Source organism: Coregonus clupeaformis, chromosome 15, assembly GCF_020615455.1.
Source record: "Coregonus clupeaformis isolate EN_2021a chromosome 15, ASM2061545v1, whole genome shotgun sequence".
Lineage (NCBI taxonomy): Eukaryota > Metazoa > Chordata > Actinopteri > Salmoniformes > Salmonidae > Coregonus > Coregonus clupeaformis.
Genome location: NC_059206.1, coordinates 25,550,452 through 25,694,630, shown reverse-complemented (window position 1 = coordinate 25,694,630; position 144,179 = coordinate 25,550,452). Strand labels below are relative to the sequence as shown.

The following is a 144,179-nucleotide window of genomic DNA, read 5'->3' as shown; positions in this document are numbered from 1 at the left end:
TGACAAAATCCATGGCAATGTGGGACCAGGGACGGCTGGGAACTGGGAGGGGTAGCAGCAGCCCCGACGGGGACTGATGGGAGGCTTTGCCCCGAGCACAGGTTGAACAGGCTGCCACAAAAGCCCGAACGTCAGTTTCCATTGAAGGCCACCAAAAATGTCTCCTAAGCAGCGTCAACGTGGCGTCTCATCCCAGGGTGACCAGCAAAACGGGAGGTGTGAATCCACTGCAACACCTGAGACCGGACCGTCTCGGGAACAAAGAGTAGGTTGGGAGGTCCATCACCCCGGTCCCGGGTCCGTGGCAAGTGCAGTCTTCACAAGAGACTCGATCTCCCACTGAACAGCCGCCACGACGCATGAGGAAGGCAGGACTGCCTCAGGCTCGCTGGTCTCCGAAGGGTCAGCAAACTGGCGGGACAAAGCATCTGGTTTAACATTTCTTGACCCCGGTCTGTATGTAAGAATAAAGTTAAACCTACTAAAAAACAGGGCCCATCTGGCTTGGCGTGAGTTGAGTCTCTTAGTGGCTTGGATGTAAGCCAAGTTTTTGTGGTCAGTCCAGACCACAAACGGCAGTTCAGCTCCATCCAGCCAGTGCCGCCATTCTTCCAGTGCAAGCTTGACCGCCAGCAGTTCCCGGTTTCCAACGTCGTAATTCCGTTCTGTGGGTGACAATTTCTTGGAGAAAAAAGCACAGGGGTGAAGCTTTTGGTCAGTGGGGGAGCGCTGGGAGAGGACTGCTCCCACACCTGAGTCCGACGCGTCCACCTCCCACAACAAACTGCAGAGAGGTATTGGGGTGTATCAACACGGGGGAGGTGGAAAACAGTTCCTTCAAAACCCCTACCGCCTGCTCCGCCTCAGGGGACCACCGAAAAGGGACTTTAGGAGATGTGAGTCTTGTAAGGGGTGCCACCACTCTACTAAAACCCTTAATGAATCTACGGTAGAAGTTAGCAAAGCCCAAAAATCGTTGAAGTTGCTTACGGGTGGTGGGTGTGGGCCATTCCGTCACTGCCCGGATCTTCTCGGGGTCCGCCTTCACCTGCCCGCTCTCAATTATGAATCCAAGGAACGATGTAGACTGTTTGTGGAACTCACACTTCTCTGCTTTGACGTACAGCTTGTTCTCCAAGAGCCGTTGAAGGACTTGACGGACGTGTGACTCATGCTCCTCGGGTGACTTGGAAAAAACAAGAATATCATCCAGGTATACAAAGACAAAACGGTTCAAAAATCCCTAAGAACATCGTTCACCATGGCTTGAAAACCGCAGGGGGCATTTGAAAGCCCAAAGGGCATGACCAAATACTCAAAATGTCCCAGTGGAGTGTTGAAAGCGGTTTTCCACTCATCTCCCTTTCGGATTCGGACAAGGTGATAAGCATTCCTGAGGTCGAGCTTGGAAAACACTGTGGCGCCATGCAGAGGTTCAAAAGCTGAGTTGATGAGTGGAAGGGGATACTTGTTTTTAACAGTTATGTTGTTTAAACCCCTGAAATCGATACAGGGGCGTAACGACTTGTCCTTCTTTCCACGAAAAAGAAACCTGCACCCAAAGGAGACGACGAGGGACGGATTATGCCCGAGACCAGAGAATCACCAATGTACTGCTCCATTGCCTCTCTTTCCGGTCGGGACAGATTGTATAACCGACTAGAGGGCAAGGGAGCACCAGGAAGCAGTTCAATAGGGCAATCATAAGGCCTATGTGGTGGTAGAGACAGAGCCTTGTCCTTACTGAAAACCTCCGCTAAGTCATGGTATTCTTTGGGGACAGATGACAGATCAAGAGGAGCTGAGGGAGGAGTTGGGTTACACTTAGTGGGGGGAACCGCTGACCTCAGGCACTCGGAATGGCAGTTAGTGCTCCAACTGAGAATGGTGTGACGTGTCCAATCAATTTGTGGGTTGTGAAGAGCCAACCAGGGGAAGCCAAGGATTAGGGAGGTAGCTGAGCCAGACATAACTCTTAGCTGAATGCTTTCACAATGATTGCCAGAAATCACTAGGGAAACGGGGGTGGTTTGATGAGTTATCTCCGCGAGGAGGCGCCCATCAAGGGCTGTGACCCGAATGGGGGTAGGTAGTGGCTCCATGGGGATACGAGCTTGTGTAACGAACTGGTGGCTAATAAAGTTATCTTCTGCACCTGAGTCTATGAGAGCTGAGAGTGGCAGGGAATGACTCTGGAAACGTAAGGTTACAGGTACTTGTAATCGGGGAATGATGGGTTCAGGATCTAACTCTGGGCTCGCAAGTAGACCCACCGTTACGAGCGAGCCTTGTCTTTTGGCCGCTTAGGGCATGTAGCCAGAATGTGTGTGGCGTCTCCACAGTACAGGCACTCACCCGCCTGGAGGCGCCGTTGCCGCTCTGCTGGAGGTAGTCGAGCTCGACCCACTTGCATAGGTTCCTCCTCTGTGCTCGGGATGGAATCAGGAACAAGAAGCTGCCGACTCCGGAGAGGCGAGACTCGAGTGTTTGAAGGCTGGGGAACTCGTCCTCCTAGATGTGGCCGATCACCTCTCTCCCGACGCCTCTCCCGCAACCGATTGTCTAGCTTGATGGACAGGGAAACGAGAGAATGTAAATCATGTGGCTCATCACGAGCAGCCAGTTCATCCTTAATGGCTTCATTCAAACCGTTTAGAAATGCTCCTTGAAGTGCCACATTGTTCCACTTGGAGTCCGCTGCCAACGTCCAGAACTCAATAGAGTACTCTGCCACACTGTTAGAACCCTGCCTCAAATTAAAAAGTATCTTGGAGGAATTACCCACATGGTCAGGATGGTCAAAAACAGTCTTCAATTTAGCAGAGAAATCAGCAAAAGTCAATCCAGTCAAAGTTTGATCTGAGCACACAGCCTCAGCCCAAACCAGAGCTTTCCCTCTTAACAGCCCCAGAACATAATGTACCTTAGATGAATCAGTAGAAAACGACAGTGGTCTCTGCCGAAAAATCAAGTCACACTGAAGCAAAATCCCGGCACTTGTCCAATTCTCCATTGAACGGTTCAGGCGACGTGACAGGGGGTTCCCGACGGAACGAAGCCTGCCTAGTGTCCGAGGAAACAACTTGGGGTGCATCAAACTGGGGGTCAGAGAGAGATGGAGAACTGATAACAGACAATTTAGAGACGTGTGTAGTTAACTGAGTCACCTGGTTCAGCAGTTGATGATTATCTTCCACAAGAGTCCGAATCAACTGGTCATGCTGTCCTAGCAACGTTCCTTGAGCCTGGATAGCTTGTTGGAAGCTGTCTTTGTTTGCCCCGTGCTGTTTCTCTGTTGGGTCCATGGCCAGATCGTTCTGTTAGGCTATGGTTCAACCCAGCACTCAGAGAAACAACACGACAAAGGGAGTGGAAGAAACAAAAATATTTAATCAAAGTTAAGATTGTCTTAGTCCAAAAACAACTGAAGTAAAGGAACAGAGTGGGCTAGTCGGCTCCGGAGGAAGGAGAGGCTGAGGCAGGCAGGCAGGCAGGCAGGCAGACCGACAGGCAGGAAGGCAGGCAGGTTGGGAGATATGTCCGAAACTAAAGACAAAACAAACGACAGGTTAAGGAGAGTGGAGAGCCAGGCTGAAGACAAAGACAAAATAACTTTACTGGTGAGCCAAGTTACCGCTCTGGTAAGAACAACGATCTGGCGCCGGTGGAGAGCCATGCCCAGGAATAAGTAGTGCAGGTTGATGAGAGAATAGGATGCAGCTGCGTAGGCAGGAATCACTGGAAACAACCCGCAGCTGCACAGGAGAGGCAGATCCTGAGCACGCCCCCTGATCCACTCCAGACACACCCACATAAAGGGGACAAACACACATACAGATACAACAGAAAAAGAGGGGACAAAACAAGGAGGAAGGGAAACAGAAAAGGGAGAGACAAGCTGCCCACATAACAACGCAGAATACAATGACTACTGTGTTGAACAATAGTCAGTGATGAATGATGTATGTTATATTAAAGTACTGTTTAGTAAAAACGAATGCAGTAAGCAACAAATATCAGCATACTAGGCCCATCACACTGAGAATGCGTAATATAATGCGCAATTACATTGATTCCCTCCATTCATTCATTTTGGTACAGCGTGTCCAAACACACAAGGTTCTCGAAAGATGATTATCTTCCTCAATCGTATACAGCTAATTTTACTAGATGAAAAGCTGAAATGAGTATGACATCTTGGCATTTATAGCATACTACATTTTCAAAATGTCAAATACTATAAAAGTTCTTTTTTCCCATACCCAAAATGGCTACTAAACTCAGCAAAAAAAGAAACGTCCTCTCACTGTCAACTGCGTTTATTTTCAGCAAACTTAACATGTGTAAATATTTGTGTGAACATAACAAGATTCAACAACTGAGACATAAACTGAACAAGTTCCACAGACATGTGACTAACAGAAATGGAAGAATGTGTCCCTGAACAAAGAGGGGGTCAAAATCAAAAGTAACAGTCAGTATCTGGTGTGGCCACCAGCTGCATTAAGTATTGCAGTGCATCTCCTCCTCATGGACTGCACCAGATTTGCCAGTTCTTGCTGTGAGATGTTACCCCATTCTTCCACCAAGGCACCTGCAAGTTCCCAGACATTTCTGGGGGGAATGGTCCTAGCCCTCACCCTCCGATCCAACAGGTCACAGATGTGCTCAATGGGATTGAGATCCGGGCTCTTCGCTGGCCATGGCAGAACACTGACATTCCTGTCTTGCAGGAAATCACGCACAGAACGAGCAGTATGGCTGGTGGCATTGTCATGCTAGAGGGTCATGTCAGGATGAGCCTGCAGGAAGGGTACAACATGAGGGAGGAGGATGTCTTCCCTGTAATGCACAGCGTTGAGATTGCCTGCAATGACAATAAGCTCAGTCCGATGATGCTGTGACACACCACCCCAGACCATGACGGACACTCCACCTCCAAATCGATCCCGCTCCAGAGTACAGGCCTCGGTGTAACGCTCATTCCTTCGACGATAAACGTGAATCCGACCATCACCCCTGGTGAGACAAAACTGCGACTCGTCAGTGAAGAGCACTTTTTGCCAGTCCTGTCTGGTCCAGCGACGGTGGGTTTGTGCCCATAGGCAACGTTGTTGCCGGTGTTGTCTGGTGAGGACCTGCCTTACAACAGGCCTACAAGCCCACAGTGCAGCCTCTCTCAGCCTATTGCGGACAGTCTGAGCACTGATGGAGGGATTGTGCATTCCTGGTGTAACTCGGGCAGTTGTTGTTGCCATCCTGTACCTGTCCCGCAGGTGTGATGTTTGGATGTACCGATCCTGTGCAGGTGTTGTTACACGTGGTCTGCCACTGCGAGGATGATCAGCTGTCCGTCCTGTCTCCCTGTAGCGCTGTCTTAGGCGTCTCACAGTACGGAAATTGCAATTTATTGCCCTGGCCACATCTGCAGTCCTCATGCCTCCTTGCAGCATGCCTAAGGCACGCACACGCAGATGAGCAGGGACCCCGGGCATCTTTCTTTTGGTGTTTTTCAGAGTCAGTAGAAAGGCCTCTTTAGTGTCCTAAGTTTTCAGAACTGTGACCTTAATTGCCTACCGTCTGTAAGCTGTTAGTGTCTTAATGACCGTTCCACAGGTGCATGTTCATTAATTGTTTATGGTTCATTGAACAAGCATGGGAAACAGTGTTTAAAACCTTTACAATGAAGATCTGTGAAGTTATTTGGATTCAATGCTGTATATATGACATATGCTTTGTATCAGATTTCACCATGCAATTTTTATATGCCAGAATAAAATGGCAGGACGATTATTCTTCCTATCTGGACACGAGGGAGCCTGTGGTCCATTAAATCTGACCCTTTAAAAGTGATATTTGCTTTCAAAGTGGAAAACCAACAAGAGAGGATGAGTGCTGCATAAGTCCATCTCCTTCCATCTCTGTTTATTTTTCCAAGTGTGCACAGCCATTTGTGGACAAGGCTGCAGAAGGAGCAGCATGGGGCAGTTGAAAGGAAGCCTTCCCTTGGTAGAAATCTTCCGATTATACGCTTGTTTTGATTTTATGCCCCTAGAGCTGGTTCCTCTCGCTCTCTTTGCCAAAGGCCTGGCTACATTATGAAACATATTTCAATCATGGCACACTAATTGTTAAAATTGTGTGGCAAGGTCCTCCCTCAGAAGCTTGACAGCCTCATAAAAAGGATCCCATTTTAAATGATGAAGATGTTGTTAGACAGCATACGTTACAGAGGGAATTAAACAGATTGCTGTTAAATGACCATGGCAAAACAATCTGATTTGGAGATATTTACACCGCCTACAAAATCCCAATTTCACTCTTTACAATAACACATTTCTAAACTAGTATCTTGACTTGGATTCTTCTGTCTTACAGAAAGATATCTGGACATCCTACAGTAGCTACCATCGACGATAGCCAGCCAGCCCCTGCAGGTAGAAGCAAATGGCTCTACATCATTGTGTTTCAAAACTGCTTAAGTTCCCCAGTGCATAGCTTCATCCCTCTTTTTCTGTCTTGTCTCTTCTTGCTCTGGTGCTATAGATTATTTATATTTTATTTCAGTTAAGATTAAAGGGAAATGGCAATAGAGCCCATGGGACTTTAGGGTGTTAGGTTTGCCTTGTCAAGACCATTCCTATACTCAAATGTGTTCCTATCTTTACACTCAACCTCAAGTGGAGAGAAAAAACTGACACTGGACAATAACTTACTGCAACAACAAAGTCAGCTAAATACTGTTCTTCTGATTAAGGACATGTAAGATGGACATGTATAACATATCACCTACCTATTACATAACAAATAACTATTATATCACTTCTTATGGGTCATAAACTTTACTTATGCTACCATCATGTCATTTCAATACAGTTTTTCCCTATGCAATTATCTAAAGCTCATTAAATGATCATACATTTGGCTGTTTTCTTACATGACAGTGAGACATGAACACGTGGCACAGTATGCGACAAATCACAGTAGGTAAATATGTTTAGCTTCTAAATGTCGTCTTTGTCTCAGGCACTTAGTATTCACGTCATGATTGCCTTGGCATCACGGCTGAATCTTTCGAGCATGGCCATTGATCACCTTGCGGTAGTTCCACCTGGGCGCTCCACCATTTGTCTCCTGTCCCCTGCTGCTGATCCCCTGAGCCCAGGAGGGATCTGCTGCTCTGCTCCGCTCTACCTCTGGCTCCCCCTGGCCTGCTGGCCTGCTGCTGTGCATCATGACATCTCTGTCTGCCTCTCATCACTTACCCTTACACCCCTCACCCATGGTCATGCACCCACCACGATAGGCAGAGTGGGCGTGACGGCTAGGGGTGTTAGCATCCTGATCTTCTTTTCAAAGAGATTATTTGAATGCACAAGTAAGTGTAATGTGTTACATAGGGCAGTAACAGTGTCCAGTCTATAAATAATTAAATATCCTTATGCACAGGTTTCAAATGCAAAGCATGAGACCATCGCAAAGGTAGACAATGGGGTATGAGATTTTGGAGTGTTTTCTTAGCCTCAGCAGAAAAGGCTTCACACATGGTTGATGGTCCCCTATAGATCTAATTCATATAGGACACCAGCGCCTAGGTTCAAGACCAGACATAGTGAATGAAACTGTGCCCCATGGTCAACCAACTGGTTTACTTTACATTGGAGAACTGAAATCGATAGATGAGCCCAAGATTACTCAGCCACCTGGGCCCCATTGGTAGGGTGACCGGTGGGAAGAGGACATGTACAGTGGGGGAAAAAAGTATTTAGTCAGCCACCAATTGTGCAAGTTCTCCTACTTAAAAAGATGAGAGAGGCCTGTACTTTTCATCATAGGTACACGTCAACTATGACAGACAAATTGAGAAAAAAAAATCAAGAAAATCACATTGTAGGATTTTTAATGAATTTATTTGCAAATTATGGTGGAAAATAAGTATTTGGTCACCTACAAACAAGCAAGATTTCTGGCTCTCACAGACCTGTAACTTCTTCTTTAAGAGGCTCCTCTGTCCTCCACTCGTTACCTGTATTAATGGCACCTGTTTGAACTTGTTATCAGTATAAAAGACACCTGTCCACAACCTCAAACAGTCACACTCCAAACTCCACTATGGCCAAGACCAAAGAGCTGTCAAAGGACACCAGAAACACAATTGTAGACCTGCACCAGGCTGGGAAGACTGAATCTGCAATAGGTAAGCAGCTTGGTTTGAAGAAATCAACTGTGGGAGCAATTATTAGGAAATGGAAGACATACAAGACCACTGATAATCTCCCTCGATCTGGGGCTCAACACAAGATCTCACCCCGTGGGGTCAAAATGATCACAAGAACGGTGAGCACAAATCCCAGAACCACATGGGGGGACCTAGTAAATGACCTGCAGAGAGCTGGGACCAACCAAAGTAACAAAGCCTACCATCAGTAACACAGTACGCCGCCAGGGACTCAAATCCTGCAGTGCCAGACGTGTCCCCCCTGCTTAAGCCAGTACATGTCCAGGCCCGTCTGAAGTTTGCTAGAGTGCATTTGGATGATCCAGAAGAGGATTGGGAGAATGTCATATGGTCAGATGAAACCAAAATATAACTTTTTGGTAAAAACTCAACTCGTCGTGTTTGGAGGACAAAGAATGCTGAGTTGCATCCAAAGAACACCATACCTACTGTGAAGCATGGGGGTGGAAACATCATGCTTTGGGGCTGTTTTTCTGCAAAGGGACCAGGACGACTGATCCGTGTAAAGGAAAGAATGAATGGGGCCATGTATTGTCAGATTTTGAGTGAAAACCTCTTTCCATCAGCAAGGTCATTGAAGATGAAACGTGGCTGGGTCTTTCAGCATGACAATGATCCCAAACACACCCCCCGGGCAACGAAGGAGTGGCTTTGTAAGAAGCATTTCAAGGTCCTGGAGTGGCCTAGCCAGTCTCCAGATCTCAACCCCATAGAAAATCTTTGGAGAGAGTTGAAAGTCCGTGTTGCCCAGCGACAGCCCCAAAACATCACTGCTCTAGAGGAGATCTGCATGGAGGAATGGGCCAAAATACCAGCAACAGTGTGTGAAAACCTTGTGAAGACTTACAGAAAATGTTTGACCTGTGTCATTGCCAACAAAGGGTATATAACAAAGTATTGAGAAACTTTTGTTATTGACCAAATACTTATTTTCCACCATAATTTGCAAATAAATTCATAAAAAATCCTACAATGTGATTTTCTGGATTCTTTTTTCTCATTTTGTCTGTCATAGTTGACGTGTACCTATGATGAAAATTACAGGCCTCTCTCATCTTTTTAAGTGGGAGAACTTGCACAATTGGTGGCTGACTAAATACTTTTTTTCCCCACTGTACATTAAAAAGGAGAATTGGGGCTTCTGATCACTGATGGATTGTGGTATTGGGAGAATGGTGGAATGGCTTTTTAAAGACTACAGTAATCACAAGATACACTATATGACCAAAAGTATGTGGACAACTGCTTGTCGAACATCTCATTCCAAAATCATGGGCATTAATATGGAGTTGGTCCCCCCTTTGCTGCTATAACAGCCTCCACTCTTCTGGAAAGGCTTTAAACTGTTGGAACATTGCTGCGGGGATTTGCTTCCATTCAGCCACAAGAGCATTAGTGAGGTCGGGAACTGTTGTTGGGCGATTGGGCCTGGCTTGCAGTCGTTATTCCAATTCATCCAAAAGATGTTCGATGATGTTGAGGTCAGCGCTATGGGCAGGCCAGTCAAGTTCTTCCACACCGATCTCGACAAACCATTTCTGTATGGACCTCACTTTGTGCACGGGGGCATTGCCATGCTGAAACAGTAAAGGGCCTTCACCAAACTGTTGCCGCAAAGTTGGAAGCACAGAATTGTCTAGAATGTCATTGTATGCTGTAGCGTTAAGATTTCCCTTCACTGGAACTAAGGGGTCTAGCCCGAATCACAAATTTGAAGGAGTGTCCACATACTTTTGTATATATATATATATATATAGTGTATATCGACTAGACCAATACATTCTTGATTAAGCTATTATGATCAAAATTAATCTGATGCGTGTCTGTTGGAGATTTCAGTGGAGAACACATTGTTATCAACCATTATATTCATAATACTATGCACCTTTGACTTAAAATTAGATTTCTGAAAGCTTGAGTAATGCATCTCGGATAAAGCAACTAAACAGGATTGTTTCTAATTACCAGGTTGTGTGGAAGCGAATGGCCCCACAGTGTTGCCTCAAAATCTGTCAGACACAGATGGCGATAAAGGCGAAAAAATCAGGAGAGAGAGATGTTTAGAGAACATGATATGCTATGTGTTTGTGTGTCTCTCTCTCTGTGTGTGTGTGTGTGTGTGTGTGTGTGTGTGTGTGTGTGTGCAAGTTTGCTTGAGTGCTTGGGGGGAGGGGGATCATTATCCAACTAGCTTGTAATTGTAAAATATTTAGTATCAATCCATTTCTTTGAACATTAATCAAATCAAACCTATCCCCCCAAAAAGCAGTTTTTGGTGTTTGTCTATTACACCCTAAAGTCTTTAGAGGAGTGAGAAATTCATCATTGTCTTCTGCAACTAGGAAGGAGATCATTACATTTACGTCATAGCGACTTACAGTTAGTGAGTGCATACATTTATTTCATACTGGCCCCCCGTTGGAAACGAACCCACGACCCTGGCGTTGCAAGCGCCATGCTCTACCAACTGAGCTACAGGGGACTATCATCTGGTGCTAACCCCACTCTGAGGATAAGTGCTTCAGTTTGACAGAATCAGATCTGACTATTTCAAGTGACTTTCTGGATACACCTGACTGTCACTATTTATTTTACTCAAATTGATGATGTGCCACCGTAGCTTATGCAGAGGTATCCTCTCGCTTTAGACGCATGACAAATAGTCCCTGGTGAGTGACGAATACCTTGTTGTAGGATTGCCAGGCTTCTGTCGGATATATCTTTGACTTCCTGTTTCCTGTCTGTAACACGTTTCATCAAGCTGGCAGACAGTGGCAGTCCCTATACAAGATGCCAGGAAAGCCATATCAACCCAAAAAACTCAACTCAAGCTGACAGTTATAATTCAGTCTCATGCTAGTTGAGTTAGTTATAGGCTCTTTATGGATTGGTATACCAATGACATTTATAAGTAGTTTGACATAGAAAAAGGTAGGCCTACCTCAGCTACACATGCACAAAATACAACACAGTATGTATATTTTACATCCATCATGTCCCTTGAGTAAATATACATTCAATGATATTATTGAGTGCCATGACATGTTGATGCTCGATAGTGGGAGAGTTGTTTATTTTAACAACAAATAAAAACAATGGAACAGGAAAGCTGTGACATCTCTGGTGACAGGTCGCAAAAAGCTTTTTCCTGGTGAAGAGGTGGGGCCTTTACACTGGACACGGGGTGTCTGAAAGTCTCACCGGAGGACACCCCACCTCCCTCTGACACTCCACCTCCCCTTTCCACTCAGCTGCCTAGCAAAAAAGAAAATAAAAAAAAAACAGATGAGGAGGAGAGGAGAGATGTGACATCCAACAAGCATTGCCATTCCTGAAAGTAAGGCCTTGGTGAACTGCTGCATAACAGGCTCTTCAAAGCAAGGGAGCAGCACTGAAATGGGCAGCCTGAAAGGCTGGCTGTACTCTACACTACCTCTGATTCAGCCGCCAAATGTGCAATTGCCACAAGCTGTGAAAGTAAATTCTACTCGAATGCATCAAAATAACAGGCTCTAAGGCAACAGAAATGTGAAATCTGTGCAAGGAGGCCAAGTATTTCTTTAAACTTCTGATAAAGGTTTTACTATGGTAATCAGCAGTCATATCACCACTGGTCATAGCTACCATCTGGATCACCTCAGCTCACCACTCCAACCCAGCCTCCCATTACTCTCGTCCCCTCTTTTTTTCTTCCCTCCAGTTTCCATGCTGGTTTGTAGATGCTGCCTATCTGGAGCTGTTTACGCTGTGTCCTGAAAGCCTGTCAGGGGGAAGACTCCAGCTTCCATGGCATTAAAGCATCAAAGGAGGCCGTCTGATGTTCTGAGAACAGAGGAAGTCATCGTACACAATGGGCCAATACAATCCCAACACTCAGTCCCAAACCTATCCAATTAATCATGTATGACTCGGTTTGTATCTCCTAGCATGCTCACATAATGGGACGAGTGATATAACATTTCCCTTTTTCTCTTACCGTATTTATACTGCTGGAAAAAAGATCACACATACATTTTAAATGCACTCATAATACATATACAGTCTTATTATAAAGCGCCTGTGCCTTTGTCCTACTAAATTCCTCTGTGTTTGAGAGTGAAAGAGGGCTTTAGATCCAGATATTACATTTGAAGAGTTTCTTAAGTGCTCTTTGTGTGTGTGTGTGTGTGTGTGTGTGTGTGTGTGTGTGTGTGTGTGTGTGTGTGTGTGTGTGTGTGTGTGTGTGTGTGTATGTGTGTGAGTGTGTGTGTGTCTGCCTTGAAAGAGCAGTCTTTTTATGTAATATGACATCCTCATAAGAAGACATTATTGTGCCTCTAGGTTACAGGGTGGAAACATTGCAAAAGGTGTTGAGAGATGCTGCATCTTGCATCCTTTTATCCCTAGACATCCCTAGTAGTATGTGGTATCTAAAGATGTTCCTTCACACAAATGGGTTTGAGATATGTGAAATGTAAGCTATGAGAGCATCAAGGACAAACACATCAGCCAAGCAAATCAATAACCTAAGACCTAAAATGGCTTGAATGTATTTTGACAGACCTTCACATGTTTGAGTGATGCTTGTTCTTACTGTGGGATTGAACCAGATCAGCCATGCAGCCCACTCACATTAAGCCACTTCCTATTGTAATGATGAGTGAGGTCGGTCTTTGAATGTGAATGGGGGCCACACATGCATGTGACATCTCCTTAGCAGCTGTGTTCCCAGCAAGCGCACACTAGAGAAGTGCTCTGTGCCCTCATCGGCATCGGATGCAATTGAATAATTTAAAGCAATTAACGCTGGCAAAGGCCGAGGCCTGCAGCTTCCATCTTCCACTGAGTGTGCTGCTGTTTGTGTCACAGAAGAATCTCTGTTTCCCCAGCGCTCGCAGCTGGCCGCGAGGCGACGAATGAGTAATATCAGAGTCCACGTTACCAGGCTCAGTAAATGGATGCTGGCAAGGGGCTTGTGTTTATCAGAGCCACCATGATAACAGACATGCCTCACATGTTTCTGTTTGTTTTAGCATACTATATGGCATTCATTTTTGCTCAATTGACACATGTTTGCAAGAATACAACTGTTATTTTTGCATGTCCTAAAACAGGGTTCCCCAACTGTCGGTCCCGTTTTTTTCAGAGCAAATTGTTTATTTATTTATTTATATATATTTTAGCATTTTTATTGTTGGACATTAAAGACTGTAACAACACGAGGAAATCGACTCCAAGTGTTTTACATTTTGTAAATCTGTTCCCAAGTATTCCCACGCATAATAGAGAGACACGTGATCGTATACAAATGAAATTATGTTTTAGTGAATTTGCAGTCTGCTAATTATTTGTAATTATGTTCTGGCCCCCCGACCAGCCGCTCAAGAAAAAATTGGCTAGCGACTGAATCTAGTTGATGATCCCTGGCCTAAAACCACCTCTCTAACCATGTTACTATACAATTGTTTACCTTGGTTGTGGATTTGACAAATAGGCCTAACCTAAGTACAATCAGAATCTCTACTGAATTAATTATCTAATTATCACATGGGTTATCCTTATTCATAATGTGGACACTGTGAAACAAACATGATTTATACTGGTGTACCGTATGTGTGATATTACATACAGTGTATTCTGATGTCCTTGAATGGGAATATTTCCCTACCTAAACTACCCAAACAACATAATTGTGTTTTATCTAATGTGATTAGTATGTATTTTATATTGTATTGTTTCGTTCTCAACTAGGTATCTTCACTCACTATGACTTGGGCAGGGAATTATTATGGCAGCCCAGAAAGGTCAAACCTTACCAGACTGTAGTAGAACACTAATCATCTCAGCCTATTTCACACACTGACATTCTCTCATTTGTTATGAGCCATCCATTCGCTTCAAAGTGCTGTGGGCCACAAGCAGTGTTTTGCCTTTTCCTCTTAAATAAATAAGAATGAGGGAGGGTTAGTTAGGGGGATGGAGGATAAAAAAATACTCCCGTCAATGGCCTTGTCTCTAACATGAAGTAGAAGGCCAACCTTATGCACAATTTATTTAGTCTGTCTTGTAAATGTCCACTGGAAATGTAACATGTCAACCTCCCCGTCTGATACCAATCTGCAAGACTGGTGTCCTGCTGTCTGAGACCGATTTGTATTGTCTCTCAGGCAGAGCCAATATGAGGTATGATGACTCACACTCTAACCCTCTCATGCTTTGGGATTGGATGACATCATCACCTGCCAGAGTAGCGTCCGTTTAGATTTCGAATTGATTAAAAAATGTAATTATAAAGAAGGTCTCTGTGTTACATCAATCTCAAAGATGGTGGTTATACTAGTGGTTGTAGAAGGAGCACTTATGGCGGTAGTTGTAGTAAAAGTCAATGTAATGGTAGCCACAACATGATGGTAGCCATACTGTAGTAGAGCATCAGGTTGCAATAGTAGTTTACTGCTATCCATTTCTCTCTTCTGTCTATAGTGACCCATCCCCTAAATACCATGTCCTTATAATAGCAAGCAGCCCTCAGTTCCTGCCCCACTAATAAGATCCCTATGTCTACATTCAGGGTAGATAGCACACTGGTGAGTAGACACTCAGAATTATTACAGAGACTTCCATTTACCAAAGCATAGCAGAAGACGGGGGCAAATGGAAAAGGATAATTTGACTTTGATTAAGACCAGAGAGCCATGGATAAGTGAATGGGACTTCAGAGCTTCATGTTTGTAACTGAGGTATCTCCCAGAAGACAGACCCTATGATCAGATATGTTCCTACAGGATAGGGCCCCAGGCAAACCAGGCTTTAATATTTGGACCAGACAGCAACTCTGATTGAGAATCTGCTTCTTCGCCTAAACCCAGATGGTAGGAATTATCATAATTGTTATATATACTGATGTTGTCTTCAGCCTTTTGACACAGTGAGAATGTTATTCACGCCAGTGTGTGCAGACAGTGGGCAGAATAAGTCAGTGTATATTGTAAACGGCTCTGAATTGAAGGTTTGCTGCTATATAGTTATGACAGTTTGGGGGATTGAAAAGTGCTAAATTATCAGCCTTAGTCAGCAGATTTCAGGATCAGAACTCCTCCCTCTCCGCTGGTTTAGCCCATTTCTGTCTCCCCTCATTGGACTTCCTGTCTATCATCAACAGTTGCACAATAATTCTTAAAAGCTCTCATAAAGAAATAGACGTTTTTTTTTTCTACATCTACTTACTTAAAATAATTTGTATACCTTTGTTACAAGGATATTTTTCAGAATAACCTGAACTTGCTGCATGCATTCACTGCAGGAGACTGAAATAGTTGTTTTTGTGTCACTTGTGTCTCAAGTCACCTGGCACTCCAGTAAGACAGAATTAAACACACAGGCCAGTAAACAAGGTCCTGAGACATTGATAGACTGGACTCATTTGAGTGTCCCTGAAAGTAATTCAATTATCCAGTTCTTTTGTTTTGGAGCCTGTTTAAAGGAAAACTAAAATGCAGCCTCAGTGTACCAAAACATTTGCGGCATATACAGTTGAAGTCGGAAGTTTACATACACTTAGGTTGGAGTCATTAAAACTTGTTTTTCAACCACTCCACAAATTTCTTGTTAACAAACTATAGTTTTGGCAAGTCGGTTAGGACATCTACTTTGTGCATGACACAAGTAATTTTTCCAACAATTGTTTACAGACAGATTATTTCACTCATAATTCACTGTATCACAATTCCAGTGGATCAGAAGTTTCCATACACTAAGTTAACTGTGCCTTTAAACAGATGTCATGGCTTTAGAAGCTTCTGATAGGCTAATTGACATCATTTTAGTCAATTGGAGGTGTTCCTGTGGATGTATTTCAAGGCCTACCTTCAAACTCAGTGCCTCTTTGCTTGACATCACAGGAAAATCAAAAGAAATCAGCCAAGACCTCAGAAAAACAATTGTAGACCTCCACAAGTCTGGTTCATCCTTGGGAGCAATTTCCAAACGCCTGAAGGTACCACGTTCATCTGTACAAACAATAGTACACAAGTATAAACACCAAGGGACCACACAGCCGTCATACCGCTCAGGAAGGAGACCCGTTCTGTCTCCTAGAGATTAACGTACTTTGGTGCGAAAAGTGCAAATCTATCCCAGAACAACAGCAAAGGACCTTGTGAAGATGCTGGAGGAAACAGGTACAAAAGTATCTATATCCACAGTAGAACGAGTCCTATATCGACATAACATGAAAGGCCGCTCAGCAAGGAAGAAGCCACTGCTCCAAAACCGCCATAAAAAACCCAGACTACGGTTTGCAACTGCACATAGGGACAAAGATCGTACTTTTTGGAGAAATGTCCTCTGGTCTGATGAAAGAAAAATATAATTGTTTGGCCATAATGACCATTGTTATGTTTGCAGGAAAAAGGGGGTTGCTTGCAAGCCGAAGAACACCATCCCAACCATGAAGCACGGGGGTGGCAGCATCATGCTGTGGGGGTGCTTTGCTGCAGGAGGGACTGGTGCACTTCACAAAATACAGTGGGGAAAAAAAGTATTTAGTCAGCCACCAATTGTGCAAGTTCTCCCACTTAAAAAGATGAGAGAGGCCTGTAATTTTCATCATAGGTACACGTCAACTATGACAGACAAATTGAGAAAAAAAATCCAGAAAATCACATTGTAGGATTTTTTATGAATTTATTTGCAAATTATGGTGGAAAATAAGTATTTGGTCACCTACAAACAAGCAAGATTTCTGGCTCTCACAGACCTGTAACTTCTTCTTTAAGAGGCTCCTCTGTCCTCCACTCATTACCTGTATTAATGGCACCTGTTTGAACTTGTTATCAGTATAAAAGACACCTGTCCACAACCTCAAACAGTCACACTCCAAACTCCACTGTGGCCAAGACCAAAGAGCTGTCAAAGAACACCAGAAACAAAATTGTAGACCTGCACAAGGCTGGGAAGACTGAATCTGCAATAGGTAAGCAGCTTGGTTTAAAGAAATCAACTGTGGGAGCAATTATTAGGAAATGGAAGACATACAAGACCACTGATAATCTCCCTCGATCTGGGGCTCCACGCAAGATCTCACCCTGTGGGGTCAAAATGATCACAAGAACGGTGAGCAAAAATCCCAGAACCACACGGGGGGACCTAGTGAATGACCTGCAGAGAGCTGGGACCAAAGTAACAAAGCCTACCATCAGTAACACACTACGCCGCCAGGGACTCAAATCCTGCAGTGCCAGACGTGTCCCCCTGCTTAAGCCAGTACATGTCCAGGCCCATCTGAAGTTTGCTAGAGTGCATTTGGATGATCCAGAAGAGGATTGGGAGAATGTCATATGGTCAGATGAAACCAAAATATAACTTTTGGTAAAAACTCAACTCGTCGTGTTTGGAGGACAAAGAATGCTGAGTTGCATCCAAAGAACACCATACCTACTGTGAAGCATGGGGGTGGAAACATCATGCTTTGGGGCTGTTTTTCTGCAAAGGGACCAGGACGACTGATCCGTGTAAAGGAAAGAATGAATGGGGCCATGTATCGTGAGATTTTGAGTGAAAACCTCCTTCCATCAGCAAGGGCATTGAAGATGAAACGTGGCTGGGTCTTTCAGCATGACAATGATCCCAAACACACCGCCCGGGCAACGAAGGAGTGGCTTCGTAAGAAGCATTTCAAGGTCCTGGAGTGGCCTAGCCAGTCTCCAGATCTCAACCCCATAGAAAATCTTTGGAGGGAGTTGAAAGTCCGTGTTGCCCAGCGACAGCCTCAAAACATCACTGCTCTAGAGGAGATCTGCATGGAGGAATGGGCCAAAATACCAGCAACAGTGTGTGAAAACCTTGTGAAGACTTACAGAAAACGTTTGACCTGTGTCATTGCCAACAAAGGGTATATAACAAAGTATTGAGAAACTTTTGTTATTGACCAAATACTTATTTTCCACCATAATTTGCAAATAAATTCATAAAAAATCCTACAATGTGATTTTCTGGATTTTTTTTCCTAATTTTGTCTGTCATAGTTGACGTGTACCTATGATGAAAATTACAGGCCTCTCTCATCTTTTTAAGTGGGAGAACTTGCACAATTGGTGGCTGACTAAATACTTTTTTCCCCCACTGTAGATGGCATCATGAGGAAGGAAAATTATGTGGATATATTGAAGCAACATCTCAAGACATCAGTCATGAAGTTAAAGCTTGGTCACAAATGGGTCTTCCAAATGGACAATGACCCCAAGCATACTTCCAAAGTTGTGCCAAAATGGCTTAAGGACAACAAAGTCAAGGTATTGGAGTGGCCATCACAAAGCCCTGACCTCAATCCTATAGAAAATGTGTGGGCAGAACTGAAAGAGCGTGTGCGAGCAAGGAGGCCTACAAACCTGACTCAGTTAAACCAGCTCTGTCAGGAGGAATGGGCCAAAATTCACCCAACTTATTGTGGGAAGCTTGTGGAAGGCTACCTGAAACGTTTGACCCAAGTTAAACAATTTAAAGGCAATGCTACCAAATACTAATTGAGTGTATGTAAACTTCTGACCCACTGGGAATGTGATGACAGAAATAAAAGCTGAAATAAATCATTCTCTCTAATATTATTCTGACATTTCACATTCTTAAAATAAAGTGTTGATCCTAACTGACCTAAGACAGGGAATTTTTACTAGGATTAAATGTCAGGAATTGTGAAAGACCTAGTTTAAATGTATTTGGCTAAGGTGTATGTGAACTTCCGACTTCAACGGTATGTGGTTAATCAATATAAATAAATGTCAGAACATAAACCCAAACCCCCTTGGAGTCAAATGCAGAAAGTTCTCAAATGTGACACACAATCTACTACAAGAAAATCTCTGAGCGCTTCCTCTCTGTCTCTGGTATGATCTTCTGTGTGAAGAAATAATCTACTTGACCCTTCCCCAGCGGTGAAGGCTGATAGAAGCCCTCCAGAGAGCACAGTGGAGATGGCGCCCTTTCTCTCTGCAATGCCATTAGACTCAACTTGCCTCTCAAACAAACAGGCAGACAACTGTGACATTAGTGTCATCTCTCCACTCAGATGACCACTGTCCCTGGGGCACTGTGCATCTCTGTACCTGCCAATGGAAGTATTGAAAGGGGTTGAATTTATTTATTTTTGAAAGGGCTCATCAGAGACTTCCTTTGTGTGCTGTAGCTACAAGCCGAAGGACGACAGTGGCTGTTCACTCACTGCTGCAAGATGTGATATACTGTAGAACCTACAGTATATCAACCTACCTGCTAGAGTTTTCAAGATTTGAGTTGCCATATAGCATATTTGGCAATTCAGACTTATAATTTGTAATCCTTGGCAACATTTACATTATTTGGGTTTGTTTAGAATCTTAATGCACATTTTCTAATGGAAAGCCATGCACACTTCAAAGCCCCACTTACACACATCTGTTGTAGCAATATTTGCCTGTGAGCAATCAAAAATCGACTTCTGAGTCTTTGACCCCTAATTATGGTGATTGAGAGATTAGGGAAGCAGGTGACCAGAAGAGATCAAGATGTTCTTTAAAAAAATGCACAACGATCAAACAACAAACTTGGCAGCAACATAAACACAACCAACTTGAGTACAGATGAAACAAATATTCTCACGACATATGAACAGTCACACACACCAGTGAACAATTACACAGTTGAAACTTTGATTCACTGTTAGAATTTCCAGTCTGTTTCACTCCACATGTGCTTAGTTACACCCATGCCATTTTGCTGGTGCTTGGCTTTCATTTCTACCATATGTTTTAAACTGCCACCAATAAAAGCATAGCTCAGTAGCATGCTTTTTCCACTCATGCCTCCAGCAGTGGAAGTTAAGAGCATGATGCAGGTGTTACAAATATCACAAAGGAGAACTGAGAAGGAGCAATGGGATAAAATATATGAGATTTCATTCACTGTTTGAATGACGCACAAAAAAAAAAAAATTATGTACACTAACCCTAAATATAGAACATCCGTCCATTCAAACTTAGTCAGCGACTAAAGGGATTAGTTGGGGAGACAGAGGGATATGACTAACACGTCTTGGAGACTGTTTCTCAAGTCTAATCCTTGAAATGGCTATCCCTCAAAATGTGGTTACAAAAGCAAAATAAAGTTTGTCATCCGCCAAATAGTGTTCCTCAAATGATTTTTGTCAAACCCAGTGAAACAGACTTCCTGTATCTGGCTCATAGCTCCCAGGCAATGATATTCATCTATCAATTATTAAATGATTGACCTGACTATGTGCACTGAAATACAGTGTGTTTGGCAATTGTCCACATTTTGTAATCTGTTGCAATTTTTTTGTATTATTTTGTGGTATTATTCCCTTGTAGCTAATATGAAGGGTTAAACAGTCTGTGTATGTATTTTTTATTCATTCCAGCATTCTTGATAAGTGAGGGAAATATTTCATGCATAACAATAAATACCATATTTATTTCCAAGCAAATTTTGTCTGTAAATTATTCCCTTTTTTTATTGCTGTTCCACGAAATCCTACTACATCTACATTAAAATATGCGGTACAGAGTGGAGTGTGGTCCCTGTTCATGAGCTATTTAATCTCTTTGGCCTTGACATTTGAAAGCTTCCATCCCCACCTCGTCCCTATCACACCAAAGAGGTGATATGTGCAAATCCAGCATTGTTGTTGCATAGGCTCATGTCTCAATGGTAAAAAATCACCCTAAACCTTTGTCTAATGTTAATGTCATTTCACATTACAGCACAAACAGCTCTTATAAATTCCTTATGCAAAAAAAACCCAGTATAGAGGTAAAGAGGATAAATTCTCTGAATAGCCTTGCTTAATTTGATATTAAGAGAGTTCAGATTATTCTGCAAAACTGATATGGAATTCTGAGTCATAAGATGAGTGTAAATTAATTCCAGGGGGCCTGGAGCACAGCTTTCTGATAAGCATGTTCTGGGTAAAAAAAAACAGTCTAATGATTGACTCTTTAGCTGGTATTAATCCATGGGGCACAATGCTTTGCCATGGAGGCCCTGTATTGTTGCTGGTGAGATGCTCTGGCCCCTTGTTGGCAGCAAAGACAAGCTTCAGAGTAACCAGCTGTCAGGAGACAGTCCACTAGGTTGGGATTTCAGTGTACTCAACCAACAGACAAGGATATGTTATGGTTAACTAAGAATAACTAAAGTCAGTAAAATAAAGAAAAAGGAAACTATGGTCATACCCCATCATCCCCTTCAAATCCTTAAACAAGAGCCCATTTCAACACTGTAGAGAATCCATTGTGAAAAGTATTGAGAAATTGCAGTGTAAATATTTACAGAGACCTTAATGATGCATGGGGCTTGGACACTGTCTCCAGTGAGGTTTATATTAAACAAAGATGCAGAGGTCATGATGGACGTGTCAGATTACTTGGCCTGCTTGGATATGAATGAGAAAGAAAAAGGCTGTTTGTCACGGTTTCGGCCGAGGCTGCTCCTCCTCCTTGTTCGGGCAGGCTTCGGCGGTCGTCGTCCCCGGAGTACTAGCTGCCACCGTTCGATGTTTCATGTTTGTTTGGTTTTGTCTGTTTGTACACCTGTCCCTTGTTAGTGTTTGATTTTGTTTCCTATTTAGTTATCGTGTGTTGGGGCAGGTGTTATGTGTGATTGTTATGTCAGCTGTTGCTGTTGATGGTTTTTTCTCTCTCGTGTTGTTTGTGTCGAGAGTCCGCACTGCGTGCGCCTTTTCTTGTTTTACGCACTGTTGTGTGTGTGCGTAATTTGTTCATGCCTCCCGGTTGGGTTGGCTATTCACCTGTTTGGAGTTACTATTTTGGATTACTAAAGTCTGTTGACGAACACCCTTGTTCCTGCGCTTGATTCCCTGCACCACATCCACACTCAGCGTTCTGACAGAATCACACATCACACCATGGAATCAGCAGGAGCAACCACGCCAACAGAGATCATGGAGGACCGTCTTCGTGGGCAGGAGGACAGGATCAACCAGATCGGTCACGCCCTGGATCGGGTGATGAACACTCTCCACCGATGGGAAAGCAGCGGGGTACCCACGCCCCCACCTACCGGACCATCCCCATCGGTCAGTCCTCCTGTCCACCTTCCGGAAACCAGTGGGATTCGGCTCTCGCTCCCGAGGGCGTACGACGGCTCCGCTGCCGGGTGTCAAGGGTTCCTGCTGCAAGTGGAGCTCTACCTCGCCACCGTACACCCGGCGCCCTCGGGACATGAGAGCGTCTCCGCCCTCATCTCCTGTCTCACCGGCAAGGCGTTGGAGTGGGCCAACGCCGAATGGAGGAGAATGGACGCCGCTACCATTACCTATGCGGAGTTCTCCCGCCGCTTCCGTGCCGTGTTTGACCATCCACCAGAAGGGAAGGCGGCGGGGGAGCGTCTGTTCTACCTCCGACAGGGGATGAGGAGCGCCCAGGATTTTGCTCTGGAGTTCCGGACTCTAGCGGCAGATGCAGGGTGGAATGAGCGGGCCCTCATAGACCACTTCCGCTGAAGCCTCCGGGAGGACGTCCAGAGAGAGTTGGCGTGCAGGGATACCACGTTGTCGTTTGACCAACTGGTCGACATGGCCATTCGGCTGGACACCCTGCTCGCCACCCGTGGACGTCCCAGGTGGGGGTCGCCCATTTCACCCTCCAGCACCTCCGAGCCGAGCCCTATGGAGCTCGGGGGTGCTGGCGCTAGAGAACGGAGGAGTAGGAACCTGAGGGGGGCCGTTCCCTGCACTAACTGTGGCCGTGGAGGGCACACCGCGGCTAGATGTTGGGGAAGGTCCCCCGGTGGAGGTGAAGGCAGGCCACGCATTGGGGAGTCCCCCCAGGTGAGTTGGCGCCCTACTTGCCCAGAGCTTTCTGTCGTTCACATAACCTTGCCTGTTTGATTTCCACAGGTTGCACCTCGTTCCCAGCATAAGGCGCTAGTAGATTCAGGCGCAGCTGGGAATTTTGTAGATCGCCAGTTCTGTGTAGAGTTAGGGATTCCTCTCCTTCCCGTTGATAAGCCTTTCCCTGTACATGCCCTAGATAGCCGTCCGTTAGGATCTGGGTTGATTAGGGAGGTCACAGCGCCCCTTAAGATGGTGGCTCAGGGGGGTCATGAGGAGACGATTCAGCTCTATCTGATTGACTCTCCTGCGTATCCGGTGGTGCTGGGGCTTCCCTGGTTGATTACCCATGACCCTACTATTTCGTGGCGAGAGAAAGCTCTTAAAGGGTGGTCTGCTCAGTGTGAGGGGCTGTGTCTGGGTGTTTCCATAGGGGCGACCTCGGTGGAAAGTCATAATCTAATGCCAGCACTGCATATTCCCTCCCGAGTATGAGGATTTGAAACTGGTGTTTAGTAAGACTAGGGCGGCGCAGCTGCCGCCTCATAGACAGGGGGATTGTGCGATAGATCTCCAGTCAGGAGCAGCCCTCCCGCGGAGCCATGTGTATCCCTTGTCTCAAGAGGAGAGGAAGGCAATGGAAACTTACATCGCCGAGTCTCTGAGACAGGGATACATACGGGCCTCCACTTCACCCGCTTCCTCAAGCTTATTTTTTGTGAAGAAAAAAGATGGAGGTCTGCGCCCGTGTATTGATTACCGCGGTCTCAATCAGATTACGGTGAAGTACAGCTATCCACTCCCTCTGATTGCGACTATGACGGAGTCATTACACGATGCTCAGTTCTTCACAAAATTGGATCTCAGGAGCGCATATAACTTGGTGCGCATTAGAGAGGGCGATGAATGGAAGACAGCGTTTAGCACGACCTCCGGACATTACGAGTATCTCGTCATGCCATATGGGTTAATGAATGCTCCCTCAGTCTTCCAATCCTTCGTCGATGAGATTTTCCGGGACATGCAGGGACAGGGAGTAGTCGTGTACATAGACAATATTCTGGTGTACAGTTCTACCCGAGCAGAGCATGTAGCCCTGGTGCGCCGAGTGTTGAGGAGGCTGTTGGAGCATGACCTATATGTCAAGGCAGAGAAATGTCTGTTCTTTCAGAAGTCGGTCTCCTTTTTGGGTTATCAGTTGTCTGCGTCAGGGGTGAAGATGGAGGTTGACCGGGTGTCAGCTGTGCGTAATTGGCAAACCCCAACCACTGTGAAAGAGGTGCAACAGTTCTTGGGTTTTGCGAATTATTACCGGAGGTTTATCCGGGGTTTTGGACAGGTGGCAGCTCCCATAACGTCTCTGTTGAAGGGGGGTCCAGTGCGCTTGCGGGTGTCAGCTGAGGCGGACAGGGCTTTTGGGAAACTGAAGGACCTGTTTACCTCAGCACCGGTGTTGGCGCATCCGGATCCCGCCAGGTATCGGCCGGACAGTTCACTGCCTTAGCACTAAGTACTGGTGGCCAACGTTAGCCAGGGATGTGAGGATTTATGTCTCCTCCTGTTCGGTGTGTGCCCAGTGTAAGGCGCCCAGACATTTGCCCAGGGGTAAGCTACAACCCCTGCCCGTTCCACAACGACCCTGGTCCCACCTCTCGGTGGATTTTGTTACAGACCTTCCCCCCTCACAGGGGAATACTACCATCCTGGTCGTTGTGGATCGGTTCTCGAAGGCCTGTCGTCTCCTTCCCATGCCGGGTCTACCTACTGCCCTACAGACCGCTGAGGCTCTGTTTACCCATGTCTTCCGGCATTACGGGGTACCCGAGGATATAGTGTCTGATCGAGGCCCCCAGTTCACCTCCAGAGTGTGGAGAGCGTTTATGGAACGGTTGGGGGTTTCGGTGAGCCTTACCTCGGGTTACCACCCGAGAGTAATGGGCAGGTTGAACGTGTTAACCAGGATGTGGGTAGGTTTCTGAGGTCTTATTGCCAGGGCCGGCCGGAGGAGTGGGCGAGATACGTTCCTTGGGCCGAGATGGCACAGAACTCTCTCCGCCACTCCTCCACCCAACTAACCCCTTTCCAGTGTGTGTTAGGGTACCAGCCGGTTCTGGCACCTTGGCACGAGAGCCAGATCGAGGCCCCTGCGGTGGATGAGTGGGTGCGGCGCTCGGAGGAGACATGGAACGCTGCCCACGTTCATCTGCAGCGGGCCATCCGTCGGCATAAGACGAGCGCCGATCTCCACCGCAGTGAGGGGCCTGTGTACGCACCTGGAGATCGAGTCTGGCTCTCGACCAGAAACCTGCCCCTCCGCCTGCCCTGCCGGAAGCTGGGTCGGCGGTTTGTGGGGCCATTCAAAGTCCTGAGGAGGTTGAACGAGGTGTGTTACAGGTTAGAACTGCCTATTGATTACAGGAATATTAACCCCTCGTTCCATGTGTCTCTCCTCAGGCCGGTGGTAGCTGGTCCACTCCAGGACTATGAGATAGAAGAGACTCCTCCGCCCCCGTTGGACATCGAGGGGGCTCCGGCGTACACTGTGAGGTCCATCCTTGATTCGAGACGCCGGATGGGGGGTCTCCAATATCTCGTGGAGTGGGAGGGGTACGGCCCGGAGGAGCGGTGCTGGGTGCCGAGGAGGGACATATTAGATCAGTCCCTGCTGACGGAGTTCCATCGGGGTCATCCTACGCGCCCTGCTCCGCGTCGTCCTGGTCGTCCCCGAGGCCGGGATCGGCGCACGGCTGGAGCCGCGCGTCAAGGGGGGGGTACTGTCACGGTTTCGGCCGAGGCTGCTCCTCCTCCTTGTTCGGGCAGGCTTCGGCGGTCGTCGTCCCCGGAGTACTAGCTGCCACCGTTCGATGTTTCATGTTTGTTTGGTTTTGTCTGTTTGTACACCTGTCCCTTGTTAGTGTTTGATTTTGTTTCCTATTTAGTTATCGTGTGTTGGGGCAGGTGTTATGTGTGATTGTTATGTCAGCTGTTGCTGTTGATGGTTTTTTCTCTCTCGTGTTGTTTGTGTCGAGAGTCCGCACTGCGTGCGCCTTTTCTTGTTTTACGCACTGTTGTGTGTGTGCGTAATTTGTTCATGCCTCCCGGTTGGGTTGGCTATTCACCTGTTTGGAGTTACTATTTTGGATTACTAAAGTCTGTTGACGAACACCCTTGTTCCTGCGCTTGATTCCCTGCACCACATCCACACTCAGCGTTCTGACACTGTTTGTTGTCAGCCTGGAGTAGGATTTGTTCTTGTAACAATGTGGAGGATGTATCATGTTACAATATGTGTGGCACATTATTGTGAGTGTGATGGATGGGGTAGGGTGAAGGGCGATGGCAGGGCCTAATGTGGTCCAGCTCAGGGTCCCCAACTGGGCAGGATAACGCCTCTGCCTCTGTCTAAACACAGGGCTAGTAATTGACAGGTATGGTTCAGGTGATGTTTGGGCTGATTGAGAAAGCTTCCAGCAGAGCGAGAAAATTATTTTCCAAGGTTGTAATACATTGAAAACCCATGGAATGATGGTTTCTTTGTTTTACTTAGCATATCAATGACTGAAAGCTGCTTTAGTCACTTCTTACATAACTGCTACAGTACCACATTTTAAACAGACAGGATTTATATTGCACTTTGCCAAGGGGCAATTGACCTCATCCACTATATAATGTAGCAGACTCCTGGGTGATGCCACTGCGACTGTGTCCATTTTGTGGCAGGAAGCCCACCACCACATATCAGGCATCTGTGGATATATGAATAAATATGGGAATTAATTAATGAATTAACTAATGTGCCCTTGGAACCAGTTGTAAAACTCTTGGTGTAAGAGGGCAGAACAGCTTTCCATATGGCTTTGTTGTATTTAAGATGTACCTCTAGGCCTATGGTCTGGATTTCATCAATCTAAATAAGATTTGTCACTGACTAAAACAAATAATGTGTGTAGCTTTGTTTGTCCCTTGTGTGGAGATGCTTCAAAACTTTGTTTACTGACGTGTGGAATGTTTGTCTCTTATCATGGGGTTCAGAGAGAGGTGAGAATGCAAATGATTCTGGTTTTATAATATTCTGCATGTGTTAAATACACAAGAGTGTAGTATAGACAGACAGCTTACTGACATATCCAACTTTTTTACAGTATGCATATCATATGTATAATTCATTATATGAAATACAGTACTGAATGTATTTTTGTGACCATCCGTCTCTGTCAATAGATGGAGGTTATGTTTGGGCTATCACACCACAGGAGATCAGATTAGCAGGCCACACATGTCAAAAGGAGGAGGAGATAGTAGATATATGGTAGATGGACTGGGATGGATCCAGCAGGCAGATTCCTGCAAGGCTCTATCCTATTTACTGGATATCACCAACGCAGCAGCCCCCGCTGCCCGCCTGGCCCACACCCACTGTTTGGTCTGTGAGATTCTAATTTCTGCCCAGCAGCTTGTTTCCTTTCCATTAGCTGGCGCGGCACAGGCCCACGTTCATTCAATTACATCCGCTGTACCTGCCAATGGCTCCCTTGCTCCCCAGCACTGCACCGGCAGCCAGACCATCCATGGCCGCTACCGTATCAAGCCAACTGTCCATGGCATCTCTTAGTATCCCCATTCAAATGCAGGATCTGTCACCTATAAGAATAAAGAGAAGAGAGAACAAGAGACAACGGCACTATTACAACCAGTACCATCTTTTTATTCAAGTTTAACATTGATGCTGCCCTAGTCATTATGATCAAACAGGATTCTTCTTTCAAGGAGTGTCAGTAGTTATACATAATTAAACATCAGATTAAATCCAACCTTTTTTTGTGTATGTGGACTTCTTTGAATACGAAATGAGTCTACTTTATTGTAAGGATGCCAGTTGCATTAACTTTAATTAAAGTATTCCTTGGCAGACAATATCATATTTAGAAATGCAATGTCTTTCTTCCACTGACAATATCTAAGAAGAGTCTGTCCTGATACATCTGTCAAACACTGCATCTATTTAACCACTCAGACACTAATTAGCTTAAGTTTGATAAAAAAAGGCTGACACCATCAGAAAAAGAACATCATAGACACCAACATGATAAGCCCTGCTAATAATGTTTGCATTTAATTATTCATATACCCTGTATTTTGTACACTCCTTCACAGATAAATTGTTTCAGAGTCTAACATGTATTGGTGTTCCTGTGGAGAAGCATTGCTCTGTGAATAATTGTGCAATAACTTCAAAATGAACAAAACGGTTATAACCAAGAATAACAGTTTTTATTTCTGGCCATGTGATCTGACCAGGAAAAACTCAAATGGCCTTAATTACAAAGTAATGTGAGAAGAAAGTCATATATATATATTTTTTTAATAAACCACATTCTGCTCATCTTCTTTGCCTACTCTGCATGTGAAATCCCTCTGTTTTCTTTAGCAATTACGTCCTGGTGTGATTAGGTCAATGATGCAGTACAGTTTGTGTTTTTACTGTCTCTAAGCACAGTGGGGTACCCTGACTTGTCCATCACCACTCTCTCTCTCTCTCTCTCTCTCTCTCTCTTTCTGCGAGGAAAAACAGTCCGTGCTCCAATGCCCACCGACTGATAAGGTGTCAGATATCTTGCTCTCTCCATATGATGGGAGCTGCTCTGTTTTTGTTTAATCTGAACTCCTACAGCATCAAAACATTTGAATCATCCTCTTTAACATGCTCTGTGGGATGCCTGCTGATGCCTCAGATCTTGCAGCAGACATCAATATTTTTGGCTGGAGACTTTTAAATAGGACCAGACAGAACTAAACACCATATTTATATAAGAAATAATAGGAAACCTGGTGTGGATAGCTGTATTCCTCTGGATTTTAATTGTAGGCCGATTTGGTTCTACATTTGATTGCTGATCTTTGGGAGTCACAAAGATGGTTAGCCTACATAAGCCATTCACTACTCTTCAAGTAATCATACTAACGTATCAATGCATACCTGAAAATAAAGGCTTTTTTTTTTTTGTCATACAGCATACATGTTAGTCCCCCCAAAAAGTTCCCCATACCTTATTTGTTGAAACTATAATTGGTTCTATATATAGAGCAATGTCTGCTGTGTATTATTTTACTTATATCACTGGCCCAGTTCCCACCAGACTCAAAAGATAAACAAAATGGTGGTTCACATCACAGCCAATAAAAGGAGAGAAGGAAGGTGTTATTCTCACCCAATGACTAATTTGTGCTTTTAGACAACTGATTAAAACCTGGCACACTTGCTGATTGCTATGCCATCCACCAGTGTCACCTCAGACATGATATCTGTTTTTCCTTCCCTCTCCCTGCTTTAGTCTGCTAAATGCGGCTGTGTGAACAGTGAATCCATTACCCCAGCGACAGCCAAATTCAATTATTAGACGGGCTAATAATCTGACGGAATTGATTGTTCACTATATTCCCAGCCAAATGGCCAATGCAGGAAGGATCATGTTTGATATTCCCTGCTGTAGGACAGGAATAGGACTATGTGGCTGAAAATGAGCTTTCACTGCCCAGAGTGGAGGGGCCACTGTTCTACTTGTAATCAGAGAAAATGGAAGACTGATATTCAATCACATTGTTTGATTAGGCTATGTTTATTACATTGTATATAAAAAAAGAATAATCTGAGTCTTTGCTTCATATGCTAGGTAAATATATGCATGCAGAAAATATATTTGTTTCTATGGAAGCCCATTCCTACCACCAATGGGGGCCCAGAGTTTTTCCTGATCTGGTTGGTTAACCTAACCAGGTAAAACTCCGGATCCTAGTTGTAGGGTATGACATAGTAATAAATCAGCTGTAAAACGGTTTTATGTGGGCTACGATGGGACCTGATTTTTTCTAATCAGGTCATATGGTTTTTAAAAACGGAGTGGCTCCGGTTCCGAATTTTCTGGAAACCTGATTTGCGGTGGCAAAAAATACGGACATTTCTTGATCAGCTTTGAACGCCTTTGTCTGCTGTAGCCTACAATCTTCATGTTGTACACAAAGGACATAATCGACATGTTCCAACTACTGCATTCCATGCTTCAGTAGGTCATTAAGCATAAGCTTGATTTCATGTTATTTTTTCAGGAGGGGAGTTAAGCTACATGCATCTTTTTACATGTTGTACACAAAAGACATGATCAACATGTTCGTACAAACTCGCAGATACTGTAGTTTTTTGTCCCAATGCAAAAGTGTACACAACATTGGGAACACGTGCTCTTTCCGTGATATAGACTGACCAGGTGAATCCAGGTGAAATGTATGATCCCTTATTGATGTCACTCTCTAAATCCACTTCAATCAGTGTAGATGGGGAGGAGACAGGTTAAATAATAATTTTTAAGCCTTGAGACAATTGAGACATGGATTGTGTATGTGTGTCTTTCAGTGGTGAATGGGCAAGACAAGACATATTTAAGTGCCTTTGAATGGGGTATGGTATTAGCTGCCAGATGCACCGGTTTGAGTTTGTCAAGAACTGCAACTCAATATTAGAAAGGTTTCCTAATGTTTTGTACACTCAGTATACATGCAGCTATCTAGACAGCATATCAAACACAAGCAAGACACAGACACGCAGTCTAATTAGTGATTTAATGTTCTTTTTTCATCATCATTGCAAACATTGGCTAAGCAGGAGGTAGACAGGCAGTCAAAGTAGTAGTGTTCTTTTTCAGCAACTCTGGCTAGCAGATATATGGAAATATGAGGCAGAGACATAGGCTACATCATCATGGTTCAAAAGAGGGTGAGTAAAGAGAGAAAAGTAAAGGGAGGGGGAGTGTGGACAGCAGCTAAGTAGAAGAAATGTGTGCGTAAAATAACACATGCGCAGAACGTGATCTGCATCCATAGGTTTCCAGAGGGGCGGGGAGGGGGCGAAAACTCTGTATTCGCAGCCAAGGCCTTTAAAAAAAATAGACAACAACTGTGGTTGGACAATAGAACTAAAAGGGCTGAGCTTGCTTTATGCATGGCTGCATAGTGGCCTTTGCATCTGTAATTAAAAAGTTACTCACACATTATGTCATCACTATTGTGTTGATTGATTAGTTCCAGTCAATAATTTTGGATTGATAAGGTCTCGGTAGCCTAGCCACCCGAAGTCTGAATATGTACCAAATTTGATCACGTTCACATTTTCGCTTAAATAAATAGGCCTATTTTAGGCTACGAATACATAGCTTAAGCTATAAATACATGACGTTGCCGCTTCGTTTCCCCTGACCAGAGGGGATCAGAGCGCATTGGCTTCTTTAGGCTACCTGCCGCTGTGGTTGTTATCAACACAAGTTGATTCATGAGGAAAGTCAGTCTAAACAACAGTACTTTGTCCCCCTTTTCAACACTTTTATGTCAATATTTTTTATTAAACCGAATCAAAAGTGTTGAGACAAATGCATGCTCCCCACACGTTTGCCGGCGGCCCTGCTGTGCTAATCTCAATGTGGATAGATGGAAATCACCACAAAATGCTACAAAAGAGGAAACATATCCTATATTTACAGTATGTTCTACTTTCTAAAAATATCTTGACATTTTTCAATAGTATCTCTAAACTTTTAGATAGTATCGATATTTTATTTTTTGGTGGCAGGAATGAGCTTCCATATGTTCTCCCTCTGCGATTAGGGGGGTGCAAAAAAAGAACAGATGTCTATATCAGTCCACTAATACAGGACTACTTTTCTAAGATTGTTTGTATATATATAAAAGTATGTGGACACCTGCTTGTCGAACACCTCATTCCAAAATCATGGGCATTAATATGGAGTTGGTCCCCCCTTTGCTGCTATAACAGCCTCCACTCTTCTGGGAAGGCTTTCCACTAGATGTTGGAACATTGCTGCGGGGACTTGCTTCCATTCAGTCACAAGCATTAGTGAGGTTGGGCACTGATGTTGGGCGAGTAGACCTGGTTCACAGTCGGCACTCCAATTCATACCAAAGGTGTTCGATGGGGTTGAGGTCAGGGCTCTGTGCAGGCCAGTCAAGTTCTTTCACACCGATCTCGACAAACCATTTCTGTATGGACCTCGCTTTGTGCGCGGGGGCATTGTCACGCTGAATCAGAAAAGAGCCTTCCCCAAACTGTTGCCACAAAGGTGGAACAACAGAATCATCTAGAATGTAATTGTATGCTGTAGCATTAAGATTTCCCTTCACTGGAACTAAGGGGCCTAGCCCGAACCATGAAAAACTGCCCCAGAACATTATTCCTCCTCTACCAAAATATACAGTTGGCACTATGCATTCGGGCATGTAGCGTTCTACTGGCATCCGCCAAACTCAGATTCCTCTGTCGAACTGCCAGATGGTGAAGCATGAGTCATCACTCCAGAGAACGCGTTTCCACTGCTCCAGAGTCCAATGGCGGCAAGCTTTACACCGTTCCAGCCGACGCTTGACATTGCGCATGGTGATCTTAAGCTTGTGTGCGGCTGCTTGGCCATGGAAACCCGTTTCATGAAGCTCCCGACTAACAGTTCTTGTGCTGACGTTGCTTCCAGAGGCAGTTTGGAACTCAGTAGTGAGTGTTGCAACCGAGGACAGACGTTTTTAAGCGCTACGCGCTTCAGCACTCACTGGTCCCGTTCTGTGAGCTTGTGTGGCCTATCACTTCGCGGCTGAGCCGTTGTTGCTCCTAGACGTTTCCACTTCACAGCACTTACAGTTGACCGGGGCAGCTCTAGCAGGGCATAAATTTGACGAACTGACTTGTTGGAAAGGTGGCATCCTATGATGGTGCCACGCTGAATGTCACTGAGTATTAATATGTATTTATATTTAATTTTTCAGGGGGTGCTGCAGCACCCTCAGCACCCCTACTTCCCGCAACTATGCCAGTACCTATTTGCAACAGCAACACTATTAAAGTAATTCTAACCATTTGCAGTCATAGGCCTATTGTGGTTGGAGATATGCGCAGCTTCATTCACCTTGTTTCGGTGGTTGTTTGATTTCACCTTCATGTTAGTAGGCCTTGCCAATTAGCCTAGACCTTGGCCAACTCTCAGACAAGCATTCTTTTTATGAAACATAGTCAGCACTTAGTTTACATGGTCCGCTAATTATTGTAAATTTTGCAGTAATTAAAAGTAATCTATTACTCACTTTAGTAACGTTTATGCCAGTTGTTACAAAGTTTCCCGCGCGTCTGACGTCCACTTCCTGGTCCTAAGCGGAGGGGACGTGCCGGATTGGGTGCCCAATGCCCATTCATGCCCAGTTTGGAGGCACCAATGGCGCAGGGGTTTAGTTTCTCCCTATTTGTTATTCTGAGAATATAAATGTAGGAGCTCTTCATTAGTTTTGCTTTGAGGTATGCACAATTTGTTCTACAGTGAGGGAAAAAAGTATTTGATCCCCTGCTGATTTTGTACGTTTGCCCACTGACAAAGAAATGATCAGTCTATAATTTTAATGGTAGGTTTATTTGAACAGTGAGAGACAGAATAACAACAAAACAATTCAGAAAAACGCATGTCAAAAATGTTATAAATTGATTTGCATTTTAATGAGGGAAATAAGTATTTGACTCCCTCTCAATCAGAAAGATTTCTGGCTCCCAGGTGTCTTTTATACAGGTAACAAGCTGAGATTAGGAGCACACTCTTAAAGGGAGTGCTCCTAATCTCAGCTTGTTACCTGTATAAAAGACACCTGTCCACAGAAGCAATCAATCAATCAGATTCCAAACTCTCCACCATGGCCAAGACCAAAAAGCTCTCCAAGGATGTCAGGGACAAGATTGTAGACCTACACAAGGCTGGAATGAGCTACAAGACCATCGCCAAGCAGTTTGGGGAGAAGGTGACAACAGTTGGTGCGATTATTCGCAAATGGAAGAAACACAAAAGCACTGTCAATCTTCCCTGGCCTGGGGCTCCATGCAAGATCTCACCTCGTGGAGTTGCAATGATCATGAGAACGGTGAGGAATCAGCCCAGAACTACACGGGAGGATCTTGTCAATGATCTCAAGGCAGCTGGGACCATAGTCACCAAGAAAACAATTGGTAACACACTACGCCGTAAAGGACTGAAATCCTGCAGCGCCCGCAAGGTCCCCCTGCTCAAGAAAGCACATATACAGGCCCGTCTGAAGTTTGCCAATGAACATCTGAATGATTCAGAGGAGAACTGGGTGAAAGTGTTGTGGTCAGATGAGACCAAAATTGAGCTGTTTGGCATCAACTCAACTCGCCGTGTTTGGAGGAGGAATGCTGCCTATGACCCCAAGAACACCATCCCCACCATCAAACATGGAGGTGGAAACATTATGCTTTGGAGGTGTTTTTCTGCTAAGGGGACAGGACAACTTCACTGCATCAAAGGGACGATGGACGGGGCCATGTACCGTCAAATCTTCGGTGAGAACCTCCTTCCCTCAGCCAGGGCATTGAAAATGGGTCGTGGATGGGTATTCCAGCATGACAATGACCCAAAACACACGGCCAAGGCAATAAAGGAGTGGCTCAAGAAGAAGCACATTAAGGTCCTGGAGTGGCCTAGCCAGTCTCCAGACTTTAATCCCATAGAAAATCTGTGGAGGGAGCTGAAGGTTCGAATTGCCAAACGTCAGGCTCGAAACCTTAATGACTTGGAGAAGATCTGCAAAGAGGAGTGGGACAAAATCCCTCCTGAAATGTGTGCAAACCTGGTGGCCAACTACAAGAACCGTCTGACCTCTGTGATTGCCAACAAGGGTTTTGCCACCAAGTACTAAGTCATGTTTTGCAGAGGGGTCAAATACTTATTTCCATCATTAAAATGAAAATCAATTTATAACATTTTTGACATGCATTTTTCTGGATTTTGTTGTTGTTATTCTGTCTCTCACTGTTCAAATAAACCTACCATTAAAATTATAGACTGATCATGTCTTTGTCAGTGGGCAATTGTACAAAATCAGCAGGGGATCAAATACTTTTTTCCCTCACTGTATGCTGATTCATCTAGGAATGTTATGCCATGGTTATGAGTGTAATAGGCCTACTGTGATGTATTTGGTGTCACTCTTTCAAAATTGTATTTTCTTTTTTTATCTTATCTTTAACTCTGCATTGTTGGAAAAGGACCCAGCATTTCACTGTTAGTCTACACCTGTTGTCTATGAAGCAAGTGACAAATACAATTTGATTTGATTTGATTTTAGAGAGAAAACTTCACCTGTCTGGAGAAGTGAGTTGGTATGACCGAATCCAGGTACAAGGGTTGCCAACTGGTAGCCTAATTATGACAGTCTGTTTCAGACCTTTGGGGTAGAGTTAGGAGGTAGACTGCTAAAACTCGTTTTTATTTTCTGGATCCAATTGTGTATATTCAATTCGACTGCAAAACACAGATCACCTGGCTTTAAATAAAACACCTGATTTTACCTGAAAGACTTGTCCAGTGCCTACACGCCCCCTCCCTTGGCTTTGAGACACCATGTTAGTGTACTTTACCACAGCTCTCAATGTTGCTATGCAGTTACAAAGCTGATACTAAAATGGTATGCAATTACAGTTTTATTACCTAATAGCAATGCAATGTTATGTGTTACCATTTGCTTCAGCTGTAGGTTTATGTTTTTCATTTAAAACATTGTAGTTGCCTACAGCCTAATTAAACAATGGATCAACAGTAGGCTGTTAAGGACAGTAAGGCTAATAATGAAGGGAATTGTTTTATCTAGAAAAAAGCTAAGCTGTAATTGGAAGCAAAACAGTTTGGTCATGAAATGGAATACATTGCAACTATTTCACTTTACTCATCCGAAAAGTTTTTATTTTCATTGGGTGTATTTTTGTATTTATTTTGAAGATGAGTTTTGTCTCCATCTCCCTTGAGTGCTCTCGGTTCCCAGGGAGGGCTTTACTTCCATCCGCCTGTTTTGATTGGAAGAAGATTTCTAAACCTAGTGTAACTATTCGTGCGTTCTCTTGCGCTGTCTGGGTCTGGGAACGTGCGACAGATGAGAAACTGCTTCCATCTGGTATCGCAGGGAAAGGGAAAAGGGGGGTGATTCTACTTAGGCGCCCTTGGCAAGACATCCTGCTTGCATTGCTACTAAGATATTCGAGCTTCATTTCGTTTCTCTAGAAAGCTGGAGAGGACGTACGCTCCTAAACGGCTGCACCGGATTGATCGTTGGGGATGCTACGGTTTTATTCCTTCACTAATTCTCATTTTCTCTTGATATGATACTCGCCCTAGGCGCCTAGTTCCACTGTCTTCTCAACCGGTCCACGGTATTCCTCTTATCCAGCGGAACGCACAGGAGGAGAAGCGCTTGGACCAGGAGTGATAACGCAAGGACGAGTCGTGTTGGATGTTCATAGCCATAAAGAAGTGGTAATAGTCTGGTGCTGCTAATGGGACAAGCAGTGGACTGACAACAGTGAGTCTGGTTTTACTCCAAGCAAGGTAAGGGATTTAGCCCATAGTTATTGTCCTATCCATTTATTTTAGTACAGTAGTGTTGTGCAATTTCTGGAGTCATTTGAACTGGAAAATGTGATAGTCCTGGGATTGGACCTAAATTGCTTTTCCAAATGATAAAACCTACCCCTCAGAAGCGACATTTATAACTTCAATACGCAATCTGAGTGGACTGTGTCCATTGTATGTCCAACACTTCAAATGCAGTTAATTAGGGCTATATGTGACTTATTATGGGGGGTATTTTGATTCTCATCAGGACCGTAAACATAGCCTATATCAAATTATCTCATGTTGTTCACTTTTTCATATATCCTCCGTTTCTAATCGGAAGCTTGTGGGTCCAATTACACATTGACTATTCACGGCTAGTTTGACACACTGGTAGGCTATACTACATATTTGCGCCCATCAATCCATTTTCATGTTTTAGTGACGAATAGCCTACGGGATAACTTTCGCTGCAAGTTTAGCGTATACTGGGATACATTTCCTTGCAATAGTTTGTAGTTAAATAGCTAATTGAACTGAATGGGATGGATAGCCATAAACTATGTATATTATATTTATTGTAATGCGGGACGATATTCCACTTTCTCTCCTGCCTGCATTCATAATACGGTTTTGTTTTTCGTAATTTATTATATCATATTTTAAAGTCAGTTTAATTTCTTCAATTGTGTATTTTTTTGTATGTATTGCCATTTGATAGCAGTCGTTTGAATATTTAGTTTAGCCTACTCCTGAGTCACAGTTTTATAGTGATAACAGGTTGGTGTATCATTTACAACTGAATACAAACCGAATTGGGCTAAAAATATTTATCCGTTGTTGCGTCTCTAACCAAGACTATATATGCCTAGTGTACATTTTTGTTGCACTGATCTTCGACATTTTATTAGGCTAAATTACTCAGCAATTGATATTGGACATGTGAATTCACAGGCATTCTAAAAAAAATTCAATAGGTTATATTCATAGGGAGAAGGTAGCCTAAAGAAAACAGCATGCGTAGCTGGTCCATTGCGTCAACTGTATGTATTCACATAACCCTCAGTATTCATGTCCACAGCTCAAGATTGCTGCTTTCAAGATTAAAATAATCTCCCCTTCCACCCGCTACCACTCTATACCCCCACCGCACTGTTGCTCAGCGAAATGTCTGCTCTGCTTCCCTTCATGTGCTCTTATTGGAACCATTCATATAATAATTTCATGTTCTCCTTATTGAACATGCTTTTACTGATATTATTGATCTGTGTTACGCCCTAATAAGGCATTGAAAATAAAGAGTGCACATCATAGGGTTTATAATTTAACAAATTGTATTAAATTGTGATTTTACCCCACAAAGTAATTCCCAATTCTTAATTTGTTAACTGCTAATAATTAAAAATGAAAGTGTAATAATGCTTGATGGTGAAATCTTTTGAGCAGCATAACCAGAAGTGAATGACTCACATCAGAGAAGTCTTAGCTCCAATCACAACTCAGAGGCATTGGTGTGTGACATGACTGCTGAAAATAGTTGAGATATACATATATCAACGAATCACATAGATTGTTTCATCCCTTATTCCATAGCCTATTTCAAATTCACTCAAAAATCTTAAAATCAGTTTTGAACAAAAACAACAACAACAAAAAACATTTCAGAATCATAGTTAGCCTACCTGTTAACTGAACAATTCTCTGAAAGATCAGTTTAGTGTCTGACTGACCAGACTTAAATAGTTGAATGACAAAACGGAATATACCTCTATAACTACAGTTACAGGCAACAGTCTTGAAACCCCCCAGAGGAAGAAAATAAATGTATTCAAGGAATCAATAGAGGGTGCTGTTGTTCTGTGGACATCTGGCCCAGTTTGCTTACCTCGGCACTAATCTCTGAGGGGCACTCAGAAAGATGGAGCGCCACCGCCGGTGTTGCCCATGGTCCCAGGGGACAGAGAATTCAATCTAACAGAGGCTCTGGCTAATGCTGTGGCACTTTGTCAGGATTAACATCTTTCTAGTCAGTGGCTTCTGTTACCTTCAGTGTCACATTACCACCTTGGAGTTCTGGGGAGGGGAGAAAAATGAGGCACCGGTTTCCTGCTCTGCTCCACGCTGTGCTATTCCAATTCCACATTACTGTGGGTCGATAACGGAAGAGACTCCATCATTTTCAACAAATAAAGGCATTTGTTATTTTGACTGCCAGCTAGAGCTTTTCAAGGAGTTATTTTTCTACTTTGGGATAAAAAGGAAAGACGCAAAAGTGTGCCCTTTTTAAAATGTAGACTCAATGCACAGCCATCAGCTAAATAGAAATAAACATCTCTCAGTTTGCCGACCTTGAGCTGAAGAAATATCTGAACATTGTCAGATTTTGGCAGTAAAGCAAGAAGTTCTTGTTTGGCCATGTTTCATTTAGTATGGATTCTAATCATAAGGTAGTCTACAAATGACTTGACATAACAATATGGCAGCTTTTAAACACACAGTACCTGGATAATTATTAGTGGATGTGACCTAGACCTTGGTCCGAATATGTGACAATTCTTCATAACCCTGCTTCCCTGTTACTGGTCAATAGTATGCTAATATGGGACGTCTGTGTCCCTCCATCAGCAGCTAGTAGGGTGACATATTGGATTTAATCATTATCCTCATGTCGTGGGTCCTAGATTAGGGTACCCCACCATTTCACAATCCAAGACAGTAGATACTCAGTGTCTACTGCATGGCTACTACTAGGCTTCTTTTCATTCCCTGTGCGTTTCAGTTGTTTACATGTCATTCAGGTCATGTGACAGACATTAAGGTCAGGCTAGGTGGCTTTTAGGCAGTCCCATGATATGCCCACGCCATCTATCTCACAAGCAATGGGACATGAAAGGAAGGTATTACAGCGTTGCTGGTTGAACATTAGCCTTAGACTTTTTTTTAGGAAGATATTTGTGGTGGCTTTGAGGACGAATGAAGATACAGTGCCTTTCAAAAGTATTTATCCACCTTGGCGTTTTTTCCTATTTTTTTGCATTACAACCTGAAATTTAAATGGATTTTCATTTGGATTTCATGTAATGGACATACACAAAATAGTCCAAATTGGTGAAGTGAAATGAAAAAAATAACTTGTTTCAAAAAATTCAAAAAAAAAATAACGGAAAAGTGGTGCGTGCATATGTATTCACCCCCTTTGCTATGAAGCCCCTAAATAAGAGCTGGTGCAACCAATTACCTTCAGAAGTCACATAATTAGTTAAATAAAGTCCACCTGTGTGCAATCTAAGTGTCACATGATCTCAGTATATATACACCTGTTCTGAAAGGCCCCAGAGTCTGCAACACCGCTAAGCACGGGGCACCACCAAGCAAGCGGCACCATGAAGACCAAGGAGCTCTCCAAACAGGTCAGGGACAAAGTTCTGTAGAAGTACAGATCAGGGTTGGGTTCTAAAAAAATATCAGAAACTTTGAACATCCCACAGAGCACCATTAAATCCATTATTAAGAAAGTGAAAGAAAATGGCACCACAACAAACCTGCCAAGAGAGGGCCGCCCACCAAAACTCACGGACCAGGCAAGGAGGGCATTAATCAGAGAGGCAACAAAGAGACCAAAGATAACCATGAAGGAGCTGCAAAGCTCCACAGCGGAGATTGGAGTATCTGTCCATAGGACCACTTTAAGCCGTACACTCCACAGAACTTGACTTTATGGAAGAGTGGCCAGAAAAAAGCCATTGCTTAAAGAAAGAAATAAGCTAACACGTTTGGTGTTCGCCAAAAGGCATGTGGGAGACTCCCCAAATATATGGAAGAAGATAATAAAATTGAGCTTTTTGGCCATCAACGAAAACGCTATGTCTGGCGCAAACCCAACACCTCTCATCACCCCGAGAACACCATCCCCACAGTGAAGCATGGTGGTGGCAGCATCATGCTGTGGTGATGTTTTTCATCGGCAGGGAGTGGGAAACTGGTCAGAATTGAAGGAATGATGGATGGCGCTAAATACAGGGAAATTCTTGAGGGAAACCTGTTTCAGTCTTCCAGAGATTTGAGACTGGGATGGAGGTTCACCTTCCAGCAGGACAATGACCCTAAGCATACTGCTAAAGCAACACTCAAGTGGTTTAAGGGGAAACATTTGGATGTCTTGGAATGGCCTAGTCAAAGCCCAGACCTCAATCCAATTGAGAATCTGTGGTATGACTTAAAGATTGCTGTACACAAGCGGAACCCATCCAACTTGAAGGAGCTGGAGCAGTTTTGCCTTGAAGAATGGGCAAAAATCCCAGTGGCTAGATAGAGACATACCCCAAGAGACTTGCAGCTGTAATTGCTGCAAACGGTGGCTCTACAAAGTATTGACTTTGGGGGGTGAATAGTTATGCACGCTTAAGTTCTCAGTTTTTTTTTTATTATTTCTTGTTTGTTTCACAAGAAAAAATATTTTGCATCTTCAAAGTGGTAGGCATGTTGTGTAAATCAAATGATACAAACCCCCCAAAAATCAATTTTAATTCCAGGTTGTAAGGCAACTGTGATGCGTGTGATAGAAGGAGTCAGGCGCAGGAGAGTAATACGCATCCAAAGAGTTTATTCCGTCGATAAACAGTTGCGCAAGCATGCGACAACAAAACTCAGGCACAGGGGAAATATCTACCCTGGCAACAACAAGGTAAGGGTAGCTCAACCGAGCTACACACAGCTCACTACAAACAATCACCCACACAGACAAGGAAGCAGAGGGAACACTTATACAATGACTAATTGGGGATAAGAACCAGGTGTGTGTGATAAATTAGACAAGACAAGTGGAGTGATGATAAATGGATCGGCAGCAGCTAGTAAGCCGGTGACGACGAACGCCGAAACCTGCCCGAACAAGGAGGGGAGGCAGCCTCGGCGGAAGTCGTGACAGCAACAAAATAGGAAAAATGCCAAGGGGGGTGAATACTTTTGCAAGCCACTGTAGTAATAGTCAAGTAATAGAATAACCACCCAGTCTCATTTAATGAAGCATTCTGGACAAAAATAATATTGAATAGTGGTGTTAATATCTATTTTCATTCCCTAATTACAGCATTGATAGTGGGTGGACAAATTAGAGATTTAATTAATAGTTACAGAATTATGCAGTACTAATATTGCTTGACACTGATGAAAGTAGGACCATGGCTCAGTTTATTCAAAGCTGTCCTTATTGTTGCACTCCTCATATTGCTGGGTCAATCACTATGTGTGTGCACAGAACACTGTCACTTACCCTCAAGAGCATCATTGATAATAATTTCATGTTCAAGCAATATAAACATGAGTTATTTCTACTCATATACATACTTGTTATGGTGCTGAATAAGACAATCATAACACATGTAAGAAAGTCCAAGTAAATTACATGATTATTCTTCAGTCTGAAAACAACACCTTTATATAAGAGAAACAGGAGCAGTTGGGCTGGTAGACTTAGCCCTGAGTGTGTAAAGATACTACAAGACCAGAACACCATGTTTCTTCCATGCCACCTTTAGTGTACAACATTGTGATCTGAAAGGGCTCTTCGTAAGGCCATATAAAGTATTTATTTTCTCTGTGCAAAGCTGTGTGTGAGTCAATGTCTATTTCAAGGAAGTCAACATGGAGGCCATATAGTCACCTTCTCCCTGGGGTACCTTTTCATGACAGTAACTTATGTAGAAATATGTTTTGCTTTCTAACATGGTATTTTAATGTAACACTTCTGATTAACATACTGGAGGAGTTCTAATACTCTCTAGAGCTTGTGTATAGAAGGGGAGCTTTGAAAGTGCATGGGAATATGTCATACCTTATTGCTGGTGATCAACTCTGAAGCTGTGCACAAGCTGTGTGTGTGATGTGAGCATCAGCATTTATGTGAGTGTGGATATGTGGACACATGCTCAAACTGTGTCCATATGCGTGTCAAAAGCACAAGCTTAACATACTGAAGGCCAACATGCCAAATGCTGCATGAAGCTTATCTGATTATGGGGTTGATTTAGGTAGGGCCTCATTTACACTACCAGAGTTGCAGTCTAAATTATCCACTCATTAAAACAGGCCTCTCAGGAACATTCTAATGCCTTTATTAACCTTCCTTCCTCTGTTTCCTGGAGGGGACATGTTGGCTGAACTGGATTCGATGTCTGGCAGCAGCATGCATAGTCTTTCTCTGATGTCAAATCCACACTTTGATCACATGGCGCATTATCATATTGCTTTTCTTTAATCTTGATGCTTGTCATGATGTTCTAACACATTTCCCCTCATTACTGTTGTGTATATATACATTGTTGCATCACATGAACTTGGGAAAAGGGGGTAGAAGTCACACAAAGTTATACAATTCCATAATTTTTGATAATGGCAAGTTTTGTGCTGTATGTTTGCTCTGAGTATCTTTTGTGACCTGGAAAGCTTTGTGTCATGACAGGGTTTGGCTGAATTTCACCCTGACTTTAAAAAAACTAAAATCAGACGTTCCTATTACATTTACATTCTAGTCATTTAGCAGACTCTTTTATCTGGAGCGACTTACAGTTAGTGCATTCATCTTAAGATAGCTAGGTGAGACAATCATATCCTATCTGTAATATAGGATAGGAAAGATATAGACATAGTGGAGACAGAATCTATCTATAACATCCTATCTGTTGGCAGTGAGTTGGTAGGCTAAGGCTACTGACGTACAGTAAACTCCATTGCAATCAGCTTTTGCTGCACAACATATCTGAACCTCTTTCAACATTCTTTGAAGCTTCATCTATCTTCCCTCTTTCATGTAAGGACACAATTAATGTGAATTCAGGGCATGCTCTTTGTTGCAGAAGAATGAGCCTGCTCATGGAGGCAAGGATTTTCACTGTAATGGGATATATGTACATATCTGTACTACAGCTGAAGCCACTACCCCTATTTTTTGTCTTCCAGGAAACAGACAATAGACACTGACAATTTTCTCTAATATATGCTTGCATACCACCACTAGTCCTTGAATAAAAAATATAATGTATGAATGTATGCAATAAGCCCTGGATTTTCTTTGCAAACTTGATTCCTAAATGAATTCCGCTCCAGATGCAGTCATTGCGATAGTGCCATTTTCTCATGGCATAATCGAAAGAAACTGCTTTGATAAGAGCTATGGCCAAGCTGACCTTTAAAAATAAAACACAGTCCATAAGGGATTTGGCTTAAATATACTGTATGTATGGTAATATGGCAGAGTTCTCTCCCAGGTCTTAGGATACCTTCTTAGCCCTACTTTCCTGAGAGCAGAGGTGACTGTATATAGCATTGCTTTTCTATTTCAAAGAAGAAAAAGTGTTTATGCTGTTTGTTGGGTATAGTCTTTGTTTGTTTTTTACTGACAACTGACAGTCATTGCATGGTGCTTTTCTGCACTGTTGCTCCAAGGCATTAGCAGACGTGTCATGCATATTTCTGATAGGACTATGCACTTGACATCTAATGCCATTGTACTGTAGGTTAAAAAAGCAAGGGCACTGAGGGGCGCTAGGGAAGGGGCAAATAAATGAGCTAGCTGAACAATCCTGCTTTTGACCTTTTTTAATAAGATAATATTACACAGAGGATTCCATTCATGCTGCACAGCCATACAGTATGTCATTATGGTGTTGGTTTAAAAATACACAGAAAACACTGTTGCATTGACCTAAGACCGAAGTACAAATGCAGACCCCTGGTTGAAAACAATAATCTTAAGCATCTCGGAGGTGCACCTTGTAATCAACCTCAACACTTACTTTCCTTTTTAGCCTTTTAAGGGGTGGAGGAGGAATTGATTAGCAATGACAGGCTCCATTACACCCACTCTACATCTGCAATCACCCTAATTGTTGGTTACCCCCACACCAGCCCAGTCAACAACAGAAAGCACCTAAACAAAAAGAGCACAAGGGGTAAGTGTTTCTGTTTAAAGGAACCGCTAAGATGGAACACACAGTCACTAACTGTACAGCCCATCCTCCCCGTGCTCTAATGCTAAGATAACATATTTTTGATGTATAAATCACCCGTAGTCTGCAGTCAGAGTGCTAAGTGCACCAGGTTCATTCATTATTTGCTGGCATATGGTTGATACATTTGCATAATCAGCTAATGCTTATTCTAACGCTCTTCCTTTTATCCTTTGCTGTGCCTATTGGCAGTATGAGATTCAGGGCAATTCAACTCTTCAGAGATGTGCACTCATCGTTATATAGTGTAATTATAAGTCTTGGAGGATTATGAAAGAAAGAATGAAACCCAAACTGAGAATCACAACCTGCTTGTTGTTCTAATTTTTGTTGATGTGTAGCTATTTGAAAGTTGCGTCTGTAGATATGAAAAGAGCCCATGTTAATCGCGGATGCATATTCCATCTTTGAATGTGTATCAGTTGATTCAGCAGCCTGTGAAATTAGCTGAATTTGGCTAAGTAACTGAGAATGGCAGGTGGAAATAACAGTGTTTCACAGTGTCTGGTTCTTTTGCGTTCGTTTGTATGTAATTTTGAATGAGATGGAAAGAGCTAACTACTTGTTGGCATATATTTGGAAGAGTCCTCCCATACTGTCTGAAGACACTTTGAAAAGGGACTTTTTTTCACCCACTTTTTGGGCTACTCCATGGGAGGTAGCTAAGATTGATAGTGTGTTTTTCTAGGGAAAGCAGGGTTTTGATAGTAACATTGGAAACATAATACAACATATGAAATTGGATTGGAAGCTTGATAGATCGAGACTGTAAGAGGCAACACAGATTTCAATAGGCCTTTTCATTTCCACTGTCCTTATTTTCTTCATTGTGTCCGTTTATTAGGTACACCCATCGTACCGGGTCGGACCCCTCTTTTTCCTCCAGAACAGGCATTCTAAAAGTGTCGGAAACGTTCCACAAGGATGTTGGTCCATGCTGACATGATGGCATCACGCAGTTAATGCAGCTTGGGTGGCGGTACATTCATGCTGCGAACAGCACATTCTATCTCTTCCCAAAGATGCTCTATTGGGTTGAGGTCTGGGTCTTGGGCTGGCCACATAAGTAACCTGAACTCACTGTCATGTTCCAGGCGATGTTTTTCCTCTCCTCAATTGTCCAGTGTTGGTGATTGCGTGCCCACTGGAGCCGCTTCTTCTTGTTTTAAAGCTGATAGGAGTGGAACCCGGTGTGGTTGTCTGCTGCAGTAGACCATTCGTGACAAGGATCGATGAGTTGTGCGTTCCGAGATGCCGTTCTGCACACCACTGTTGTACTGTGCTGTTATTTGTCTGTTTGTAGCCCGCTTGCACGATTCTTGCCGTTCTTCTTCGACCTCTCTCATCAATGAGCTGTTTTCTCCCACAGGACTGCCGCTGACTGGATGTTTTCGTTTGTCGCACCATTCTCGGTAAACCTTGCGTGAAAAGCCCTGGAGGGTGGTTGTTTCTGAGATACTGGATCCTTGTGCGCCTGGCACCGACGATCATACCACACTCAAAGTCACTTAGGTCACTTGTTTTCTCATTCTAATGTTCAATCGAACAGTAACTGAATGCCTCGATTGCCTGTCTGCCTGTTTGTAGGAGTGATCAATTTTCGTTAACGGGGTGGTGTACCTAATAAATTCTCCTGTGAGTGTATATTGTGGAAGTGCTGCTTGTAATAAAGTGAAGGCCAAGAGCTGTGTCCAGCTTCTTCCCACCTCAGAGTAGGACTGTAAATGTCACACTATCTGTAATAAAGGATTGTGAAACTTCTCCCTATCTATCTCAGGCTGCCTGGCCATCCTTAGTGTTGTCCACCTGCTACCTCACTACCTCCACCTCTCTGCAAACTTCAGTCAGAATTCCTCCCCCTCCTCTCTGAGCTCAGCAGCAGCCCTATCAGACTGTTCTGTCTGAGCTGAGGCTCCTTCACTTGGTATTATCCCTCATCAGTCTGTTAGCACCCTGCCAGTCACCCAGGCTCTCCTCTCAGCACCCTTAAAAAAAATGGATTTATTGTGTCTGTGTGATGTAGGCCTGTCTTCCTTGGGGAATCCAAGATTACTTTGAGATAGGCCAAACACAAGCTACACCAGACCAGGCGCCATCTTGTCAGTCACAGCTGGAGGAGAGTAAGACAAAACAGAGCCCTAAGGCCTCCATGCTATAATTGGGATATATGTGGTCTTAAAAGCTTTGGTAATGTATACTAATACTTTTAATCCTGCCTTTAGACAATTCAGTGGAGCGTGAATAATCAGGGTCTGCTCCCAGTTGTCTCAGTCCTTTGGTCACCCTCTGCCTCAGAAGGGGTCACAATGTCAGCAGAAGGTTACACAAAGGGATCCGCTGTACAAGTTGAATTAAAAGGCTCTAACCAGAGGCCAATTAGGAATTGTCTGGAGAATGTAATATAGTTTTATTGATGTAAAAAACGATGAAGTAAACCTTGGACTGGCTGCATATGATCTTCGATTTCTAAGAGTGAGCATGTATTTCAGAGGAGAGGGATTTAGTGAGACAAAGGTTTTTGAATTCATCAAATTCAAGTTACCACACATGTAAGTGTAAGTGCAGTCAGCAAATACTGTAGCAGCTGTTAGGGAATCATACGCCTTAACAAACTGGGGTGAAACAAGGAGACCAGATGCATTCATAGTCTGTTGACTTTATGTGGTCTTTGGCATTCACAGCTTTGTTACAGCGATCTTCCGAGCTTCAGAATTACCCATGGAAGGAAATCTGTCTCATATGAATTATGAAACAAAAATACCCCCCGCGGATGATCTTCAGTAGTTTGTTTACTTCTTGTGGAAGAGGGATGCAGGCTATGTACTGTGGTATAATGTGGTATTTGCTTCCATCCTGGATGCATTAAGATTGTATAGGTATGCAAATAATTTCTCTCGTTTCTCATTTTAGATTTTTTTTGTCATTATAATAGGAAATGGAGTGTCATTGATTACATTTCTTTATTTAATTTTGCACATCTAAAGTTCTCATTTCCTCTAGGGGAAATTGTATGGGAATCAATAGCAGTGAGTAATAAAAAGGGAAGGGGGAAGAGGATGTATGCATGTGAACCCTATTGTGATGGAACATCTGGTGGCCCACTCAAATGGTTTTTCTGCTTTTGACGTGCAGATTCTAACCACACAAACCAGTCAAACACAGTGACACATGAAGGCTAGAGAAAAAAACCTTGCCACCACATGTTTTCATACTGATGCCGTGGCACTTTTTGATCAACTTATTTTTCTGCACTCAGTCATGTGGTCATGAAGACGATTTTATTTATTTTTTAACCATTAAGGCCAGCGAATTTGTGAATCATTTATTTAGTTCTGCTTTTAGTAGCTTTGCTAATGGGGAATTATTTGGTCACAAAGGCATACATTTGTAAATGAGGCTGATAAACCTTTGGTGCAGAAAAGGAGTGTTTTGTCTGACACAGGAATTCTCTTGTCCACTGTTTTGGTTGTCAAGTGTTCAGGGAAGGCAGGATGTGTACCAGGGCCACAATGGCCCTTTCATACAGGCATCTCAGATGCTGGGAGATTCAGTCCTGCCTCTTTTCACAGTGCCCTAATTTCTTTATCAGCTCACAACAATGAATGATTGAGCCCCCCCCCCCTCCTTCTCTTCTCCTGAGCCAGACCCCTTGATTCAGGACACTGGAAAGGGGAATAGTCAATACTGACCACACTCTTCCCCTGGACAGCAGCGCACTCAGCACTGTCTGAAAGAGTTTGAAGTATGTTGTCACTTTCCATTTGACTCCATGGGTAATATGGCAGACAATGCTAAAACCGAAGGAGGGAAAAAATAGAGAAAAGGGAAGAAATAAAAAAGTTTTCCTCTTGCATCTATTATGTATTGTTCACTTGGGTTGTTTCAAACTGTCAGGGTAGCTTTGCATCAGTGAACCCATTCACCACTCTGGAATTGGCACCTATTAGACCCCACCAGCTCTCCTCCACTGTGTCTGCAGGGAAGCCATTTTGATTTCTGTCCCAGAGCTGTTTGTCAGCCTCCATTGAGATGGCTTTTCTGTGACTGGAGGCCCCTCTGGGTCATTTCCCATTCTGTGTGTTTGGAAAGTGCATTAAAGTATTTTAGGCGCCACTGATTGGTATGAGGCCAAGTTTCAGCTAATTTCCTACCTCTGTTAACTCCCTCATATCTAGGGATTTCTGTCACTTTAAAACTTTTCTTCTGAGAATAATTTAAAGTCTTGAGATTATATTGTAATTGAAAGCAGTTTGGCAATCTTTCCATGGCCTTTGTTTCTTGGGATGAGTTTTACGGCAGGGCTGAAATTATTACTACATGGGTTAAGTGGCTGACATTGTGGGTGGCCCAGGGGTAGGTACCCATTAAAGGGATACTTTGGGATTTTGGCCCTCTACTTCCCCAGAGTCAGATGAACTCCTGGATACCATTTTTATGACTCTGCATCCAGTATGAAGGAAGTAAGAGGTAGTTTTAGCACAATGACTGGAAGTCTATGGTATCTACTAGCATGCTAGAAGTTACCATAGACTTCCAGTCATTGTGCTAATGCTAGTTAGCAATTGCGCTAACACTAGTTAGCAACTTCCTTCAAACTGCACGCAGAAACATAAAAATGGTATCCACGAGCTCATCTTACTCTGGGGAAGTAGATAAAGGGCTTCATTGCCAAAATCCTGAAGTATGCCTTTAAGGAAATCCGTTTTTTCCCTTTATAATTGAGGCAGTTGAGCAGGAGCAGCACAACCAGTGAAGGACCAGGAATGTCATGGCCTGCTCAATGGAAATGACTGTGGGCTGAAAGATGCCTGTCACTCCCGCAAGGACATCGGGGCTGTAATCTCCAGGAGGGCTGTCATTAACATGACACTCGGATGGGTGTAGTAAACAAGGGCCTGATCGTAATGGAGGGCAGGAGTGGGAGATGGGAAGGCATGTCTCCTGCTGTGCCTTCCACCAGAACACCAGGACCCTTACCATACCATAACCCTGTCACCCCCGACACTCCCACCAATTCAAACAAGAGAGCAAACAAGCCCCAGCTTCTATTTTCTGTCATGTAAAACAGTAGTCTTTTAATGTGCTGCCAAAATGGCTCGTTCCCGTTAGTACTTAGCCCTCCTTTCCCGACAATCAAACCATTCACCTCTTATTTATTTTATACTGGGAGGAAACCTACTTTGCTTTTGAAGGCCAGATGCATTATTGCAGGCCTGACAGCTGCTTCCATTTGAACTACATTTACATTTTAATCATAATAAGTCATTTAGCAGACGCTTTTATCCAAAGCGACTTACAGTCATGCGTGCATACATTTTTTAAAATATATATTTTTTTATGGGTGGTCCTGGGGATTGAACCCACTACCTTGGCATTACAAGCGCCTTGCTCTACCAGCTGAGCTCTTATCCAGAGCAACTTACAGGAGCAATTAGGGTTAAGTGCCTTGCTCAGGGGCACACCAACAGATTTTTCACCTAGTCGGCTTGGGGATTAGAACCTGCGACCTTTCGGTTACTGGCACAACACTCTTAACCACTAAGCTACCTGCCGCCCCAACTACTCTCCTTAGTTACAGCAGTGCTCTGGTTTATTCCATGGCTTCCTAGGTGATGACTATGCAATACACTGTAAACTTTAGATGTTACAAATGGATTTCATCATACCCGTTTTGGCATTAAACTCCATCGATATTGTGTCCCCCTACACCATCTTTGAAAGACCTTTAAACCTGGTCTTATTCTCATGTGCTTGGTTTAGTTTATGCCTGTTTTGTGGTCTTGTGCCTCAATTCTGTGCACAGTACGGCAGAGACAGTAGCCGTGTCTGAACGTTCTAAATAGGGCATGCAAAAAAATAATGTTTTATAGTATGTGAATTTTCGTTAATCGAGTATGGTTTAAATGCCTGGATGTTGCACTCATTTCGGCTCTTCATCTAGTAGAATTCAATGCACACTTTTCCACAATGCATTGGAAGAAGGGGGCTGTGAGTGATAGGCCCTAGTTTTCTTAAAGTAGCCAAACAACAAAACTAGGCTACTTAATTGGGAAGATGCCGAATAGCGAAGCTTCTGCGGTGGTGTTCAAATGTAGGTTAAGTCATTTTTTTCTCCTTAAAATGAGCACGAATATTGCTTCATAGGCTACATCTTTGAATACAGAAGTCGGATTTCTGTTTTCTCATTGAAAAGCTTTTCTTGCTCCCTTGGCCTTCGTCAACTAAATACTAAACTTTTTTTTTTTTTTATCTCTGAATGTGTCAGCACCGGGGACTCGGGATGTGGCTGCATTATTAATGTCATGATAATCAGCCCTTTTGAACATATGGATTGTTTTAGTTTTGTACGCTAGACTACCTATTAAATTATTTAATTTATGGAACAATCCTTAGCAGTCATTTGGATCTAGTTCAAATAAAATAAAATAAAATAAAATTTAATTGTCACATGTACCGAATACAACAGGTGTAGACCTTACAATGAAATACTTACTTACAAGCCCTTAACCACCAATGCAGTTTTAAGAAAATAGAGTTAAGAAAATATTTACTAAATACACTAAAGTAAAAAAAAAAGTAACACAATAAAATAGCAACAATGAGGCTGCCAGTACCGAGTCAATGTGCGGGGGTACAGGTTAGTCAAGGTAATTTGTACATGTAGGTAGGGGTAAAGTGACTATGCATAGATAATAAACAGCGAGTAGCAGCAGTGTAAAAACAAATGGGGCGGGGTGTCAATGCAAATAGTCCGGGTGGCCATTTGATTAATTGTTCAGCAGTCTTATGGCTTGGGGGTAGAAGCTGTTAAGGAGTCTTTTGGACCTAGACTTGGCGCTCTGGTACCGCTTGCCGTGCGGTAGCAGTGAGAACACTCTATGACTTGGGTGACTGGAGTCTTTGACAATTTTTTGGGCCTTCCTCTGACACCGCCTAGTATATAGGTCCTGGATGGCAGGAAGCTTGGCCCCAGTGATGTATTGGGCCGTACGCACTACCCTCTGTAGCACCTTACGGTCGGATGCCGAGCAGTTGCCATACCAGATCAGTGCTTTAGTTTATTATGTTGCTGTCCAGTGGTTCTGAATTTGCGATGCACCCGACTGTCAATGTTTTTCTGTGCAATAGCCTTTGAAAAGTTTTGGTGTGCATACTAGGCTGTTTGATTTAATTTATATATGTTACAGCACTTTGGTTTCACGGAGGAATACTGTATGTTGAAATGGAACTAAATTATCTGTTTCTGTCTTCAGTCCTTTTTAAATAGGATAGATTGGCTATATGGGCTACGGTATAGGTCGAAGGTGATAGTCTGCCTTTAACCAGCCTGAGTAGGCCTATAACTCCATTCCTATTCTATTCAGAGTTTAGAGAAATTAATCAAATTGGAAATTAGCTATTATCAGGCTGGTTAATGCGATGCATGTCTGTTGAATTTGGAAAAGTCCACCCGGACTTGGACCCGCTCCACCTACTCAGCCAGTCAGGATCCGCTACTGCGTTGCAGCTGTGGCATACTGCATACTTTTTTACTAAAACAGTACGTGCTAAAAAGTATGCGACAATGAGTACATAGTATGCAGTTTAAGTATGTAGTACGCTAGTATGGATATTCGGACACAGCCAGTGTCTTCTGTTGTTTAGAGAGAGGTGCAGCAGCCTTGGTCTCAGCACATCCACCTGAATAAAGCGTTTCAAAAACAATTTGCCAACCCGACTTTGAAGGAGGGGGAGCTTGCATGCCTCACAGTTAGATTTGTGTTTGGCGTAAACGCTGAAGTTTCTTGCACCCTCGTCCTTGGTGCCTTTATCTGCTCCCATCTCCTGCTCAGGGCTCAGCAGGTTGCCATAGAAATAGCTAAAGGGCAGAGTCAGACACTACTCGATAAAAAATGTAAAGGCTCACATGTTAGGGCCATAAATATGCCAGGTGTATAGTAGCTCATACTGCTGGCTGTATATTTTTCAATCCATAAAAAATGTGGGTGTAAATGGTCAGGGGTTATGCTGAGGTGGGCATACAGATTGACTTCCTTTTCCCATTCACAAGCCACTAAACAATACATCACTTGGACTACCACTGGCACTTAATATGAGCAATTACATGCCTGACTAGAATGTGAGATCTTAGTTTTGGGGATATAGTTGAGTCTCCTGGGTGTTTGTATGGGTTGATAAGTGGCCCTGTGGTACTGTGTGTTGCTACATTAGGGACTGAAGCTGGAGCTGCACTTGGCAGTAAAAACAGGCAGATGTGGCCATTTATCACCAGCCTTCGCTCTGCAAGCAAAGCAGCACCTGGGGGCCTCTGCAGGAGGGAGAAAGACTGAGGTAAAGAAAGAAAGAGAGATGGAGGAAGAGGGAGAGACAGAGAGAGCGAGGGTCAGACAGGAATGTGGATGTCTGCCGAAGCCATTAGAAAGTGAAACTGCTCAGCCTCGACTGAGATTTCTGAATGGATTTGCACAGATAAGACATTGATACTAAATTGACCTCATTTTTTTCAAAAGAGCCCATGTACAAAATGCATCTACTTCATCTTATTCTAACTTAGCTGATACACAAGCACACATTCATCCAGTGAGACTTGCTGGGTTCAGTTGGTATCTGGGTTTTGCGAGCCCCTGCTTTGATAATGTATTAAAAAATTGACCAGTGTATTAAATCAAGGCCCATTTTCCCCAAGCGTCAGTGTTCAGAATGCAGCAAACATTGCTGGTCAGCCCCCCTAACCCACCTTATTCTGAAGTGGCTTTTCAATTACATAGGGGAGCTGCAAAGGAAAGGAACATGACACAACCTATGACATAAACCATTTATAATGCTGCTCCATCATAGCGCCCAATGTCAAATCAGCCTGGATAGTTAATTTATAATACGCTTTTACAATAATAATCGCACATTGTTTCAGGGAAACAATAACAGATTATGACTGGCCTGTGGCAGTTCTCGAAGTCTAGGGATTGAGAAGAAAAAAATAATGGCAAGTTTAGTCACTGTGGGAGTATGGTTGAGACTGGGACTTTCCAGTATTGCTATGCAGACAGGGCACCACATTGTGTGTGTGTGTGTGTGTTTGTGGACGTGTTTAACTATTCTTGTGGGGACCACAAGAATAGTAAACGAACACAAATCTGACCAACTGGGGACATTTTTTTGGTCCCCACGAGGTCAAATGCTATTTCTAGGGGGTTTAGGGTTAAGGTTAGATTTAGTGTTAGGGTTAGAATTAGGTTTAGGGTTAGGAGCTAGGGTTAGATTTAGGGTTAGGGTTAGGAGCTAGGGTTAGGTTTAGGGTTAAGGTTAGGTTTTTGGGTTAAGGTTAGGGTTAGGGTTAAGGTTAAGGTTAGGGTTAGGGTAAGAGTACAGGTTAGGGTTAGTGTTAGGTTTAGGGTTAAGGGTTAGGGAAAATAGGATTTTAAATGGGACTGAATTGTGTGTGAGAGAGAGCGAGAGAGAGAGAGAGTGAGAGAGAGAGCGAGAGAGAGAGAGAGAGAGAGAGAGAGAGAGCGAGAGAGAGAGAGAGAGTGAGAGAGAGCGAGAGAGAGAGAGAGTCAGAGACTGTGTGTATCTTAGGTCTAAGATAACTGCATAATTAATTGTCTTGCCCTTATTTTAAGGTCAGACTTTTCATTGATTCCAAGTGGTTACCAAGTGGAATTGCATTGAAACAAATTGAGTGTTTTTTTCTCTAATTCGTTATTGTTAGATTAAACATGGTGAGAGCAGCTCTGTGCTGTCTGGGTGCTCTCTGGACTATCTCTTACAAACATTTAGAATCTGTGTCTGTGCCCATAGAGATCCTATAATTCCATTCACATTTTTGTTCACTCATGCCTAAGCATATAGGGCATTCATTTATCTTAAGCCATCCCTTTAAATATGGTGTACCTTTTAGTTCGAATTTTGTCGACAGACTCAGTAGAATATATAGAGAGAACGGGTTCAGAATATTAGGGATCAATGAAAGAAAGCCATCTAAATATATGCCTATCCGTCTCCGTTTCAGCACCTATTGGTAGATTTGAAAATACTCTGATCTTGTAGATTATTTTGGGTTAGGAAAGTATTTATGAATCATAAAAAGCAGGTTTGGAGTGCCTTTACGCATGAAAGAAAGAAAACGGTGGTTTGATTAATTCTGAAAATTGCCACATTTAGTTATTTAACCCATTGTCATGTTGGAAGACTAGTGTACATATAATTATAATAGGGAGAATAGTGTACAATAGTAGGCTATACCCTCCTCAATTGCCTGCACTAACCATGGAACTGTGTGATGACACAGCCAAGTATTGCACCATGCATCAGGTTCAAACTGTTACGGCTTGGTCTGCGATCCGCTCGATTTAATTAGCCTACATGTCTTTTTTAAATATTATCAACTGTTACTAATGATCCTCAGCAACAACCACAAGGCCGTGACGGCGTTTACAGAGGAAGCAAATGAAGGTAAACAAAATAATGTAATTAAATGGAATGATAATGTAGGCTATACCAACTGAAGGGAACAAACAATCAATTGGCAGTTGAATATGTGTTGTTATTAGGCCTACTGACGGTCGATACTGATAGTGGCTAATATTTTACATGATAGAAATAGGAAAGTCGGGGTAGCATATAATTAAGACATTCGAGAGTGCCCATTCTAGTTAAAAGGCTGTACAATTTAAATTCTGCATAATGGCATTTCATAAACTTTACTGTGTGAAGTTGATATGTTGAAATGCGTCAGTTTACGGCTATATGACTGGTTTCACATTTGTCTGCAACGATTATAAGATAAAATATATCTAAAACAATTAATATTTACAAATCCTTATCCAAACAGATTACTTATTTACTTAGCTCTTATCAATAGCTCTTATCAAGTTGTAAATTACAGTGCATGGAGTATAGCGTTATTTCTGTTGGGAAAAATGAAGTAGATGCTTTTTCCACTTGGAACCGGGAGGTTTGCTAGACATTATTCATGGTTTCCTCGCGCATAAAGGTGGTGGAATTATAAGTAAATTAAGTCAAGGTCAGAATTCAGCGTATCTGTAAACATACCTCTGCCGCACCTTAATTTATTAGATCTCCACTCGATCAAAACGAATAGCAGGTGAATACCACTCTATTCTCATTAAGTTTGTGGTCCTCTGTAGCTCAATTGGTAGAGCATGGTGCTTGTAACGCCAGGGTAGTGGGTTCGATCCCCGCGACCACCCATACGTAAAAATTTATGCGCACATGACTGTAAGTCGCTTTGGATAAAAGCGTCTGCTAAATGGCATATTATTATTATTAAGTTCATGGTCAGAATTCGCATAGAGACAAAAGTGCATAAAACGGGAATTACGTTCCATTTACTCCCTCTTAACTCGGGTCGGAATCGGGCCCATCATTTACAGGTAACTACCAAAATAAAGGAAACACCAACATAAAGTGTCTTAATGTGACACCATTCTTCCACAAGATATTCCATTATTTGGTGTTTTGTTGATACTGGTGGTGAAAACGCTGTCTCAGGCGCCGCTCCAGAATCTCCCATAAGTGTTCAATTGGGTTGAGATCTGGTGACTGAGACGGCTATGGCATGTGGTTTACATAATTTTCATACTCATCAAACGATTCAGTGACCACTCGTGCCCTGTGGATGGGGGCATTATCATCCTATGGGGGCATAGCCATGGTAGCCAAAATAATGCCCTGCCCAGCATTTTCATACATGACCCTAATCATGAGGGAATGTTAATTAATCAGGAACCACACCTGTGTGGATATCATTTGTATCCCTAATTTGCTCAAGTGTTTCCATTATTTACTTGTAGGTATTAATCCAAAACAAATTAAGTTCAAGTGTTAATGAGGGGATACACAGTTGGCATATTTTTTGTACTAGTAATAACATAAACTTGTCCCCTTAGTAAAGCAATTATTACTTTTTTCAGACAAATAATGAATTGTGTTTACTTCAGAAGTTATCCAATTTAACTTATCCTATTTTGTTGCAAGAAAAAGTTAATATGCAACCATTAACCATCAGAAGCTGGAGAGCAGGGCACATTGAATGGAAATGATTGAATTATGCATTATTTAAATAGTGAGGAGTCGAGCTGGCTGGCTCAAACCATTTTCATTATGTTATGAATTATTTCACATTGTAGTCTGTGCAATAATCAAGGGCCATGGTGAAAGACTGAGAGATAGAGAGTGAGAATGTATGCGAGCGAGTTATTGAGACTGAAAAGGCAGAGAGAGGGGACAGAGAGTGAGGGAGGTCGAGTCTGAAAGCGAGGAGCTTATTTCACACTGGATCTAGCTCACCGGAACTAATCAGCCATGATGGAGTTGTAGGCAGAACGCACAGAAATCCTCATAACGTTGAAAATTACAGATTTAGTCATTAGTGGCAGAGCGGAGCATACAGTGGGAAACCTACATCTCCTGGTCCCCTCAGTGAGTGGGCGTGTGTGGGGGAGGAGAGCAGCCAGCATTGATGAATGGGCCCCAACTGGGTCCGATTATACAGCGTAGAGGCTGGCACAGAGGGAGAGAGAGGGAGATGGGGAGGTGGGGGGAGGGATGGGTGGTTGGAGGAGAGAGTCCCTTAGCCTCCTTGCCACTGCTGCAGCCAAGTTCGTTCGCACCAATGACTCTTAACACCTGTAAATAAGCCCCTGCCAAAGCCTTATTTATCAAATGATTCAAGGTTATCGATTTCTCCCACCCATGTAACAGGGTTTGCGGGGAGTTTGCAGTGTGCGGGCAAATTGTGAAAGTCCAATCGGAGGGAATGAATCAGTGGCATAGAGAGCGAGCCAAGCTATGTTTACTATTCACCAAAGTAGGCCGGAGCCTCTTTTAATTTGGCAAGCGACAGCGGGTGTATGTCAGCACCCCCCGCCTCACCTCTGGCCAGTGTGCTGTGAAGTAATGGCTGTTTAAATGGAGAAGGTGACTCTAATGGAAGAGCATTTCTTTTTCGGAGCTGCTCCCACTCTGACTCATGTCACTTGATATTCATTGGAGGCTGTCTCAGCGCAGCTAGCTCAGGGCTTACTCTTATCAAGATAACCATTCAGTGGCCCAGCTCTTTTGACTACTCCAAGAAATAAAAAATAGATACTATAGGTTACTTACCAATGACAACAAAAAAGCAAAGAAGAGAAATTGCACTTCCTTATCGTTAGAAGAGGAAGATTATTGTCTTATCCTTTAGGACTGATTGTTCCAGCCTGGCATTACATACAGGCACCTTACAAGTGGAGAGAATGGTGGTAATATTAATGCAAATCATGCATGCTCAACATTTATATTGACTATTGAAATGGTGTAAGGCAAAGTTCAGGAATTTAGAGTATGGCAGATTACCCAAGGGCTTATCTCATTAAATGCGGTTGCTTTATCTTAAATAGGGCGAGTTCTTCAAACGTCCTCCACTACACTAATTATCTATTATGTATTGCATGGCTATTCAATTCTATGCTATTTTTTATCAGAATGAATCTCCTCCACTGAGAGAGCTGCAATATTATAAACGAACAAATACCAATGTCTAAATAGCATTTTATCATTTTCACAGCATGTACTCCTATGCAGTTTGAAGATGTATGGAGATAGATTGATGCAATCTAATATCTGGCATTACAAATCCTATTAGTCAGCACTGGTGAGAGCCAAAATCATTTGCTTTGAGTTGTGAAATAAAATTGTATGGTTTGAAAGACGAACTTAAATGATTTCATGTTTATTTTTTCCTCCTGGGTGAAACATAGATTTTGAATCGGACACCCATGCTGCTGAGGTTAAATGTATGTTAAAAGCATATTGAATTTCCCTCAATTGCAGGTTTTCTACACAGGTAATACGATGCAGTGGCAGCATCTCCTTCAGAATGAATCACCAGTCAAGGAGGCAAAGTCGAGTGATTTAATTCGGGCACAAGTAGGGTGAGCGTCAGCAGAGGAGGTCAGCGACCTCTATCTGGATAAATAAAGGACGGTCGTTTGGTGGCAAAAGCTCATAATCTGGCAAATACATACAGTGGGGAGAACAAGTATTTGATACACTGCCGATTTTGCAGGTTTTCCTACTTACAAAACATGTAGAGGTCTGTAATTTTTATCATAGGTACACTTCAACTGTGAGAGACGGAATCTAAAACAAAAATCCAGAAAATCACATTGTATGATTTTTAAGTAATTAATTTGCATTTTATTGCATGACATAAGTATTTGATACATCAGAAAAGCAGAACTTAATATTTGGTACAGAAACCTTTGTTTGCAATTACAGAGATCATACGTTTCCTGTAGGTCTTGACCAGGTTTGCACACACTGCAGCAGGGATTTTGGCCCACTCCTCCATACAGACCTTCTCCAGATCCTTCAGGTTTCGTGGCTGTCGCTGGGCAATACGGACATTCAGCTCCCTCCAAAGATTTTCTATTGGGTTCAGGTCTGGAGACTGGCTAGGCCACTCCAGGACCTTGAGATGCCTCTTACGGAGCCACTCCTTAGTTGCCCTGGCTGTGTGTTTGGGTCGTGCTGGAAGACCCAGCCACGACCCATCTTCAATGCTCTTACTGAGGGAAGGAGGTTGTTGGCCAAGATCTCGCGATACATGGCCCCATCCATCCTCCCCTCAATACGGTGCAGTCGTCCTGTCCCCTTTGCAGAAAAGCATCCCCAAAGAATTATGTTTCCACCTCCATGCTTCACGGTTGGGATGGTGTTCTTGGGGTTGTACTCATCCTTCTTCTTCCTCCAAACACGGCGAGTGGAGTTTAGACCAAAAAGCTCTATTTTTGTCTCATCAGACCACATTACCTTCTCCCATTCCTCCTCTGGATCATGCAGATAGTCATTGGCAAACTTCAGACGGGCCTGGACATGCGCTGGCTTGAGCAGGGGGACCTTGCGTGCGCTGCAGGATTTTAATCCATGACGGGTAGTGTGTTACTAATGGTTTTCTTTGAGACTGTGGTCCCAGCTCTCTTCAGGTCATTGACCAGGTCCTGCCGTGTAGTTCTGGGCTGATCCCTCACCTTCCTCATGATCATTGATGCCCCACGAGGTGAGATCTTGCATGGAGCCCCAGACCGAGGGTGATTGACCGTCATCTTGAACTTCTTCCATTTTCTAATAATTGCGCCAACAGTTGTTGCCTTCTCACCAAGCTGCTTGCCTATTGTCCTGTAGCCCATCCCAGCCTTGTGCAGGTCTACAATTGTATCCATGATGTCCTTACACAGCTCTCTGGTCTTGGACATTGTGGAGAGGTTGGAGTCTGTTTGATTGAGTGTGTGGACAGGTGTCTTTTATACAGGTAACGAGTTCAAACAGGTGCAGTTAATACAGGTAATGAGTGGAGAACAGGAGGGCTTCTTAAAGAAAAACTAACAGGTCTGTGAGAGCCGGAATTATTACTGGTTGTTAGGTGATAAAATACTTATGTCATGCAATAAAATGCAAATTAATTACTTAAAAATCATACAATGTGATTTTCTGGATTTTTGTTTTAGATTCTGTCTTTCACAGTTGAAGTGTACCTATGATAAAAATTACAGGCCTCTACATGCTTTGCAAGTAGGAAAACCTGCAAAATCAGCAGTGTATCAAATACTTGTTCTCCCCACTGTATTCAACAGCTTATCCATAAACATCATCCACAAGAGGTGAGCACTGTTCTGAATATCAACATACAGGGGAAAAGATTCAGTCTCTGGGAATGAGTGTTTTTTTCTCCTAACTGTCCAGGCCTACTGTATGTCCCCTCCTCCCTACTCCCACTCCCACCTCTCTCGACTCCAAATGTATTACCTGTGCAATTCCATTCTGGCTCTCCTGCTGTCATTACACAGACAGACTCACTCACCTTGGCTAGGTAATCTTCTCTACAACCATGGAAAAATGCTGAGTATCGTTGATAAAGAAGGGGGAAGGTCGAATAAATTTCACTGAAAGTCATTACGAGGGTGTGCTTCTATTGTATAATTCATACAAAATGCAAAAAGAAAAGCTGCCGGGGTGTTGTTAAAGACTAGGTGATTCATCTCCCTTTCCCTCCATCTCACATATTTCATGTTTTTAAAGGACAGGAATGAAAATATAGCTGCTGAAAAGAGTGACAGGAGAGTTGACTTAAATAATCTAATTTGTCGTTATCAACAGCTCAATGGGTGTGTCAAATAGAGGCCACACAAAGGGTAGTCTGTTATCAAAGCCTAGTGGCTCTGAAAGGAAGAGTGGGTGAATGATGCTTGTCAAAGCTGACGTTCTGATAGGCTTTTCTCTCCAATGACCTTATTTTTGTTCACTCGCTAGGATGGCATTGATGTTTTCTGTTGGGGACTGATATTAAGCCGATCCACTCTGAATACTGGATTTCATCCAAGCTGTTTTGAGCAACCATATTCTTCGTCCAGCAATGCGTAATAGAAAATGTAAACTGTTGTTTATTTTGATTCTGTATTGGACAAACTCTCTGGCCCTCTTCTACTCGATAGTCCTGTCAGATGGCTAGTTAGAAGAATTTGGGTTGTTGTTCTTGGTTCACTAAATCAATGTGTCATGGATAATGCTAGTCTCTTCTGAGGAGATTTACTCTGATTCCGTTCAATTACCTTTTGCACTTGCTATGTATGGTGGCACATGTTGTTTGTGGTTACTTATTCATTCAGTTTGTTCTCCCACGTTTCATTTGAAGGGGGGGAAATCAAGCCCATATGGAGCTGTCAGTGACGGCACCATGCATACATCTCCAGGGAATTGCAGCAGGTTTGCAGTGCTGGGTTTCTTTAAGGTGGTTATTGTTGTGTTACTTTGAATTTATATTGACTTTGGCAATCTGTTATTTTTCTATATATATTTTATGTTTACATTTACATTTTGCTTGCAGAACATGTCATGTGGGCAGGTATTCTTGTAAAGCACATGTCAAACTCATTCCCCATAAGGCTGAGTGTCTGCAGGTTTTCGCTTCTCCCTTGTACTTGATGAATTTAGGTCACTAATTAGTAAAGAACTCCCCTCACCTGGTTGTCTAGGTCTTAATTGAAGAGAAAAACCAAAAACCAGCAGACACTAGGCCCTCCATGGAATGAGTTTGACATCCCTGTTGTAAAGCAATAAGCTGCAAAATATCTGCTTATGTTCAACAAGCCATCATTAGGCTTTTCCATGAGCTTCTCTTACAATGGTTTTACCAAAGGAACTGGTTTGAATATGATATTGTGGAAAATGTGAGAACTTGAAGGTCAGAATAGCCTATGATTTATATGTGAGTAATCCAGGAATGTGTCCAGAGATGCTCAGTGGTGATGTGTGTGTGTGTGTGTGACTAGAATGACTAACATCAAATGTAGAGGAAGTGGGAAACGTTTATCTGGGGTAAATACGAAGGAAGTTGTGCACTTCGTGCAGCTCTGCCTGGCATCGTTTGACTGTCATCTTAATCAGACTTGCAGAATAGATGAACTCAGTCTTGATGCACTGACATTTTTTGGCATCATTTTAGCCCTGTTCAGCTATGTTGGTCATGTGTGTGTAATTGACTTCGAAACATTGGCATCGTTGCCACCTGTCAATTCCACACAGCTGTGGCCTGCAAAATCCTCCCAAAAGCTGGTATAATTCTAGCCGCTTCTGCTCTGTTTCTGCCTGAACGCCCTCTCATTGATTCAGCGCCTGCAGCCATGCATCACAGGTAAGAGCAGAGCAGAGTAAAGTATAGGTTGGGTCCAATAGCAATGCTCCTGCTCTCACAGTATCACAGTCCTCTTTTGAGGTTCTGTTGAGGTTGAATACCAAGGCCTGAAAGGATGCTGGTGTTACAACATATACAGTGCCTTGCAAAAGTATTCATCCCCCTTTGCGTTTTTCCTATTTTGTTGCATTACAACCTGTAATTTAAATTGATTTTTATTTGGATTTCATGTAATGGACATACACAAAATAGTCCAAATTGGTGAAGTGAAATGAAAAAAATAACTTGTTTCAAAAAATGCTAAAAAATAAATAACGGAAAAGTGGTGGGTGCATATGTATTCACCCCCTTTTCTATGAAGCCCCTAATAAGATCTGGTGCAACCAATTACCTTCAGAAGTCACATAATTAGTTAAATCTAGGTGTCACATGATCTGTCACATGATCTCAGTGTACACCTGTTATGTACACCTGTTCTGAAAGGCCCCAGAGTCTGCAACACCACTAAGGGGCACCACCAAGCAAGCGGCACCATGAAGACCAAGGAGCTCTCCAAACAGGTCAGGGACAAAGTTGTGGAGAAGTACAGATCAGGGTTGGATTATAAAAAAAGATCAGAAACTTTGAACATCCCACGGAGCACCATTAAATCCATTATAAAAAAATGGAAAGAATATGGCACCACAACAAACCTGCCAAGAGAGGGCCGCCCACCAAAACTCACGGACCAGGCAAGGAGGGCATTAATCAGAGAGGCAACAAAGAGACCAAAGATAACCCTGAAGGAGTTGTAAAGCTCCACAGCAGAGATTGGAGTATCTGTCCATAGGACCACTTTAAGCCGTACACTCCACAGAGCTGGGCTTATGGAAGAGTGGCCAGAAAAAAGCCATTGCTTAAAGAAAAAAATAAGCAAACACATTTGGTGTTCGCCAAAAGGCATGTGGGAGACTCCCCAAACATATGGAAGAGGGTACTCTGGTCAGATGAGACTAAAATTTTGTTTTTTGGCCATCAAGGAAAATGTCTGGCGCAAACCCAACACCTCTCATCACCCCGAGAACAGTGTATGTATGGTGGTGGCAGCATCATGCTGTGGGGATGTTTTTCATCGGCAGGGACTGTGAAACTGGTCAGAACTGAAGGAATGATGGATGGCGCCAAATACTGGGAAATTCTTGAGGGAAACCTGTTTCAGTCTTCCAGAGATTTGAGACTGGGACGGAGGTTCACCTTCCAGCAGGACAATGACCCTAAGCATACTGCTAAAGCAACTCTCGAGTGGTTAAAGGGGAAACATTTAAATGTCTTGGAATGGCCTAGTCAAAGCCCAGACCTCAATCCAGTTGAGAATCTGTGGTATGACTTAAAGATTGCTGTACACCAGCAGAACCCATCCAACTTGAAGGAGCTGGAGCAGTTTTGCCTTGAAGAATGGGCAAGAATCCCAGTGGCTAGATGTGCCAAGCTTATAGAGACATACCCCAAGAGACTTGCAGCTGTAATTGCTGCAAAAGGTGGCTCTACAAAGGGGTGAATAGTTATGCACGCTCAAGTTTTCTTGTTTCTTTCACAAGAAAAAATATTTTGCATATTCAAAGTGGTAGGCATGTTGTGTAAATCAAATTATACAAACCCCCCAACAATCCATTTTAATTCCAGGTTGTAAGAAAACAAAATAGGAAAAATGCCAAGGGGGGTGAATACTTTCGCAATCCACTGTAATTCTAGGGACAAAGCTCTCAATTTCATTTGTTTGCCCTCTCCAATGTTCTAACAGTCACCCATAACAGATCTGACCAAAAACAAACCTTATTTCAACAATATCTTGTTCCTTCTTATAGAATGCTGTTTGCTGGTAATCCCTATCTTGTAGAATCATAGACCAAGGTGATTTGACCTCAGGAGGACTCAGTGGCAAAAACATATAGAGACATACACCTACTTTCATTGTATTGTGTGAATGTTTTCCTAAAGGAGCCTATACTGCACCATGCGTGACCATCTGTTGTGGCTTTGTGTTGTCAGAGTGAATCAGATACCAGAGATCCACTAACAATAGTATTCTTATGTTGAAGATGATCAGCACGATGATGTGCTGTATACAGATACATTGCCTTCGGGAAAGTATTCACACCCGTTGACTTTTTCCACATTTTGTTGTGTTACAGCCTGAATTTAAAATTGATTAAATTGAGATTTTGTGTCACTGGTGTACACATAGTACCCCATAATGTCAAAGTGGAATTATGTTTTTCGAAATGTTTACAAATTAATTAAAAAGGAAAAGCTAGTCAATAAGTAATCAACCCCTTTTTCTTATGCTATGTCTAAATAAGTTCAGGAGTAAACATTTGCTTAAGAAGTCACAGTACGTTTCATGGACTCACTCTGTGTGCAATAATAGTGGTTAACATGATTTTTTTATGACTACTTCATCTCTGTACACCACACACAAGTCGAGCAGTGAATTTCAAACAGATTCAAACACAAAAAAAACAGGAAGGTTTTCCAATGCCTCGCAAAGAAGGGCACCTATTGGTAGATGTGAAATAAATAAAAAAAAGCAGCCACTGAATATCCCTTTGAGCATTATCAATTTATTAATTACACTTTGGATGGTGTATCAATACACCCAGTCACTACAACGATACAGGCGTCCTTGTTGCCGGAGAAGAAGGAAACCGCTCATGGATTTCACCATGAGGCCAATGGTGACTTTAAAACAAGTACAGAGTTTAACGGCTGTGATAGGAGAAAACTGAGGATGGATCAACAACATTGTAGTTACTCCACAATACTAACCTAATTGACAGTGAAAAGAAAGAAGTCTGTACAGAATAAATATATTCCAAAACATTCATCCTGTTTGTGCAATAAGGCACCAAAGTAAAACTGCAAAAAATGTGGCAAAGAAATGAACTTTATGTCCTGAATACGAATCGTTATGTTTGGGGCAAATCCAACACAACACATCACTGAGTACCACTCTTCATATTTTCAAGCATGGTGGTGGCTGCATCATGTTATGGGTATGCTTGTCATCGGCAAGGACAAGGGAGTTTTTTTAGGCTAAATAGAAACGGAATAGAGCAAAGGACATGCAAAATCCTAGAGGAAAACCTGGTTCAGTCTGCTTTTCAACAGACACTTGGAGACAAATTCACCTTTCAGCAGGACAATAACCTTAAACACAAGGCCAAATATACACTGGAGTTGCTTACCAAGACGACATTGAATGTTCCTGAGTGGCCTGAATCAAGCTTGAAAATATATGGCAAGATTTGAAAATGGCTGTCTAGCAATGATCAAAAACCAACTTGACAGAGCTTGAAGAATTACAAAAATAATAATGTGCAAATATTGTACAATCCAGGTGTGCAAAGCTCTTAGAGACTTACTCAGAAAGACTCACAGCTGTAATCGCTACCAAAGGTGATTCTAACATGTATTGACTGGGGTGTGAATACTTATGTAAATAATCATTTCATTTTCAATACATTTGCCCCAAAAAATGAAAAACCTGTTTTCACTTTGTCATTAGTGGTTATTGTGTGTAGATGGGTGATAAAAAATAATAATATTTCATCCATTTTGAATTCAGGCTGTAACACAACAAAATGTGGAACAAGTCAATGGGTATGAATACTTTCTGAAGGCACTGTATATCATTTAATATGGAGAAAAAACAGGTGGACTCAAATGTGGTCCAATATACTGTATCTTAATCAAGAGTGAAAACCACATTATGGAAATGGTACCAGTGCTTGTAGGCAGACCATTGTCATCGCAGGGTCTCAAAGAATGACTGAGATGTGAAAGGTAACTTTTCTATTTTTATAAAAGTTCCTCAGATGTAGGTGCTTAGCTGATAGAATTGTACTGCATTTCAATGTGGAAGCTCTTTTGTGGTATCTTAGATGAGAGTGAATGTCTATGGACATACTACAGTCCACCTTAGAGATTTTACAGTGTCTGATTGATGTTGTCTGTAAGGCTGATGATGTTGTCATCAAGGGGGAAATAAAACCCTTTATGGATTTGATAGTTGTGTATGTCCTTGTGAGGAAATAGTCTGACTTTGCAGCATTTAAAAGACAGAACAAGAAATGATGATTGCTGTAGGGTGAAGTCAGTGTTGTGTAGTAGTTCCTTGGGAAGAGAAATTGAGATATACTCAAATCCCTTCCAAATGGCCTAGCAGCTTGTTGAAATGTATTTCATTGGTACAGTATGCACAACAAGGATTCCTCCCTCACTACTGTCTCTTACGTAAATAGAATATGCCAGTTTTACAAAACGACAGTGAAATAAGTCAAGTATGTGAGTGAAAGAGGTTTTATGTGGCTAATAAAATGAAGTGTAAGAATGTATAAACAAGACTTTCTGGTGTTCAACCTGATATAATGTAATGTAGACTGTTAGAGCATACAGTTACAATCACAGGAATACTTTTATTATTTACATTGACCCCCCTTTGTTTTTACACTGCTGCTACTCACTGTTTATTATCTATGCATAGTCACTTTACCCCTACCAGCATTTACAAATTACCTCAACTAACTTACTTTTTTCACTATTTTATTTAGTAAATATTTTCTTAACTATATTTTCTTAAAACTGCATTGTTGGTTAAGGGCTTGTAAGTAAGCATTTCACGGTAAGGTCTACACCTGTTGTATTCGGCGCATGTGACAAATAAAAATTGATCTGATTTACAGGTTTTTTGGTCATTCTCTTACAGATTTGGTAATGACATGCTTTAATCACTTAATAAATCATAGCCTGGGACATTTTCAGCTTCCAGAAATTGTGTACAAATCCTTGCGACATGGGGCCGTGCATTATCATGCTGAAACTTGAGGTGATGGCGGCAGATGAATGGCATGACAATGGGCCTCACAGTATCTCTGTGCATTCAAATTGCCATCAATAAAATGCAATTGTGTTCGTTGTCCGTAGCTTATGCCTACCCATACCATAACCCCACCGCCACCATGGGGCACTCTGTTCACAACGTTGACATAAGCAAACTGCTCGCCCACACAACGCCATACACGTGGTCTGCAGTTGTGAGGCAGGTTGGACGTACTGCCAAATTCTCGTTGGAGGCGGCTTATGGTAGAGAAATTAACATTAAATTCTGGTGGACATCCCTGCTGTCAGTATGCCAATTGCACACACCCTCAAAACTTGAGTCATCTGTGGCATTGTGTTGTGTGACAAAACTGCAGATTTTAGAGTGGCCTTTTATTGTCCCCAGCACAAGGTGCACCTGTGTAATGATCATGCTGTTTAATCAGCTTCTTGATATGCCACACTTGTCAGGTGGATAGATTATCTTGGCAAAGGAGAAATGCTCACTAACAGGGATGTAAACAAATTTGTACAGAACATTGGCAACTGGTATGGCAACTGCTTGGCCTCCGACCGCAAGGCACTACAGAGGGTAGTGCGTACGGCCCAGTACATCACTGGGGCCAAGCTTCCTGCCATCCAGGACCTCTATACCAGGCGGTGTCAGAGAAAGGCCCTCAAAATTGTCAAAGACTCCAGCCACCCTAGTCATAGACTGTTCTCTCTGCTACCGCACGGCAAGCGGTACCGGAGTGCCAAGTCTAGGTCCAAAAGAATTCTCAACAGCTTCTACCCCCAAGCCATAAGACTCATGAACAGCTAATCATGGCTACCCGGACTATTTGCACTGCCCCCCCACCCCATCTTTTTACGCTGCTGCTACTCTGTTAATTATTTATGCATAGTCACTTTAAATCTACCAACATGTACATATTACTTCAATTACCTCAACTAGCCGGTGCCCCCGCACATTGACTCTGCACCGGTACCCCCCCAACCCTGTAGCCTCCCTACTGTTATTTTATTTTACTTCTGCTCTTTTTTTCTCAACACTTTTTTTGTTTTATTCTACTTTATTATTAAAAATAAATGCACTGTTGGTTAAGGGCTGTAAGTAAGCATTTCACTGTAATGTCTGCACCTGTTGTATTCGGCACATGTGGCCAATACAATTTGATTTGATTTGATTTGATTTGAAAGAAATAAGGTATTTGTGCATATGGAACATTTCTGGGATATTTTATTTCAGCTCATGAAACATGGGACCACTTGTCACGTTTATATTTTTGTTCAGTGCAGTGCCTTGCAAAAGTATTCATCCCCCTTGGCGTTTTTCCTATTTTATTGCATTACAACCTGGAATTTAAATTGATTTTTATTTGGATTTCATGTAATGGACATACACAAAATTCTTGAGGGAAACCTGTTTCAGTCTTCCAGAGATTTGAGACTGGGACGGAGGTTCACCTTCCAGCAAAACTCCCAGTGTTTTTTTGTCTTATTTCTTGTTTGTTTCACAAAAAAATGATTTTGCATCTTCAAAGTGGTAGGCATGTTGTGTAAATCAAATGATACAAACCCCCCAAAAATCCATTTTAATTCCAGGTTTTAAGGCAACAAAATAGGAAAAATGCCAAGGGGGGTGAATACTTTCGCAAGCCACTGTACATATGCCTTAATAAAAAAATATATAGACTCTTAGCTTTCATTTGGCACCAAATTGTATGTGCTCCTATGAACTTCACATGTTAGTGCTCATTGGGCTTTTTACATGGAAATGCCCATGTCTAAAAGAGAGTGTGTTCAGTTGTACAAAAAGGCAAGTGATTTGACCAAATTAAAAATATACAGCTTTGTGGATTCTCTGCGGGACTGTACCATGTTTGAGGGTACATTTATTAATTTTCCAGATGTTTAATGGACATCATGGCCATTTCATGGGGTTGGTTGACTGATGCTATGTGATTTTCTCTGTCATATAGAATTCATGCTACATCGATTAATAGAAAGCATGGCAGCCACAGAATAAACATTGTTTGATTATAAATGACTTGTATTATGTGGAATTATGTGGAAACTGTGCTTTATAACATCCCTTGGTGTTTTGAAATCAAAAAGCGTGTAAATTGTCTGTGACTCCCACTACTCAGATAGCTGTATAGAATTATTCAAAGTCACTTTTTCCACACTGAATAGAATCGGAGGAGACATGTTGTGCACTGAGTTGCCGCCCACCCCCTCTGTGAACAACACATGTATTATATATTTTTTCTATATGTATATCAAAAAATGTATGATTTATAAATATTTATCTAAATGAGATGTGGTTATTATCATTGTGTCCCTGGGTGACCTAATGTCAGAGAGTACCAGAGTCTCTAATCCTAGAAAAGTTTGAGAAAAAGAAAGACAGCATGGCGGCTGTTTTAACTACAAGGCAAGGCAGAAGTCCTCCCCTCTTAGCTCTACCCCCTGACCCCTGGTCCTAAAGCCAGATCCATCAGAGTTATGTGGACTTTTATTACAGCCTTAACTCCTTCAAATATGTAGATTACGTCTATTCTTCACAGACACATTTAACTGAAGGGTGGAGCATCAGCTCTGTGCACATCCCAGACAGGGACAAAAGCGCTTAGCGTCAGGGTTTTCAGCTGCAGATTACTGTTTCACTCATAGCCACGCTACACAATGACTAGATGTATTGTCTTGTTGCCATGGTAGAAGACTGATTTTCTTTTAGTTTTTAGTTTGTCACTATAAATAGATAAACAACCTCCCTCTGTCTGAAGACCTGGTTCTGACTGGCATTGCTAAATCCATCTCCTTGTTGGGGAGGATTTGCTGGGATCTTTCCTGTGCCACTGTTGTGTTTTATACCGACTAACACTATTGATTGTTACCAGGAGGTTTGAAGAAATGTAGGGTAGAAAAGTGACAAATCAATACAAATGGTACAGTTTAAAGTAGCAGACAGATATTTATTTCACTGTGCAAATTAATAGAATTAGCTAAACAGTGAGTGGCATGATGTAACACTCTTCCTTATTTCTTTTTTCTTGAAGTGCTACAATTCATTACGAGTTTCCGTATTTCTTGGGACTTAGGGAATTGCAATACTTGCAACAATCCATCATCTAAATCCAAACCTGACAGCAAGGTCAAACAGTGAAATTATGCCTCGATACTCTGATCGACTGTGCATCAAGGCCACCTGGAAAAATTGGAATTCTGTCTGGGTGCCCAAATCAAACCCAAATGTCCCACACATGTTTGCCAGGCTCCAGTGACACAGCTCAAAGCAATGTTAATGCTGTCCCAGTGCAAAGGGAAAAAAGAAGCTGAACTCACTTCCTGTGGGATTACCATGGTTCATAAATCCCAAAGGAATCAGAGATACAGAAAACAAATGTAAGCCCTGGAGGATTAACAATCTAATTTCTCTGCTTGCAAGAATGAAAAAGAGGATTTCCCTTCTGCCTTTGATATCTGTCATATTAATAATTTATTAATTTCTGCAATTTATGGGAAAAGCATAGCCCTGTGCATCAGAGCCTAGACAGCTCCAGTCAAAGCGAGCCAGGGCTACATTTCTTTTGTCTCCTTTGTGCGGTACCTGAAATGGCGGATTGTGTGTAGCGGGTGAATGCCCTGTCAGCCATGTTTTCCCCCTCCTTCCTTTCCCTGCAGAAAAAAATATCACTTTATATAAAGGGAAAGGGATAAAGCCATGGCCAAGATACAGATACAGTAATACTGCATTAAATGTCGGATTAAACCCAGAGAATACCTAGCCTAAGGCCCTGGGGCTCCAGGAGACAGACCTGATGATAATGCTATATCACCTTCCGCCTCACAACATTGCCAAAGGTCACTGCTGTCACAGGCTGCATAGAACTGGGATTTTTTTTTTATGTCAGTAATAACCATGGCCGACTCCTTTAGAGACGGGGTTAAGGGTGCATACAGATCATCGTCATTGTTGTGTTATCAATGTGTCCATTCATGCTTTGGTTTTTGTAGCATGCTGTACTGTGTAATATACAGTATATTCACTTTTCCTCCCTGTGTCGTATTCAAAAGCAGAGCATGCGTGTTGATTTAGGCCCAGCACATTGTGCTGATCCTGAGATGATGAGAGGCCCTCATCCACTATTGGTCTATATGTTATAGTTTAAATACCCCCTTTTCATACCTCTGCTCTGAATTGACACAATTATCTTTTGAGGACCTTGATGGAGTTGAACATCTCTGTCAATATCTCATTTTAAATGAGCAGATTTCCTGCCAGTGCTCAATCTTCACAGGATCTTTAGAGACAGGTCACAACACACCATCGTTCATTTTCTCTCCAATTAGTCCCCACAATCATGTGCTATGAGAGGAGAGGGTGATGGGTAATTTCCTCAATGGTGACTCCCACAGGCTTGAGTTGGATATAATTGACTTTGGAATGTGACTCATTAACCTGCGTCTGTGGAATAGATGATATATGGGATTTTTATTCACAAATAGACATATCAGTCCCAGACGTAAAGGATATTGCTAATTAATGGTGGCTGGGCTGAACCGCCAAGACCCGGTAAGATTGATAACAAGTGGGATCACATTTCCTGTCTTCTATCTTCCTTCCCTTGTTTATTTCCCCTGTTGGCCACTCTGTTGTGTCTAAGAGTTATTATCCTCTTGCTTTGCTCATTTTTAATCACTTTCACTGAATCAGAAGAAGGGATTAAGCCTGTCAACTGTTGTTGCCATACTAATGTTTCTTAAGGCGGATATGGTCAGTTTAGTCAGCAGTGTACGGTTGTAGAAAGACTGGAACGGTACCATCTCTGTTTGGACTGATAGTTGGTGTGGTTGTGCATTGGGGGGAAAATATCGATACAGTAACAAATCGCAATATTATTTTTGGACGACATTGTATCGATATTTGACTACAAGTATCGATTTGTATACACTACCGGTCGAAAGTAGCCACCCTATGCCTTGATGACAGCTTTGCACACTCTTTGCATTCTCTCAACCAGCTTCACCTGGAATGCTTTTCCAATAGTCTTGAAGGAGTTCCCACATATGCTGAGCAGTTGTTGGCAGCTTTTACTTCACTCTGCGGTCCAACTCATCCCAAACCATCTCAATGTGGTTGAGGTCGGGGGATTGTGGAGGCCAGGTCATCTGATGCAGCACTCCATCACTCTCCTTCTTGGTAAAATAGCCCTTACACCTCCTGGAGGTGTGTTGGGTCATTGTCCTGTTGAAAAACAAATTATAGTCTCACCAAGCCCAAACCAGATGGGATGGCGTATCGCTGCAGAATGCTGTGTTAGCCATGCTGGTTAAGTGTGCCTTGAATTCTAAATAAATCACAGACAGATAAATCCCCCCCCCCCTACCTTTTCACAACACAACTGATTGGCTCAAACGCATTAAGAAGGAAAGCAATTCCACAAATTAACTTTTAAGAAGGCACACCTGTTAATTTAAATGCATTCCAGGTGACTATCTCATGAAGCTGGTTGAGAGAATGCCAAGTGTGTGCAAAGCTGTCATCAAGGCAAAGTGTGGCTATTTAATTTGTTTAACACTTTATTGGTTACTACATGATTCTATATGTGTTATTTCATAGTTTTGATGTCTTCACTATTATTCTACAATGTAGAAAATAGTAAAATAAAGAAAAACCCTTGAATGAGTAGGTGTTCTAAAACCTTTGACCGGTAGTGTATATCAATTATATTTGTTTTGTTACTGTAGGTAGAGTTAGCTAGTGGTTGTCTGTTCTCCATCTTCTTTTTAAATATTGTGCCAACATGTTTTCAGCACTTTTACCGATCAAAACTTTTTTCTCATGCTCTCTCTTGTCTCTCTGCAGCAGACATATAGTGAGCAATATGTTTGGAACATTAAATCGCAATAAAATCACACTATCGAATCGCAAAACATATATAATTGTGAGAATATTGAGAATCGCAATACATATCATATCGGAACCTGATAATATCATATCATGAGGTCCCTGGCAATTCCCAGCCCTAATTTGTATGGGTTTTTTATGATATAACATCCGGTAAATAGCCTACACATTTCACACCAAATTATTCATGTAATTTGTGAATGTTTTGTTTCACCCGTCAAGAGTAAAGTTTTCTTCAGAATGATGACATGAAGAATCCCATTCACGTAATGGCCACATGTACTCTTAGATATCCACCCGGTACAGCCAGAAGAGGACTGGCCACCTCTCGGAGCCTGGCTCCTCTCTAGGTTTCTTCCTAGGTTCTTGCCTTCTAGGGAGCTTTTCCTAGACACTTTGCTTCAGCATCTGCATTGGTTGCTCTTTGGGGTTCTGTAAAGCACTTTCCCACTGGGCACAGACGTCAGTTCAGCGTCTAGTTTTGATTTACATTTGGTTGAGTTGTCAACTGCCGTGAATTCAATGTGAAATCACCATGTCATTGGATTTAGGTAAAAAGTTGATGACTTCTTTCAAATCCAATCAGTTTTCCACATTGATTCAACATCATCACATATATTTGTTTTGGTTGACATGACGTGTAAACAACGTTGATTCAACAAGTTTGTGTCCAACTGCTGATGTAAAAAGCCATCAAGGTCAGTGTATTTTATGGGTCAACTGAACTCTGATCCGGAAACTATTGGTATGCATTCAATTTGAAATCGCTTTCTGTGAATTGACATTGAGGCCTTCATCATTGATAAGGTGAACTGTGAGGCACTGAAGTGGTCCCTGACATTCTGTGTGTTTTCCCTTTGATTTCTCTTTGCTCATCTTGTTCAATTTGCTCTCTCTCTCTCTCTTATCCTTTCTGTCTCTTGCTCATCACTTCGACGTCTTCTGTGTTTGTTTAACAACCATGGAGACTGTTTCAGGTCTGCTGCTCTTGCCCATGAAAGAAATCAGTTCAGTGGCTATGAAATTGTGAGTTTAGTAATGTTTGTTTTTTTCCACTGCTGCAAAGGCTGATTACCAGCCAGTGGTAGCTAGATAGTTTGTGAGATTCTCTATGGATTTTACTAATACAATATACTGACACATAACCCACAGTGTAGACTGTCTTCTATATAATAATTCAACCTGGCAGATTCATTACCACTGATGAATAACTTACTATTAGCAATGGCTAAAATGACTTATTATGCCGGCTATGACATTAAAACTATACTTTTGATATCGTGGATGGTCAGTCCTTGCATCCATAGCTCTGTCAATTAATTTGAGTGGTTACAATTTTCAAGCCCAATCCATTGCACAGAAGGTCATATTTTATTTAAAATTCAGATTACTGAAGTTCAAGTATGACAATTATTAAAATTAAAGTCTGTTCATACAGCCTGTCTGGTGAAAAGGTGCTCTCCCCCCAAAAATAATTAGGTATTTAGGTATTTCTTTCCCTTCTGTGCATACACTCTGTGTATGAAGCTTTTCTCCAAACATTTTTGGTCTCCATTTTCCTTCTGGGCATTTCAACACAGCATTAACTAACAAAAACCCCAGACACTCTATTGCAGTGTCTCACTTTGCTTGTTCCTTCTCGTGTGTCATCCCCCACCCATAATGGTTGGGATCTGGGGCTGTTTGTCTCCTGTCCCCTATCCTTAAGAATCTGAAGTATTTTATTTTCCCTTTGCCTCAAATCAATTCCAGACATCGCAGTTTCCTGCTCCCTAGATCAGGCTGGCTGGATGGACTGGGCCGTCTGAAACTCCAGCTACTCCTTCATTTCCAGGAATAGGAGAAGGCTGGGGAGTTTGGGGCTTTGGAAACCAACTGTTCCATAATTTGAGTGTAGCTGTAAAAAGACAGTATGCTGGCAATTCCTCTTTTTGTGACTAAAATACTAGCATCTCGTTGCTAGACGAAAGGGAAGAGACTGGATTTTTATGACCCTCACACATTTTAATTATGGTTAAAGTGTCTTGTGGGTGATTGAATAGCTGAAGAGATGCAGATGTCTTCAAAAAAAATTATGTATTCTATATATCCAGTCATTAACATTCTTGGATACACAGCAATGTGGCATTGCAATTAGACTTGCATAATAACCGAAGACATAATTATGATGTTATGAATGTGACACAAAAAGAGAAACCCTGGTTCTTACTAATTGGAGGCACCACCATAGCATGCATTGCCTCCTGACGTCTGCTGGTTGTTAGTAGTGGAGACCCTTTGTGAAGGTTTTGAGTACATGCCATTTGGTTTCACATTCAGTGGAAAGATTTCAGATTGGTGCTTGCAATTACAGTCTGTTTTGCTATTTCCGATTAAAATTACTTGCTTCTTTTCTTTTTTGTTACTTTAATTGTATTCTTAGCTGTTTAGAAATTATATTTTTGAGCTGAATAGTTCTTCAGCATTTTCTTAATGATACAAACTCTTTGGTTAATGGTATTGTTGTGCAATTGCAATATCAATTCAGTTTTACTGACTGAAGTAAGTGTTCATTATCAAGATGCATAACTTCTGTTTGCATCTTACAATTTTAGTAATTTACAAAGATAGTATTTCCTCTGCTATATTCATGTTAAGTTGAAAATACATTTAATAAATTACAGAGGTTGGGGATACTGGCATGACTAAGTTGCCTTTAGGAATTCCAAAATAGGCCTATTATTAATGCTGTATGTGTTTACATTTTAGTCATTTAGCAGACGCTCTTATCCAGAGCAACTTACAGTTAGTGAGTGCATACATTTTTCATACTGGCCCCCCGTGGGAAACGAACCCACAACCCTGGCGTTGCAAACGCCATGCCCTACCAACTGAGCTACACGTGCAATCATGTCCTCTGAGTGAGGATGCACAATGATAAGGATTACTAGTCTATAAACAAGATGATGTGGGTACTTGTAGTTCATAATTACTGCTTAACTTTTTGTAGTAGCTTAAGACAGATCCGATACCCCCTACTCCACCAGATACACGCACACACGCATGAACACACATAGTTAGAACCTGACGTGAAGTGGAACAATTATGTTTGTCTCGCTGAACCTTATCCTTCCCTTCGTGGTTTGTTTGTGACTGCCCTTTGTTCAGGTTGTGTATGCACTGTACTGTTTCAGCTGTTCAGGCTGTGTATGCACTGTACTGTTTCAGCTGTTCAGACTGTGTATGCACTGTACTGTTTCAGCTGTTCAGGCTGTGTATGCACTGTACTGTTTCAGCGGTTCAGGCTGTGTATGCACTGTACTGTTTCAGCGGTTCAGGCTGTGTATGCACTGTACTGTTTCATCGGTTCAGGCTGTGTATGCACTGTACTGTTTCAGCTGTTCAGGCTGTGTATGGACTGTACTGTTTCAGCTGTTCAGGCTGTGTATGCACTGTACTGTTTCAGCTGTTCAGGCTGTGTATGCACTGTACTGTTTCAGCTGTTCAGGCTGTGTATGCACTGTACTGTTTCAGCTGTAGCTTGTTGTCCTTCTCTTTCTCTCCCTCTTGTTTTCCTTCCAGTTTGTTGTCCTCATGAGTGACAGGTGCATCCTACCTTCACACTGCCCTGTCAAACCCCTTCCCACCCACACTCCTGTAGCCAGGTATGCAGAAGAAGCACTGTGGTTGACTTGTGCAGGGCTTCTAACCTTCAGATATTTCAAGGTAACTTAACCTGAGTGCTGAGCCTTGTTTGCCACAGTAAAATGATACTCAGTCATAAACCTTTCAACTCCAAGGGCATGCACTGCCTTCCTGAGCACACCAGAGAGGAAAGAAGCCTAGGGCTGATCTGAAATATCATCACTTTGAGTGCAGCTCCTCTGTGATACATACCTCCTCCACCATTTCCATCGCCATCCCACAGCCAGCCGTCTCGGTAACGAGACTCCTACCATCTCTTCAAGCTCAGCTGCATCCTCTCCATCCTCTCCCTCGCTCTTTTTTCGGTTGCTTTCCCTTACTCTCATAGTGCAAATTACTGGCTGCTATCCATAGAATCAGTCGTTTTCCATGGCTCTTGACATCCCTCTGAGCAACGGCATCGGCAGCAACATGAACAACAGCATGCAAAGGCTATAGCAGCAGTAATAGTAACTTCTGAACATGCACCCTTCCTTTAGCTGTAGCCGTGACTCCACCTTGTTGATGATGGCATTAGCATATTATTCATGACTCTGGCAGCTCAGAGGGAAAAAAAAGCATGTGCATCACTCACCTGTTAGAATATTAATGACCTCTTTGGCTCTGAAGTGCAGAAAGCCAGACGGGGTTATTTTGTTTGTGATACACCTACACCGATTAGTCTCTGTAATTGAATGGCAATTAAGAGTCAGGTTACGTCCTGGGAGCACAATTGTTGGTTTCTTTTCTATATTTTGTCGCTTTTAAAAGCCACAGGAAGCAGCCCACAGCAACCAGAAACCAAAGACCACTTTTCCTCCTTGCAGTGTGGCTTCAAAGCCTCTTTGTATTGAGTAGAAAATCGTTTTTTTCAGTTGTTTATCCTCTCTTATTTCTTCTTTTAAAGAGTCAAGTCTGTCAAGGCAATGCATGCTATGATATCGTTGTAGATATACTAGCAAGTCTTTGTTGTGAGGCATTGATTTACAGAAGCCGTATCTCTGAACAATGTTGATAACCTTGTGGTCGCTCAGGGCCCCTGGCCGCTAGGGACTCAGTTGGGTTCTCCACTCACTGTTGAGAGTTAGAATAGTAGAATACAAAAGGTGCAATTTCAAAATTTGGTTGTGGTTCAGCAGTTTTTCTCTTGTTATGTAAGTCACTGACAGTCACTCATTTAGCATGTCAGTTAACAATTTTTAGCTTGGTAAGTTAGTCTAGCCAGCTACCTAAACTTATCATGTCCGAATAGCGACCAGGCACGCAGGGCAGGTGCCCAGGGGCCCTGACCACCATGGGACCCCGATTGACTTTATTAGTCACTCTCACTCAGATATCATTAACATGGCATAAGTTTTGTCAAAATATTTCTCTACTCCCCGTGGCAAAATGTGTAGAATTGCAGAAAGCTTACTTTAAAACAGCAACATTTTCTCTACTCCCCATAGTAAAATGTGTAGAATTCCAGGAAATTAACTTTAAAACTCAAAAGATGTCTCTCTCTAAAATGTTTTACCCGTGAGGTGGGGGGGAAGAGAGAATGAGAGAATAGCAGAGAACCTCCTGATCTCAGAGTCCTCTATGATAGTAGTGTGGGAACAATTACCTGTCAGAGTGAGAAGCAGCATGGTGGAGCTCTGAGGACTACACAAGACTACAGTCCTGATCACTTGGCCCTGATCTGCTTCTTTCATTACTGTAAGAATGAGGTGGTGACGGTGGTGTTATTCCTCTATTTATTATCCAAACAAAGATTTATATGTGTGCAAGGGTAGGATTCTGTAAAAGCCTGTTTCCTAGGAATAGAACCACCCCTCAGGTGGAGACAGGGGTCATGCTCCAAAATACAGCATTGTTAAATGGAAACACTCGGTGCCTATGGTGTAATATACAGACTGCAGTGCACCTGTTTTTTCCATGAAAGTGGCGTATTACAGAGCATGTGGAGGGCTTAGAGGGGTGGTTTATTTTCATTATGATATGGTCTGTCTAGCAATCTGCCGTGATAATATGGCCACTTTGTGTTGAGTGCAAACATGATCTTATCTGTATAACCTGTATAGTACCATGCTTGTATCTGTAAAGGAGGCATAGCCTACTGTTTAGAGGTGCAATCTTATTCACGGTATCTAACATTTCTTGGAACTTGAATGATAATACATTTAGCTATATATTTAATGATCTTTGTTATTGTTGTAATTTAATGATTTTATTCCAGGTAGATTAGGTAATTATACTGAGAAATCATTCAATATCGCATTCAAGCAGTGCAAAGGGTATGTCACACATGCCAGTCTTAGAGTAGAAATACCTCCACCCTTTTACCTCCCCTCAAGCTGCACTGTAAACCAAGCACTAAACCCTCCTCCACTGCTCCAGTAAGTGCTCCAAAGCTGGTCACAACATGGGAAGGCCAGGATGCAGGCAGCACATGGAGAATTAATTCCAAAGCTGCTGCATCCCTCTCAGCAACCCCATTTGTAACGCTAGACTGTAGTCTCTACCTCTCTCTCTCTTTCTCTCCCTTGCTCTCTCTTCTTTCTCTCCTCCCTCTCTCTCTGCATTTCTATTTATCTATCCCTCACTCTCTCTCTCTCTCTCTCTCTCTCTCTCTCTCTCTCTCTCTCTCTCTCTCTCTCTCTCTATTTCCCATGCCCACACAGCATTGTGTAACGACAACACCCAATAAATAAACTGTTTGCACGCACCATTCACACAATCAGTACATGTACACACACACACCATACAGTCATAAACACTTGTGAAAACAGGCGGTGGAGCCTCCAGGGTTCTGGAAGACAGGGGCATATATCACATCTACTCAGACATTAATCACCTTTATTGCTTTAGACCAATTCCATCTAGACCTATGTGTGACTGGACTTACAGAATTAAACTGGCACTAGGGAATAAGAGAGAAAGAGAGAGAGAGAGAGAGAGAGAGAGAGAGAGAGAGAGAGAGAGAGAGAGAGAGAGAGAGAGAGAGAGAGAGAGAGAAAAAAAGAGATTTCTGCGGTACAGGAAAGAGAGAGGCCCCTTGCTCAATTCCTAAAAGCTTCTCTTTGCTTTTCTTGTACAATTGTAATGGTAGGTAGGCTGAACCCATCTGCACAGTGAGGTTCAGGTTTGAGCACAGTTCCATACTCTGTCTGCTCCGTCTGCTGTTAAAATTCATATTTTTGCTTCCGATTCAGAAATTATATCTACGATAACCATTGGGGAGCGATTGCACAAGAAAGAACACATCTCCCAGCTATAAAAACCAAACCCTAACCCCCACATGCACCTTCAGAGGCTGAAGAAATGCTTTACCTATTTATGACATCATTTGACAGGACCCCAATCCCTTTCTACTTTGTGAAAATCATTAAAAATGGGGACAGAATGCGGTCGGACCATCATATAATTGACATATACATTACTCTTACTGAATTTCCACGTGGGCGAGGATATTGGAAATTTAATCAAAGCCTATTGGATGATAATTTATTTATAATTACAACAAAGGAATTCATAACTGACTTTTTCCGACATAACATAGGTACAGCAAATCCCCTTATTGTATGGGACACCTTTAAATTTGCCTTTAGAGGCCATGCAATTCAGTACTCATCTCGAAAACAAAAGCAATTTAGGTAAAAAGAGTTTATACTAACAAAGGAAATAGAAAGTCTAACAGAACAGATAGATGGCAATAAAAACTGTAATATAGAGGCTCAGAATAAATTAGAGGAAAAACAAAAAGAAATGGAGAAACGTATTCAAGAAAGATCAAGTGTAATATATTATAAAAATAAAGCAAACTGGGTAGAATATGGAGAAAAATGCACACAATTATTTTTTTATCTTCAACATAGGAATGCTACCAAAAATAACTTAATGAAACTGGTTACAATTGACGGAGTCACCCATGATTCACCAAGTGATATTTTGAAGGAGGAAACAAAGTACTTTAAGCATATGTTTTCTTTTCAGTCGCCTCCATCTCCTCTAACTGAAGCTAATTGTAGAGATACTTTTTCTATTGATAATGTCAAATTAACAGCCATACAGAAAGACTCATGTGAAGGTGAAATTACAGAGGAGGAACTTCTGGATGCAATTAAAGACTTTAAGTCCGGGAAAACTCCAGTGTTGGATGGCATACCAGTCAAGGTATACCAAACCTTGTTTGATATACTAAGAGGACCGTTATTAGCATGTTTTAACCACTCCTATGTAAATGGTAGATTATCTGACACTCAAGAAGTAGGTCTGATTTCATTATTACTGAAACAGGATACAAGTGCAAAATATAAAGATCCAGTCCATTAAAAAAATTGGAGGCCCCTTACACTTCAGTGTTGTGATGCAAAAATTTTAGCAAAATGTATAGCTCATAGAATTAAAAAGGTATTGTCAGATATTATTCATTCTAATCAGACAGGTTTTTTACATGGACGATACATTGGAGATAATATAAGGCAAGTATTGGAAACAATAGAACACTATGGAAAATATGGGAAACCAGGCCTGCTATTCATAGCAGACTTCGAAAAGGCATTTGATAAAGTACGACTGGGGTTTATATAGAAATGCCTGGAGCATTTCAATTTTGGAGAATCTCTTATAAAATGGGTCAAAATCATGTATAGTAACCCTAGGTGTAAAATAGTAAATAATGGCTATTTCTCAGAAAGTTTTAAACTGTCAAGAGGAGTGAAACAAGGTTGTCCACTATCGGCATATCTATTTATTTTGGCCATCGAGATGTTAGCTATTAAAATCAGATCCAATAATAATATCAGAGGATTAGAAATCCAGGGCTTAAAAACAAAGGTGTCATTGTACGCTGATGATTCATGTTTTCTTTTAAATCCACAACTAGAATCCCTCCACAGCCTCATAGAGGATCTAGATACATTTTCTAACCTCTCTGGATTACAACCAAATTATGACAAATGTACTATATTACGTATTGGATCACTAAAAAATACAATTTATACATTACCATGTAGTTTACCAATAAAATGGTCTGATGGTGACGTGGATATACTCGGAATACATATCCCAAAGGAAATAAATTATCTCACTTCAATACATTTTAATAGAAAGTTAGCAAAAATAGATAAGATCTTACTACTATGGAAAGGTAAATACCTGTCAATTTGTGGAAAAATCACCCTGATTAACTCTTTAGTATTATCCCAGTTTACCTATTTGCTTATGGTCTTGCCTACGCCTAGCGAACAGTTTTTTAAATTATATGAGAAAAAAATATTCAATTTTATTTGGAACGGCAAGCCAGACAAAATTAAAAGGGCCTATTTATATATTGAATATGAATTCGGAGGACAGAAATTATTAAATATTAAAGCATTAGACCATTCACTAAAAGCTTCAGTCATACAAACGTTATACTTAAATCCGAACTGGTTCTCAAGCAAATTAGTAAGATTGTCTCACCCAATGTTCAAGAATGGCCTTTTTCCCTTTATTCAGATTACAACAACTCATTTTCAGTTATTTGAAAAGGAAATCATCTCCCAAATAGCACTATTTATAAAACAAGCCATAGAAAGTTGGTTGCAATTTCAATTTAATCCTCCAAAAAACGACAGAACAAATAATGCAGCAAATATTGTGGTTAAATTCAAAATATACCAATTGACAAAAAACCTTTATTTTTTGACAGAAGTATAATCTTCGTAAATGATATCATCGGTAGGACTGGTGGAGTTATGTCGCACATGCAGCTAACATAAACAAATGGAAATGTCTGCTCTACCCAAAATTACAACCAAATAATTGCAGACTTACCGCAAAAGTGGAAGAGGAAAGTGGAAGGGGGAGAAAGTAAGGAACTTGTCTGTCGGCCTTGCATTAAAGAACATAATTGGTTAAGGTAAACTGTGATAAATAAAAAAGTATATCAGTTTCACTTAAGGACCAAAGGATTGACAGCCGTCCCATATAGATTGCAAAATAGTAGGGAAGAGATTTTTGACGTACCGATCCCATGGCATAGTGTTTATGAACTGACACGCAAAACGACACCGGATTCAAAAATTTGAATCTTTCAATTTAAATTATTATATAAAATTCTTGCTACCAATAGAATGTTATTTATATGGGGGATACAATCTTCCCAGCTCTGCAGATTTTGCTGTGACGAGACAGAATCATTAGATCATTTGTTTTGGTTCTGTCCATTTGTAGCTTGTTTTTGGACACAGGTCCAGGAATGGCTAAAGGATTGCAATATTTACCTAGAGCTAACCTTGCAGATAGCATTACTGGGTGATCTGAAAAGTAATAGTCAATCGATCAATAATATAATAATACTTTTAGCAAAAATGTTTATTTTTTATTCACAATCTGTAGAAGCAATGAGAATAGAAAGGTTCAGAACTTTTGTAAAACATCACAGTACGGTTGAAATATATATGGCAAATAGAAATCCTATATGGATGGTGTTATGAGATAGATGGGAGGTATTGAATGGAGTTGAAGGATGGGACTAATAACAAATAACAACAAATAATAACAAGATAACTAATAATGTAAGCATACTGTGTCCATAATAAGTAAATAGGTTGTATGTTGGGAGCTTTTGGGAAAGAGCACAGTTAGAAAGATATGGCATATAGAAGCAAACTGGATGGACATCATGAAAATGATCGGAGAGGTTGAGAGTAGAAGAAGTTCAGGAGCAAAAACAAATAAAATATAATTATTGTAAAATTGACTGTGTCCATAAGGTGTAGATAGTAAGTATAGGCTGGAAGTAGAGGCCTGGGCATTGTTGTTCACTAATTTACCCCAAGTAGGGAAGGATGGCGGGGTTGAAAAGTAATAAAGGGGAGTATATATATAAAAAACATGGGGGATTGGAAGTGATGCAGACAATTACATTGATAGAAGTTACAATCTATCTGCAATATTAAGCTGATCTACCCCCCCAAAAAAAAGTGAAAGAAAAAAAAAGATAATAATCCTAATGAGGCCCTGAATTGAAAGAACTTGTATGCACTGCTTAATGATATTTCCTTTGAGGACTATGATTACTGGTTAGAGTTCAATTAAGTAAGAATCCCACTGAACTGATTTTTGGGGTTCCCCTCAATCAAATGGAGTGGGATCTTATGCCTTTTAGAGTCTATTGATGTGTTGGTACTCAATATTAAACATCAGCATGGAACTAACTCACTTCTTCCACTTTCCCCTGTGTTCAATTTAAAATAGTCATATTGGCAGTGCACTAAGACATGTGCTGTTACAGCAACTCAATGAGATACTGAAGACACTTGCTTGGTGTCAAAAAGACTGTGCTTAAAGAGAGGGAGGATTTATCTGCCCAGTGCCTCTCTCCTGATCTTCTCTTTTCATGGCTGTGATAGTGTGAAGTTACTGGCTACTTTTAGAATAGCGGAGACTTGGAGAAAGACTAGAGGGATTGTTTTAATTGTCCCTCACTGTCAGGTCGCTCCATTTCTCCTCAGACATCCCCTCTCCACAACTGTCCACGGCTGGGCTTGAACAGTGGAAATAGAGCCGGAATCACACACTACAATTAAGGCCAAGGATATTTGTAGCTGGCAATTTCGTTTCTTCTGAAGCACAAGCTATTTTTTTCCTTTATCCCATAATGATTGTCTCACAAGCAGCTGTGGCATTTTCTTACCCCTCATTAAGTAACATGAAATGTAACCATTATTTATTTATTCAAGAGGAACATGATACACTTCCACTTATATTACACAGGTTAGCATTTTTCCAGAGTCAGGGTTAGCAGTGTGGTTAAGGTTAAGGTTAGGTTTAAAATCAGATGTTATGATTTCATTCATTTTTACCATATAGCCAATTCTCACTTTGTAGCTGGTCCATCTTGCGGAAATCGCTCAGTTCTGCCTCAGGGCAAGACAGTAAACCTGCATATATTACAGTGCATGCAGCTATGGCCTATCCATCCCTTTACAATATTTACAAGATGCTATAGAGTGTTGATATACACTGAGTATACAAACATTAAGAACACCTGCTCTTTCCAGACTGACCAGGTGAATCCAGGTGAAAGATATGATCCCTTATTGATGTCACTTGTTAAATCCACTCCAATCAGTGTAGATGAAGGGGAGGAGACAGGTTAAAGAAAGATTTATAAGCCTTGAGACAATTGAGACATGGATTGTGTATGTGTACCATTCTGAGGGTGAATAGGCAAGACAAAAGGTAGGTGCCAGGCGCACCGGTTTGTATCAAGAACTGGAACGCTGCTGGGTTTTTCACGCTCAACAGTTTCCCGTTTGTATCAAGAATGGTCCACCACCCAAAGGACATCCGGCCAACTTGACACAACTGTGAGAAGCATTGAAGTCAACATGCCTGTGGAACGCTTTCGACACCTTGTAGAATTGAGGCTGTTCTGAGGGCAAAGGGGGGTGGGGGGGCAACTCAATATTAGGAAGGTGTTCCTAATGTTTGGTATATTCAGTGTATTTTTCCATGTTCACAAATGCTCCGATGTCTCTCTCACCATTCTACAGTGGTGCTGCATGGAAACATTTAGCTGTCTAGCCATCCACTGGAATACTTAATACATGACTCACAATCACTGTATTACTGTAACAGATGAGACATTTTGCATTACTGGTGAATCACTTACAATCCATGAGTGACTTTGGACCAGACAACTTATTCAGCACATCCGTCTTAGCCAAGACGGAAGCAAATAGAGATTGATCTTGAGGTGAATCATGTATTAGAACCCTCTCGATTTGTCTTGGAGTGGGGAGCCATTTTAAATAAAAGGTATGCAAAGTTATAGGACTGCAATTTTTTACATTTCAGTCATTTAGCAGACGCTCCTATCCAGAGCAACTTACAGGAGTAATTATGGTTAAGTGCCTTGCTCAAATGCACATCAGCAGATTCTTCACTTAGTCAGCACTGGGATTCGAACTAGCAGCCTTTCAGTCACCGGCCCAATGTTAGGCTACCTGCCGCCCCCATGTACCACATCGATATTGTTGCAACATGTTGTGGGTGGAAGCTCACTGTTTCAAGTACCTTTTTTAAAGGACATACCAAGAGAAATACTTCAAAAATACATTAAAAACATGGAGTGAGTATCATTTTACCCAAGGTAGACCTACGAAATGTGTGTGAGTCAAGCTTAAATCCTGTGGAATGAAATGGAAGATCCAGCATTGAGTACATGCTAATCACATTTCACCATCTAACAAGTAGGAGACTTGTGCCTCAGACTTCTGAATCTGCTGTTTGAATCTCAACTCATTTCCTTTGATTTGACACAGATTGAAAATAACTGCTTCTGCATCGGAATTTCTGACATGATCGCATAGAGCAGCATTAGCTGTCCTTTTTTAAATGCACCTCTGCAAAGTAGGCCTATAGGATCTGGATTTACTGGAAAGGAATGAATGCCTGTGATTCCCGAGGCATTTAAATGGGAAACACTCCCCTTGAGATGATGGGGCTTCGGAGGCAATAAAACCACTCCTACACACACAGTTGGCTGACATTTTGGTGGCCAGTCAATAACGAAAGAAAACATAAAATGTCTTCTTTTTCCAGAGTAGCTGCCAATTTACAGCCGAGACACTGGAAAGCATGAAGCGTTATCAGGCGTTCATTATGGGGGCTGACAGTGGAGAGGTCCAACTGAGTTAGGGTGCCCATTTCCCTACTTCACTGGTGGATGCGCTTTATTTTGACTTTATTTATGAGCTCTGCCACACAAGCTGGAGATTTGTTAAATTTTTTTATCTTCTCTCCCTCCCTCTCTTCCCTGCTGGACCGTGTGTTTAACTGGTTCCAGTGAGAGGCAGCTTTAAGCAGTGTGTTAAAGCATTATTATTGTGGTTGGGTTCCCAGCTAGCATCGTTGCTGAAGTGCTGAGGCTGAAGGTTCTTAGCGACTCACTGGATGGGAAAATCCCCCGCAGGTCCATTTGTTCCTCTGTCCATCCATGAGCAGCCAATTAGGAAATGATGAAAGCCAATCATGGGACTGACAACAACACCGCATCTGGTTAATTGTCAGATGTGTAACATAACCTATTGGCATGTGATAAAGCCTGCTTTGTTTGCAGTTATGACTGAGGAAATCGACTATTAGACTATTCTCTTTTTAGCTCCATTGGCGCCTTGTTGACCATCAGTGCATGGTCAGTGTATGAAAATTAAGTGATGCATTTCATACCAAATTTGAATTTTGAAGGAAACAATTTCACTTTTGCTCTACTCACCTAATGTAATACAACAAGGGACAAAACATAGGCAACATTTCAATTTGAGAACACCAGTGGCTTGATGTCTAATTAAATAAGAGCAAATGAGTTTACAACCTCTGTCACTTAATTAGAGCAAGATACAGAGGCACAAAATGAATTAATATGTCGAGATTTAGAGAGGAGTCAATTAAAACTTTGGTTGGAGTGTGGGCCGACGATAACTACTCTTGTACAGAACTGTTTTGTCCCCTGTGACTTACTCAGTGTATTTTCGTTTCATTTCAGGGCCTACTTTGGGAGGAGAAGAAGGAGGAAGAGAGAGAAGAAGAAGTGGTTGTGATGAGTAACTGCATAAAGCAAAACCAAAGGATCCGGTGAGGTTTAGGGTCCAAGTCCCCAGGCTAGTGAGTGTGAAGTGAAGCCACCGTCCAGGAAGGACCTCAGAGGAAGGTTTTCCCAGGATTATCTCTGGATTGTGCCTCTCAGGGGACACAGGCACACGTGCAGGAAGGCCCAGAGGAAGACGGAATAGCGTTGGTCGGCAGGCAGCAGGCAGCAGGATGTGGGAGGGACTGGGACTGCAGGTGTTCCTGATGTGCCTGGGCACCGTGCTGTGCAGCGCTGTGGCCGCCTCGGCACCCCTGGAGCACAGCCACCACCGCCGCCTCTCCCTACACAGGCACCGGGAGAGGACAGGCAAGGAGGGACAGGTCCTACACCGCTCCAAAAGAGGCTGGGTCTGGAACCAGTTCTTTGTCATTGAGGAGTACACAGGGCCAGACCCAGTGTTAGTGGGCAGGGTAAGGTCACGGTTTGAAATTCTTCATCATCACCTTCCTACCTTCTCTTTTCTCTCCCATTCTTTCCCCCTCTCTATCTGTTGACCGCTGAATTAAAGTCACAAGGGGTTTTCATTAACAGCGGAGACCTTGCAATATCCTCAATTTGTTACACAAAAGCAATCAGTGGCCCACTTGATTAAAGGTTATAAATTGGATTTCCTTTTTAATATCAAAGCATCCCCCAAAGACACTGACATCTGGGAAACAGGCGATTTATGTCTCCACAGAAATGATGATTACAAATGGGGACATAAATTTGCCTCTAATTCCGGCAGTGACAGAGATGGTAACTTGTTATTATTGGATTGGAATATCAATCATGACATCAATCAACAACAAAAACAACATGCATGCAGTACAGGCTTCTACAAACAATATTTCATAGAATATAATGAAAAGTTGGTAGATATTGCAAAATTAAAATACCATTCATATATTTGTTTGTGGGAATATAGTTCTGCGTGTTTTGAATTGCAGAAATGAACCAATCAACTAAATGACTAACTACCTGATACTGTGACAGACCACTAATTGTATTGTTGCAGTGTTGCGCCTAATGTTGATCATCAGAGTAAATATAGATTGATTCTCTGTAATGAAACATATTGGTTTCAAGGCAGTTTTCTGTAAGCTCTGCATTTAAATGTAATCACATGTACATGATTGGTTGGGCTGAATTTGCTTCTCATTATCCATGTTCCTCCCTTATGATCATGTTGGAGCGTAGTATTTTTTAAATGGTTTTTAACATATTCTTCCAAAGTAATTTTGCTGACATTTTCTCCTGTCCATTTGTTTCCAGCTCCACTCAGACGTTGACGCTGGAGATGGCAATTGCAAGTACATTCTCTCAGGGGAGGGTGCAGGCACTATTTTCGTCATTGATGACAAAACAGGCAACATCCATGCCACCAAGACCCTGGACAGGGAAGAGCAGGCCCAATACACCCTCACAGCCCAGGCTGTGGACAGGGACACCAACAAGCCTCTGGAGCCTCCGTCTGAGTTCATAGTCAAGGTCCAGGACATCAATGACAACCCACCTGAGTTCCTACATGGACCATACTACGCCAGGGTGCCTGAAATGTCCAATGTTGGTGAGTCTGGCTGGGGAATGGACCGTGTCTAATTCACCCTTCCTCAGACTGTTTGCCAGTGAACAGCTTGTTTCCCATGCATTATTCAAAATTACTGAAATCTGACCGGGGGAGGCAAAGTTGGAAGTGTTGCTGTTGTTGTTGTGGCTTTGCAATTTCCCTCTTCCTTGTGAGTGTTGTTTGTGTGTGTGTGTGTGTGTGGGGGGGGGCACACCCTGTAATACAACATCCTTAGTGCTGACCTGTCACAGAGTAACAATCTGTTGCCGTGCGATTCCACCCACTGACAACCCAAATGGTGCTTCTGGGGCTCAGACTCGGCAGTCTAGAAAGGCCTGGCTTCAAATATGTTCAGAAACCATTGTGGCAAGCAAATTCATTTCAAATACAGTGAGGGAAAAAAGTATTTGATCCCCTGCTGATTTTGTACATTTGCCCACTGACAAAGAAATGATCAGTCTATAATTTTAATGGTAGGTTTATTTGAACAGTGAGAGACAGAATAACAACAAAAATATCCAGAAAAACCCATGTCAAACATTTTATTAATTGATTTGCATTTTAATGAGGGAAATAAGTATTTGACCCCTCTGTAAAACATGACTTAGTACTTGGTGGCAAAACCCTTGTTGGCAATCACAGAGGTCAGACGTTTCTTGTAGTTGGCCACCAGGTTTGCACACATCTCAGGAGGGATTTTGTCCCACTCCTCTTTGCAGATCTTCTCCAAGTCATTAAGGTTTCGAGGCTGGCGTTTGGCAACTTGAACCCAGCTCCCTCCACAGATTTTATATGGGATTAAGGTCTGGAGACTGTCTAGGCCACTCCAGGACCTTAATGTGCTTCTTCTTGAGCCACTCCTTTGTTGCCTTGGCCGTGTGTTTTGGGTTATTGTCATGCTGGAATACCCATCCACGACCCATTTTCAATGCCCTGGCTGAGGGAAGGAGGTTCTCACCCAAGATTTGACGGTACATGGTCCTGTCCATCGTCCCTTTGATGCGGTGAAGTTGTCCTGTCCCCTTAGCAGAAAAACACCCCCAAAGCATAATGTTTCCACCTCCATGTTTGACGGTGGGGATGGTGTTCTTGGGGTCATAGGCAGCATTCCTCCTCCTCCAAACACGGCGAGTTGAGTTGATGCCTAGAGCTCCATTTTGGTCTCATCTGACCATAACACTTTCACCCAGTTCTCCTCTGAATCATTCAGATGTTCATTGGCAAACTTCAGACGGGCCTGTATATGTGCTTTCTTGAGCAGGGGCACTTGCAGGATTTCAGTCCTTCACGGCGTAGTGAGTTACCAATTATTTTCTTGGTGACTATGGTCCCAGCTGCCTTGAGATCATTGACAAGATCCTCCCGTGTAGTTCTGGGCTGATTCCTCACCGTTCTCATGATCATTGCAACTCCACGAGGTGAGATCTTGCATGGAGCCCCAGGCCGAGGGAGATTGACAGTTCTTTTGTGTTTCTTCCATTTGCGAATAATCGCACCAACTGTTGTCACCTTCTCACCAAGCTGCTTGGCGATGGTCTTGTAGCACTTTCCAGCCTTGTGTAGGTCTACAATCTTGTCCCTGACATCCTTGGAGAGCTCTTTGGTCTTGGCCATGGTGGAGAGTTCGGAATCTGATTGATTGATTGCTTCTGTGGACAGGTGTCTTTTATACAGGTAACAAACTGAGATTAGGAGCACTCCCTTTAAGAGTGTGCTCCTAATCTCAGCTCGTTACCTGTATAAAAGACACCTGGGAGCCAGAAATGTTTCTGATTGAGAGGGGGTCAAATACTTATTTCCCTCATTAAAATGCAAATCAATTTATAACATTTTTGACATGCATTTTTCTGGATTTTGTTGTTGTTATTCTGTCTCTCACTGTTCAAATAAACCTACCATTAAAATTATAGACCGATCATTTCTTTGTCAGTGGGCAAACGTACAAAATCAGCAGGGGATGAAATACTTTTTTTCCCTCACTGTACTGGTGAAACAGCTAGGCTTTGTGTGAATCCCAAAACCATGAGCACTTAAGGACATTATAACCATGGGAGGGATGCTGACTGCACCACCTTTTCGGTTAAGAATAAGTGATTTCTAGAATGGTAAACACTTCCAGCATCAGGAGTTATATAGCAGGAATTTCATTTTAGAAACATAGGATTGGCTCAAGCTAAATGCCATAATGATTTGCTTGTTGCAGGTCTACTATTATGTTGGGTAAATGGTGTTGAAAATAATAACACATGCTGTTCTTGTGTTGTCCAGGTACCTCAGTGATGCAGGTAACAGCCACAGATGCTGATGATCCCACCTACGGGAATAGTGCCAGACTGGTGTACAGCATTCTCCAGGGCCAGCCCTACTTCTCAGTGGAACCACAAACAGGTACCCAACCTCTCTGTCCCACCTTGTTTCATATTCATCCAGATAGCATAACATTATATATACCGTATGCCTTATATCAAAACTGTATTTATATGTATCTGATGATAATCTGTGAATTCTCACATTTAGTAACCATGCCAAGGAAGGACATTGAGGATTAGCCCTGTCGTGCTTTGGGATTTCTCCAAGGCAAAGTCTGAGTGTACCTGTCCTTTGCCAAACAGAATTAACTCACTGCCAGATTAGGCAAGCAATATCCTGGTTGAACTAAGCATCCTGGGAGCCAAAGTACCCCCAGCCAAACAGGGAGATCTCAGAACAAGCGAGTGATCGGAGAGAGAAAATCCTCCTAATAAACCAAAGCTGGATATTTCACTGGATCCTGTCCAATGCTCACATTTCTAATTTGTTTTTGGCTTATCTGCGTTTCATGCACAGGCTCATCTAAATATCACCGGAGAGCAACCATCCCCATCATATTCTCCTGTGATGTGAGGAGCGCCAGTTTCCTCACAGAAAAATTAATAAATAAACAACTGGCTTAAAAAACTGTTCCTCACTACTGTTCTGAGCAGTGTTCTGCAGTTTCATTTGAAACAAGTCACTTCTTTTTCCCTTTTACATTTCACACTAATTACCCCGATATTAGAAAAGGAGCCTGATGAATGAGATGGCGATGGCATTTGTCACAATGTGATCTCACGTGTCAGTGATGACCCATCATGCCCTGCTCCTCCCAGTAGGCCTTGCATAGTAGTAGGCTGCTGAAAGGTCACAGGCAGGTCCCCCTTGAATTAAAGCCATTTCCCTCCTCTCCTGTCCCCAGGGATCATCCGGACTGCTCTGCCCAACATGGACAGGGAAGCACGGCAGGAATATGACGTCGTCATCCAAGCCAAGGACATGGGGGGACACATGGGGGGACTGTCAGGGACAACAGAAGTGAAAATCACCCTGACAGACGTCAACGACAACCCACCGAAGTTCCCTCAGAGTAAGTGAAGAGTCCTGTCTCTTTCTTTCACTTTTTCTGTGTTTTTCTTTCTTTTCTGTTTTCTAAAGCTAGATGGTCTCTCTTCCCGTCGTCACTGTCCCTCTCTGCTGAGGTACGAGCAGCATCATCCATGGGGGACAGGTCTGCTTTTAGCCAGTCTAGCGCTCTCCCAGCTCCTCAAGCATCAACTGACACTTCAAAATTGCATTGACACTTCAAAATATGGATGGCTGCTGGCCCCAGAGGCCATGCAACACGCAGTTTATACAGGGTATATGTTAAAGGGGAAATATTAAATGGTTTCATTGCGCTCATAGGAGATGTGATAACAGCAAATATCTTAAGCGCGATAAAGAGTTGTGAAATATTAACGTGTTAGTGTCAGTATTTCTGTTCGACAGAGAGGGGGAATGGAGGGGAATTCTTGTGGCTCTAAACCGCGAGCTAAACACAGATTTCCGTCTCATGTAGTAGAAATGACCCACATCATTTTCCCCCTACTTCTTGAGAGCAGAGCCTGAAGATTTGTCCCAGAGAGCCCCCACTCTTTCCCCTACTATCAGCACTAAGGCCCGGATGTAACCCTGCTAACAGTGGCTCTTGGATGGAAAATTAGCTACATATTTGGGTTAAACTAGTCCTGGGTGGGGTAAGAAACTTCTAAAACGGAGTCATTGGGCTGACTCAACCACCTTTTAATAATGTCAACTATTTTCCAGATGATGAAAACTGGAATTTTGTTCAATTAGTAATGACAGACTTTTTGAGATAGATGACATACACATCAGTATTGTCACATTGTTCAGCCTCTGATATTATGTTCATTTTTATTTCCAGCTCTCATGGTCAGAGCCAGTGTAGACTGGGAGGATTCAGTAACGTTCTCATGAAAATATTTTTTTTATGTAGTCTGATTGAAGTAGCAGCCCTTTATATCATTAGGCCTTTTTTAAAAGGTTCTTTCCCATGTCAGAGTTATTTTTAAATGCAGCTGAAGCGTTTGGCTCTGAACACTTCAATAGGAGGAGCAGACAGGGCCGAGAGACATATGGTCCTATGCTCTGCCTCGGCCACTGGCAGGTGTATGCACCCCTGTAGACACAAACACTCACACACATGCAAATACGAACACAAAGCACTGTCTGCTCATTGGCTGTGGCCCTCAGGTGCTGGTCAGCTGAATCTCCACAGGTATCTCTTGTGTTCGATTTATAGCTCTCTCTCTCTCTCTCTCTCTCTCTCTCTCTCTCTCTCTCTCTCTCTCTCTCCTATGTTAATTAAGTGTAAATGCAGAACAGCTAAAGACACACTGTCTTTCAAAGATGGACCACACCATGTACTTACACTGTAAGACTTTTCTTTAATTTCAACAGTAAAATACCGTAAATGTGTTTTACAGCATTAAAAGCGAATGGAAACACTAGGCTTTAGAACACCATCTAACTGAAATCGCCATATTGGTTTGGGAATTCCAGAATTTACTGAGACCATGACCTCTGCGTACATTAATGAGCGTACTTTGCTGGTGTCAAACCATATATGAAAACATGCTATGTATTTGGAAAGCTGAGAAACAGCCCTTTCAAATTATATAACATCAATCAAATGGTAATCAGTCAAGATAAAGCACCAAGTGAAAATGTGTATCTTATATACTTTTTTCCAAAAAAACTGACATTGAAGATATAGAAAAACTTAGAGCATAATTAGTCTTCCTTATTTTGTAAGGATTGATCATCTGAAATCAGAATAGTAATACCTTTTACTGTTACAGCCGTTTTCGTGACCGGTGGTATTTTTCTAGAATTCTATGGAATGTTCTATGACCAGACACTTTCTTATCTGGATAGTATTTTAAACACATACAGTGAGCTCTAAAAGTATTAGGACAGTGAAAATGTTTTTGTTGTTTTGGCTCTGTATTCCAGCAATTTGTATTTTGACTGGTCCGTTGTGACAAAGCTCTTAGGAGAAAAAATAACGAGAATGGATTCTACCTACATGTGTATTTATCCTACTGGTTTTAGCCCAAAAATGTCAATCATAATAAGCGTTATGAACAACAACAAAAAATACTGTCCTAATACTTTTGGAGCTCATTGTATATGCACCAAAACATATTACAAATGGCATTTAATCTCACATTTGATAAGGAAAGACATACACAAGTAATATAATATTAATAAAAAAATACTAAAATACTTTATTGAAAGAATAAGGTTAGGGGAATACAATGTCTCAATCAAACCCAACTTTCCACTACATTCATGTAATCTTTTTTTAAATGAGTCTGCCTATAAAACAACAGTATGAATGTAGTGGAAAGTTGGGTGAATGCTATTCTGTACCTCGGAGTAAGTCAAACCAGGCATCAGGCATCGACTACAAGTGTGAATTATATTTTCTTAGTTGTAACAGTTTCTATTGTTTCTCCACACAGGTGTATACGCCATGTCAGTTTCAGAGGACAAGGTTTCGGGTGAGGAGGTGGGCCGTCTGAAGGCTAAAGATCCAGATCTGGGGGAGAATGGACTTGTGTCGTATCGTTTCATCGAGGGCGATGGGATGACTGTGTTTGAGATCACCACCGACACTGACACCCGTGAGGGTGTTATCAAACTGAGAAAGGTGAGAAGGGAGTGAAGGTGATTTACTATTCCATACAAATTGTGGAGGAATGAAAGTAATGTGTGAGACAGTGTATAGGGTCATCTGCATTGAATCAACTTTTTTGTTACAGCCCTTTCACTAACATTCTGAGGACTAAAATGGTAGACTCAATACTTGACATTACTTGACACACCTGTATGTGTCTGTGCGTGTTTGAATATGTAAAGGTGGCTGTATGCAATTTCTGTGTGGTAGAGAGCGAAAGACAGGGAAAAAGTGAAAGAGAGAGTGTGTGCCTGTGTGTGAGACTGAAGCACACCCTGAGCAGTAGAGAGAGAGAGAGAGAGAGAGAGAGAGAGAGGAGTGATTTTTTACCGTTCCACTCTGTGATTGCAATGACACCACCTCAGTTTCTTATTACGAGCATTGACTTTCATGGCTGGTTCTCTGGGCGAGGAATCTCATCTATGCAGTCTGACTGTGGGTCGGCTGCTAGCGTGGCGCTGCAGCTCTGCTATGCTCCAGGGCTGGGATTATGCCGACATTTACCGACCTGGAGAGGTCAGTCTTGCACTGCACCGCGCCTGTGCTGCCTCTGGGTGCTCACTGGCGCCATTGTGCCTGGAGCTGCCTGCCTGCCATGGTTAGGCTTAGCCAGGCCTCCAGAGGAGAGAGAGAGAGGCGCTGCTTCCCTCCATAGTCCCTACGCAGCAGCAGCAGCCTAGACGGAGCATTGCCACCTGGTGGTGCTTTATTTTTTTAAATCCCTCAGCTGTCTTTCACAGCACAGGCTCTACACTCAGAGATCAGCAGCAATCTCACTCACTCTCCTCTCTACTCCTCTCCAAAAATAACACAACTCTGAGAGAGAGAGGCCTTTGCATGCGTGTCTGACAAGTAATCATATTTTCTTAAGGGTTTACGCAAGCTGGGTAATTTTGGCAGTTCAGTGGAGTGTGAGTACCAGTGTGTAGTCTATGTGCTTAAAAATGCCGCTGTTCTATTAATCATGCCTGAGGATTATACCAGGTAAGGCACGACAGCGGCCATTGAAATGCGGAAAACGGCCATGTAAACAACTTCCTCTATGGTCTCATGAACCCAAGTGGGATCAGACATCGTTGCTCAGTGCATATCCCCCTCATATTCATAACAGAGAGGTGCAACAATCATAATAAGTGTTATGAACGCTGGATAATAGAAATTGTAGCTGGGGAAAGTTGAAGAATTTAATCAGGGGAAATAATGGTTTGACGCTGAGTAGAGTGGATGGTGGTAGGGGGGTTGTAATTCTTAACAGTGTTTGGCTATCTCAAATACCAGGACCCAGGTCCCCAAATGAGACCATTCTGCCTGCTGATTAGGCTGGGTGTGGTGTGTGTGGAGGTGGGGGGTGGGGAGGTGGGACTATTCAGCGTGCCGACAACAATCAGTTTGATGCAGCCCTGCTCTTCTCAATAACATAATGCCTCCACAATACACCTCTCGGGAAATCATCACCTTTTGCTCTTCAAAGCATGTTGAAAATTAAAGTCAGCATTACTGATGGAATTGACAGAGTTTTAATCAAGTATTCTGTTTCAACTGCGGGCTACCAGGCGCAGGCTGAATGTTAAGAGGAAGTCAGGCATTATTGTGAATATTATCTACCGCTGATTAGTTTCAGCAGCAAATTATTAAGTGCCAAAATAAAAGAACAGAGAGAGAGAGAAAGAGAGAGGGGGGGGGGGAGAGGGTGAGACGGGAGACAGAAAGAAAAGGAGAGAGAGGGTGAGAAAGAGAGAGAGGGAGATAGAGAGAGATAGAGGGGGGAGGAAAAGAGTGAGACAGAGAGCAAGGGGACCACAGCTTCAGGAGACAACGTCAGTGAGGTACATTCACCGACCTGTTAAAGGAAAGAACTGGGTCATGGCTGTTCCCACCATTGGCAGCTTCATTAAAGACACGCAAAAAAGACTGAAGGATGAGATAGGAAAACAACTTCAAATCAATCACCACACAGGCAGAGAGAGAGATACATTGTGTGTGTTTGTGTGTGTGTGCGTGTGTGTGTGCATCCTGGAATGCCGCCCCCTCAACTCCGGTCGGTACCTCAAAGTCTCACTTGGTAATTTGTGGGGGTGATGGCTGCCGGGTGAGACAGGATAATAAGAAAACAGGCGGATGTGTGAAAGCAGTAGGAGGCCGGGTGTAGAGGGATGAGGGTGGTTCACACTAAATGGGCATTAACTATACTTGAGCATAATTCCAATTTCTTGCAATTAAATGAACTGGTGGTGATTGAGGCTATGACTTAGATAAGGCATTAAACTGAAACACGGGCCATCTTACGTATAAGGACTGAGCAAAGAATGTCTTGGTGTTGTCTCATGCTGACGTTGACCACAACCACTGTCTTCTTTTGCAACAGCACCCTCTAACTAGCATCTCAACTCCATACTAACATTTGATTTGACACTCTTAGAAAAAAGGCATCCAAAAGGGTTCTTCGGCTGTTCCCATAGGATAACCCTTTTTGGTTCCAGGTAGAACCCTTTTGCAGTAGAAAGGGTTGTACATAGAACCCAAAAGGGTTCTACCTGGAACCAAAATGGTTCTACCTGCAACCAAAAAGGGTTCTTCGAAGGGTTCTCCTATGGGGACAACCGAAGAACCCTTTAAGGTTCTAGATAGCAGTGTATAGCTACAGGAAATAATTGTTATGATGCAGTAATTGTATTATAGAAAGAATTACGTTGAGACTACCTTCTAATTTTTGTCCCATTATTTTAATGATGATATAGTTTGAATGCATTATTACTAAATCCACACTGCTCCCTCTTTCCAGCCTGTGGACTTTGAGACTAAGAGGGCATACACCCTGAGAGTGGAGGCATCCAACACACACGTGGACCCCCGCTTCATCGCCTGGGGCCCCTACAAAGACACAGCCACGGTTAAGGTTATGGTGGAGGACGCAGACGAGCCGCCTGCTTTCATGGCAACTAGCTACAGCTTCGAGGTGGAGGAGAATGCCCCTGATGGGAGCGTGGTGGGCCGTGTACACGCTAAAGACACAGACGTGGCCAACAACCCTGTCAGGTAGGCTACTTGGAACGCTCTCGTTCACTCTTTCTGTTACTCATTTTTGTTTGTTTTTAGCACCGCTGTCTGATTATCAACCCCACCCAGTCCCATAGTGTTATAATACATCCTTTCTGTTTCGAATTGCCAATGTTATGTTGATGTGTAGATGATTTCAGTTTCAAAGGCCTCATCTCGTCAACATAAAATACTACAGGGCCCTACTCAATCAGTAAACAAAATAAATAGCCTATATTATTTCCTGCTCTGCGGGAGCAAATATTTCAATTAATATGCTGTTCAAACTATAAACATTGCTCCATCAAATACATTAATCCAAACAATGCAAACATGCATTCCTACAGCACAAGAATAATTAGGCTTTTGTTTTATCTAAGGAACAGGCACTAATTGAATAAGTGTTTACTTTTCACCACTGTTCACTGCAGGTATATGATTCCCCGCTACACGGACGTGGAACAGTTCTTCAGTGTCGGCCCAGAGGATGGCATCATCAAGACCACCAGACCACTGGACCGGGAGACGCTACCCTGGCACAACATCTCTGTCAGCGCCACTGAGATTGGTACGCCACCCTCCACCATCCACCTCGGGTTTCAAATTAGAGAGTAGCTGTGAATACCAGAGACGTCATGCCTCCCAATCCAGGAACTGTTGTGTTCCCACCCGGCTCTTATGTGGTCCTAGAGTCGCCACCCCTCAAGATGTTTTTAGAGAAGATTACCACAAAGTGCCTTTCTAAAAGTCAAATGAGTAGCTAGAGACTACTGCAAAACATCCACATCTCCCAAATCAGAAACAAACATATTTAAGTAGCTGTTCTCTGTCTGTGTGATTCTACTCCACATGAATATGTCTAGTTCTGAAGTATATCTGTCTCAAATATTTCAGGGATAATTTGATGCATCAAAAATGAATGTCTGGAACTTTAGAGATCAAGCAGTTCTGTTGTATTATGCATGACACTTGTCTGACAGCATCATTTCCAAGCATTCAACAACCTACATCATTTCTTATACAATAAATAGGTTCATACTGTGCTGTCTTCTCATTGTGTTTGCAGTGGCTTTCAGAGGGAGTTGGTTTTGTTTTCTAGCAAGCCAAATCCCATGTACGCGCACTGATTCACTAACTTGTTTGTTATTCATTTTTGTCATTCTGCACAGGGGGACATCACCAAGATACGAAAGTACGTGTCAACATCAAAGTCAAAGATGTGAATGACAACGCCCCTGAGTTTGCCACCCAGAACGAAATCCTTGTGTGTGAAAATGTCTCCCCTGGCAAAGTAAGTCTAATCCCACACAATGTATACAGTACTTTTTCCAAAGTCACATTTAGAAAAGACAGATCTTTATGCATAGTAGTAACCACCATGTGCAAAAATAAATTTATGTTATATTGAATATATTGAAAATGTTCAGTGTTTTGGTGGACTCGGTCTGTACTAACTCCTGTGTGTGTTGTTCAACTCAGCTCATAGAGACAGTCAGTGCGGTGGACAAGGATGAGATGGCCCACCGACAGTACTTCCACTTCAGCATCGCCCCAGAGGTTGTCAACAACCAGAACTTCTCCCTGAAAGATAACAGAGGTGGGTGGGCTCAAACATTCTATTTCCATCAATGAGAAGAGTGACTTCTGTTTGGACACTTTTACTGTGTTTATAGGGGCTAGTGGGTACTCCAGTATTCCAGTCTTTTTTCTTCTTTACATCAATTCAGGTTTCTCTACATCCAGATGGGCTTTGCACTGTGTATGCATCGAAAGTGATTCAGCAGATCTTTGTAGACTCAAGTTTGATTTGAAGCTAGATCCCATAGAGCTTATTAATTACCACCGGTGTCTCTCTGGCGTCCTAGCCTCTACATCGGTGAACTGCTGCATGTAGGAGACTGAGCCTGTTGGATCAGTTTGCAGAGCTTGCGATTGCATTAGTTATCCCTACATCACACTCTGTCTGATCAGACAGGGGAGTGGAGAGGTGAGCGAGAGAGAGAGAATGAGAGAGTGAGAGCACCTCTCCTTCTGCCTGCTGTGTTTGGGGGCCTGGCTGGCTGGTGAGTCATCCCAGCTGTCCTTAAGCTCAAAGACCCTTCCAGTCTGCCAGTCACAGTGATGGAGCGGCTGGTTAGAAGAGCTGGTCAGAGCAAGTACCTGTTACATTCCATTTCAACAGATGAGGCACAGTGGTATTTAACCCCAGAGGATGCCATCTCTCATCAGAGGAGAATTACTCATCATGGAGATAGCATTCATCAACCTTGTTTATAAACTCCTGGATTAAAGATAATGAGAAGCAAAAGTTAATAACAGAGTTTCGACTCCATAAACATACTTGATTAGACTTGCTTATATCCATAGAGATTGCTTAGGACAAAGCTATTGTAATGACTATGATGGAGACATTCAACAGCTGCTGCGAGTAGTTCAGTCAGCATTGCCATCTTTGAACAAGCAATTACATGACACTTCTCTTAATGACATGCATCCATCAATATTATCTTCTATAAACTTAAGCCAATTTAAGCTCTTTTTTCATCCTCTGCCATTGCTTTAATACTCGTCCCGACCGCGCCGTAATCACAAGCCACTTCCAAGCATATCTCCTTCTGTGATGGAGGAGCATGAATGAGGGGGAATGAATGTGTTAATTGCAGTTTAATGGGATATTTTTTTAAATCCCCAGATAAAGTCATATCAGACTGTTCCAAGCAGTGCTGCAGTGACTATACAGCAGCCAGCACGGCAAGGGATGGCTCTCTACCCGTTTGATCTGCTTTAATGAGAGTCAAAATGAGTGGTTTTCAATAGTGTTTTCAAAAAGCCCACAATATGAGCAGAACAGATTACAGCCCCTCTGATTTGTTGGGTTGATCTGGAGCCAAAGCATCCTTTCAAATGAACAGTTTTCCAATCTCCATTTATCAATGTATTTTCTCGTGATTTTCAGAGTTTGCAGGGTGTCTGTCTGAGACAGCATGGGCTATTTAGTTTTTTCTTGCACTCTCATTAATGCAGATGTAAGAACACTTACTAAGTATAATTTTATGATGAAAATGTTCCTTGAAAGCGGCTTCTTATGAAGTGCTTCTTTCAGCTATACTACCTTGTTCATATAGGATATTTAAGTTCTCATTGCTTTAGACTGTTCTACTTCAACCCTTAAAAGATACCCTACCAAGGCAATGATAACCTTTCTTAGTATCAAATCAAATCAAATCAAACAGGTGTAGACATTACAGTGAAATGCTTACTTACAGCGAAAAGCCCTTAACCAACAATGCAGTTTTTAAAATAAAAAATGTAAAATAAAAGCAAATAACTAAAGAGCAGCAGTAAAATAAAATAACATTAGGGAGGCTATATACCGGCTAGTCGAGGTAATTGAGGTCATATGTACATGTGGGTAGAGTTAAAGTGAATAATATGATGTAGACCTGATGTAGTGCAGGATTCATAGAGCCCATTCACCCTTCCATTCTGTATGCACAATAGCCCTGTCATGAGAAGTCTTTTCTGACAAAGGTATAGTGAGCTGAGGACAATGCTGTGAGAGAGGGAGGGAAAATGACTAAGCCACAAGCACCTAAATGAACTCCCTCCATCTCTGTTCTGAGTGCGACCTTGCACTGAGTCAGAAGAGTGCACTTGGCATCCTTCCACCCTCACCCAGCCCCACATAAAACCAATACAGCTACCTCCACTAGAACGTTGATTACACTTCCAAAAGCTAATAAATGTTCACAATATTACAATAATTTAATATCTGGAAATTCACAGCTCATTGCTTTTCCTCCGCGGCTATACGTCTGCCTTCTACCTTCTGAACACGTTGGATAAGTAAAACTCTTCGGTTATAACTATGATTGTGTTAAGCAGTCTGTACACTACCTGAAATACACTGCTCAAAAAAATAAAGGGAACACTTAAACAACACATCCTAGATCTGATTGAATGAAATAATCTTATTAAATACTTTTTTCTTTACATAGTTGAATGTGCTGACAACAAAATCACACAAAAATTATCAATGGAAATCAAATGTATCAACCCATGGAGGTCTGGATTTGGAGTCACACTCAAAATTAAAGTGGAAAACCACACTACAGGCTGATCCAACTTTGATGTAATGTCCTTAAAACAAGTCAAAATGAGGCTCAGTAGTGTGTGTGGCCTCCACGTGCCTGTATGACCTCCCTACAATGCCTGGGCATGCTCCTGATGAGGTGGCGGATGGTCTCCTGAGGGATCTCCTCCCAGACCTGGACTAAAGCATCCGCCAACTCCTGGACAGTCTGTGGTGCAACGTGGCGTTGGTGGATGGAGCGAGACATGATGTCCCAGATGTGCTCAATTGGATTCAGGTCTGGGGAACGGGCGGGCCAGTCCATAGCATCAATGCCTTCCTCTTGCAGGAACTGCTGACACACTCCAGCCACATGAGGTCTATCATTGTCTTGCATTAGGAGGAACCCAGGGCCAACCGCACCAGCATATGGTCTCACAAGGGGTCTGAGGATCTCATCTCAGTACCTAATGGCAGTCAGGCTACCTCTGGCGAGCACATGGAGGGCTGTGCGGCCCCCCAAAGAAATGCCACCCCACACCATGACTGACCCACCGCCAAACCGGTCATGCTGGAGGATGTTGCAGGCAGCAGAGCGTTCTCCACGGCGTCTCCAGACTCTGTCACGTCTGTCACATGTGCTCAGTGTGAACCTGCTTTCATCTGTGAAGAGCACAGGGCGCCAGTGGCGAATTTGCCAATCTTGGTGTTCTCTGGCAAATGCCAAACGTCCTGCACGGTGTTGGGCTGTAAGCACAACCCCCACCTGTGGACGTCGGGCCCTCATACCACCCTCATGGAGTCTGTTTCTGACCGTTTGAGCAGACACATGCACATTTGTGGCCTGCTGGAGGTCATTTTGCAGGGCTCTGGCAGTGCTCCTCCTGCTCCTCCTTGCACAAAGGCGGAGGTAGCGGTCCTGCTGCTGGGTTGTTGCCCTCATACGGCCTCCTCCACGTCTCCTGATGTACTGGCCTGTCTCCTGGTAGCGCCTCCATGCTCTGGACACTACGCTGACAGACACAGCAAACCTTCTTGCCACAGCTCGCATTGATGTGCCATCCTGGATGAGCTGCACTACCTGAGCCACTTGTGTGGGTTGTAGACTCCGTCTCATGCTACCACTAGAGTGAAAGCACCGCCAGCATTCAAAAGTGACCAAAACATCAGCCAGGAAGCATAGGAACTGAGAAGTGGTCTGTGGTCACCACCTGCAGAACCACTTCTTTATTGGGGGTGTCTTGCTAATTGCCTATAATTTCCACCTGTTGTCTATTCCATTTGCACAACAGCATGTGAAATTTATTGTCAATCAGTGTTGCTTCCTAAATGGACAGTTTGATTTCACAGAAGTGTGATTGACTTGGAGTTACATTGTGTTGTTTAAGTGTTCCCTGTATTTTTTTGAGCAGTGTATTTCCCCCCCAGCGGTTACATTTAAAGGACCCTCTTTTCTCTGTACTTATTCTACTTCGGCTCCCCTCTTGTTCCCCACAGACAGCACAGCCAGCATATATGTAACCCGGAGGGGCTTCAGCCGGATGACCCAGGATGTCTACTTTCTTCCCATTGAGATCAACGACAACGGCATCCCTCCCATGAGCAGCACCAACACGCTGACCATCCGAGTGTGCAGCTGTGACAGTAAGGACACCATCCTGTCCTGCAACGTGGAGCCTTACATCCTGCCTGCAGGCCTCAGCACCGGAGCTCTCATCGCCATACTAGCCTGTATTGTCATTCTCCTGGGTGAGCATCATCACTAAAGAAAACATCAACTTGCATTCAATCTGTTGTTGATCTAATATTTACTCATGTTTGATATTTTTTCCATCCTGAGTGGTGCTTATCCTTAATGTTTTCAGAATAGTTTTAAGTATTTATGGAACAGATGCTTGACAGAATATTAATAGTGTGCGTTCTTATTATTTACACAGGCTCAATTGATTATTTAACTTGCAATTAACATTGTTTAAAATGTCAGACAGATTCATACCACCTGTAATTAAACATACTGTATATTTTTGCACTTCTAATCCAAATGATGTGCAGCTGTGATTTATTTGCGTGGCTAATTAGGGAATTTGAAATGCTAAAGGTATTTTATGAGCTGTAAGAGCTAGATGTTCTGTATGATTGGCTGACTGATATGTTCCTCATGGCAGCGATCGTGGTGCTGTTTGTGGCCCTGCGTCGTCAGAAGAAAGAGCCGCTCATCGTCTTCGAGGAGGAAGACATCCGTGAGAACATCATCACCTATGACGATGAAGGCGGTGGAGAGGAGGACACAGAGGCCTTCGACATTGCTACGCTACAGAACCCTGACGGTGCCAACGGCTTCCTACCCCGTAAGGACATCAAGCCTGAGCTCCAGTACCCAATGAGGCCTGGCGGGCGACCCGTGGCCAACAGTGTGGACGTGGATGATTTCATCAAAACCCGCATTACCGACGCGGACAACGACCCCACGGCCCCTCCCTATGACTCCATCCAGATCTATGGCTACGAGGGCCGGGGCTCCATCGCTGGATCCCTCAGCTCCATGGAGTCGGTGACCACAGATTCAGACCTAGACTACGACTACCTCCAAAGCTGGGGCCCGCGCTTCAAGAAGCTGGCCGACCTTTATGGCACCAAAGACTCTGCCGATGACAACTCTTAACGTTCACCCATTTCCCCGACCACCTCCTTGCGCCCTTTCTCCAACCCTCCACTGACTTTGTGTGGTGCTTGAAGTTTACTATAAGTATACCACAAGCATTTTTATTTATAGTAAACTTTGTTATTTGTATGTGTAAAGTATACTTGCCGTATACTAGATACCTGTTGGGGATGTTTGGTAAGGAAGGACAGAGGGTGTTGAGGAGGGAGAGAGAAAGACAAAAAAACGTTTAAAAAAAACACCTTTGTGGGATGTACTGGTGTGTATGGAAAATTAAGACATGCTTAATGTTTGTGGTGAGAGATCAAATATCACTCGGTATTTCACTTTTTTAGTCATTTTGTAGGTTACTACGGTTTGGGGTTGGAATGTAGGTCACAGAGAGACATGTAATTGTTGATACTGTGAATGAGCTCACAAAGGAGAAGAAAATATTGTTGCCTTATATCAATTAAGAAACTATGAGAAAACAACAACAGCAAACTGAGACTGGTCGCTCCTGTAGCACCTCCATCTTCCTGAGGAAGATGGATTCAACAAATAACAGAGACAGTGTTTTTTCACAAATCCAGAGAAAAATCCCCCCTTTGAGCCCAATTTCACCAATGATCAATCACAAGGAAAGACCTGTGAGCTCAAAAATCGCCTTAAGTAATGGACTATCTTGCATCACAGTGCATTTTTTGCAACTTGAAAAATATATCCTAAAGCAAGCTAAAGTCCATATAACGTATGTACAGTACAATGTGCAAATATGTCTCTTGAGGATCAAACTTGCGCCTATTGGTTCTTGTAAATCTCATTTTTTTAATTATAATGTTATTATGATTATTATGATTTTATTTGTTCTCTTCATTTTTTATTTTCTATGTTTGGCGTATGTTTTTCTCCCTTGTTGAGAAAATAGCAATCTGTCCTGTCGTAGTGAATGATGCCTAATTTCTATGTCGAATTTATGGTACCTATTTGTACAATTTTAAAAGTTCTTATTTTAGTACACATGCAGATATCAGTATTTCAACATGTAAGAAAATGTTACAGCATCACACTTATATTTTATGAACATTGTACTGTTGCTTTATTATGTGCTTCTATCTAAGAAGTGAAAAACTTTGAAATAAATGCTTTTTATAAAATGATTGATGGTGTTAATAAATCTGTAAGAGCAAAATAGCAATCTGTTCTTTCCCTAGAGGTGATCTATGTTATGATATTGAACGGTGTCTACTGGATGATGCTGGGAGGACTTAGAGTAATAAAGAGGGTCAATACAGTAGCAAACTGTGACACAGAACAACCAGTGACACCATGAATATGCACACACACACACACACACATACACTACACATTAATGTACAGAGCTTTTCACTGGTATGGACCCAGCAGTCAGTGTTCCCATTGACCATTTCCTGAGATGAACGTATCTCTCCCAGGGATGCTCCACAGCAAACTTATTCAACCTCTCCAAGGGATGCCTCCTAGCTACAGGTCAATGTGCACTTTAACACTAGAAAAGCCAGGCCTGGATGGACCACACTTTGAGCCATTTTGACAGCAACATTCTAACAGTCTAATAAGTACATTTCATATACAGTGCCTTCAGAAAGTATTCATACCCCTTGACTTTTTCCAAATACATTTTGTAGTGTGACAGCCTACATTTAAAATGGATTAAATTGAGAACGTGGAATTATGTTTTTTTTTAGATGTTTACAAATTAATAAACAATGAAAAGCTGAAATGCCTTGAGTAAGTAAGTATTCAACACCTTTGTTATGGCAAGCCTAAATAAATGCAGGAGTAACAAATCACATAATAATCACATAATAAGTTGCATGGACTCACTCTGTGTTCAATAATAGTGTTTAACATGATTTTTTGAATGACTACCTCATCTCTGTACCCCACACATACAATTATACAGTGAGGGAAGAAAGTATTTGATCCCCTGCTGATTTTGTACGTTTGCCCACTGACAAAGAAATGATCAGTCTATAATTTTTTATGGTAGGTTTATTTGAACAGTGAGAGACAGAATAACAACAACAAAATCCAGAAAAACGCATGTCAAAAATGTTATAAATTGATTTGCATTTTAATGAGGGAAATAAGTATTTGACTGCAAAACATGACTTACTACTTGGTGGCAAAACCCTTGTTGGCAATCACAGAGGTCAGACGTTTCTTGTAGTTGGCCACCAGGTTTGCACACATCTCAGGAGGGATTCTGTCCCACTCCTCTTTGCAGATATTTTCCAAGTCATTAAGGTTTTGAGGCTGACGTTTGGCAACTCGAACCTTCAGCTCCCTCCCACAGACAGGGACCTTGCGGGCACTGCAGGATTTCAGTCCTTCACGGCGTAGTGTGTTACCAATTATTTTCTTGGTGACTATAGTCCCAGCTGCCTTGAGATCATTGACAAGATCCTCCCGTGTAGTTCTGGGCTGATTCCTCACCGTTCTCATGATCATTGCAACTCCACGAGGTGAGATCTTGCATGGAGCCCCAGGCCGAGGGAGATTGACAGTTCTTTTGTGTTTCTTCCATTTGCGAATAATCGCACCAACTGTGGTCACCTTCTCACCAAGCTGCTTGGCGATGGTCTTGTAACCCATTCCAGCCTTGTGTAGGTCTACATTCTTGTCCCTGACATCCTTGGAGAGCTCTTTGGTCTTGGCCATGGTGGAGAGTTTGGAATCTGATTGATTGATTGCTTCTGTGGACAGGTGTCTTTTATACAGTTAACAAACTGAGATTAGGAGCACTCCCTTTAAGAGTGTGCTCCTAATCTCAGCTCGTTACCTGTATAAAAGACACCTGGGAGCCAGAAATGTTTCTGATTGAGAGGGGGTCAAATACTTATTTCCCTCATTAAAATGCAAATCAATTTATAACATTTTTGACATGCGTTTTTCTGGATTTTTTTGTTGTTATTCTGTCTCTCACTGTTCAAATAAACCTACCATTAAAATTATAGACTGATCATTTCTTTGTCAGTGCGCAAACGTACAAAATCAGCAGGGGATCAAATACTTTTTTCCCGCACTGTATGTAAGGTCCATCAGTCGAGCAGTGAATTTCAAGCACAGATTCAACCACAAAGACCAGGGAGGTTTTCCAATGCCTCGCAAAGAAGGGCATCTATCGGTAGAAAAAAGCAGACATTGTATATCCCTTTGAGCATGGTGAAGTTATTGATACACTTTGGATGGTGTGTCAATACACCCAGTCACTACAAAGTTTAATGGCAGTGATAGGTCAAAACTAAGGATGGATCAACAACATTGTAGTTACTCCACAATACTAATCTAATTGACAGAGTGAAAAGAAGGAAGCCTGTACATGATACAAATATTCCAAAACACTCATCCTGTTTGTAGTAAGACATTAAAGTAAAACTGTAAACTTTATGTCTTGCATAGAAAGTATTATGTTTGGGGCAAATCTAACACAACACATCACTGAGTACCACTCTTCATTGTCACGATCGTCTGAAGGAGCGGACCAATACGCAGCGCGTGGAGTGAACATGATGACTTTATTTAATTAAAGCAACCACGAAAAAACAACAAATGACGATACGTGAAGTCCTCTGTGACACCGACAGAACATACAACACTGGAACAATAACCCACAAAACAAAGGAGAAAACACACAGAATATATATGGCTCCCAATCAGAGATAACGAGCCGACAGCTGACACTCGTTACCTCCGATTGGGAGTCATAGACCAATCACCACTAGACACAAACAAAATGAAACTCACCCATCCCCAACACCACCAAATGAAATACACCCAAACCAATGACAATGAACAACCCTGGCTCAAATATCAAAGTCCATGGAGCCAGAGTGTCACAGTACCCCCCCCTAAAGGTGCGAACTCCGGGCGCACCAATATCAGGACTAGGGGAGGGTCTGGGTGGGCGTCTGTCCACGGTGGCGGCTCTGGCCCCGGTCGTGATCCCCACCCCACCACAGTCACAACCTGCTTTGGTAGCCTCCTCCCAATGACCACCCTCCAACTAACCCCACCTGGACTAAGGGGCAACACCGGACTAAGGGGCAGCATCGGCCTAAGGGGCAGCACCGGGATAAGGGGCAGCACCGGGATAAGGGGCAGCACCGGGACAAGGGGCAGCACCAGGATAAGGGACAGCAACAGGATAAGGAGCAACACCGAGCTAAGGGGCAGCACCTGACTAAATGGCGGATCCTGGCTGGCTGGCTCTGGCGGATCCTGGCTGGCTGGCGGATCCTGGCTGGACGGCTCTGACGGATCCCGGTTGGACGGCTCTGGCGGATCCCGGCTGGACGGCTCTGGCGGATCCTGGCTGGACGGCTCTGGCGGATCCTGGCTGGACGGCTCATGGCTGGCTGACGGAACTGGCTGCTCGTGGCTGGCTAACGGATCTGGCTGCTCATGGCTGGCTAACGGATCTGGCTGCTCATGGCTGGCTGACGGATCTGGCTGCTCATGGCTGGCTGACGGATCTGGCTGCTCGATGGCCGACTGACGGATCTGGCTGCTCATGGCCGACTGACGGATCTGGCTGATCCTGTCTGGCGGAAGGCTCTGGCTGATCCTGTCTGGCAGAAGGCTCTGGCTGATCCTGTCTGGCAGAAGGCTCTGGCTGATCCTGTCTGGCGGAAGGCTCTGGCTGATCCTGTCTGGCGGAAGGCTCTAGCGGCTCCCGGGTCTGGCGGACGGCTCTGATGGCTCATGGCAGACGGGCGGCTTTGCAGGCTTTGGGCAGACGGGCAGTTCAGGCCCCGTTGGGCAGACGGCAGACTCTGGCCGTCTGAGGCGCATCGTAGGCCTGGTGCGTGGTGCCGGAACAGGAGGTACCGGGCTGAGGACACGCATCTCAGGGCTAGTGCGGGGAGAAGCAACAGGGCATGCTGGACCCTGGGGGACGCACCGTAGGCCTGATGCGTGGTGCCGGAACTGGAGGTACCGGGCTGAGGACACGCATCTCAGGGCTAGTGCGGGAAGCAGCAACAGGGCATGCTTGGCCCTGGGGACGCACCGTAGGCCTGATGCGTGGTGCCGGAACTGGAGGTACCGGGCTGAGGACACGCATCTCAGGGCTAGTGCGGGGAGTCGGAACAGGGCATGCTGGACCCTGGGGACTCCCATAACGCCTAGTGCGGGGAGCCGGAACAGGGCATGCTGGACCCTGGGGACTCACCTCACGCCTAGTGCGGCGAGCAGGAACAGGCCGGGCGGGGCTGGCGACGCGCACCGTATCCCTGGTGCGAGTGGCCGGAACAGGCCGGGCCGGGCTGGCGAGCGCACCGTATCCCTGGTGCGTGGAGTAGGAACAGGCCGGGCTGGGCTGGCGAGCGCACCGTATCCCTGGTGCGTGGAGTAGGAACAGGCCGGGCTGGGCTGGCGAGCGCACCGTATCCCTGGTGCGTGGAGTAGGAACAGGCCGGGCTGAGCTGGCGACAGCGCACCGCATACTCTGGTGCGTATGGCAGGAACAGGCCGAACCGGGCTGGCGACGCGCACCTTACACTTAGTGCGAGGGACCGGAACAGGCCGTACCGTGCACGGGAACACACACTACTGGCTGCACCTCGGGACTAGGAACGGGCCGGACCGAACTGGTTACACACCCCAGTACCTCACGCCGTGCCTCAACACCTTCCTTCCCTGCTTTACCCAGTAGCCCCCTTGACCTGGTAGCCCACTGAATCCGTCCCTTCTCTGCCTCCGTCAGCCCCTTAACCTGGCAGCCCTCTGACTCTGCCTTGTGGCAGCCTCCTGCTGCTCCGTCGCCCAAGCCATGTGCCCCCCAAAAAATTTCTTGGGGTTGCCTCTCGTCCTTCCGACGTTGGCTCTGCCGACGCCGTTGCTCCTCTCTCCGTCGCCTCTCCTCTGTTTCGCTCCATGGACGGCGATCCATGCCGTCCAGGATTTCTTCCCACGTCCAGGACCCTTTACCGTCCAACAGTTCCTCCCATGTCCAGACCCTTTGCTCCTGGACGCGCTGCTTGGTCCTTTTTTGGTGGGTTATTCTGTCACGATCGTCTGAAGGAGCGGACCAATACGCAGCGCGTGGAGTGAACATGATGACTTTATTTAATTAAAGCAACCACGAAAAAACAACAAATGACGATACGTGAAGTCCTCTGTGACACCGACAGAACATACAACACTGGAACAATAACCCACAAAACAAAGGAGAAAACACACAGAATATATATGGCTCCCAATCAGAGATAACGAGCCGACAGCTGACACTCGTTACCTCCGATTGGGAGTCATAGACCAATCACCACTAGACACAAACAAAATGAAACTCACCCATCTCCAACACCACCAAATGAAATACACCCAAACCAATGACAATGAACAACCCTGGCTCAAATATCAAAGTCCATGGAGCCAGAGTGTCACATTCATATTTTCAAGCATGGTGGTGGCTGCATCATGTTATGGGTATGCTTGTCAACGGCAAGGACTAGGGAGTTTTTTATGATAAAAATAAATAGAATAGAGCTAAGCACATGCCAAATTCTAGAGGAAAACCTGGTTCAGTCTGCTTTCATACAGACACTGGGAGACAAATTCACCTTTGTGGCCTAGTTACAGTTTTGACTGAAAATTGGCTTGAAAATCTATGGCAATACCTGAAAATGGCTGTCTAGCAATGATCAACAACCAACTTGACAGAGCTTGAAGAATTTTCAAAATAATATGTGTATATATTGTACAATCCAGGTGTGCAAAGCTCTTAGAGACTTTCCCAGAAAGACTCACAGCTGTAATCGCTGCCAAAGGTGTTTCTAACATGTATTGACTCATGGGGTTGAATACTTATCAAATCAAAATATTTCAGTGTTTTTATATTTCATGATTGTTTTACAAATGTTATTAAAAAAATTAACTTTGAAATTACAGAGTATTTTGTGTAGATTGTTGACAAAATATGACAAATACATTTTTATTCCACTTTGTAACTCAACAAAATGTGGAAAAAGTCAAGGGGTGGGAATACTTTCTGGAAGCACTGTATGCTTTCGGAAAAATAATAATTTGGTTGTGTTTATGAAGGTTTCTAACATTCGAATACACTTTTTTTTTAGCATTTTCATTAGTTTATGTTACCGTAAGCTATCTGCTGCTGCGTGCTCACGTGTGGTGTGCATGGAACAGCGGTTATTCTTGGAAATTATATTTTGAAATAGAGCTAGTGGTGAGCGATTAGTACTTTTTGAGGTCGGTTCGGTTTCGGTTTGATTACATAAAAAATATCCTGGTTTGCGATTTTGGTTCCAATAATTTTTTTAAACATTAAATGCATTATGAAATAATGACATTAAATTGATTTTAGAGTTTTTTAATGGGAATTCCAAAGCCAAAAAGAGTGAACATTCAACAGGTCCACATTGGGTGGACATCAATAGAAAAAGAGTAAATTACTTTAAAATAATACACATTTTCAGTTGTGTTTGTTACAGTTGTGTATGTTATTATAATTTTTTATGACTTATTATTTTGCATTCCTTAAAGTCATAATCTCATCTCTGCTCAGGCAGTAGCAGCAAGCCAGCCAGACCATCTAACATTATCTCTGTGCTCCCCATACTGTACTGTCGTTAGTCATCCTATTTAGCTAGGCTAGCCCGCTTCAGCATGGTGCAGAGTTGTCTGACAAAATCATTTTTACTAGTTCTTCAAAGTAGAGAAGGCATACTTTCACAAACCTTCTCTATCCCTCTCGTAGTTGTGTTGTGTACATTCCTCTCTCATGTGGTCTATGCGGTCTGTGTGTATCTAACCTAACGTAGCAGGCATATAGTGTATCCGTCTCTGTCCGAGATGGAAAGAACAGGCGTAATAGATTATGGCCATGTAGTTAATTACCACGTTTCTGCGCTGAACTAGGTTGAATATTTGCTTAGTTAAAACTACAACTCCCTTCAGCCTTGTGTCCCACATATTGTAGTTCTTGTCTTGATTTCTCTTGTGAATGATTTGACTTCTCTCTAGAGAAAAGGTGCGTTGGGCTCACAAAAAAACCAGAACTAAATGGAATTCAAGTAATTGAACCGACGTCGGTCAATTAGTTGTTTAATACCAAAAAATAACACAAAATGTTGGTTAATCGCTCAGCACTAAATAGAGCTAATCGCTTACATTTTGAGAGTTATTTGGCATAGGTAAGTGTTTTATCCAAATTTGAAAAAGTTTCCCTGCCTCTGTGTCAATTCCAAGCTGTGCGGCCCATCTCTTCATATACAGTTTCACAATTAATAATATTGTCACCCATCAGACTATTGGCAATTTAATCTTGTCTTTAGGCTAGCTCTACTATTATATGTGTGAAATTAGTTTCAATGTAGTTTAGGTGTAGTTTCCTTTGGCTATCATCAGCTGTGCAGGCTGACTGACGGTGAATGACTGGCGGTGAATGAGGGGCAGAAATGACATGTCGTCTTAAAACTGCTTATAACACAAATGATGTTAGTGATATCGACATTCTAACAACATATGTGTGTTAAATATACTTATTTAGGTAAGTCAAGAATGGAAGGGGGCATGACTTTAAAAATTGCAGAAATATTTCAATTTTAAATTCATATGCAGTCAAAATGACTGCCTCTGCATTTCTAGTGTTAAAAAACAACGGCAAAGAGAGAGGGGATACAATGTAACTTCCCTTCACCTGAATGAGGCTTATGACCAATATCCCCTGAGAGTTAACTGGAGGTAACAGAAGGACACTCAACCTCTAAAACCCCCAACCTCTCCCCTGCCTGAGTCTCAAACTTATACCCCTCCCCTACCTGAGTCTGGTGGGAGCCTGGGAATCAGCCTGATGGAGGGGCAACACACTGAGAAACACTCAGTTACTCTCACAGGGATCTTGCTTGAGTAAGCGAGAAAAGCACTGTGTGAGCCTTTTGGCCATGGAATTACTGTAGTTGTACCTCTAAGGTGAGTACTTCAATATCATGGTTATTTGGGATAAATATATATATTTCGCCAGTGTTATCATTGCCATTGTGCTATGCATTATAATTTTAAAGCTACAATATGTAACCAAATTCACATAGAAATGTCAATATATAGATCTGTCATTCTCTTTGCCGGCAAGTCTAAGAAGCGGTAGATATGTTCTATGTGAGCTATTTCTATTCTTTCCGTTCTTAAGGTTCGTTTTTATGTGTTTAACTTTCGGTTTTGTACACCACCTTCAAACAGCTGAAAATACAATATTTTTGGTTATGGAAAATATATTTCACAGTGGTTTAGATGGTACAATGATTCTCTACACAAGGACTGCTTGTTTTGTCACATAAACTGAAATTAGGCTAACTATTGGCAGAGCGGTTTCTGCATATTTCACCTTTACGTGTGCAAGATTACCTTTGACCCATTTTCTTTTTAGACCAAAAACAAGGCCAGCATATCAAGCTGTATCCAGAATGAAGACAGCAGCAGAGTAAATTTAATCACAGTGATATTGCTTTAGTCATGTTTGCTTTAAGCCTTAAAGCACAGTCATCTTGTCAGAGTGGATGATAACATGAGAGAAATCTGAAATGTACAAGCGCCATGAGGCAGCATCCCTGGTTAACTGATCGGCAATATCTTCAAAGAAATTACAATTTGTGTACTTCTAGCCCTCGGATGAATGTCAATCATTTTCTTGTGTTTATTATGCTTATGATGTGTTAGCCTTCCACGAAAGAGACTGATTAACCCTTGTTTTTATTAAATGCAGATGACAGTGTGTCCTCAGTGTTTCAGAACGTCAACCCTGTTTAAATCCGAAGAGTAACGTGCCGTATCTGTACAGGCTGCAATGCTGTTGGACTTTTTTTTTGCATTTTCATTAGTTTATGTTACCGTAAGCTATCTGCTGCTGCGTGCTCACGTGTGGTGTGCATGGAACAGCGGTTATTCTTGGAAATTATATTTTGAAATAGAGCTAGTGGTGAGCGATTAGTGCTTTTTGAGGTCGGTTCGGTTTCGGTTCGATTATATATACCAAGATTAACTGACATTACAGGTAGATACAGCTACTGTTAAGCATAATATGTACTGTATATGTCTGGATAAATATACATATCACCAAGCTTCATGTGATGTATGAGAGAGAGGTGTATGGATCAGGTGTCAGACTGTACGGATGTGAGCAGGGCAGAGTAGGCAGCTGGTCACAGGTCTGTGGGTGGCCCTGCCAACAGGCTGCCCCCTCTCCCATCTCTCTAGGCTGAGGAGAGACCCTAGCTGAACTCTCTTTCCATCAGCCAAGCCACTGAGGTGATTATCCTGCACCCCCAAACCCCTGGAGGGCCTCTATAATTCCTCTCTAGGGATTGGGCGGCTGCTTTGACCTCCCTCTCTCCTCCACGTGTCAGAGAGGGAGGAGATGATGCACTCCAGCAGGCTGCAGGGTTGTCTCTTATCTCTGGGATCCATAAAAAAGTGTCAGATTCTTCCTCGGGAACCATGAATCAATAGTTCCTTTCTGACACTGGTGCTGCAGACATTAAGTGTTGTTCCTAAACACCACCTGAGGCTGGAGGAATGGGAGAGAAAGGGAGTTTGAAAGTAGCCATCTCTGACACATTAAATGATCTTGTTTTGTGGCTACACTAGTTTTGTGGTGTGTGCATGCATGCCTCCGTGTGTGTATATTCTCAATTGAAAGCAGTGGAGGTGAATGTGAAACACCCCTCTTCGTCAAGTACAGTAGGTCAGTGTATGTTTTGATCATCCAAATGTGTGTGAAGAACTGCCCTCTGGGCAGTCCCATCATTTAGCTTTTATATCCATTCATATGTGGGAGATTGTATACAAGAGGGTGAGGGACTCCTTGTTTTATCATTACAGACTACAAATACAACCTGTTTGTCTCATCTTTACATTTGTCCCTGGCTGCATATCAGACTAATAAATTATGCACAACCAACATGACAGCAACATGAAATCTGACCAAGGCAAATGACTCAGTCTGTGTGTAATTGCTCACAGATAATGATGCATTATACCGTAGCTGAGTAACCTCAGACTTGGAACATAACACTGACTGTCAGCTGATTGTTTTTTTTGTCTCTCTTTATTAATTTCTTCTCTGTGTTGATTTGGTGTTCCATGCCATTACATGGTGCCATGATCATGTGTTTTTTGTGTGAAACAGGAGTGCTTGAGTAAATCCCTATGTACATTCAGCTTAATTGTTTTCAACATAATACCTTGCAATTAGAGGGGAGGGGGGACATGGCCACTGACTAGTGCAGCAAATGACTTTAAGCAACCACAACAGACTAGAGAATGGAAGCTTGCAAATATTTGATAAAAGTGTATAAATATGACATTTCATGTTAGCTATACCGTCACCCCCCCCCCCAAAAAAAAATAATAATATATGAAACCATGCTAGGCCATGTAGCAACATTTTGCATTGCTAGCCAGCTCGCTTGTTAGTTAGGCTATGTAGCTGCCAACGTTGCAAATGGACAAACTAAGTACATTTGCATTTACAGTGGGGAAAAAAAGTATTTAGTCAGCCACCAATTGTGCAAGTTCTCCCACTTAAAAAGATGAGAGAGGCCTGTAATTTTCATCATAGGTACACGTCAACTATGACAGACAAAACGAGAAAAAACATCCAGAAAATCACATTGTAGGATTGTTAATGAATTTCTTTGCAAATTATGGTGGAAAATAAGTATTTGGTCAATAACAAAAGTTTCTCAATACTTTGTTATGTACCCTTTGTTGGCAATGACACAGGTCAAACGTTTTCTGTAAGTCTTCACAAGGTTTTCACACACTGTTGCTGGTATTTTGGCCCATTCCTCCATGCAGATCTCCTCTAGAGCAGTGATGTTTTGGAGCTGTCGCTGGGCAACACGGACTTTCAACTCCCTCCAAAGATTTTCTATGGGGTTGAGATCTGGAGACTGGCTAGGCCAATCCAGGACCTTGAAATGCTTCTTACGAAGCCACTCCTTCGTTGCCCCGGGCGGTGTGTTTGGGATCACTGTCATGCTGAAAGACCCAACCACGTTTCATCTTCAATGCCCTTGCTGATGAAAGGAGGTTTTCACTCAAAATCTCACGATACATGGCCCCATTCATTCTTTCCTTTACACGGATCAGTTGTCCTGGTCCCTTTGCAGAAAAACAGCCCCAAAGCATGATGTTTCCACCCCCATGCTTCACAGTAGGTATGGTGTTCTTTGGATGCAACTAGGCATTCTTTGTCCTCCAAACACGACAAGTTGAGTTTTTACCAAAAAGTTCTATTTTGGTTTCATCTGACCATATGACATTCTCCCAATCCTCTTCTGGATCATCCAAATGCACTCTAGCAAACTTCAGATGGGCCTGGACATGTACTGGCTTAAGCAGGGGGACACGTCTGGCACTGCAGGATTTGAGTCCCTGGCGGCGTAGTGTGTTACTGATGGTAGGCTTTGTTACTTTGGTCCCAGCTCTCTGCAGGTCATTCACTAGGTCCCCCCATGTGGTTCTGGGATTTTTGCTCACCGTTCTTGTGATCATTTTGACCCCACGGGGTGAGGTCTTGCGTGGAGCCCCAGATCGAGGGAGATTATCAGTGGTCTTGTATGTCTTCCATTTCCTAATAATTGCTCCCACAGTTGATTTATTCAAACCAAGCTGCTTACCTATTGCAGATTCAGTCTTCCCAGCCTGGTGCAGGTCTACAATTTTGTTTCTGGTGTCCTTTGACAGCTCTTTGGTCTTGGCCATAGTGGAGTTTGGAGTGTGACTGTTTGAGGTTGTGGACAGGTGTCTTTTATACTGATAACAAGTTCAAACAGGTGCCATTAATACAGGTAACGAGTGGAGGACAGAGGAGCCTCTAAAGAAGAAGTTACAGGTCTGTGAGAGCCAGAAATCTTGCTTGTTTGTAGGTGACCAAATACTTATTTTCCACCATAATTTGCAAATAAATTCATTAAAAATCCTACAATGTGATTTTCTGGATTTTTTTTTCTCAATTTGTCTGTCATAGTTGACGTGTACCTATGATGAAAATTACAGGCCTCTCTCATCTTTTTAAGTGGGAGAACTTGCACAATTGGTGGCTGACTAAATACTTTTTTCCCCCACTGTACATATAATACTTTTATTTTTCCTTTTGAAAAAGGTCAAAGGTAATCGAGGAGAGGAGGCGAAGGAGAGGAAATGTGGAAACCAATGCTCTTGTATGAACTGAATCTCTCATTCTCCACATCAGGCACATTTACAAAATATATATGTGAAGTGGTTAAAAGAAATGTAGCTGGTTGTGCCAGAGATTTTATAGATAAAATGTAAATAGAGTACAGTTTTTAAAAGCGTGCATGGTTTTCTCTCTCTCCTACATATGCCAACCATTTATCGGTTTCTGGGTCATGTAGGAGACCACGATGGAGGAGTCGAGGAGAGGAAGGTTGTGGCTAGTTCAAATCAAATCAAATCAAATCGAATTTTATTGGCCACATGCGCCGAATACAACAAGTGCAGACATTACAGTGAAATGCTTACTTACAGCCCTTAACCAACAGTGCATTTATTTTTAATAAAAAAAGTAAAATAAAACAACAACAAAAAAGTGTTGAGAAACAAAGGGCAGAAGTAAAATAAAATAACAGTAGGGAGGCTATATATAGAGGGGGGTACTGGTGCAGAGTCAATGTGCGGGGGCACCGGCTAGTTGAGGTAGTTGAAGTAATATGTACATGTGGGTAGAGTTTAAGTGAATATGCATAAATCATTAACAGAGTAGCAGCAGCGTAAAAAGATGGGGTGGGGGGTTGGGGGGTGGGGGGGTGGGGGGCAGTGCAAATAGTCCGGGTAGCCATGATTAGCTGTTCAGGAGTCTTATGGCTTGGGGGTAGAAGCTGTTGAGAAGTCTTTTGGACCTAGTCTTGGCACTCCGGTACCGCTTGCCGTGCGGTAGCAGAGAGAAGAGTCTATGACTAGGGTGGCTGGAGTCTTTGACAATTTTGAGGGCCTTCCTCTGACACCGCCTGGTATAGAGGTCCTGGATGGCAGGAAGCTTGGCCCAAGTGATGTACTGGGCCGTACGCACTACCCTCTGTAGTGCCTTGCGGTTGGAGGCCAATTAGTTGCTATACCAGGCGGTGATGCAACCAGTCAGGATGCTCTCGATGGTGCAGCTGTATAATTTTTTGAGGATCTGAGGACCCATGCCAAATCTTTTCAGTCTCCTGAGGGGGAATAGGCTTTGTTGTGCCCTCTTCATGACTGTCTTGGTGTGTTTGGACCATGATAGTTTGTTGGTGATGTGGACACCAAGGAACTTGAAGCTCTCAACCTGTTCCACTACAGCCCCGTCGATGAGAATGGGGGCGTGCTCAGTCCTCTTTTTTTTCCTGTAGTCCACAATCATCTATTTTGCCTTGGTCACGTTGAGGGAGAGGTTGTTATCCTGGCACCACACGGCCAGGTCTCTGACCTCCTCCCTATAGGCTGTCTCATCGGTGTCGGTGATCAGGCCTACCACTGTTGTGTCGTCGGCAAACTTAATGATGGTGTTGGAGTCGTGCCTGGCCATGCAGTCATGGGTGAACAGGGAGTACAGGAGGGGACTGAGCACGCACTCCTGAGGGCCCCTGTGTTGAGGATCAGGAAGTCCAGGATCCAGTTGCAGAGGGAGGTGTTTAGTCCCAGGATCCTTAGCTTAGTGATGAGCTTTGAGGGCACTATGGTGTTGAATGCTGAGCTGTTGTCAATGAATAGCATTCTCACGTAGGTGTTCCTCTTGTCCAGGTGAGAAAGGGCAGTGTGGAGTGCAATAGAGATTGCATCATCTGTGGATCTGTTGGGGCGGTATGCAAATTGGAGTGGGTCTAGAGTTTCTGGGATAATGGTGTTGATGTGAGCCATGACCAGCCTTTCAAAGCACTTCATGGCTACAGACATCAGTGCTACAGGTCGGTAGTCATTTAGGCAGGTTATCTTAGTGTCCTTACCTCGAAGCGAGCATAGAAGTGGTTTAGCTCGTCTGGAAGTCTTGTGTCACTGGGCAGCTCGCGGCTGTGCTTCCCTTTGTAGTCTGTAATAGTTTTCAAGCCCTGCCACATCCGACGAGCGTCAGAGCCGGTGTAGTACGATTCAATCTTAGTCCTGTATTGACTCTTTGCCTGTTTGATGGGTCGTCGGAGGGCATAGCGGGATTTCTTATAAGCGTCCGGGTTAGAGTCCCGCTCCTTGAAAGCGGCAGCTCTACCCTTTAGCTCAGTGCGGATGTTTCCTGTAAACATGTGTAGAACAGTGCAGGAGAAGATGGCTGCCGTTTTACAGTCCTCTAACCAATTGTACTATTATGTGTGTTTTTCCGCGTTATTTGTAATTTATTTTGTACATAATGTTTCTGCCATCGTCTCTTATAACCAAAAAGAGCTTCTGGATATCAGGACAGCGATTACTCACCTCGTATTGGACGAAGATTTTTTCTTCAACGAGGCGGCCGCAAAGGATATCATACAGACACCCGACAAGGCCCAAATCCCCGTCATTCGCATGAGGAAGAGACGGAGATATCGTGGACGTAGGTCGGGGTGCCTTGTAAGGATCCGACGGCGAGCGAGTAAACTGCCGCTCCCATCAATCCTATTAGCCAATCTTCAATCATTGGAGAACAAATTGGATGACCTAAGATTATGGTTATCCTACCAACGGGACATTAAAAACTGTAATATCTTATGTTTCACCGAGTCGTGGCTGAACGACGACATGGATAACATACAGCTAGCGGGCTATACACTACATCGGCAGGATAGAACGGCTGACTCCGGTAAGACAAGGGGTGGCAGTCTGTGTATATTTGTAAACAACAGCTGGTGCACAAAATCAAATACTAAGGAAGTCTCGAGGTTTTGCTCGCCTGAGGTAGAGTATCTTATGATAAGCTGTAGACCACACTATTTACCAAGAGAGTTTTCATCTATATTTTTCATAGCTGTCTATTTACCACCAAAAACCAATGCTGGCATTAAGATTGCACTGAATGAGCTGTATAAGGCCATACATCAACAGGAAAAAGCTCATCCAGATGCAGCGCTCCTAGTGGCCGGGGACTTTAATGCAGGGAAACTTACATCCGTTCTACCTAATTTCTACCAGCATGTTAAATGTGCAACCAGAGGAAAAAAAACTCTAGACCACCTTTACTCCACACACAGAGACGCATACAAAGCTCTCCCTCGCCCTCCATTTGGCAAATCTGACGATAACTCTATCCTCCTGATTCCTCCTTATAAGCAAAAACTAAAGCAGGAAGCACCAGTGACTCGGTTAATAAAAAAGTGGTCAGATGACGCAGATGCTAAGCTACAGGACTGTTTTGCTAGAACAGACTGGAACATGTTCCGGGATTCTTCAGATAGCATTGAGGAGTACACCACATCAGTCACTGGCTTCATCAATAAGTGCATCGATGATGTCGTCCCCACAGTGACGGTACGTACATACCCCAACCAGAAGCCATGGATTACAGGAAACATCCGCATTGAGCTAAAGGGTAGAGCTGCCGCTTTCAAGGAGCGGGACTCTAACCCGGACGCTTATAAGAAATCCCTCTATGCCCTCCGACGAACCATCAAACAGGCAAAGAGTCAATACAGGACTAAGATTGAATCGTACTACACTGGCTCTGACGCTCGTCAGATGTGGCAGGGCTTGAAAACTATTACAGACTACAAAGGGAAGCACAGCCGCGAGCTGCCCAGTGACACAAGCCTACCAGACGAGCTAAACACTTCTATGCTCGCTTCGAGGCAAGCAACACTGAAGCATGCATGAGAGCACCAGCTGTTCCGGATGACTATGTGATCACGCTCTCCGTAGCCGATGTGAGTAAGACTTTTAAGCAGGTCAACATTCACAAGGCCGCAGGGCCAGACGGATTACCAGGACGTGTACTCCGAGCATGTGCTGACCAACTGGCAAGTGTCTTCACTGACATTTTCAACATGTCCCTGACTGAGTCTGTAATACCAACATGTTTCAAGCAGACCACCATAGTCCCCGTGCCCAAGGACTCTAAGATAACCTGCCTAAATGACTACCGACCCGTAGCACTGACGTCTGTAGCCATGAAGTGCTTTGAAAGGCTGGTCATGGCTCACATCTACAGCATTATCCCAGAAACCGTAGACCCACTCCAATTTGCATACCGCCCCAACAGATCCACAGATGATGCAATCTCTATTGCACTCCACACTGCCCTTTCCCACCTGGACAAGAGGAACACCTACGTGAGAATGCTATTCATTGACTACAGCTCAGCATTCAACACCATAGTGTCCTCAAAGCTCATCAATAAGCTAAGGATCCTGGGACTAAACACCTCCCTCTGCAACTGGATCCTGGAATTCCTGACGGGCCGCCCCCAGGTGGTAAGGGTAGGTAACAACACATCTGCCACACTGATCCTCAACACGGGGGCCCCTCAGGGGTGCGTGCTCAGTCCCCTCCTGTACTCCCTGTTCACCCATTACTGCATGGCCAGGCACGACTCCAACACCATCATTAAGTTTGCCGACAACACAACAGTGGTAGGCCTGATCATCGACAACGATGAGACAGCCTATAGGGAGGAGGTCAGAGACCTGGCCGTGTGGTGCCAGGACAACAACCTCTCCCTCAACGTGACCAAGACAAAGGAGATGATTGTGGACTACAGGGAAAAAAAGAGGACTGAGCACGCCCCCATTCTCATCGACGGGGCTGTAGTGGAACAGGTTGAGAGCTTCAAGTTCCTTGGTGTCCACATCACCAACGAACTATCATGGTCCAAACACACCAAGACAGTCGTGAAGAGGGCACGACAAAGCCTATTCCCCCTCAGGAGACTGAAAAGATTTGGCATGGGTCCTCAGATCCTCAAAAAATTATACAGCTGCACCATCGAGAGCATCCTGACTGGTTGCATCACCGCCTGGTATGGCAACTGCTTGGCCTCCGACCACAAGGCACTACAGAGGGTAGTGCGTACGGCCCAGTACATCACTGGGGCCAAGCTTCCTGCCATCCAGGACCTCTATACCAGGCGGTGTCAGAGGAAGGCCCTCAAAATTGTCAAAAACTCCAGCCACCCTAGTCATAGACTGTTCTCTCTGCTACCGCACGGCAAGCGGTACCGGAGTGCCAAGTCTAGGTCCAAAAGACTTCTCAACAGCTTCTACCCCCAAGCCATAAGACTCCTGAACAGCTAATCATGGCTACCCAGACTATTTGCACTGCCCCCCCACCCCATCCTTTTACGCTGCTGCTACTCTGTTAATTATTTATGCATAGTCACTTTAACTCTACCCACATGTACATATTACTTCAACTACCTCAACTAGCCGGTGCCCCCGCACATTGACTCTGCACCGGTACCCCCCTGTATATACAGCCTCCCTACTGTTATTTTATTTTACTTCTGCTCTTTTTTTCTCAACACTTTTTTTTGTTGTTGTTTCATTTTTATTTTTAAAAATAAATGCACTGTTGGTTAAGGGCTGTAAGTAAGCATTTCACTGTAACGTCTGCTCCTGTTGTATTCGGCGCATGTGGCCAATACAATTTGATTTGATTTGATTTGATTTGATCCATGGCTTCTGGTTGGGGTATGTACGTACGGTCACTGTGGGGACGACATCATCGATGCACTTTTTGATGAAGCCAGTGACTGATGTGGTGTACTCCTCAATGCTATCTGAAAAATCCAGTCTGTGCTAGCAAAAAAGTCCTGTAGCTTAGCATCTGCGTCATCCGACCACTTTTTTATTAACCGAGTCAATGGTGCTTCCTGCTTTAGTTTTTGCTTATAAGCAGGAATCAGGAGGATAGAGTTATGGTCAGATTTGCCAAATGGAGGGCGAGGGAGAGCTTTGTATGCGTCTCTGTGTGTGGAGTAAAGGTGGTCTAGAGGTTTTTTTCCTCTGGTTGCACATTTAACATGCTGGTAGAAATTAGGTAAAATGGATTTAAGTTTCCCTGCATTAAAGTCCCCGGCCACTAGGAGCGCTGCCTCTGGATGAGCGTTTTCCTGTTGACATATGGCCTTATACAGCTCATTCAGTGCAATCTTAATGCCAGCATTGGTTTGTGGTGGTAAATAGACAGCTATGAAAAATATAGATGAAAACTCTCTTGGTAAATAGTGTGGTCTACAGCTTATCATAAGATACTCTACCTCAGGCGAGCTAAACCTCGAGACTTCCTTAGTATTTGATTTTGTGCACCAGCTGTTGTTTACAAATATACACAGACCACCACCCCTTGTCTTACCGGAGTCAGCCGTTCTATCCTGCCGATGTAGCGTATAGCCCGCTAGCTGTATATTGTCCATGTCGTCGTTCAGCCAAGACTCGGTGAAACATGAGATATTACAGTTTTTAATGTCCCATTGGTAGGATAACCGTAATCTTAGGTCATCCCATTTATTCTCAAATGATTGAAGATTGGCTAATAGGATTGATGGGAGAGGCAGTTTACTCGCTCGCCGTCGGATCCATACAAGGCACCCCGACCTACGTCCACGATATCTCCGTCTCTTCCTCATGCAAATGACGGGGATTTGGGCCTTGTCGGGTGTCTGTATGATGTCCTTTGCGGCCGCCTCGTTGAAGAAAAAATCTTTGTCCAATACGAGGTGAGTAATCGCTGTCCTGATATCCAGAAGCTCTTTTTGGTTATAAGAGACGATGGCAGAAACATTATGTACAAAATAAACTACAAATAAGCGGAAAAACACACATAATAGTACAATTGGTTAGAGGGCTGTAAAACGGCAGCCATCTTCTCCGGCGCCATTATATAAGTTGGGTTGGGGACAACTGTAGCATTTTAGCTAGCCCTAACCTTTTTCCTAATTCTCCTAACCTGATATGTTAATTATCTTAACCTGATACGTTAAATATCCTAACCTTCTGCTTTAGTTCTCCTAACATGCTACGTAATGCCACTTCTACCTGTAGCTGTACTCCATCTAGCCAAAACCGGAGAGGACGGACTTTTGCCCAATTGAGAATCTGTTAAAGCCCCAATGCAGTCTTTTTAATAGTATTTTTTAAATCATCAATGTATGTCTAATAAATCACTGTGAGTGTTTATTTCATGAAAATAACTAAATATATTTTTATCCATTTATTTCCCCAGCCTTTTTTTTGCCATTGAAATGCTCAGGCTGATGGTGTGGGTGTGTTGATACAAATGTTAATTTACATGTGCAGCCCTGATTGGCTTACCCTTTCAAAGTAGGAGGATACATATGCAAAAACAAATATGACTGGTCATTGATCAGAATACTCAGATCAGATTGTGATATCATGCTGTGGGCCAAAAATTCCATCCCACTTGAAAAGGTGTTTTCTTTTTTTCTAACAAAAAGCTCTTACACTAAAAGGGCATTATCATAATTTTCACAATGTAAGAGTGTTATTTTGACCTCAAGTGTGGAAATATCATAAATCAGGAAAATCACGTTTTTTTGACTGCACTGCCCCTTTAAAAAGGCCTGCCCTCTCAACCCTCTCTGTTGAATAAAATTACATTTGAACTTACTCTACCGGTTGTCTGTGCCGTTGGTCCTTCAGTGGCTCGAAATTTGTGACAAAATATCTTCAGGAAAATATTATTTAACTGACCTTTTAGAGCGCCGGTACTGCTGTTGACATTTCTATCATCTGGCACATGTAAACGCCTGCAATACTTTTGTTAGTATGCATGCATCATGTGCATGTACTTCCGTCTTGTGCACGTGCCTTAGGTCTTGAGCAAACAAATCTTGATTGCCACACACAGAGACCTGCGTTTTGAAGTCAGTTTAATAATAATAATTTAGACCCACTGACAGACCAACCCCACGGACAATCGGCAAAGTAAGTTCAAATATAATTGTATTCAACATTCGTTTCAGACAAGGGATGTTTAGGTTAAGGTGTGTTGCTATGCTTTACAGTCAATGGAAAGCATCGCCACAGCAGGACTAAGGCCTACTGTGCTGTTGTTAGCTTCAAGCTATGCTAGCCCTCTTTTGCATGTGACATGTCATATGCATGTCATTTGCATGCCGTTGTCGTGTCGGGGATAACAGCTGTTGACAACTGTAGCATTTAGCTAAGCCTAACACTAACCCTAACCCTTTTCTTAACCTTAACCTCATTCTCCTTACCTGCTACTTTAATTATCCTAATCTGCTGCGTTAATTCTCCTAACCTGCGGCGTTAGTTCTCCCAACCTGCTACATAAAGTAACTTCTGTCCGTAGCTGGGATAGGCTTAGCTAAAATGTTCCGTATCACCACACCGGCCACAGGAAGGTTAATTGCTAATCTTTCTAGAAAAAAAAATCCAGTCATTGCATCCTCCAACAAAAATAGTTAAGTAATGTCACTTCTTATGCCACTTGTTAAACAATTGTCAGGTCTTGATACGTCAATGAACTCAATTAATACCTTTTTGCAAATAATGATCTAATTACCACAAATTAAGCTTCTAAGCATGCAGATTTACTTTAAAGTATATCCGCGGCCAACACTTTTCTGGTCTACAACAGTTGACGTACAGGTGTCGGTCTTCACCTCAAAATGTAGAACTTTGTTGCGTACTGTAAAAGTTACTGCAGGAAAATGTGGGAGGAAAAATCGATAAATAAAAGCTGGACATGCCTGGTGATTTATGGCACGTCAGAGGAAACTAGCAATAGCTTAGCTTCCATAATTCACACCAGGATCCTAACAAAGCTTCAGGGCCGTATTGCTTTTCTGGTCCATGTCCCTCACCCAAATAGGAAATGGGAATAAATCCATATTTTGCTTCAACAGTTTGTCTCCTTTTCCAGTTTCATTCCAAACACATAATAATAAACTCAGAAAATTCCGAATAATTCCGAATAAATAATGTGTGTTAACTGTTGTGCTATTGAAGTTACCTGCCTAGCTTTTAAGGTAAAAATGGGATCAAACTATGCACTGCATGTGGTTAATGATTATCTCCACTTGTTTCCGTCACAGTTATTGATTACTGCCCTGCGGGCCTTTAGAATACAGGGATATTGGTATTACTAAAAAATAACACTTGAGTTGGCATCAGAAAGTTGGAAAAGTAGCTATTGATATTGTTATTTTGTCAAGTTTGTCTTGCACTGTGTTGGAGAGTTTGTGTCCGACATACATCTGAAGTACTTTCTGCTAAGTTCCATGTAAGCATGCACATTCGGAACTAGCAGGTAAAGCTACTATATGTGGCAGCAAGTGGCAAGGGAGCATGTAAGTAGGCCAACATAATACCTAGTATGTACGATTAGTAAAAAAAAAAAAGCTTCAGAGAATTATTTTAGTACCTACACAGGAGAGCCTGTAGGAAAACAATTAGGATTCTTTTGCCGCTTTGATTAACATTTTACTTATTTTTTTTTGTCTCTCAGGCTTAACTCACTAGAGGTATAGCTAATTAAAACATATATCTTTTCAACTCTTAATAAGTAGGTTCACTGTGCATGCTGATGTGGTGGAACTTGTTCCATATATTTCACTAGATGTGGCTGTATTAGTTAATAAGGTACTGTTGTAAGTTTATGATACAGGTATACACAGTAAGATGTTTTAGCATTAACTCTAGAGTTTCATTAGATACTGTATATCATAAAAAAAATGAATGATAACTTTGTCATTATGTAATTCCTCACAGTAGACCCTACATACTGTACCTTTTTGCTTAACAGTGCCTTACAGTAGACTCTACCTGGCTTCAACTCGGGGCTATATGCGTTCTCTGGAAAATAAAGCACACCTTCCACGTGGTTCATTTTTTTCCATAGAACGCATTGATTATCCCTTAATATCATAAGGCTGAATGTATGATAATCTTGACTAACCAGTACGCTAAAGAGCATTTACTGTAGTTATGGTGCATTGCACAACATTGATCAAATAATGGTAGTCTGTGGAATAAGGCCATTAATTCATATATTGATTAAAGACTTATGTAAAATACAATTGCATATTTATCTGAACATTTAAATGTCTCAGGCTACCTGAATTTCTTGATTGAAAATGTGCAGGATTATCTTGGAATAGTATTCATTAACCTGTGTAATGTACATGTATTTAACCTAAAGGTATGATATCTTATTTTAAACCACTAGATATCCTCATTTGCATACTACTGCTGTGAACTTATGTCTCTAAAGTGGAGGCTAATAGTCCCAATTGTAACCTAATTTCTATATGGCCGTTTAAAAAGTACCACTCATAATTAGGTTAATTAAAACAAGAGTTCTATTATGTTCTTCAACTTTAAGACAGATACAGCATTCTCCTTTTTCAATTATATCAAAGGCGCAACCTTTGTGGTTCAAGGACAGCCAATATGATTCATTATCTGTACCTATCTATGTGTGGGAATCTAAAATAACCCAACCTTAGCTTTAGCTATGGATGTCTGATGCCTGCATCTCTATCCTGTCCTGTTACAGCAGTGTCTTAACCTGTTCTGTTACAGCAGCGTCTTATCCTTGTCACGACCGTCTGAAGGAGGAGACCAATGCGCAGCGTTGCGAGTGAACATGATGATTTTATTAACTTAAAGCAACCACGAAGAAAACAACAAATGACGATCCGTGAAGTTCTATACTGAATACTACTAACAGCAACAAAGAAACAATAACCCACAACACAAAGTGAACTCACACAGTATAAATATGGCTCCCAATCAGAGATAACGAGCCGACAGCTGACACTCGTTACCTCCGATTGGGAGTCATACGACTAATCAAGAACAATTAACCAAACATAGAAAATGCACAACCAGAAATCCCCAACATAGAAATACACCCAAACAATAAAACTAAACAACCCTGGCTCAAATATCAAGGTCCGTGGAGCCAGAGTGTCACATTACCCCCCCCTAAAGGTGCGACCTCCGGGCGCACCAGCATACCAGTCTCGGGAGGGTCTGGGTGGGCGTCTGTCCCTGGTGGCGGCTCTGGCCCAGGTCGTGGTCCCCACCCCACCTTAGTCACTATCCGCTTCCGTATTCCCTTCCTCATGACCACCCCCCAACTAAACCCCACTGGATTAAGGGGCGGCACCGGACTACGGGGCAGTACCGGACTAAGGGGCAGTACCTGACTAGATGGCGGATCCTGGCTGGCTGGCTCTGGCGGATCCTGGCGGGACGGCTCTGGGCGGATCCTGGCGGACGGCTCTGGCGGATCCTGGCGGGACGGCTCTGGCGGATCCAGGCTGGACGGCTCTGGCGGATCCTGGCTGGACGGCTCTGGCGGATCCTGGCTGGACGGCTCTGGCGGATCCTGGCTGGACGGCTCTGGCGGATCCTGGCTGGACGGCTCTGGCGGATCCCTTGCTGGACGGCTCTGGCGGATCCTGGCTGGACGGCTCTGGCGGATCCTGGCTAGACGGTTCTGGCGGATCCTGGCTGGACAGCTCTGGCGGATCCTGGCTGGACGGCTCTGGCGGATCCTGGCAGGACGGCTCTGGCGGATCCTGGCTGGCTGACGGATCTGGCGGATCCTGGCGGGCTGACGGATCTGGCTGCTCATGGCTGGCTGACGGATCTGGCTGCTCATGGCTGGCTGACGGATCTGGCTGCTCATGGCTGGCTGACGGATCTGGCTGCTCGTGGCTGGCTGACGGGTCTGGCTGCTCATGGCTGGCTGACGGGTCTGGCTGCTCGTGGCTGGCTGACGGATCTGGTTGCTCTGGCTGGCTGACGGATCTGGCTGCTCATGGCTGGCTGACGGATCTGGCTGCTCGTGGCTGGCTGACGGATCTGGCTGCTCGTGGCTGGCTGACGGATCTGGCTGCTCATGCTGGCTGACGGATCTGGCTGCTCGTGGCTGGCTGACGGGTCTGGCTGCTCATGGCTGGCGGAAGGCTCTGGCTGATCCTGTCTGGCGGAAGGCTCTGGCTGATCCGGTCTGACGGAAGGCTCTGGCTGCTCCTGTCTGGCGGAAGGCTCTGGCTGCTCCTGTCTGGCGGAAGGCTCTGGCTGCTCCTGTCTGGCGGAAGGCTCTGGCTGATCCTGTCTGGCGGAAGGCTCTGGCTGATCCTGTCTGGCGGAAGGCTCTGGCTGATCCTGTCTGGCGGAGAGCTCTCAGCGGCTCCCGGTCTGGCGGACGGCTCTGAAGGCTCATGGCAGACGGGCGGCTTTGCAGGCTCAGTACAGACGGGCAGTTCAGACGGCGTTGGGCAGACGGACAGTTCAGACGGCGTTGGGCAGACGGGCAGTTCAGACGGGCGTTGGGCAGCCGGGCAGTTCAGGCGCCGTTGGGCAGACGGGCAGTTCAGGCGCCTTGGGCAGACGGGCAGTTCAGACGGCGTTGGGCAGACGGGCAGTTCAGACGGCGTTGGGCAGACGGGCAGTTCAGGCGCCGTTGGGCAGGCGGCCAGTTCAGGCCGGCTGGCGACGCACATCGTGGACCTGGTGCGTGGAGTAGGAACAGGCCGGACCGTACCGGGAACACCCACCACTGGCCTTAACTGGGGATCAAGAACGGACCGGACCAGACTGGGAACACACTTCAGTCTCTCATGCCGTACCACAACAACTTCCCTCCCTCTACTCGCCAATGGCTCCCGTAATCCGATAGCCTTCTCTCCTTTTCTCCCTGTGGCAGCCTCCTGCTGCCCAGGCGCCAAGCCATGTGCCCCCCCCAAAAAATTTTTGGGGAGTAACCACGGGCTTCCAGCCTCGACTCCGCGCTTCCTCTTCATACCACCTCCTCTCGGCTGCAGCTGCCTCCAGCTCTTCACGAGGGCGGTGATATTCCTCCTCAGACCACCTCCTCTCGGCTGCAGCTGCCTCCAGCTCTTCACGAGGGCGATGATGTTCCTCCGGTTGTGCCCAAGGACCCTTTCCAGCCCGAATCTCCTCCCATGTCCAAAAGTCCTTAGGAGGCATCCATAACTCCTGTGTCCAGACCCCTTGCTCCTGGACGCGCTGCTTGGTCCTTTTTTGGTGGGTTATTCTGTCACGACCGTCTGAAGGAGGAGACCAATGCGCAGCGTTGCGAGTGAACATGATGATTTTATTAACTTAAAGCAACCACGAAGAAAACAACAAATGACGATCCGTGAAGTTCTATACTGAATACTACTAACAGCAACAAAGAAACAATAACCCACAACACAAAGTGAACTCACACAGTATAAATATGGCTCCCAATCAGAGATAACGAGCCGACAGCTGACACTCGTTACCTCCGATTGGGAGTCATACGACTAATCAAGAACAATTAACCAAACATAGAAAATGCACAACCAGAAATCCCCAACATAGAAATACACCCAAACAATAAAACTAAACAACCCTGGCTCAAATATCAAGGTCCGTGGAGCCAGAGTGTCACAATCCTGTTCTGTTACAGCAGCGTCTTATCCTTTGCTGTTACAGCAGCGTCTTATCCTGTTCTGTTACAGAAGTGTCTTATCCTGTTCTGTTACAGCAGTGTCTTATCCTGTTCTGTTACAGCAGTGTCTTATCCTGTTCTGTTACAGCAGCGTCTTATCCTGTTCTGTTACAGCAGTGTCTGATCCTGTTCTGTTACAGCAGCGTCTTATCCTGTTCTGTTACAGCAGTGTCTTATCGTCATGAACAATGCAGTCCTTGTTCGAATATATCAAAATCCTATCCTTACCCCACTCATACTCACACTCTATCGTTGGTGGATGATAATCCAGCTAGCCAACACACTAAAGGTTTGGACAAAGCCATCATGGTGGTCATCTTTGACTCTTAGGCCGTCATTGTAAATAAGAATTGTTTCTTAACTGACTTGCCTAGTTAAATAAAGGTAAAATAAAAATAAAAAATGACACTTTTCTAGAAAACAATCGACTAGAACTGTCTGTGAGAGACAGCCTTCAGGTTACCATGGGGATGTGTTGACAATGGAGGGATGGGCAATCAGACCCCACTGTCAGAGCGCTGTTGTTTACTCAAGTGCTCAAGCACACGATGCCGTCAGCAAGTACTCTTATCCACAATGACATCTAATCACACCCTGAGGCAGTGGTGGTGGTGTTGCACAGAGACTACAGGCAGCTGGAGCAGTGCTCTCGGCTCAGTAGACAGGATCTCTCCTAATCCATTAAAGAAGTAGTGGTACATCACATAGTAGTTAAAGCGTAAGACTAATCATGTCAAGTAAGACGTAGTCATGTCTGTCAAAGGGACTCTCTCCAGTAGGAAGCCTATTGTCAACTCAAATGGTTGCTTGGGATTGTTATGAATCGGTGCTCAAAAGCAGAGTGGGTAGATGCAGATCAAGACAAATTAATGCAGATCATGAACAAATCTTGAACTATACTTCTCTCCAGTAAGTTTCAGACACTTTGTTGCCTTTTCTATTTCTTAACCAGACCCTTAGCTTTCTGTATGTAGCCTATGCACTCTGCAGAATGTGGCATGACAACAGAGTACCAGTAAAGTGGTTGAAGAGGAGGTATGGGTGAGAAGGGTCAGTGTTGGGGGTCCCAGGCTGCACCATTCAGTCCCAGAGCAGAAAACCATAGCTTTTTCTAATTCCACTACACTGCATGAGTAGGTTTTCTATCAATAAGGAACAAGAATCATATCTGGAAAATTCCCTTCCATTTGTAAAATCATGAGAAATCAATTGAAGGTTTGATTCTGAAACAAATCAATTCATATCATTAATCTCCTGAGGGTAAATATTGTTGGTATCTGTAGGAGTATACAATAGCTATTCATGAAAATAAATCATTTTTTGTGAGATGTTTTCTGTAACCAGGACGAGACGGAATGATTTACAGAGTGTATTGTATAATGTAGATGAATTACTTTGCTTTATGAAATTCTAGTGTGTATCACCTGATGGAGATATGGAGCAACACGTCTATCACAGACGATCCAGTTGGGAATTATGATCCAGAATAGGAGCCCATGCCCTGGTCAAAGCTATCCCACAGGTGATACACATTGTGGGATATGGTGGTAAAGTAAGCCACCATCTGTATGAACTGCAGTAAGGAACCCTCTCCCATTGGCACCAGGTTGTCACAGCTCTGGCTAGGGTGCAACTCATCAGAGGCCTGGCACACAGTTTGGGTACAGATGAAGGCTCCTCTACAGATGTGGGCCCAATCAATAACTCGATTATTACATAATCCATCTAGCTGTGACCTGAATATAAATGACTCACATCTGACTTGTTCCTTACACACTATTCTAGACTATGGAAAGGAACACATGCAAACCTTACCCTTGTGTCAAATTGGAGGGAAAATGCCAATACGCTATATTTAATCACAACTATACCACAACCACTTCAACCATTGCTTTTATAAATATAATTAAACACCTCACCAACACCAGATATACACTAACATATACTGTACTGTAACAAATCATAACTTATTTATCTATACTGACAAAACACCAGACACACATCTGCATATCAGGATTGGTCATGTTCACAACTGTGCTGTGTGCTCCTTGATGACTGATGTTGCTATGCAACGCCAGCTGGACCATTTTGATCAAGGAAATCTACAGGCATGAAAAGACATGTGTTAGTGATCTCAACCATTCAGTTCCTCAGCTGTATATCCTTCGTAAAAACTGCCCCTTGTTAGCAGATGTGGATTTTGCTTAGTTTCGGGTTAATCAGATTTATTCCCTCTCTAAAGCTGAGATAAGAGACTAGACCTTATCAGTTGGTATTTGCCAGCGGCCGTCTTGGTAATCCAACTTGAAACCTGTAGCAGCTGTGTATCTGGAGGCCTAGAGGAGGCAATATATACATATATATTATCTCTAGGATTTGGAGATCTAGTAACCCTGTATACCATGTTTCCTCTTCATCATTTATTTTGTTCACATCTATTTAATCATGCTAAGCCCACCCTTGTAGATAACAACAAAGATGTAGGATAAAGGTAGAAGTGGGACTTATGTGGGGAAGGACTTCAGAGTGGGGCCACACAACAGTGATTCTGAGAACATTGTGGAGACTGAAAGCTCCCTTTCACTGAAATAAAAACCTCTATCTTCACTACAGGCAGTTAGTGGTAATCATCAGGGTTTTTCACTCTCCTCATGGTGAGTTACATCTGCATTCAGGTTCCACCCCTCTACCTTAATGCAATATCTCAGACAAATGGACTGAAGTCATTTATTATATGGTCATGCTCCACAAGTTTAATTAGAAAGTTACAATCAACTCAGTCTCATCATAGAATTATGATGTGTTATTCAAACTAATGAGATAGTCTGCCATCTACTCAAACATAATAAGCAGATATTGTTTTTGGTGCAGTCGAATAAAAGCCTTTTACCATGTCAAGTTTGTGTATTTTTCAGAATTATTGCCGATATTCAGTCGTGTAATGTTATTGTCTTGCTTTGAAGAAAATAATTATCAAGGTGAATTCACGTGGAACATTGTAGCCATTTGCCATTCTCTGGAACATCTGTGATTACAAAGAAACAATACATAAGATGGATATGATTGTGTTATATACTGTATCTTGATGTATAAGAAACTGCATGCTTCTCAAAACATTTTTTTTTTTTTTTGATGAACTCGTCTGTGACTGACGCGGTATCAGTCTGAGAGGCAAAAGCAGAATGGAAGCATCCATACTATTTGCATTTAATTCAATTACACTCCCAAAATGATAAATACTGTATATTGTGTGGACCATATACAACACAAATTGCTATCAAGTTTTGAACCTCTTAAATGTATAATTGTAGATTGAACAGTAAGGGAGTTCAGAGGTATTCTAACATAAATATGGCTGGGTCAATCACTTTACTTTGTCAGATTAAAGCACTTGAGGGGTTGAAAACGTCAACATCTTCCTTTGAATACCAGTGCGTAAAGGATTCATAGACAGAGTGCATCATCAAAGTCCTTACTGCACCATGGAATGCAAGGACACAGTGTTCCCTTGGTGAATGGGTTGTGCTCGAACAATTCACATTGTTGTTTTTATCCACCCACGACAAGCATTTGCAACTAAACACATTCATCTTCAATTGAAAAAGGGCCATAGTTTGCATTCAACAAGACTTCTCCTTACTCAACAAATATTTTTCTACTTCCTCTAGCTTTCTGTTCATAGTTTATTCTCAGCCCATTTTGCACTAATATTTGTGCCTTGCCAATTATCGGTGCCCAAAAAGATTTCTGAGCACCCTATTTCATACATTGTTTATTAACAATGATTAATGTCCAGGGTAGATAATCAATCTCTTCCAAATTTCATCAGTTTCTATGTAGTAAAAAAATACATTAAAGGTTAAGGCTGCCCTTCTCTGGTTTAATTCATTACACGGCTGACTAAAGGTAATATACTGAACAACAAAACAGGGCATGGAGCCAATTTTGTCACAAATTAAACAGTTTACGAACTGTGAATTAATGTCCATAACATTATGTTTCACTCATATTTTTCTATTCAAAGTTACTCTAACAAACATTCTTTATAAATTATGGTTTCCTTGCCATTGTGACGCTGATTACAGTTCCAATTAGAATGTGAAATGCTACAGATTTTGGTGCATTTTGGAGATTTCTTTTCCGAAGACGCGACAGTTTCCAACTCTAATATGATAACCTCAAGAATAGCCTTTTGACCTCAACCAGCCCCAACAAAACAGTGCCTTGGAGAATTGTGATAAATTTTCTAGCAATATTCCAATGTACTAGTGTAGCCATCGTGGTAATCCACTATATGTAAAGCCCTAGTGATTATTCCGCCACAGTCCTTCCATTATTATTCTTGTCTATTCTGCACTGAAATTAAGCTGGTGTCTCTACAATGAGCTTAGGTGGAATTACATTTGCAAACAAAAATGAGATACTGTATTAGAAATTATTTACTATGGGCAGCCATAAAAAAAATACAAACTTCTATTTGAAAATTCTGTGCTTCGATGTTCTCACAAAAGAATGCATTTGGGTTCAATCACAATTTGGTGACGTGTGGGTCACATTCCATATTCATAGCTGGGGTGACTATTCTCTTGGAGAGCTACTGGGTGTTCACACTTTTGGTGCAACCCTACTCCAACTCTCCTTATGGTACTAATCAGCTGAATCAGGACAACAATCCCTGATTTACAGTATTAAAAAAACACATTTTATTTCTGTCCTTTTAATACTCTTTCCCCATTGCAGAATTTAATTGAAACTATGGAGATGATCTTTGACTTTGTGTCTAGCAAAGGAACAATGGAGTTTTCTGGTGATTAGCGCTAGCAATGCATTTATAACCATTAGTTTAACTAAATCCAGCATGATTGATTTCAGGCTACCTCATCTGACCCAGGTGCTAATGACTTCAACAAAGCTGTTGTATGACATGATGAAATTAGTCTCCTTTGTAAAAAGCAATTTTCAACACTGAGCATTTCCATACTTTCCATTGTCCGACAGCCTTTCCTCACCCCCGACATGTCAAAGAAAAAGCTGTTATCCCTTTCTCCAGGGGGGCCAGGGTTCAGCCATCTTACAGTGTGAGACAGCAATGGAGATTCTACACATTTCTGTTGAAATTGAAAGCAGCTGTGCTATTGCTGGGCTGTAGTGTCTCCAATCTGGGTGTATAATCTAGCAGCTTCTGGTGATCAAACTACCTCAATGGAACTTTGAAGGGACATGGGTCATAGGCATTGACCGATCCAAAATCTTTTGAAGCAAAAAGAAAAGGTTTAGCTTTACAATGCCAGGTTCAAACAAAGTACCCACCAGCCCATTGAGCTAATCTGTGTTTATTGATGTGACAGGGGGAGTATTGTGACACACCCTTCTTCTTTCACCACCACCCATCTTCTGAATATGAACAGCGTTTGCCATTACAGGGGTCTGCGACCTAATTTATTCACTAATGCTGCTATATGTCCTTTTCTTCTCTGGGTTAAAATGATTTGTACACAGAGGCATTGGCTAGCAGGGTTCTTTCATCCCCCATTGTATTGGAACTCAGCCATCTATTCCTAATTTGTTGGATCTTTGTATATCCCTTTGAAATGCTAGTCAGATGGCAAATCCCTACATAATAAGAAAGTGTAGACAAAAAAGGAGAGATTTAGGAATAAGACCAGGTTTATGATGGTTTTCACGCCCAAATAATCAGCAATGTTTCGAAGAGATCTGTGATGGAGTAAATGCTTGGGCAGCTGAGGGACTCCATTATGCCATTGTTGAACACCATTTGTATCCCTGAAACGTTTCTTCAAATGACTAGCATTCATTATAAACTACACCCAAGTCCATCTGTGAAATGGTTTCCAATCTGATTAGACTAAGGAGCTATCATTGGTGGTAAAGCATCCTGGTTCCATTTTCCTCATCTAAATGCAGAGATCTCTGCAAAATGTAGCTCACAAATGTGCAACTATCGTATTTTAGTCCTGCATATTACTGATCCATAAACCATCTATAAACCGATGATTAGGCTAAACAGTTTATAAACTATTGAAAAATCTTTGTACCCTTTACAAACCCTTTAAGACGTATACCATATAAAGAGATACCTTAACGTAGAGTTACCTTAGGATAGGATTCTCACCCAGTATCATCCGTCAATTTCTTTTTTGAGCCTTTTGCTGATGAGCCTTTATTGACTTATTTTCAGGTCATATAGTGTGGATTATTTTGATAAATGAAGGATCAAACATATACGTTTTTAAAGGGAAAAGGGAGAATTGACAAATGTTTATGGTGAAAGCCTTAAAACTTCCTCAAATCATAGTCTCTGTTGTAGCATTAAGACAGAGTAATGACTTTGTGAAAAAATTGTCAGATTTATGGACACTTGCAGACTGAAGAAGGGGAGCTCAATCAGAGTAAAAAGGTGTTGAGAGCCAGACGGAAGTGTAAGAAAGCTTCTGGATGACATTCACCAAGAGTATACAGTGAGGGAAAAAAAGTATTTGATCCCCTGCTGATTTTGTACGTTTGCCCACTTAAAAATAAATGGTAGGCTTATTTGAACAGTGAGAGACAGAATAACAACAAAAAAATCCAGAAAAACGCATGTCAACATTTTTATAAATTGATTTGCATTTTAATGAGGGAAATAAGTATTTGACCCCCTCTCAATCAGAAAGATTTCTGGCTCCCAGGTGTCTTTTATACAGGTTACGAGCTGAGATTAGGAGCACACTCTCAAAGGTAGTGCTCCTAATCTCAGTTTGTTACCTGTATAAAAGACAACTGTCCACAGAAGCAATCAATCAATCAGATTCCAAACTCTCCACCATGGCCAAGACCAAAGAGCTCTCCAAGGATGTCAGGGACAAGATTGTAGACCTACACAAGGCTGGAATGGGCTACAAGACCATCGCCAAGCAGCTTGGTGAGAAAGTGACAACAGTTGGTGCTATTATTCGCAAATGGAAGAAACACAAAAGAACTGTCAATCTCCCTCGGCCTGCGGCTCAATGCAAGATCTCACCTCGTGGAGAACTACACGGGAGGATCTTGTCAATGATCTCAAGGCAGCTGGGACCATAGTTACCAAGAAAACAATTGGTAACACACTATGCCGTGAAGGACTGAAATCCTGCAGCGCCCGCAAGGTCCCCCTGCTCAAGAAAGCACATATACATGCCCGTCTGAAGTTTGCCAATGAACATCTGAATGATTCTGAGGAGAACTGGGTGAAAGTGTTGTGGTCAGATGAGACCAAAATGGAGCTCTTTGGCATCAACTCAACTCGCCTATGACCCCAAGAACACCATCCCCACTGTCAAACATGGAGCTGGAAACATTAAGCTTTGGGTGTAACGATCCCGGCAGTCTGAGTCGGGTCCTGTCTGTGGACTAGTGTTTTGTGTTCGTAGTCTCCAGTTTCCCGAGGGTTCGGGAACGCTCCGGGGAGCTCTCTGGTTTTCCGCACCTGCATCCCGTCAGCAATCTGCACACCTGGCCCTCATCATCACCCTTTTTAGGCTCTGGCCAAACATCCAGTTCCTGCCGGATCGTTAGCCATGAACAGTAGGTGTTCTGTGTATCAGTGTAGAGCTTTCTAGCGTGAGTTTTGTTATTTTGTTCTTTGTTGAGTTTTTGTGTTCTTACCTCCGTTTTTGTTCCACCTGCAGTCACACGTCCGGAACCTTCACCCCCACCTCTGCCTGATGGTCGGCGGCTGCCGAGCCATCACTGGACCCAGTACTGCACCCCCAACTACTCAACCACGCCGCCCGCTCTGTCCCTGGATTATTCTGCACCTTTTGTCGTATCTAATAAACCCTCACCTTCGTTCAACTCTCCTTGTCCTGGTCTGCTTTTGGGTTCTGGCTGAGGGAACTGTGACAGAACGATCCGGCCAAATATGAACCCAGCGGACCTGGACTCTGTTCGCCATGCCATTACCCAGCAGGAGAAGATGTTGGGCCATCATAGCATGGTACTACAGGAGATCGCGTTGTCAGTTCGGAACCTGTCTACCGGCCTGACGGAGGTCCAGAACCAACGCCAGTGTCCGGTGGAGGACTCACTACCGGTTTCACCCATCTCGCCTGCCGCTTCTGAAGTTGTGTCCCTCCGTGAGCCCAAGGTTCCGACGCCGGAGAAATATGAGGGGGAGCTGGGAAGATGCCGTTCCTTCCTTATGCAGTGTGGATTAGTGTTCGATCTACAGCCCTACTCTTATGCCACTGACAAGGCTAGGATAGCCTTTTTGATTGAGTTGCTGCGTGGTCGAGCGCTGGAGTGGGCTTCAGCCGTTTGGGAACGACAGGATCCCTGCATGGCTTCATACCAGGGGTTCACGGCCGAGATGAGGAAGCTCTTCGACCATTCCGTCCGAGGGAGGGACGCAGCTAGGCGTCTGTTTTCTCTTCACCAAGGAACTGCGCAGCGTGGCCGACTTCGTGATCGAGTTCAAGACGTTGGCTGTGGAGAGTGGGTGGAACGAGGAGTCTTTGCAAGCGGCCTTTACCAGGGCCTGTCGGAGCAGCTCAAGGATGAGTTGATCTCCTATCCGGAGCCTAGTGACCTGGACAGCTTGGTAGCCTTGTCTATTCGGGTGGATAATCGAGTCCGAGAGCGAAGGAGGGAGAAGCAATGGGGTCCGTCCAATCGATCAGCTTCTCAGTTCCCAGTCGGGTCGGGTGGTGGACCAGAACACGTCGATCATTCTCCACCACTAAGGATTAGTGGAGAGGACCTCTCTCCCGATTCTGAACCCATGCAAGTGGGGCGGCACGGGTTAACCAAGGAGGAGCGTCAACATAGACGTAAGACCAACTGCTGCCTCTACTGTGGTCGCTCGGGACATTACATCTCCACTTGTTCCCGGCGGTCGTCAAACTGCCCGGCTCGCTAAAGTTGGGAGGACTTTTAGCGAGCCAGTTTCAACCTCTCAGTACCTCTGTCAGACCCCGCTTCCCGGCTACCCTTGTGAACAGGAATCAGAGCTTAGCGCTTAACGCTTTTATCGATTCAGGTGCCGATGGAAGCTTTCTTGATGCCGAGTTGGTGGAACAGCTGGGGCTTTCAAGGAGCAATTGCCGGAAGCCATTGAAGCGACCACTCTGAACGGCAGTAGTCTGGCACGTATCACGATGAGGACTGAACCGGTTAAGATGCGGTTGTCGGGGAATCATTCTGAGATGATTTCATTTTTCATTCTGCCGTCTTCCCATGTTCCTCTGGTTCTTGGATACCCCTGGCTGAAGGAACACAATCCCACGTTCGATTGGGTGACGGGCAAGGTAACGAGTTGGAGCCTTGATTGTCATGCTAACTGTCTCAAGACTGCCTGCCCCCATTCGGTTCCCAGTCAGGTGATTGAGGCTAAACCCCCCAGATTTGTCCCTGGTTCCCGAGACATATCACGATTTGGGGGAAGTTTTCAGTAAGCAGAAGGCTCTGTCACTTCCTCCCCACCGACCATATGATTGTGCCATCAACCTGGTTCCTGGAGCTGTCTACCCCAAGGGAAGGTTATACAGTATCTCCCGACCTGAACGTGAGGCGTTGGAGACCTACATCAAGGAGTCCCTAGCTGCTGGTCTCGTTCGGTCCTCGTCATCACCCCCTGGGGGCAGGATTCTTCTTTGTGGGAAAGAAGGATGGCTCTCTTCGACCGTGTATTGATTATCGGGGGTTGAATGACATCACGGTCAAGAACAAGTATCCCCTGCCCTTGATGAGTTCTGCCTTCGACTCCTTACAGGGTGCTACAGTGTTCACCAAGCTAGACCTACGCAATGCGTATCACCTGGTCCGGATCAGAGAGGGGGACGAGTGGTTGACGGGTTTCAATACACCGATGGGTCACTTCGAGTATCAGGTGATGCCGTTTGGACTGACCAATGCTCCAGCGGTATTCCAGAGTATGGTGAACGACGTCCTGAGAGATATGATCGGTCTCTTCGTGTTTGTTTACCTGGATGACATTCTGATCTTCTCGAAGGAACCTTCCGACCACGTCCAGCATGTCCGGCAGGTTCTGCAGCGATTGTTGGAGAATCGCCTGTTCGTGAAGGCCGAGAAGTGCGAGTTTCACGCCCACACTACATCCTTTCTCGGGTACATCATCTCCAGGGGTGAGATTAGGATGGATCAGGAGAAGGTTAGAGCGGTTCTGGAATGGGTCCAGCCCGGTACGAGATTGCAACTCCAGAGATTTTTGGGGTTTGCGAATTTCTACCGCAGATTCATCCGGGATTACAGCCGTGTGGCCGCTCCATTAACTGCCTTGACTTCCAGTATCAGGACCTTCAAGTGGAATCCGGAGGCGGATCGAGCGTTTCTGGATTTGAAGAGGCGATTCACCAACGCACCGATTCTCTCTCAACCGGACACGGCCCGTCAGTTCAGTCGTTGAAGTGGAGCCGCGTCTGATGTGGGAGTTGGCGCTATCCTGTCGCAGCGATGCTCCACGGACAGTAAACTCCATCCCTGCGCCTACTACTCTCGTCGCCTTTCGCCTGCAGAGAGGAATTACGATGTGGGTAACCGGGAGCTTCTCGCGGTGAAACTTGCCTTGGAGGAGTGGCGCCACTGGTTGGAGGGGGCGGAGCAACCGTTTATTGTCTGGACTGACCACAAGAACCTTGCTTACGTGCAATCGGCTAACGTCTCAACTCCCGTCAGGCCAGGTGGGCGTTGTTTTTCGGACGATTCAAGTTTGCCCTGACGTTCCGACCGGGATCTAAGAACGGCAAGGCGGACGCCTTGTCCCGGATGTTCTCCAAGACGGAGGAGAGTGGGTCCAAGACCGAGACTATTCTCCCCCGGAACTGCGTCGTGGGAGCAGTGATGTGGAAGATTGAGGAGGAGGTGCTGGCGGCCCTTCGGACTCAGCCCGGTCCCGGTAACGGTCCACCCGGTCGGTTGTTTGTGCCTGAGTCGGTTCGTCCTGCTGTCCTCAAATGGTCCCACGCCAGCAAGATGGCTTGTCACCCCGGGCGTGGCTCGGACTATGGCGTTTCTTCGCAGACGTTTTTGGTGGCCTGCCATGGCCGAGGATACTCGGGGTTTTGTTGCTGCCTGTCCAGTGTGTGCGCAGAATAAGAGTACCAATCGGCCCAGCTCTGGACTACTTCACCCCCTTCCTATTCCCCGGGCGTCCATGGTCGCATCTGGCCCTGGACTTCGTCACTGGGTTGCCCGCTTCTGAGGGGAACACGGTCGTTCTGACTATCGTGGACAGATTCAGCAAGTTCGCCCACTTTGTGCCTATTGCCAAGCTTCCCTCTGCCTCGGAGACGTCCGAGATCCTGGTTAGGGAGGTTTTCAGGGTCCACGGTTTGCCCAGTGATATCGTTTCCGACCGTGGCCCCTCAGTTTACCTCTGCTGTCTGGAAGTCCTTCTGTTTGGCCATTGGAGCTACAGTCAGTCTCACATCTGGTTTTCACCCCCAATCCAATGGTCAGGCGGAGAGAGCCAACCAGAAGATGGAATCCACGCTACGCTGTCTGGTCTCTTCTAACCCCACCTCCTGGGCCTCTCAGTTGCCTTGGGTTGAGTATGCCCACAATACTCTCCCTACATCTGCCACTGGGATGTCTCCCTTCCAGTGCCTGTATGGCTACCAACCTCCCCTGTTCCCTTCTCAGGAGAAGGAGCTATCAGTGCCTTCTGTTCAGGCTCATATTCGTCGTTGCCACCGGACCTGGCATCGGGCCAGAAAGGCACTCCTTAGAGGTTCGGATCGGTATCAGCTCCAGGCGAATCGTCGCCGGATCCCCGCTCCCACCTATACCATCGGAGATAGGGTTTGGTTGGCCACACGGGATCTTCCGTTACGGACTGAGTCTAGGAAGTTGTTACCGAGTTCATTGGTCCGTTTGTGGTGGAGAAGGTGATCAATCCGGTGGCAGTTCGACTCAAACTACCGAGGACGCTCAGAGTCCATCCCACCTTTCATGTCTCCTGCCTCAAGCCTGTCTTCCTCAGTCCTCTGTTGCCTCCTCCGCCTCCTCCTCCTCCTCCTCGGATGATCGGAGGTGGTCCTGCCTACACGGTGCGTCGCATCATGGATTCCAGACGGCGGGGCCGGGGGTTTCCAGTATCTCGTGGACTGGGAGGGGTATGGTCCTGAAGAGAGGAGCTGGATTCCGCGGCGACAGGTCCTAGATGCTGACCTCATCAGGGACTTTTACCGCCTCCATCCTGGCGCTCCGGGGAGTCCGCCCGGTGGCGTTCGTCGGAGGGGGGGTACTGTAACGATCCCGGCAGTCTGAGTCGGGTCCTGTCTGTGGACTAGTGTTTTGTGTTCGTAGTCTCCAGTTTCCCGAGGGTTCTGGAACGCTCCGGGGAGCTCTCTGGTTTTCCGCACCTGCATCCCGTCAGCAATCTGCACACCTGGCCCTCATCATCACCCTTTTTAGGCTCTGGCCAAACATCCAGTTCCTGCCGGATCGTTAGCCATGAACAGTAGGTGTTCTGTGTATCAGTGTAGAGCTTTCTAGCGTGAGTTTTGTTATTTTGTTCTTTGTTGAGTTTTTGTGTTCTTACCTCCGTTTTTGTTCCACCTGCAGTCACACGTCCGGAACCTTCACCCCACCTCTGCCTGATGGTCGGCGGCTGCCGAGCCATCACTGGACCCAGTACTGCACCCCCAACTACTCAACCACGCCGCCCGCTCTGTCCCTGGATTATTCTGCACCTTTTTGTCGTATCTAATAAACCCTCACCTTCGTTCAACTCTCCTTGTCCTGGTCTGCTTTTGGGTTCTGGCTGAGGGAACTGTGACATTGGGGGTGTTTTTCTGCTAAGGGGACAGGACAACTTCACCGCATCAAAGGGACGATGGACGGGGCCATATACTGTCAAATCTTGGGTGAGAACCTCCTTCCCTCAGCCAGGGCATTGAAAATGGGTCGTGGATGGGTATTCCAGCATAACAATGACCCAAAACACACGGCCAAGGCAACAAAGGAGAGGCTCAAGAAGAAGCACATAAAGATCCTGGAGTGGCCTAGCCAGTCTCCAGACCTTAATCCCATAGAAAATCTGTGGAGGGAGCTGAAGGTTCGAGTTGCCAAACGTCAGCCTCGAAACCTTAATGACTTGGAGAAGATCTGCAAAGAGGAGTGGGACAAAATCCCTCCTGAGATGTGT

General features: G+C 43.4%; 1 protein-coding gene across 1 annotated transcript; it reads left to right on the top strand.

Annotated features, from left to right (window-relative positions):
• The first annotated feature begins 36,061 nt into the window (after positions 1–36,061).
• LOC121582317 (cadherin-11-like) lies at positions 36,062–104,841 on the top strand. The gene is made up of 12 exons (XM_041898035.2): positions 36,062–36,493; positions 87,151–87,665; positions 88,510–88,804; positions 91,073–91,192; positions 92,019–92,186; positions 94,627–94,814; positions 97,624–97,877; positions 98,309–98,445; positions 99,047–99,168; positions 99,357–99,474; positions 103,447–103,698; positions 104,115–104,841. The coding sequence occupies exons 2-12, from the start codon at positions 87,426–87,428 to the stop codon at positions 104,609–104,611; spliced, it is 2,391 nt and encodes a 796-aa protein (XP_041753969.1). The 5' UTR covers positions 36,062–36,493; positions 87,151–87,425; the 3' UTR covers positions 104,612–104,841.
• Positions 104,842–144,179: the final 39,338 nt, after the last annotated feature.

Bases quoted from the DNA above. Each gene is read 5' to 3' on its own strand.
- LOC121582317 (XM_041898035.2), top strand. From the start codon at position 87,426: ATGTGGGAGGGACTGGGACTGCAGGTGTTCCTGATGTGCCTGGGCACC. The intron at 98,446-99,046 runs GTACGCCACCCT...CATTCTGCACAG, and splicing joins TGTCAGCGCCACTGAGATTG to GGGGACATCACCAAGATACG. The intron at 99,475-103,446 runs GTGGGTGGGCTC...TGTTCCCCACAG, and splicing joins CTCCCTGAAAGATAACAGAG to ACAGCACAGCCAGCATATAT.